The 121,477-nt window shown below is 42.7% G+C and overlaps 5 protein-coding genes and 1 long non-coding RNA gene across 10 annotated transcripts; 1 reads left to right on the top strand and 5 right to left on the bottom strand.

Annotated features, from left to right (window-relative positions):
• Positions 1 to 444: 444 nt before the first annotated feature.
• LOC102456804 (pulmonary surfactant-associated protein A-like) lies at positions 445 to 9,267 on the bottom strand. The gene is made up of 5 exons (XM_075934787.2): positions 9,126 to 9,267; positions 7,277 to 7,492; positions 4,751 to 4,870; positions 2,877 to 2,954; positions 445 to 1,032 (listed from the first exon to the last, which is right to left on the bottom strand). Exons 1-5 carry the CDS (start codon positions 9,169 to 9,171, stop codon positions 656 to 658), a joined length of 837 nt encoding a protein of 278 aa, XP_075790902.2. The 5' UTR covers positions 9,172 to 9,267; the 3' UTR covers positions 445 to 655.
• Positions 9,268 to 37,267: 28,000 nt separating this feature from the next.
• Positions 37,268 to 45,742, bottom strand: LOC102457044 (mannose-binding protein-like). Its single transcript, XM_025188143.3, has 5 exons — positions 45,565 to 45,742; positions 43,060 to 43,280; positions 42,467 to 42,601; positions 41,209 to 41,292; positions 37,268 to 40,010 (listed from the first exon to the last, which is right to left on the bottom strand). The coding sequence occupies exons 2-5, from the start codon at positions 43,256 to 43,258 to the stop codon at positions 39,634 to 39,636; spliced, it is 795 nt and encodes a 264-aa protein (XP_025043928.3). The 5' UTR covers positions 43,259 to 43,280; positions 45,565 to 45,742; the 3' UTR covers positions 37,268 to 39,633.
• A 7,932-nt stretch (positions 45,743 to 53,674) lies between these two features.
• Positions 53,675 to 69,353, bottom strand: LOC102457721 (uncharacterized). 2 transcript variants are annotated; one of them, XM_006129934.5, is made up of 9 exons: positions 69,198 to 69,347; positions 66,784 to 66,867; positions 65,942 to 66,159; positions 63,864 to 63,980; positions 63,603 to 63,710; positions 63,029 to 63,145; positions 61,449 to 61,565; positions 60,102 to 60,185; positions 53,675 to 58,685 (listed from the first exon to the last, which is right to left on the bottom strand). In XM_006129934.5, exons 3-9 carry the CDS (start codon positions 66,141 to 66,143, stop codon positions 58,309 to 58,311), a joined length of 1,122 nt encoding a protein of 373 aa, XP_006129996.3. In that variant the 5' UTR covers positions 66,144 to 66,159; positions 66,784 to 66,867; positions 69,198 to 69,347; the 3' UTR covers positions 53,675 to 58,308. The 2 variants fall into 2 exon arrangements, with proteins under 2 accessions (XP_006129996.3, XP_075790901.2); XM_075934786.2 differs by lacking the exon at positions 63,864 to 63,980 and having other exon boundaries at positions 69,198 to 69,353.
• On the top strand, positions 67,862 to 84,614 carry LOC149523975 (uncharacterized). 2 transcript variants are annotated; one of them, XR_016350159.1, is made up of 3 exons: positions 67,862 to 67,964; positions 75,413 to 75,568; positions 84,079 to 84,614. It is a non-coding gene; the product is annotated as an uncharacterized LOC149523975 (long non-coding RNA). The 2 variants fall into 2 exon arrangements; XR_016350160.1 differs by lacking the exon at positions 84,079 to 84,614 and adding an exon at positions 83,697 to 83,836.
• LOC102459497 (pulmonary surfactant-associated protein D-like) lies at positions 72,990 to 94,692 on the bottom strand. 2 transcript variants are annotated; one of them, XM_089780057.1, is made up of 6 exons: positions 94,638 to 94,692; positions 94,053 to 94,136; positions 77,759 to 77,966; positions 77,115 to 77,213; positions 76,546 to 76,623; positions 72,990 to 75,541 (listed from the first exon to the last, which is right to left on the bottom strand). In XM_089780057.1, exons 3-6 carry the CDS (start codon positions 77,949 to 77,951, stop codon positions 75,165 to 75,167), a joined length of 747 nt encoding a protein of 248 aa, XP_089636183.1. In that variant the 5' UTR covers positions 77,952 to 77,966; positions 94,053 to 94,136; positions 94,638 to 94,692; the 3' UTR covers positions 72,990 to 75,164. The 2 variants fall into 2 exon arrangements, with proteins under 2 accessions (XP_089636183.1, XP_089636182.1); XM_089780056.1 differs by lacking the exons at positions 76,546 to 76,623; positions 94,053 to 94,136; positions 94,638 to 94,692 and adding an exon at positions 83,003 to 83,108.
• Positions 94,693 to 97,295: 2,603 nt separating this feature from the next.
• Positions 97,296 to 107,201, bottom strand: LOC149523974 (pulmonary surfactant-associated protein D-like). Of its 2 annotated transcripts, XM_089780055.1 has the most exons (6): positions 107,122 to 107,201; positions 106,391 to 106,576; positions 105,237 to 105,314; positions 104,516 to 104,599; positions 102,817 to 103,182; positions 97,296 to 97,430 (listed from the first exon to the last, which is right to left on the bottom strand). In XM_089780055.1, exons 2-6 carry the CDS (start codon positions 106,560 to 106,562, stop codon positions 97,426 to 97,428), a joined length of 705 nt encoding a protein of 234 aa, XP_089636181.1. In that variant the 5' UTR covers positions 106,563 to 106,576; positions 107,122 to 107,201; the 3' UTR covers positions 97,296 to 97,425. The 2 variants fall into 2 exon arrangements, with proteins under 2 accessions (XP_089636181.1, XP_089636180.1); XM_089780054.1 differs by lacking the exon at positions 97,296 to 97,430 and having other exon boundaries at positions 102,600 to 103,182.
• Between the last annotated feature and the right edge of the window lie 14,276 nt (positions 107,202 to 121,477).

Here is a 121,477-nt window from a genome sequence, read left to right as displayed (position 1 = left end):
GATGTTGCCTATTTGATTACTATTTATCTTAGAGTATGAAAGCTTCAGAAACTAAGCTCATGCTATAGAGGCACCTTTTGACATTCAAAGATCAATGTGGAGTTAAGCCTTTTCCAACCATGAGAGGCAACCTGAGCTGGACAGACTTCCTGTTAGGAGTAAACTACACTTCACTTCCTGGTTCTCAAATGTCTTTCTGAAAAAAAAAATCATTTTCTGAATAAATACTGTTTGCTGGTGCTACCTGGAACATTTAATTAACTTCACACAGCTGAATACAGACACCGAGCTTTCTTTGTGTGCTTTTGTCTCCAAAATTACAGGGCAAATATCAGTTTTCATAAACTTTGCTACCTCAGTACACGTAACAGCCATTCCCACCGTGGTTAGGAGAAGGTAATCACGAATGACTGATGATTCTGAAAAAGGTTTGGAACAGGCCTCTCAGTGGTTTAGCCAGATTTGGTTTATTGTTTATCCAGGTTCATTCTAGGGCTCACGAAACCTCACATGGGGAGGTGCAAAAAGGAATTGGACAAGATACAATAATCACAGAAGACATTAGCTATGTTACTGAAAGAACATGCTCCTGTTTACATTTGACAGAGAATATTGCCTGGACTCTGCACTAGGAAATCACCTGCAAGGATATGATTTAAAATTCACAGATCGTGAGGCGGTACTGGTTGCATTTTTTGTCATTCCAGCCCCCATCGGTGTACATTTCCACACAGTTTTCCCCTCCTTTTCCATTTGGCTCATAACTGCGCCAGTTGGTATAATTGAGTGGGTTTCCCTCTAGATCATGGAATTCACCTGGCACATCACCCTCTCTTATGCCCAGATATGCATATCTGTTAAACCGTTTCACGATGGACCAGATTGCATCATTCTCCTCCTTGTTCCTGGGGATGGCAATGGAGCCACCAGCATTTTTGCATGACTCTAATGCGCTCTCAAAATTGACTTCTTTCCCATTGGTAGCGAGTATTTTTCTCCCGATTTCTGTTATTGTTCCTTCCAAAGTAAGGACTAAAAAGGAAATTGAAATGGTCTGGTTAGTACTTTTGACTTATTTCAGACTACTATATTCCTGGGAAGGCAGAAAAGCCACGAGGAAAAGAGAAAGTGGAAAAGAAGAAAAGACAAAAATAGAAAGGGGAAAGCAAGAGAAAACACAGGGGTTGTGTCTAGACTGGCAAGTTTTTCCGCAAAAGCAGCTGCTTTTGTGGAAAAACTTGCCAGCTGTCTACATTGGCCGCTTGAATTTCCGCAAGAACACTGACGATCTCATGTAAGAAATCAGTGCTTCTTGAGGAAATACTATGCTGCTCCCGTTCGGGCAAAAGTCCTTTTGCGCAAAAGGGCCAGTGTAGACAGATCAGATTTGTTTTGCGCAAAAAAGCCCCGATCGCGAAAATGGCGATCGGGGCTTTTTTTGTGCAAAAGTGTGTCTAGATTGGCACAGACGCTTTTCCGCAAAAAGTGCTTTTGCGGAAAAGCGTCCGTGACAATCTAGATGCTCTTTTCTGCAAATGCTTATAACTGAAAACTTTTCCGTTAAAAGCATTTGTGGAAAATCATGCCATTCTAGATGCAGCCAGGGAGAAAGGAAAAAGGAGTAAAAAGAGACAGAGGAAAAAAAGGGAAGAGGAGGAGAAAAGGAAGAACAACCCCAGTCACAATCCCACTAGCTAGTTTGTATAATTTTTCACCTATGGATCCTGAACATTTTAACAACAGAAAAGGAAAGTAATTTTAACAAAATCTCCTCAATTTTCCCCATCATCTGTAATGTCCTAGAATGGCTGTGGCCTACTGAAGATATAGAATCAGAGAGTCATGCAACTGGAAGGGACCTTGAGAGGTCATCAAGTCCAGTCCCCCGCACTCATGACGAGATCAAGCACCATCTAGACCATCTCTGACAGGTGTTTGCCTAACCTGTTCTTAAACATCTCCAATGATGGAGATTCCTCCCTAGGCAATTTATTCTAGTGCTTAACCACCTTGACAAATTAAGAAGTTTTTCCTAATGTCCAACCCTGGCTAGAATTTGAGCCCATTGCTTCTTGTCCTATCATCGAATGTTAAGTAGAATAATTTTCACTCTCCTCATTGTAGAGACTTGGAAGCTGTTAACATGTTCCCTTTCCATCTTCTCGTTTCCAAACTACACAAACCCAGTTCTTTTAATCTTCCTTCTTAGTTCATGTTTTCTAGAGCTTTAATCATTTTTGTTGCTCTACTCTGAACCTTCTCCAGTTTGTTCACATCTTTCCTGAATGCGCTGCCCTCCATGCTGAACATGCACAGCACAGCCCTTTGCACTATGTGGAGCCTAGTCCCTTTTGAATCTTTTCTGTGTGAGTTCTTATACTTCTCTCACCTTGTAGTATGTTGCATGGATGTAAACACCTGCCTATGCCCCATATGCTCAGCCCTTTGCATTACCCAAGTGTCATTGACACATACACTGACTAATATTTCTTGGGTACATACATGGCCCGTAGTACTGTAGTAGTGTCTAAATGCCTCACAGATTCTCTTCACAACACTCTTGTGAGAGGGAAGTGCTAATATTTTCTTATGGTACAAAAAGACTGAGTGACTTTCCCAGGGTCACACAAGATGTTTGTGGCAGGGCAGGAATTGAACCCTGCTTTACTACAGCTCGGGATGGGCTGCTGAATCATCTTTTCTCTTCTTCCAATGTGCAACAAAGACCGCAGCTACCTTAACTGGTGTTTGAAAAGAAGTGCTTCAAGGAAAGTTTTAGAATACAAGTTTTGAAATGTGCCTTACTTTAAGTTGGTTAACTTTGTACGTTGAATTTTACACAAGTTGTGGGAAAAGAGGAAAAGCAGAAAGATTACCTCCTTCCAGACTTGTAATTCGATGTTTTAAAAACTGGAAGATTTCTTGTAATTCAGGATCAGCAGAAGCAGGATGACCTAGAGATAAAAATAATAATTGTACAGTTGATTTAAACTGGACTTCACAGATATGAAAAATTCATTTTATGCAATCGGGGTGGCCAAGAGACTTGCCAAGCACCTGGGCAAGATGGAGGTGGGAGGTGGTCCCCTTGGGCGGAAGAGGCAGAGCTGGGGGCTAGCTTCCCAGAACCAGCAGTGGCTGCAGTCTTGGGCCCTTTTAAAATGCCAGGCCCTGCTGCAGCTGCCTCCTTTGACGGCCTGTTGGCAGGCCTATATACAATTAATAACAATTTTCTAAAATTGGCTTGTACTTAATTTAAGCCAGTTTCATTTTCTGTGGTAGAAAATTGTGTTTCCTTGTTCATACTAATTATTCCTGTATATAATATATAAAATTAATGCCTATTGAAACTCCAGCTCTGGAGAGTAGTTACTTAAAGCATGTTACATGTGACATAAGATGCATTGTTCTAATCAGAAGTCTTTTGTGTCTGTGATACCTGTGAAAGGGTTAATATTTTTGAAACAGTAACAGTAGACAGTAGACTCTTTTCTGCTCAGACAGTTTCCTTTATGGTCAGTTAAACTCTTATAAGTTTACAGCGTGCTTCTGCACAAAAGTTATTGTAAGGTCTAATGACGTCAGCCCTGCACTGGCCTCAGAAGGGTTAAATCCAGTCCTGGGAGAGGGCTGGGGCTGTGGAGCAAGCAGCTGTGGCAGATACAGCCAATTAGAGCCCAGCTGAGGGCCGTATAAATAAGGGATCTTGAGAGGAGAAACCCCCCCCCCCCACTCACTCACATGCCAGCTATGCAGCAGGAAGGACCCTGCTGCCAGGGAAGCTGGAGGCTTCCTGACACAGAGCTGTGCTGGGGAGTTTGGGCCTGACCTCACTCCCAGGCTGCAGGGCCTGAGGCAAGGACTGTGGGTCCTAGGGCTGTAGGGAGGCAGCCAGGATAGAAGATGGCAGCAGGTCCACACCCCCTTGCCAGTGATGAGAAGCCATTTCAGATGGCAGTTTGCCCCTGAGGCAGGGGCTAGATGATGACTGGCAGTGGGTCACTGAGGCAAAGGGGAAAAGGGGGGTTCCCTGAAGGGGAAGTCCCCAGAGTGCTGGCACTGGAGCAGTGCAGTGCCCAGAGGGAAGGCCTCTGTAGTCTGTGAGGGACATGGGTCCTGACACAAGGTGCAGAACAAACAGGAAAAGCAGGTGAGACACCAGCTAGAGGGGGGCGCTCCAGGGCTGAATCGAGCTAATTCCCCATGGAGGCACCATGGCGGCGAGTCACACTGTGTTACAGATTCTGTGTAGGTTTTCTCCAAGAAATATCCATCGCTTATAGGCAAAGAGATTTAAAACAAGAACAAAACCTCCCAGCATGCAAGTTTAGCATGGGATCTGAGAATCTAGCTGGCTATTTTCTTTCATACAAATCATCACCAGTAATAAAGCTTCTATAGGCCAAATTATGCTATTAGTGAATAGAATCACTGTAACTGATGGGAAGTCAATACAGAATTCTGTTGCTCAAGGAGTCGATGATTCCTTCTCGCTGTCTCAGAGCTAAGCTGCTGCTGCATGTGTAAAATGAGTTACAGGGAGTAAAACCTATTGTAGTCAATACAGTCAGCAGATCTGATTGACACAGCCAGGGAACAGATCATCTGAATGATAAAGGCACCATTTTCACATAGTCGGTTTTTAATAGCCACACTTCACTTTAATGGACACAATTACTTTTCCCTGGACTGCTTTACACATAGCACAATTATGTAGTTTTTGGACTAAACAAAGATAAGTCTTATTCACCTTGTGGTCCAGGCTCTCCTCTTTCTCCTGGGTTCCCTTTTTCACCCTGGAGTCCTGGTGCCCCAGGAAGCCCATCTCTTCCAGGAAGACCTGGAATGCCAGCGGGTGGTCCCTGCGGACCTGGAGAAGAGAAACATACAAAGGAAAAATGTACATAAGAACGGCTGTACTGGGTCAGACCAAAGATCCATCTAGCCCAGTATTCTGTTTGCCGACAGTGGCCAGCACCAGGTGCCCCAGAGAGGTTGGACCGAAGACAATGATCAAGCGATTTGTCTCCTGCCCTCCCTCTCCAGCCTCTGACAAACAGAGGCCAAGGACACCATTTTATCCCTTGGCTAATAGCCTTTTATGGACCTAACCTCCATGAAATTATCTAGCTTCTCTTTAAACTCTATTATAGTCCTAGCCTTCACAGCCTCCTCCGGCAAGGAGTTCCACAGGTTGACTACACGCTGTGTGAAGAAGAACTTTTTTTTATTAGTTTTAAACCTGCTACCCATTAATTTCATTTGGTGTCCTCTTGTTCTTCTATTTAGGGAACTAATAAATAACTTTTCTTTATCGGCCCTCTCCACACCACTCATGATTTTATAGACCTCTATCGTATCCCCCCTCAGTCTCCTCTTTTCTAAACTGAAAAGTTCCAGTCTCTTTAACCTCTCCTCATATGGGACCCATTCCAAACCCCTAATCATTTTAGTTGCCTTTTTCTGAACCCTTTCCAAGGCCAAAATATCTTTTTTGTGGTGTGGAGACCACATCTGTACACAGTATTCAAGATATGGGCATACCATAGTTTTGTACAACACTTCTTTTCACCTGATACATTTTTTGGAAAATTCAGAATAAGCCCAGGTTTAACAGCTGCTGGCCTGCAAACAACAAACTGGATTGTGCTGCTGAATCACTTCCTACATGCACAAGCCTCAGGTGACTGTCTGTTTCATAACAGAGGCAAAGCACTGACCCCACTGGAATGAGTAACCAAATGCATGTTAGCACCGCAGCTACTTCGAGCAGCTTTAGTAATGGAGCTGCAGCAAGTTTCTGGCCAGCCCTCATGCATGGAAGGACATTGCATATTGCAACAGTCAGCCTCTGCAGGTGGTACCTGAATAGACCAATGGTGCATACAGACTCTTGGCTTCAATAGCCTGAGAAGTGCACCAGAATCCTGCCTATTACACTGACATGTTATAGCTTACTGGCATTGCATGATCACTCATTTATTTTAAAATCCAGTGTTGCTGAGCATGATAGACTATATCCTTCCACATGAAAAGTAGTTCCCACTGAAAAAGTGATAGAAAAGAGATGAGGAAAGCTGTGTTTGTGAGTGAATTTCTGCCCAAATCCTCTCTTATTCAAAAATACCCTGCCCTGTTGCCTTCTCCTCCTATGCCCAAGAGATCAGCTGTTGCATTGTGTCCAACAGCTGCTTTCATCTCCTTTTCTTGCAAAAATGAATGTGGACTATAGACCAGCTCTCCACTTAACTTTTACTATGGAGAGTGGGTTTAAAAATAGCTTAAGGAGTCACAAAATTGTTCTGGAAGCTTGTTACTGGAAGGGAGACAAATTAACAGCTGGAAGCCGAGTGGGAAATTTTCAGAAGAGTCTTTGAGAGATCAGTTTTCTTTGCAGTCCCAAATCAGGATAAAAAGCAGAAATCATGAACTGATAAGCCAGAAAAAAGTGAGGCACATCAACTGAAGTGTTTATTTCTATAATTTCAAAACTTTTTGCTTTTGTCCTTTTTATGCACCCTTCTTTTTCTTAACACTACAACTCAACTAGAAAAAAATGAAATAAAAACTGAATTTGATCCACAACCCCAACTTTTCTTTTAGAAAATATCAGAATTGGGTATTTGACAGTTTTGAGCCCTCTCCCTCTCTTCTTCCCTTCCACCCTCCCTTATTTTCATCAGACTAGGGGAAGAGGTTGGGATACTGGGGAGAGTGAGAGCTATGGATAGGGGTGTGAGCTCTGTAGTGGGGCTGCCGATGAGGAACTTGGGGTACAGGAGGGCTGGGATTGAAGTGTTTGGATAGTGGGAAGGGGATCAGGATGGGGGCAGAAGTCTGGGGCATGGTAGGAGGTCAGGTGCCGGGTGGCACTTACCTCAAGCAAATCGCAGAAGCATCAGCATGCAACCCCTCCAGCTCCTAGGCAGCAGTGTGACCAGGCAGCTCTCTGCGCTGTCCTGTTCACAGGGGCTGCCCTGACAGCTCCCATTGGCTGTGGTTCCTGGCAGAACTGGTGTTTGTGATGGGGCATGTGTGGAGCCTCCTGGTTGCTCCTACGCATAGGTGCCAGAGGGTGGACATGCTGCTGTTTATTGGAGGTGCGTGGAACCACGCCGGGCCGCCCCGCTGCGCTGCCAACCAGACTTTTAATAGCCCAGTCAGTGGTGCTGACCAGAGCTGCCAGAGTACTTTTTTGAGCAAGCCTTCTGGTAAAAAAACAGATACCTGGCAACCTTAATACATCTATGTAACGGGAGACAATAACTCATGGTACCTGGTGGGCCTGGGTCGCCTTTCATACCATCCCTTCCATCTCTCCCAGGCAATCCATTGGCTCCGGGGGTACCAGGGATTCCAGGAGCTCCTGCACACTTCTCCTCACCATGGCATGTCACCAAAAAAACAGCTGCTGCTGCTAGTATGTGAAGTGACTGGGGCGACAGCATGGTACAGGCCAGCCACAAAAGCCAGGTGCATTTACCAGGCAATGCTGCATTGAGGAAAAAAAAGGAGCTGATTTATTCTAACTGAACATGCTTATGAAGGCGTCATTATTAATTACACATTTGACCTTGAATGAAATGTTCAATTTGGGATTAAACTTTTCGGGTTGTCTCTTTGCCCCCCTTATTTACACTGAGGTTATGAATGTATATGTAAAATGACCCAAGCTTGTGAGATAATATTAAAAATGACCAACCAGCCATTCATTGGTGGCAATGGTAATAAATTATCTTCTTTTTAAAACTGGCATGTGTAAATCAAATGTAATATATTACATGGCAGTTCTTGAAAAACGCACAGTTCCAAATATTAACTTGCAAGCAAGGAAGGATTCCCGTGTTATGGATGAGTGGTTGCATTTACAAAATAATATTATAATCCAGAGTTTAAAATGATTCAAGAGGAGAAAACTAAACAGGACATTTTAGACAGCACTTTCTTCCCAGTTTTTGACCAACTATGCAACTGGTTGAAAACTTTCAAATTTTAAAATTGTGGACAATTAAAACAAATCTAAATGTTTTCTGGCTCACTGTCATTACAATCGAGTTAGAAATTAATGAGACATAAGTGGATGCCATTAGAGCCTGAATTCTTATTTGGTTTATTAGCATCATTCAGCTAAAATAGTAAGAGTGATGGAGATGGATTCAGGCTGTTGGTGTGGCTCTCCCATCCTACCTTGTGTGACCATGTCTTTGATAGGTTCAATTTCATATAATATGTTAGACTTCTGCATCCATTTAGGGTGTGTCTAGACTACAGGGTTTTTTCGACAAAAGTGGACTTTTGTCGACAAAACTATACCTGTATCTACACTACCACCGAGTTCTGGTGACATAACGTCGACAGAACTCAGCAGTTTTGTCAACAGCAGTAAACCTCATTCTACGAGGAATAACGCCTTTTGTTGACAGAGTTCTGCATTATTGCATCTACACTAACCTTTGCTTCTACACTCTCATGTTGACAAAGCGGCTTGCTTTGTCGACAGAACTGGATGTAGTCTAGTCCAAGCCTCCGTTGATAAAAGCCTGTAGTCTAGACGTACCCTTAGAGTCCTACTGACTCCAAACTAGTGGATCTTGATGTAGTGTCGGGTTTCTGATTCTTTCGATGTTAGGATGGAAAAGCAGCTGTATTCAACTCTAAGGGCTTGTTGACGCAGCAATTTTGAGGCATACCTGACCTAGCTTCAATCAAGCTACTCACTAAAGAGAGCTGTGCACCTGCAATGGCTCAGGATACCCACCCAAGTACAATCCCACCCATATCCTTGGTACATATTAAGGTGGCTAGTCCAAGCTGCTGTGGCTACCATGTTATTTTTAGTGCACAAGCTTTCTCAAAGGTAGCTGTGGCAAGCCTACATGGGGTGTCCCAACTACAGTATAAATATACCCCAATTGTTGCCCTTACTCTCACTTCACTCCTAAAATCTCAGCATTTTTCAAGCAATTCCACATCTGATGAAATCACTACTATAAGTAGTCTAGACTAGTAACAAGGCAAGTAAATATATAACCCAACATTTGAAAAACAAATTGAAAAGGGAAAGGGAAAGGATTACACATGGTCTAAGTGAGCTTCTTTGTAGTTTTATAAAGAGTTCTACTCACCCTTCTGCTCTGAAGTAGACTGAAAAAGAGTCCTCAAAAGTGTCATTTATATAGCTTGATAAGCATGATTCACATGATTCTTTTTTTATTTTGTTCACATACTTACTTTGTTGTACAAATACTTAGAAAAGTTTCAGGAACTGTATGATGCTGAATTTCTCAATTATAATAAGTTATGTTTTAACAGAGAAAAAAGCTCATACGTAGAACAGAGAGTCTTCAAGAAATTTTGGGAGGTAATTTAAAGCATGCAAAATTTTATGGAGCTTTCAGTTAATCTAATTTTGAAAACAAATCTTTGTTATAATTGAAAGATTAAATCTTTGTTACAAAGCAGAATCATCTTGGAGATAGGTGAGGCAGCCTGTGACTTATTGGATAGGGTACTGAACTGTAACTCCCAGGCCCAAGGTTCTAGTCCCAACTTTGCAAATGGTCTGTTAGGTGAGGTTGGGCAAATCACCTCTCATCTCTGTGCCTCAGTTTCCCCAAACTATAAAAAAGGGATAATGACAATGATTTCCTTTGAAACCTACTGGAGGCAACCATTAAGCACTTGGTGTTACTTCTAAGGCTCTGGACCAGGTTCAGGTTAGTTTCAGGCTCTGCTATAGACTTCCACTGTCAACTTGGGCAAGTCACTTAATCTTTCGGTGCTTCAGTTTCCCATCTGTAAAATGATGTTAATACCACTTTCTGTCCTCTGTCTAGTGTCTACTTGTTTAGCTGTATCACCAGGACTGGGATAGTCTCTCACTGTGTGTAAATAGATCAGCTAGCAGAATGGGCCCCCAATCTAGGCCAGGTATTCTAGGTGCTTCTGTAACAGTAGTAATAAGCAGTACCGTGACTGTGAGTAGCTCACGAATCACACACAAGTCAGAATACACATGAAACAGAAATCAGATATGTGTACATCTTTGTAACACTTATTAGAGATTTACATAATTTCCCCCCTTAAAAGAGTTTATATCCCAAACCACCACCACCACCAAATGGTCATTTAAAAAAGCCAGCCCCACATAGCTGATGTCAAATAGCAACTAGGACAAACACTAAATCCTAAGGAAACAATCAAGGTTAAGAAAGACTTGCAATCTACCATGCAACCCAATTTCTGTATTGGTGAAATGTAGCCTGCGGAAAGAGTAACAAACAGTGAACCACAATGACCTCCTATGTGTGAAAGATGCCTGAATTAATTTGTGTCTTTTCCCCAAATTACAGAATGTATTGTCTATTTTACGGCTTCTAGTTTTGGAATGTGAGAAACTTTGTAGCACACAGGTCGAGGAGGGGCCAAAGAGTATTGCTACACTTTAACTGCTAGTGAGGCACAGCTGCGCTGCTGGAGTGAATCACTGGAGACAGTATCTACATCGACAGGTTCTTTGTTACAAGCACAGTCCATATTTTATGTTAATACAGAGAAGGCGTCAGATTTGTCCAGTATTGCACAAGACACAGTCTCACTGCTAACAATAAAAACAAAATCATTCTTACCTAGTGGGAATTCAGGAAAATCACCAAGAACTCATTCAGGTCAGATGCAGAGGTGCTGAGCCACCATGGCCCCAGGTGGCTTCATACCAGCACAACACCTAGCATGCCTCCAGAAATGTACATCCTGTACTGTCCAGTCCTCTCCTCAACAGTATGAAAACATGAAGCCCATTATTCCTTTAAGGGAGTAATATGCATATAACGTGTTGCCCCATATAGAGTCACCCAGATATGTCATCTAGGTCTGTTTATCAACATTATTTGGGCAGGGCTGCAGGGTTTAGAACATGTGTTACACCATCAAACAGGGGAATCTTATAACATCACACACACTGTTGCCCCACATAATTTACCAGGATAGTACTGATGAGCATAGTTTTCAAATGATACTTTACAAGGCATACTTTGTACAACGATCACAGAACCGTGTGAAGAGTGTGAACACAGGAGCTTTCTGTCGCAGGATCACATTTGTAAAAATAAACTGCATAACATCTAAGTTAACTGTAAAAATTAAAATCTTCAAGCAGGTAGACACCCTTATAAAATTCAGCCCCTTTCATCTATTTGCTCTTCTAGGAAAAGCAAATGCCAATGATAGAATGCAAAAAAACGAGCATGTGGTTTTTTTCAACTTCTGTGGGAAGAGGCAGGTGTGGTTTCTTAACTGTAGGAAATATATAACCTTATTAACCAAATTAACAGAAGAGCTACTTGTCCTTTGCTTTCAGCTTAAATATTTTTCCTGCTTTCTTATTTCCATGAAGTTCCATACTAAAACCACAAATTCAAGTGGCCTGCATGCGGCATAACAAAAGAGTTCATTGTCTCAGGGAATTATATGACGTTAGAACCATTGAATGAAGAATGGTCTAGAAGAGGTGGGGACCATTGGCTTACCATAACTCATTTCTTAGATCATGAGGTGGGAAATAATTAATTAAACCAGGGTTCTACGCAGAACACGTTTAAAGGCCACGTTTATGTAAAGAATACATGAATTTGTAGATCTGTTACTTCAGAGGCAATGAGGGAGTTTATGTGATGGACTTTACTTGCATATATGTCACATGTACTACTTGTCACTGCACAAGATAAATGATGGATTAATTCATAAATCTAGCTACCTTGCCAAAAATTCAACTGGTGGGATTTCCACTTCCTCTAATACGGCATGTGCATGTATAGCATACACCTAGATCATATGGAAAAGTTGCCTTTATCACACTTCTTTTTGAGACTCTTCTGGCCTGCCTTTTTCAGAGGAGGAGGTGGTGGTGCAATCCATATTTCAGAAAGGCTCTTAGGGAGAGTATCCTCAAACATGCTGTATCTATGTCACCTTGGCTCTTGCTAGTAGTAAGTGGGATGACATGTCAGATGTGATCCGAAGGTCACTGAAGTCCATAGGAAGACTCCTATTGACCCATGGTTTTGAATTTAGACCTCAAATTTGTTTCCCACCTCAGTGATAGCTTACACACAACTCCATTCTCTACGTAGCCATCCATGTCCAAATGCGGCACTCATCACCATGGTAACCGAGTGCTTCATTATGCACATTCTCTTCAGTCGCTCTTATTCTTTATACTGAGATGTGCTTCCTTGATAATGTCTGTGTGGGGATTTTTTTCTTCGTTTATTGGTTCATTAAACTTACCACAGGACCATTGCAGACGTTAGCTTTTGGAGACCTGAGATGATCCCATCGGGTATGTCTACACAATGTGAGCCCTCAATAAGCTCCTTTGCATCTACACACCAATTGTGTTCTCCTAGGGCTTTAACCTGGGGTTCCAGCACCTTGCAGGGCTGGAGGGTCCAAGCCAGTGGTTCAAGCCTTGTATTTTTCCTGCATCCACACAGTCTGGCTTGACTTGGGCCCAGGAAAGCCTCTGGATTGTTCCTTCAGACAACTTGCTTAGACCTCGCTATGCAAACAGTCTATGGCACAGTCTATTGCACTCTCGTGGCAAGAGAACCCCCATGCCTCCCTTTGCAAACTTGCAGCAGCGCACACTAGCACACCCGTTGTCTGCTGAATACCAGTTTGTAAACCTCCCTGTCAGACAGCCTGCAAGGTTTGCAATGGGGACCTGTAAGAAGAAGCTTTTTTGTGACAGGAGAACTACTTCCTGGTCACAAGCCCACAGCCAGATTTTGGTGCATTCAGGAGTGATCTCAGGCGGGCTGCGGCAGCTGGCACCCCCGCCTGCATGGCCGTCAATGGACTGATGTCATCATCGGGTATCCTGGGTGCCCCGTGATGTCATCATTGGGCGCCATTGAAGGCGGCGCCCTAGGATATGGCTGAGTCAGCCTATAGTCACGGGCTGCCCCTGGGTGCATTACACCCAGCACGTGCAGCCCCAGGGAGCGCTGGGAGGGCCAGGAGGAAAGGCTAGTGTGTGTTTGTGTGTGATTGGGTGGTGGTGGTGGTGGAAGGTGAATAAGGAATAAGCAGCTGCCCTTCAGGAAGGGGAAGAGGCAGAGCTCCTGACTCACCATGGTTGGGTGAAGATGACCCCTAATCTCTCTGACTGTTCTGTCTCCCTGCAGGGTAGCCACTTTTCCCCCTCTCTGGTCCCTCTGCCTTCCTGGGGGCTATGTGTGAGGGATAAGGATGTTGCACAAAAAGGGTTTTTTGCACAAAAAGGAAACATCCACACTGCTTGGTTTTACGCAAAAACAGCTCAAATACGTTATGCAAATGAAGTGGGACAAAATGCTAATCAGCCCTTAATTTGCATACTCTCTGCTGGCAAAAGCTGGCAGTGTAGACAAAGCCTGAATGTTCCTTGCTTTTGTGGGTTCAAAGCAGGCAGGACTCATTTCTGCATAAGATAATTCCATGTTCCAAATCATACCAATGGATGTTTCCCACTTTTGAAGAAATATAAAGTGTTAATATAGAATAAAATTTCAAGTAAAGATTAAGCTAAAAAAAATTTTGTGGAGGAAAAAAGAACATATCATTCAGTCATCCAGATGATGGCATACTGCTCTCCCTGCTTATGATTCAAGCATAATAATCCCCAGAGCCATTACTTGACCGATAGCTGTGGAGACTTATGTTTACCTGGCACTGCAGGGTAGCTAAGAATGTATTTGAATTCCTGAAAGATTTCTCATGAAAGTGGTGTTTAAATAAACCTTTCAACAGCTACAGAAGAAAGGGTCTAGTAATAACACTTAGACACATAAGTGTCTAAGTGTTATTAGGAAACTAGGCAGAATATATGGCAATGTATTTTAAAAGAGGAATAGGATAGAACTTTGCAACGTCATGTACTTTCACTCGAGTTACACAATTAGAGTACAATGAAATAACCCCTCCCTGCAGATAAAAATCCCCCACCACAGCCATTGTTAATCTTCCCACCCACAACCTCACCTTAATTATGTACAGAACTATGTAGCACTTTAAAGACTAACAAGATGGTTTATTAGGTGATGAGCTTTCATAAGAACATAAGAATGGCCGTACTGGGTCAGACCAAAGGTCCATCTAGCCCAGTATCCTGTCTGCCGACAGTGGCCAGCACCAGGTGCCCCAGAGAGGGTGGACCGAAGACAATGATCAAGCGATTTGTCTCCTGCCATCCCTCTCCAGCCTCTGACAAACACAGGCCAAGGACACCATTTTATCCCTTTTTTATGGACCTATCCTCCATGAAATTATCTAGCTTCTCTTTAAAATCTATTATAGTCCTAGCCTTCACAGCCTCCTCTGGCAAGGAGTTCCACAGGTTGACTACACGCTGTGTGAAGAAGAACTTTCTTTTATTAGTTTTAAACCTGCTACCTATTCATTTCATTTGGTGTCCTCTAGTTCTTCTATTTAGGGAACTAATAAATAACTTTTCTTTATCTGCCCTCTCCACACCACTCATAATTTTATATACCTCTATCATATCCCCCCTCAGTCTCCTCTTTCTAAACTAAAAAGTCCCAGTCGCTTTAACCTCTCCTCATATGGGACCCGTTCCAAACCCCTAATCATTTTAGTTGCCCTTTTCTGAACCCTTTCTAAGCCCAAAAAATCTTTTGGGCCAGACCCACTTGATTTGATCTGAGGAAGTGGGTCTGGCCCACGAAAGCTCATCATCTAATAAACCATGTCTTTAAAGTGCTACATAGTTCTGTCTTTTGTTTCAGCTAGACCAGAGTAACACGGCCGCATCTCTATCACCTTAATTATGTGAGATCATTGATTACGGCAGTGGCCTGGCAATGAACTGGATAGACTGAGAAAATAGAGAATTTAGAGATGAGATAATTTTTATTCCAAACTCTGTCCTCCATACTTGGTTTGAATAAAACTGAACCTGAAACTTAGCCATCCCTGAGCCTCCTGGCCCATCCTGACTCACTTCTCCCTGCTCAGCATTGCTACAGGGCAGTATCGAAGATACTCATTTTCCAAAGAGAGGAAATTACTTACAATGGCTCAGTGATCACAGTGACATACTTGAGTAATGCTGCCTTGCTAATGGAAAATACCGTGCATGAGTAATCACTGGGGCGTCCCAGCAGATCATACTCCTAAAGCGGTGACCTTTACAGAGTCTCTCACTATCTTATCAAAGGAGGCAAGAATGAAGAATGAAGTGTTTGTTCAGGCAAAACTGCCTGGGACCATGTGTTTGTGTTTCATATTTTGCCCCATTAACAGCCACCTACTACTTGTTGTCAGTGTACAATAAAGATAATCAAGTCCACTAATGGCAATTTAACCCATGACACCAGTTCCTTGTGTAGCCTGTTGCATGGGTAATGCTGAGCCCTCTAATGTTTCAGTAGCGATTGGTACAAAGTATGTCTGAAGACACTGTCAACAGTTGTTTTGTTTGTGTAGGAAATCGAGGAACTGGGGAAATGTTCCTCACTGAAAGCACATGGCCATAAATATCAATTCCGTGGTAAAGTAAGTTCACCATGTTGCTCTTCAAGCCTGATTATCATAACAAGAAGCTGTTCTACAATCTCCACTAAGGGGCCTCATCTGGCAATTACCAAGCAATGTCCTGCGTAGGGATGATTATTGATCTTATAAGCTGAAAATGAAGATGAAATAGGGGGTATGGATTTTCAGTCAGCCCAGGGAGTTTCTAGGGAATGAATGCTGAATGCTGTGCATTATAGCTAATTGGGCTGTTGCAGCTGTTCATATATGCTGCTTCTGTTGCAATGCCTGCGCACTGTTCGTGAATGGATTGTGACCAGTGTACCACAGAAAGCCTTGCATCTAACTTGTCTTTGAGGCTGACAGGCTTTGCTGTTAAAATTTGCGTTGGCCTGAGCGGTTAACCAAAAATTCAGGGTCTCGCAGGTTGTTTCAGTTACAAGGGGACACTGGTTATGGAGTCTGGCACTTTTGACATGATCTTGCATGGACTCATTTCCCTGAATCGGGAGGAGCTGAACAGGGGCTCACAGCTCCATGTCTCCTTTTGCCAGCCCCCAACAGCCCTTTCTCTAGGTTTTTGCAGGACCACACACTCAGTCCTGGGTCAGGCTGTGTGTGGCTTTTGCTTCTTCTGTGGCTGTCTCTGTACTGGCTCTCTTGCTCTCCCACCTCTGCCCAAACAATGATTAGCCAAGTCCTCCACCCACATCGTTCTATTTCTTGGGCAGACTTGCATATGCCTTAGTTGAGGGCTATGACATGCACTTGTGTTTTGGGTACAGGCCGCCTAGAGTTTCTCTCATTTAATCTGAATGAAGCGGAGCTTTTCACCTCACCAGTTTCAACGAGGTTGAACCCGACATCACATGCTCTTCTCCGTGGCAGACAGAACTCCAGTCACACTGTGATTAAAACATTAAGTAAAAATACTGACCCGGTTCCTGGAGGGTTGTGCGGCCCTGCGCCTCTGATGGATTCTAGCCCTACCCTGGATTTCAATAGCTGTGGAAAGGTGACCCTACTAGAGGGGTATAACAGACGTTCTGTCTGAGAGCCTCCCTTCACAGCAAGACTTGGGCTGCAGACCTTCTGCTTCAATTTCCCCACAACTATCTCTGCCCAGCAGCCCCACAGCGGTGATTTGGCCCTTTGGCACAGCTACTTCAGAGCATTAGATTTCATTGAGCTGACAGCCCCTTAGTCCAAAACCAATATCAAACAAGCCCACTGGCTCAAGCATCCTTATACGCAGGCACCCAGGAGCTCCTTGGTCTATTCTCTTGGGTTCCAATCAAACCAACCCTCCAGGTCAGGCCTACCATCCTACTAGCGCCGCTGGCTAGTTCCTAGCTTGAGGCCTGTCTCTTGCCTCACATTGGAGCAGCCTGTTTGTTCTCCCCACAACCAGCCCTTGACTGTTGGGCTTTTCTCCCAGGTTCTAGTCCAGCTCACCACTTTCAGCCTCTTCTTGGGTTCAAGTCTTTATACATCTCTGTGACGTAGTGGGGGGTACCTTGCTAGGGCTGCGGCGACCTCTGCTGTCTGGTCATTATGCAAAGGGGGCTCCAAATCTGTCTGACCAGCTACCCCCCATGGGGAGAAACAAAGGAAGGTGGAATGCTGCCCTGGCTGGGGGGCAGGGCTGGAGGAGAGTTAGTTTCGTTTCGGTCTGGGAGCATGGAGGAAGCAGCCTCAGCAACAGACTGGGGGGTTTAGAAGCCAAGACCCCCCCATATCAAGGTGGGCTGAGGCATCCTAGGCCTGCCCTGTAACCTGATGACATCTGTGCTGTGCTGTATCCTGGAGAAGCAATAAACCACCTCTATTCTACTGGCTGGTGGAGTCTGTTCGTGCCATTCCGGGGGTGCAGGAGACGGGGGACCCCCAACGTGCCATCACAATCTCCCCAATGTATCTCCCTATCTCCTCACCAGCTTCCTCCTGACTTCAGGCTTTGGCTTCCCAGGCATGTGGACTCGGTGGTTCCAAGCCCATTGTAAATCTCGTTTGAGAATTGCTGGACCTGGGTCTTACAGCCATGCTAACTCATCAGTATTGCACTATGCACATTGAGGTCTGCTGCTTGAGCTGCAGCCACACAGCACAATGACAGGGCTTGGGCCTGGTACATAGCAGGACACTGAAGGTATGTCTAGACTACATGCCTCGAGTGACAGAGGCATGTAGATTTGTTTACTCGGCATAGGGAAATAAAGCGGCGATTTAAATAATCGCCGCTTCATTTAAATTAAAATGGCTGCCGCGCTGGGCTGATCAGCTGTTTGTTGGCTCAGCGCGGTAGTCTGGACGCTCCGCGGTCGACATCAAAAGTATTTGTCGATCTCCCCGGTAAACCTCATCCCACGAGGCATACCGGGGAGGTCGACAAATTCCTTTGATGTCAACCGTGGAGCGTCCGGACTACCACGCTGAACTGACAAACAGCTGATCGGCACATTTTAATTTAAATGAAGCTGCGATTATTTTAATCGCTGCTTCATTTCCCTATGCCGGATAGCCTAATCTACATGCCTCTGATGCCAGAGGCATGTAGTCTAGACACACCCATAGTCTCTGACCAACCCCTCTAGAAGGGGCCCAGGACCCAAGTCAGACTGATTTGTGTGTGAACAGAAGGCGGATTTATTTCTGCGTCACACCTTGGACAAAGTGTGGCGTGTAGACATACCCTCAGATTTACCTGTTTGTCAGTCTAGCACAAGCCCAATGTCTTATCCCATACTGGGTAGCCTGCCCACTCTTCTCCACAGTTGGCACCCAGCCTCTTTTTAAGTCTCACACCCTGCACAGTTGTAGCGAGGCAGGGCTGACTGAACAGGAGCTGACTGGTCTAAGGCCTCTGAGCTCTTAAAGTAGCAAGCTGCCCTGTTCAGAAGGGTTCTAGCAATAGCATAAAGCTTGCATGCAGTAGTGGCCAGGATTTCCTTCTCTTACTGATCCCTAGCTGCCTTTGGGGGTTGTGGGCAGCTGGAGTAATTTACAAGGTTCCTCTAAGTTCTTACTTAGCAGTGGCCTGTCATGCAACTAGCCCAGGGAATTGGGGCAGTGAAAAAGTCAGCATTTTTACACATCCTTTGCATGAGTTTCACTGAGTCCTTGCCGGTCACAGCTGAGAATCCTGGCGGCCACACGCGAATAAGTGCAACATACGGATGTTGCCAGAGTAAATGATTTTCTAGTTTTTGCCTGGTCAGCCAACTGTGACACATTGAGTTTTCGGTATCTGCTGAAAAAACAGGCCGTGTCATTGTGTGAAATGCAATTTTTAGTGGTCACAGCTTTATCACTTAATTGCCGTGCCTCCAGCTGCTCCCCATACCACACTTTTTGCAAGGATTACCGTGCTACAGTTTGCATGCAAATTCTCATCAGATGCAAAACTATTTGTATTTCCATGTATAGTTGATTGAGTGTTTTAGTCAAAGTTACTGATCTTCTAACTGAGACAATAGGTAAGGGGCAGTTAAAACAAAAATAAGCTTAGTTTAATTTCATTATTGGAAATCTGGTCTATTAATAGGTTAAAATAATTAAGGGACTTTTCTGAAAAGAAATGTGGCTCATCTTATATGGATGTGTACTTGTTTGTAAAGTTTACTATATCAGGTCTCCTTAATCTTTCATCAAACTTCATCATTTTTCTTATTGTTATTGCAAGATTTCCCATCCAGATAATAAAATATGATGACTGAAAATCAGAATCCCAGAGTTGAGAAAATTAGTGCTAGGTAACTATGTATTTAGGCTTGCTTCTTGGAGCTGCAATTTTGCCACTACTTACTTGAAGCATTTCTTTTCATCCTCTCAGACTACTTTACTTCAAAGGATACTTACAGTAGCAACTTTTTTTTTATCATCCCCTTGCCTTTTTTTTTTCTTCTTTCAGAAAGAAATACCCACAGGAAATACAGAGAACAAAGTCCTGACTTATTCTCTAGGATGTTCTCTTTTTGGTTTTTGATAGAATGTTATTGGGCTGAATACAAAATATTCAGAGGCTCTGTCTACACTACATGTTTTTGTGGCAGAAAATATGCTAATGATGTTGCAACTCATGCTAATGAGTCCCTCATTAGCATATTTTCTGCCACAAAAACGTGTAGTGTAGACAAAGCCAGAGAATACCATGCTAATAGGCCAGGAAAGAGTAACTAACATTTCAGTTGTCTTTATTAGCTATCCTACATTTGCACAGGGTCATATTTGGCTTTTTACCCTGTGACGAATCTGAGAAGAAGAAAGTACACATTGCAAGTGATGTCAGCAAATGTATCATCAAATATCACAATATACTCTTCAGATATTGAGTGTAAATTCTCATCTGTGAATCTGGACAGTAGAAAAGGATCAAAGGTAAGATGTTCAAAGTCACAAGGCACAAATAGGAGTTTGGTTACAAACTTGCAGTGGACATGGGGCACTTAAACTGCCCTTTGCATCTTTGAAAATCTCCTCTTGTATCCAAAAGGAGGAAGGTGAAAAACAAATGGAGTAACTGAAAAGAGGAAGACATGAGGCATAGATTGAGGGAGAGATTTTTTTTAAAAAAACCCATGTTTAAGTGGGGAAAGAAAAAATGATCCAGAAGCATCCCTAAAGGAAGAGTCCATACCTATTCCTTTAAAATAAATGGTAAAACCTCCTGTACATTCTCCTGACTCCATTAAAGCGAATGGGAATTTTGTCATTGACTTCATTAGGGCTGAAATTTTGCTCGAAATTGGCATGATCTGGAGCAGAAGATGGAATAATGATGCCAATGGTGGAGTATTGCACCTATGGTCACACAGGGACCCCTTAATAGAATGGCAGATGATGTGTAGCTGGTGAGTATATTTTCCTTTATATTGCTGCACTGGGGATGTTGTAGCATAGGCTGACAGCTATAGCTGTAGAAATTAGCTCTGGGCTATTTTCTTTTAACTGGTCTGAATATTTTTATTTTAAGTTCGCTGATTAAAATGCCCTGGAGCTCATCAACTACAGAAAGACAAGAGATAGATGAAGCCCCTGAGAAACAGAAAGAAAACAAGGGAAGTTCTATGGGTCTATCCACTCCCTTTTAAGACATCTTGGTAAATGCAGGAGGCTAGCATGGTTCAAAAAGAAACTTGGAGATAGCTTGCTAACACACACTAAAGCTCTTGGTTACATAGTGTATCAGAGAGTATTTAGTAACCTTGGAATGTCTGATTACCACAGATGGCAACTCTGTGCTTCTCATTATTCCAGGGGTTCTGTTTCTACATTCTTTTTACTGATTCCATGTGTAGTTTTGAAGCGTATGAAGTTCTCATTATCCGGAAAGAGAAGCTCTAAAAGATTATTAATAACATTAGCTGCCAGTAGGCTATGATCTCTTGTGTGGGCCTGAGATATGGCCAGTGATCAAAACATGGGGACATTTCTCCAAGGATTCCCAAATTACTGCCATCCGGAAAAAGCTTTTCTTAAATGGGCACATTTTGGCAATACTATTTTGCTCCTAGATAAAGATCAAATCAGGCCTCAGAGCCTCACACCGGGATCTCAGCCATTGGAGGGTCACCCCCATCAGAGTGCATGGCATGGCATGAAGAGAGATTAAAAAGGCTTGGTCTTTTCATTTCAGAAAAGAGGAGACTAAGCTGGGATATGATAGAGGTCTCTAAAATCATGACTGGTATGGAAAAAGTGAATAAGGAAAAGTTATTTACGTATTCCCACAATAAAAGAACTAGGGGTCACCAAAAGAAATGAATAGGCAGCAGGTTTAAAACAAACAAAAGGAAGTTTTTCTTCACTCGGTGCACAGTCAACCTGTGGAACTCCTTGCCAGAGGATGCTGTGAAGCTAGAACTTTAACAGGGTTCAGAAAAGAGCTAGATAGATTCATGGAGGCTAGGTCCATCAATGGCTGTTAGCCAGGATAGGTAGAAATGGTATCCCTAGCCTCTGTTTCTCTGGACATGGGTGACAGGGGAGGAATTATATGAGGTTTACCTGTTGTTATCCCTTCCTCTGGGGCATCTGGTTTAGGCCACTGTCGGCAGACGGGATACTGGGCTAGATGGACCTTTCGTCTGACTCAGTACGGCTGTTCTTTTGTTCTTAACATGAGTAATGTTCACTCACCAGCCTTTCAGGAAGAGCAAATTAAAACATTCCTTTTACAAGATTTTGCTTTTCTGCGCAAGTGCATTTAGGCCGTGTCTGCGCTACAGACCTGACGGTGGCACAGCCGCGTCATTCAGTTGCCCCACTCTAAGGTCTCCTGTAGACCTGCTCTGTGCTGGAAAGAGAGAGCTCTCCCAATGGCATAATTAAACCACCCCCAGGGAGCGGTGGTAGCTGTCAGTGGGAAAATGTCTCCCACCAACATAGTGCTGACAACACCAACACTTCTGTCAGTGTCACTCATGTTGGTCAGGGGTGTGTTTTTTCACACCCCTGAGTGACATAAGCTTTACGGACAAAAGCAGATACAGCCTTAGGCTTATAAGCCTAGTCTAGTGTCTAATCGACTGCCAGGAGCATGGACGGACAGAGGAGTTAACCAGAATTGTTAGTCTTCAAAGCTTCACACTGGCTGGATAACTCAAGAAGATAACCAGTAGTCTTTTGAGCCTGACTCTCTCCAGGCTATGAGGGTAACTCCCTTCTGGGGGTTGCCGGAGGTGGGGAGCAGGCCTGGATGTGGGGCACAGAGGTCGGGTGAATGACTCTTCAGGTATATAAACTTACCAATCTTTGGTGTCACCCTCTCCAGCTCTGCTTCTGACCTATGACATTACAGCTTCGGTATGCTAATCAGGTACCAAAACTCAGCCTGTATCAAAGCTCAATATCTGTCTGCAATAAATGATGCAGACTAGCGCCTCCTGCCTTACCGCTGTGTTATTAAGAAAGCTGCCCATCCTGGTGACTCTTGCTCTTTTTTTTGAATTGTTGGGGGAACCTGTATTTGATGCAGCTCTGGCCTAGACCAGGCGTGGGGAATCATTCTTCAGTTGGAGGCTGCTGACACACAGAGAAATCAGTCAGGGATCACACACTAGTGTGAAGCAAAAAATAAAAAAACCCACCCTTACTGATGTGGCCCCGATTGAGAAGGAAACACCCCCCCCCCACACACACACACACATTCCCCTCACACACCAGAGCCTAGTGGGGCTCAGGCTAGTGAACTGTGTGCTCCAGCCGTGTGGGGAGATTGGGGGGGGGAGGGAAGGGCTGTGTTCTGAAGCACCAGGGGGTTCCCTAATGCGGGGGCATGGGAAGCCCTGAGCCTTGGGGCGGGATCCAGGCAAGCTGGGGGCCACATCTGGCCACTGGGCCTTAGGTTCCGCACCCCTGGCCTAGACCAAACGTTTTAGCAGCGAGTGAGTATGTTTCCTGCACCACGGAGGGTATGTCTACACTACCCCGCTAGTTCGAACTAGTGGGGTAATGTAGGCATACCGCACTTGCAAATGAAGCCCGGGATTTGAATTTCCCGGGCTTCATTTGCATAAGCGGGGAGCCGCCATTTTTAAAACCCCGCTGGTTCGAACCCCGTGCAACGTGGCTACACGGGGCACGAACTAGGTAGTTCGAACTAGGCTTCCTAGTTCAAACTACCGTTACTCCTCGTGGAATGAGGAGTAACAGTAGTTCGAACTAGGAAGCCTAGTTCGAACTACCTAGTTCGTGCCCCGTGTAGCTGCGCTGCACGGGGTTTGAACCAGCGGGGTTTTAAAAATGGCAGCTCCCCGCTTATGCAAATGAAGCCCGGGAAATTCAAATCCCGGGCTTCATTTGCAAGTGCGGTATGCCTACATTACCCTCCTAGTTCGAACTAGGAGGGTAGTGTAGACATACTCTGAGAGTGCTGCAGTGTTGCTATTCCTATATCAAATATAATTTCTACCTAAATATTCAGTCTCAGTATTAGCCACCAAAGTGAACTGAGCTTTAGGTTTTCAGTCTGTTTTAGAGAACATTGATTTCTTTGTAAGCTTATTATTGTTTGTTTTCTATGGCTATCAGGCTCCTTGAATATTGCGCTATTTTTTGGTAGCAGATTTGATCGGACTTATATATTCTGTAATTGCATATGAAATGAGAATTTAATGCTCTTAGCTTTCTTTTAGATGAGTTTTATAGGATGCATGTAGTGCCTTTGCCAGGTTTTTTAGTAACTTTTCCTCAGCTAATAGTTTATAATTAACGTTTATCTTCTCTCCCTATTTTTTAAAATGTACAGTGAGGACATTTAACCTGGCTCATTGTCATTCTGCTAAATTCTATGGTGCACCTGCTTCTCTGTAATTAACGAGTCACGTCAGTGGTGTGAGATCAGCAGATCAGCCCATCCTTCATATCAGTTTCAATTTGGTTGCCCTTAAGTATCTCTAAATTGTTGGAAACTGCAAATGGTCTTTACTAAAAGTCACTGTTGTGACTGTAATTTGCTGTGTTAAGTGTTGGTAAAAACATTGAAAAAGAGATTAGCAAGAACTGTATTGACAAACTGTATTGACATATACATCTGGGAGAATGTATTTGACTCCTTTTTGAGTAACTGCTTTCTTAAGCTTGTTTTAGTTGTACCATTTCTACTTGTTACTGTCATTATGTACACTATGTCTTATATACTTATGTTTCAGTAAAGCAACCACTGAGAGGAAGAGATAAAAAAAAAAGCTAAAATGCCATTTGGCTATAAAAATAAACAGCCTTGAAATTACTAAGCTGTATTATTTATAGCCAAGTTATGATGCTTGATGTGCTTTGTACACGTTTTTCTTACTTTTGTCTGTAAATTAAACTGCTTAATTGTTCAGGGGCACTAAGAAGTCAGTGTATCTGTATTCATTAAATTCACTGTGCTACAGTAAAGCACCTTGTTTCTTTTATAGACCATTCCATTTTAAAACAGTTTTTTCTTAGGCTACATCTACACTGAGCATCAGTTTTGAAATAAGCTATTCTGGAATAGTTATTCTGAAATACATTATTTCAAAATAGCACGTCTACTCTGCAGGGAAGCCTCAAAATTAGCCTGAGGCAGGCTTCCCTAATGTAGATGTGCTATCTCGATTTAGAGCCCCAGGAGGCACTGGGCAGGAATAACTTAGAATGGCTCTGGTGAATAACTTAAAATGGCTATTTTGAAATAGCAAAAGTGGAGTGTCTACACATGCTTTATTTCGAAATATCTATTCCAGAATAGGCATTATTCCTCATAGAATGAGGTTTACAGATTTTGGAATAAGCCGTCCATTATTTTGAAATAAGGGAATGGCTGTGTAGATGCTTGCATAGTTATTTTGGAATAACGGCCGTTATTCTGAAATAACTTTGCAGTGTAGACATACCCTTAGTCATACAGTGCCACATTTGTATGTAGATCTGTGACAAGATGTTATACCCAATTCCCTCTCTCAAATAATGCTGAAACCCCTCTCAGAACCATATATATCCCCGGCACTTAGCTCTTCTCACATAAGATTCTAGTATCGTGTTCCTAAAAGGCATTAATAACACATCTTTAGTGAATGCAGTTTAAATACATCCTTTGGTACAGAAAGGTGTAGCATTAGAAGCTTGCGCTGTGTAATTCTTTTCAATGCAACATAAATGGAAAAAAGGGTCCATGTCTGACTTTCACATTTCCCATTTGGATGCTATTCAGGCTGAAGGCAGGGCAAGTTAAGATGCAGTATTCAAAGAGGCGAGTAGAAAATCGTTACCATGATACGTTGTTGTACGCTGTTTTGTAGACGCTATCATTCGGGGGCTGGGAAGTACTGAATCGACGCCTGGCAGATTTGATGTGTATAAATGTTATCCCCATTTGAATCTGAGGGACGGGGTCCATGATAAAAACATGAACTGGGACTCACCTTTCTGCTCCCCCACCTGTGCGGGAGGAGTTGATTCTCCATACGCACGGCAGCTGCATTGCGTGCGTGAGCAGCATTGAATGGTGGAAGCAGGAGGTGGCGCGCCTTGGCAGAGGTGTGTAGGTGAGCTGAGGTGAGGAGGGTTGGTTTCAGGACGTTCACAGAACGATTGTGCTCTGAGGAGATCAGGGCCTGGGCTCTATCCCCATGTGGGCGAATAAAGGAAAGGGGAGCACGTGTATCGGAGGGGCTAGTATGCATCATTTATTGCAATGCTGTGCTGCTGGAGCAAGGCACTGAGGGGAGGAGTGAGAGAGAGGGTGCTAGTTATAATGGAAATTGTCACTAATACCAGAGCAGCCTGTGGGCTTACGTGGTGGGTAAGGGGGAAGTGTAGCTTTAGGAGTGCATGGACAAGACCTCCCCACCCCTACATTTCCCCACCAAGCCAAACGACAGCAGCCTGGCTTGCTTCCCGAGCCCAACATAAACCCTGAACCCTCCCTGACAGCTCCACACTTCCTGTCAGGCTCTGGCACTGAGCGGAGCTGCTGGGGGCAGTATCTGTAGGTTCCTGAATGAATGTAGAAAGCCACCCGCCCTCCTCACTGATCCTGTTAGCCCCCTTGGGGTATGTCTAGAGTACATACCTCTGCTGACAGAGGCATGTAAATTAGGCTACCTGACGTAGTCAAAGAAGCTGGGATTTAAATATCCCCGTCTTTATTAAAATAAACATGGCCGCCGCGCTGTGCTGGCTCAGCTGATCGTTGGCACAGTGCTCAAGTCAAGACACGGATCAGTCGACAAGGGAAGCCTTTGTCGACCGCTCCTGTAAACCTGGTTTCATGAGGCATAAGGGAGCAGTCGACAAAGGCTTCCCTTGTTGACCGATCCGCGCATTGACTCACATGCCGATGATCAGCTGAGCAGGCACAGCGTGACAGCCATGTTTATTTTAATGAAGCCGGGGATATATAAATCCCGGCTTCTTTGACTATGTTGGGTAGCCTAGTTTATTTACATGCCTCTGTCGGCAGAGGCATGTAGTCTAGACATACCCATTAAGGCACCCAAAGTCTGTGCTAGAGCAGTAGCCACATATCAGTTTCAGGTACCTATTTTCCCAGGTAATAATCTGTTCCTCTGCTCTACTGCCTTCTCCTCTGTTCTATATCTTGGGTCTGCATGAGTCCCCAGAGTCTTTCTGCACCTGCAGCCTGGCATGCCAGCCTTTTTCTGAGGCTGATCCTCCACAAAGCGAAACCGATTGCTGCGTGGGGTCTACACAATAGTCTTATACAGCCTGGGTTTGTTCGGGGAGAGAAATGTAAAAAAAAAAAAAAAGATATGTCTCCTCAGGGGACAGCCACAAGAGAAACTGGGAACGTGGCATTGTTCGATATTGCTATGGAATGATGTTTCTTGTAGAGGAGCATTACACTTATGGAGCACTTTGCTTGATTCCAGCTGCTTTAATCGGCATGATCTACTCATCTAAATCAGAGAATAAGCCCAATGTAGATTTTTGCCAAGTATGCCCTCTTAGGAGCTCCCACCCCAGCCCGCAAAGCCAGGCAGTACAGGCGCTTTGCACCATAGGAGAAACCCCTCAAAAGAGAAGGGCAGGTGCCATTTGTGAACATTATGTTTTAATAGCCACTTTTCCTGAGTGCTACTGCCTCCAAACAACACGGCCCAGTGTCGAGCCAGCCTGCTGAACAGACTGAGGCTCCCCTGTTGGCTGATCTCTCTTTCGCAACATGGCACTAATCTAGAGCTTAAGTGGATTACGAGTATGGGCTTTCTTATTCATTTGCAAAACCTTCAGAAGAGGGTTGCACTTATGAATGTTACAGCGTCGGGGTTGGTGAGCAAATATTGTGTTGCTGGGCTAATTGCACCAAAGGCTTTAATGCAGAGTGTTCTTGTTCTCTCCCTTTGCCTCGCTCATGTCTTCATCACCCCTGTCAGTCTGTTGCTTTGGCTTTCATTTTCAGATGCAGCCACACGAAGAAGAGGCCCAATTCTCTGCTAGCCTCTGCCTTGTTTAGTCACTTGCCCCTCCTCAAGGGAGTGTAAAATGCTACTGTGATGGAGGCACGTTATTATTCCCCCACTTTCCTGCATCTCTGCATCACAGATGAGTCCCAGGCCTGATTCTGAACTTTTCAGAGAGCAATGCTCACAGCCAAACATCAAGGCAATGTTATCCAGAGCCCTGAATGCAGGCGTTAGTAACAGCACCCAGTCAACTTTAAAGAAAGGAGATTGCACAACTCTTCATAAGCGCGCCCATAGCCTGCACAAAAACACTTTACACAGTGTTTGAAATAGTTCTTAAATAGCTTTTAAAACCTAAAGCCATTGGGAATGTAAGCCTGCCTGTGTTTCTTCCTCGACGGAGTCTTATGACTCTGCTGCTTTTCCTGATATAGCCAACCCCAAGCGTTCAAAAGCTCCATCCCCCAGATCATGAGAGTAGTTTGCAATTCACAAAAGTCTATTTTAAAATATATTGGGGGGTCGTTGCATTTAGGTTCTTCCTTTTGAGCCTTTTTTTGGGCTATGTTTGTAAACTCATTCCCCGCAAGCACAAGGCCTGGAAATGTACTTTACTCCAAATTGAAAACTGAGATTCTCACCATTGCCCTTGTGGATGTGACTCAAATGCCAAATATTAACCACACATTACAGTCAAAAGTTGCAGCATAACATGAACACTTCTAGACTTTAGCACATAGGTATCAAAACTAGTGAGCATGCCCACTAAGAACCGTACCCTTCTTCAGTTTGCTTAGAGTAGTCACAGTGGCTGAGAGAATCAAGCACCGGAGTAGGACTCAGACCTGCATTCTAGGCTTGACTGCTCCTGGGTGATATTGGGCAACTCACCTCACTGCCCCATGCCTCAGTGTCCCCACGGTAGTGTACTGACCTGCTGTGTAAAGTGCTTGGAGAACCACTGCAAAACAGTGCCATAGAAGAGCTAGCCCATGTTCTGCAACACCTTGCCCTGCTAACTGTGTGTGCAATTCAAGCAAATCTGTTCCTGTTCCCCTCTACTTTCCCCCTTTTTCTGTAGAAAAAGAAAATCTGCAATGGAAAGCCTGTGGGTTTTCTCACCAGCCTGTGGGTTACACCACTGTGCCTAGTTATGACTGACCTCACAAGGTAGGAGAGAATCAAGCCCAAAGTGTTCCTTAAAACTTCTCAGGATTAAGGAGCTACGAATTTTGAGATTGAAGATAAAAATATGGACAAGAACTTGGGCTGTTTACCTTAAAGGATCTTGCAGTGGGGTAACTACCTTGAACTGGTAACCTCTGCAGGCAAAGCCCAGGGCTAGAGTGCAGCTGGCTGTATAGCAAGTTCTCAGGGTGTGTGTGTGAAGGGAAGTGCAGGGCAAAGGGAGCTTTCCCCCTTGCATGCTTCATGCTAAAGCCAGAGGTCAATAATATTTTCCAGCCCTTTAGGGTGAGAAGGGATTGTGTTTAGCAGTGCATCTCCAGCGGTGTACATTACATCCAGTCAGGGAGGGCAGAGCTTGGATAGGGATTGTGCACAGTATTTGGATTTTTGATGGCAGACAATATAGAGCTGGACAGCAGGACTGAATAGCTCAGTCTTCCTCCCTTCTGGATTGTCTCTTCAAGGAGCTTTTCTGGGATTTTTTCAAGCACAAACCAGAAGGTAGAGGAAGGAGTTTCAGAGATGTAAACAAACAGGACTAGTCAAGGACTGTAGCTCCTTCATTTGCTAAAGCACCTATACAACAGGAGTTCAAACACAAGCAAAGCGGCAGAGAGCAGCTTGGGGGATGTGAAAGGAACCATTGGCCAATCCTTCCTTGTGCACTGCTGCTGCTCTGACCCAGTGCAAACGACCATGCAGTAAAGCCAGGGAGTTTTGAGAGTATGTTTTCTCCTTCCATGTGTTTTCAGATGGAGCAGCAGTAGAGGGTCCCCGTGGATGATGCTTCATTCTCCTTCATAAAGGAAACGTGCCATAACAGAACGATTAACTTTCTTGATGCCCCAATCAACTTTTTCTGTCAATTGTTTATGTTTTGAAATGGGAGCAATAGGAGCAATATTTGGTGGCTTTCATTAGCTGGTGTGGATGGTGTTTGCTATTTGCAAACAAAACAATTTTCTAGTTGTCTTGAAGTTTTAACTTAGAACAAACATTTGGAAAATACAGTGAAAGGAAAGAGCTTTTGCAGGTGCTTTTCCACATGCGGCAAGATAAGCTTTCCTCCAAAGCTGCATTCCGCTTCATACGATGCACCCTCCTTAGAAAGCCAGCCACAAATTCTGCTCTCTGGCTGTATTACACAGGAATTCCTGAGCAGAAACATCCTCAGCCATTCATATTGTCACTAATTAGAGCCACCTCATTAAGTGCTATTATAGCAAATACACATTCTTTTATAATTAATGAACAATTAAGTGGTCACCAGGGATTCTACATTTAGCTTCCTCCCGCTTAGTAGAAAACACACTTTCCCCTTCTTTCCTCCTCTCCTACCTCCCCGCCCCCCCGCCATTTAGGATCTGCTGAAAAATAAAAAGCAACTCTACAGGGTGCAGTGAAAAGGTCAGGATAGTGAGTGAACTCTTGCAGTTAGTGGCTAAGGAGTTTCAAGTAATTACTCTTAATGAACACACTGGTTACTATTTTCCATACCCTCCATAACCCTGAAGGGATTGTGTCTGAGGACAGCCAGCTATCAATCTACAACATGACAGAGGTTCACTGAATTCATCACTGCAGCTATCGGATTCCTTTTGTGTATAGTTGATTAGACAGCATAATTTAGTGGCAAGTCCACAGATCGTTTGGGCCAAATTATGCTCACTAATATCTGTGTATAGCCAGAGAAATTCCATTAAAGCCATTTGAGATGCTCTAGACCCATGGTGTCTAACATGCTAGCCACTAGCCAAATATGGCTATCTGGCCAATTGAGTGTGGCTAGTTGGCTTGAACAATGTGGCTATTTGGCTGGTTGAGTGTGGCTAGTTTGCTATAGTGGCTACTGCTTCAGAACTGGTTGGACACCACGGCTTTAGATTTATACCAGAGCTGGGCCTCTTATTAGCAAGGGCAACACTGCAGACCAGAGAAGGATGGCTTTGGCACAGCTGAGATAAGGAGCTGCTGTTTCTAGAGGAGATAATTTCAAGCAGAACACATGGGAACACTATGGTCAGGTCTATACTGTACAGGAAGGTTGAATCAAGATACACAACCCCAGCTCTGTTAATTAGTAGCAGGAGGCCGATGGGAGCAAACACTGCTGTTGGATTCCTTTACTTCTTATAGGGTTAGAAGTACTGGCTGCTGACAGGGTGTACCTCTGAATTTGATTTATAGGGTCTTAACTAGAACCACTAAATCAAACTCCAGAAGATCAATCACAGCAATGTCAATCTTCTGCGTAGTGAAGACATGGCCTAAGGGACTGTCCAGGGTCATCTGAAGAAGTGGGCTGTGCACATGAAAGCTCATGATACCAACTACATGTTTTGTTAGTCTTTAAAGTGCTACTAGATTATTTGTTTTTTTTTAAGTTTTTCCTTTTACAGAGTAACTCGGCAACCCCTCTGAAGCTTCAGAACAAGAGAATGGGATCAAATCCAGGCCTAAGAAATCAGATTTTAGCACTCTCTGAGAGGGAAACTGATGGAAGGATTGAATCGATATTTTTTAAATGTTGGATTCTAGCAGAATAATTATTTTTTATTTTTATTGGTTTTCCAATTCATCAAGAAAAAAACAGGAAGGGGGGAGGGGGAGAATCAGGTGATTAGAAAATAACCTTTGTATGTATTTCTTTTGTTCAGTTCCAAAAACTGTAGGTATGTCTCATATGTTGGCTCTGTCACCTGAGACAAAGAATCATTTCATTTTCAAGTGAACTGTCAAAGCTGTTCATTTGGTCATTTTTGACATTATTTCAACATTTCTGAAATGGCTGTTTTCAAATTGTTTTTCCAATGGATGTTATTAGTCAAATTTGCTAATTGTTTTGGTGCTCTGAGAAATGATTTTTTGGGGGCAAGTTTACTATCTGCTAAAATATTTCTGCCTAGCTCTACTTAAAGAGTAGTGCAGCTGATGGGTTTAACAAAGTTTTCCTCTGACACGGTTTGCAACTGCAGTGTTTTTGTAGCTGGCTGCAGTCCATATCCATCCGTTTGTGTTGACAACATCTTATTCTTTTGCTAATGCACAATGTGTGAAGTGTTTGGTACAGCTGCAATTTCACCTTATGGTTACAAGAAGCTCAACATGTTTCTAACAATACTGAATATTTCATTGTTTGTGCAAATCATCCCAAAACCTCACTAAATTTAATCTGCATTCCATATTCATATAGAATTCTCCAGGCACATTTTCATTTACATTGCAATCAGGGGGTATTTAATTTCAAAATGTATTTCACAGACCATGCACTTTAAAGAGGCAAAATAGTTGTCTGGGTCAGCCTTCAGTTACACAACTTTTATACCACTCTTTTTATACCACTCCTTAGTGTTTTTTCTTGGTATCAGTCAGTGAAATAAATACCCTCATTATTAAACCAGCAACGTCTAAATGTAATTAGGGGTGAGATGGGATTAAAAAATGGAGCATTCTATTTTAAATACAAAATTGCATTTTAAAATTTTTACATTTCCCAGAAGGATATTTAATTTCCATATTTATTGTCTCCTAATTATTCAAAATCACAAAACCTTATATATGATTCTATCACATTGTTTTCAGTAAAAATAATTGCAAATATAAATGAATTACAAAGAATGGATGGGAGGCAGAGAATTCTGAAATTATTCCTCTATTTAAGGTTTTTGCTGCTTACTTTTAGACTCTCAAATCAAACTCTTTTAAAACAAAGTATGAATTAAAAAAAGAGAGACATGTAAACAAATATAGCTGGTCTCTATAATTTGCAGGCATGAATCTTGCTCACACTTGAAGGGCATGTCTAAACTACATCCCTCTTTCGAAAGAGATATAAATTAGGCAGATCAAAAATGCAAATGAAGTGGGGATTTAAATATCCTGCACTTCATTTGCATAATTGTATCACAGCATTCTTTCGAAAAAGGGTATTTTGAAAGTGAAACCGCTGTCTAGACGCGGTTCAGTCAAAAAAACAACAACCCCTTTTTCAAAAGATCCTGTAAAAATGAGGAGTACAGGATCTTTTGAAAAAGGGTTTTTTTTTCGAAAGGACCGTGTCTAGACAGTTGTTTCACTTTCGAAATACCCTTTTTCGAAAGAACACTGTGATGCAATTATGCAACTGAAGCATGGGATATTTAAATCCCTGCTTCATTTGCACTTTTGATCTAATTTACATCCCTCTTTTGAAAGAGGGATGTAGTTTAGACATAGCCAAAAAAGAGATTTCTCAGTCTGTCACGTGTGTGTGGCATATCTTAGATTATCTTTGGTGCTCATTGTGGGAAACTGTATGGTTCAGATGACTGGCCACTAGAGATGGAACCATTCATGTTTTCTGCAAGATACTTGTCCAAATTGAGCAGTAACTAAGAGTTGGTGCTAATTGGTGACAAAAGCCTACTGGATATATAATATGTGCATCATCTTTGTTAAACGCCAAATATATAGGTCACAAAACCCACCATAATGCTCTGGAGTCAGTCTCAGACAAGAGGCCAAAGCCTGAATAAGTATGGAGACTGAATTACTCTCTGCGCCCTATAGCTGGAAGAACAACAGGATTTTCTTGTCCAGTGGAATGTCTTGTTATAAATATCTGAGGCCTGCCTTTTAGGAACAGAAGTATTTCCTTCATTTCCATATCATAAATATAAACTAAAAACGCACACACAAGTTTTAAAAGCCCTCATTTTCATAATTGCAGGACACCAATTAACAAAGAAAAGGAACACATTTCACTTGAAAATTACAGAGATGTGTTGGCAGTGAAGACAAGGAAAATATACTGCAGATCTGCTGTATGTTCTAGAAAATGCAAATCCTTCTCCAGTTCCAATAATTGCCTTTCTACTGCTGTAATGTGACTCCTTGTGGCCTAGTCTGTGAGAAAAAAAATCACTAGTCATAGTACGGAGGATATAACATGACTACCACATGTTATTGTATCCTGGAAGAAGATAGGATTGCCCCAGAACAGTGAATTTAGACGTCAGGGAAAGTAGGTTACTGCTAAAAAAAATGTTGCTCAACATTTTCAACAACTTTATTTTGCCCGCATTAGTCAATTTTGTTTCCCTGACACAACACAAATTTTTAGCAATAATTTGCATTTTCATTCTCTGTCTCTTTCTCTTTCATGCCTGGCCTCTCTACCTCTGTTTTTTGGACCCAGCATTTGCAGCGAGGAAATCTAGTATTCTCTCATTCTCTTTCTAGTCTATCGAATATACCAAAAGGCCCGGAGTGGAGTGGTCTAGACACAATGCATATTCTAAAACAGCATTAGGGGAAAAACATACAAATGTGCCTATTTATTAAATTGGACAGATATACATTTGTATCTTAATGTAACTCTAATAGGACACCTTTTACATGGAAATCAACTGACAAGGGCCAGCTTGTATCAGGTTAATTGTTGGGTTTTGATTCTGTTCCTTAAGTGTGATATAAGGATTGTTTCAGCTGGGAACACACGTGTCCTTCATTTTTCCTACTGTGTCATCCTGGAAAAAAAGAGTGTTACACTACGCAGTATTGCTCGGTCTCATGCTATTTTAAGTTTTTCCTAAGGTCCCAGCTAAGGTTGCCGACCCTTCCCGACTCCTGAATCAGCATTGATAGCTAATAACTATCTGGTCGGCAGGGCAGCGGGGTTAATCTGGGCTCCCTACCTGCCTTGGCTACATGTGACTCCTGGAAGCAGCTGTCATGGCCGTTTTTTAGACATAGAGGAAGCCATTGGGTCTGTGTGTTGCCCCGAGTTGAGCAATGAGTCTGCAACTCCCATTGGCCACAGGTCCCAGCCAATGGGAGAGCTGCAGGGACAGTGCCTGCAGACAGGGTCAACACAGAGAGACACCTGGCCATCCCTCAGCGTAAGAGCTGGAGGGACATACTGCTCCTTTCAGGAATCTGCTCACTGTCAGCACCACCCAACCGAAGCCCACATCCCTCACTCTGTCTTGTATTTCAACTCCCTGCCCCAGCCCGTAGCCTTCTCTTGCACTCCAAACTCCTCATCCCCAGGCCCACCCCATAATCTGCAGCCTCAGATGCAGCCCTGACCCCTTCCTGAACCCCCTGTCCTCTCCCACCTCCCGAAACTCTCATTTCTGGACCTAACCTGGAGCCTGCACCCTCAGCAAGAGTCCTCACCATTGTCCACACCCCAGCTTCATGCTCCAATCCAGTGAAAGTGAATGAGTGTGGGGAAGAATGAGTGATGGAGGGAGGGGAGAGATATTGAGGGGGTGGGACCTCGAAGAAGGGGCAAAGCAGTGTGTGGCCTTCCAGAGGGGACGGGTCAGAGGGCAGTGGAAGGGCATTCAGGTTTGTGAGATTAGAAAGTTGACAACTCTTGCCCCAGACAATGATGTGAGGCTCATCTCTTAAAGTAGAAAAAGGTTCTCTCGCCCTCATGGTCTACAGAGAAAAGGTTGAAAATATTAATCTGAAAGGCTCATAACCCAGGAGGCAAATAAAGACAACCCTCAAAGAAATGTGTAAAAAACTAATTTTAAAGCTAATTTGATACATTTTTGGTACCCGACTCATGATTTTTGAAAGCTTGGGGTGAGTAATACTGCTTTTGAGGGGAACAGGCTTTGTACATTTCAATGAGTTTTGTAACTCAAACACTTATACATTTTGAGTGGTTAATAAACTCTTAGGCTTCCAAAGGGCTGATTATCTGCCAATTGGCAGAACAAATGAAAAGATAATTCAAATTCAAATTTCTTCCTGACAGAAAAGTCTAGTTGGCCTTTCCTTTCTGGTAGACTGGTTTGGGACAAGGAGTTCTTACATGGTTTTGCATGTACATGGTATGTGTTTTAGTGCCACCTAGTGGTAAGGGGACAACAGGAGTGGAGTGAAGTTGGTTGGCATGAATTGGTACAAGTGTATGTATCCAGATTCCCAGAAGGATTTTACTAGAGGATTTTGCCTGAAGAAGAGGGAAAAATTAAGGGTCGAGTCTTATAAACACTATCAAGTGATTGGGAGTAGGCCTGTTGAAAGGATAAGAGAAGTCAGGGGGGCTATTTCTGTTTGTTAGGATGTGACCCTGATTCAGCAAAACACTTAAGCAGTTGCTTAAGTGCTTTGCTGAATAGGCGACCTAGAGCTTGATTTTCTGAGTGCCTGAGCACCCATATCTCCTACTGATTTCTGTTGGAAATACAGGTTTTCAGCACCTTGGAGAATCAGGATCAGGGAAAGGAATATACAGGCAGTCCCCGGGTTACATGGATCCGACTTACATCGGATCCCTACTTACAAACGGGGTGAGGCAACCCTGCACTAGCTGCTTCCCCCCAGCAGACCAGGGAGACGCGAAGCTAGCGCCCCCCACAGCAGACCAGGGAGACGCGGAGCGGATTTTCTCAGCAGACACCTCAGCTTGAGAATAAAGGACCGAGGGAAGTGAGGTGTGGGAGAATAAAACTGAGCTCTGGAGAAATGTTTGGTTAGAGTTTCCCCTACAATATGTACCAGTTCCGACTTACATACAAATTCAACTTAAGAACAAACCTACAGTCCCTATCTTGTACGTAACCCGGGGACTGCCTGTAGTAGGTGCCATCTGAATTTCTTCATGGTGTGGGGGATTTCAGTGTTGGCTGCCAGGCTAATGATGTAGCTTGGACAGCTGTACGTTCAGAACTATTGTACGATAAGTCAAGAGATAAGAATGGCATTTTGAGCGGTACAGGTTTGTCTTATCTCTTCAACAGCCGGATCTCCTCAGTGTCCTGTTGCTGATGGTACAGTCTTCTGCTGGAAGGACCATTCTCTCAAGCCAAAGTAAAGTGTACACCCTTCTAGGGCACACAAGTCCAAACAGAAAACCACACCAGTCAAACACAGTGCGAGGCTTCAGCAAGTCCTTCCATTATGGCTGCAAGGGTGCCCATTCTTCACTTTCAAGAAGAACCACTAATACATAGGAGATCATGTGCTCTTCATCTAACTACATGCTGTGTCCCCATTAATGAAGCAGTCACATGCTCCAGATCCAAACATGCTCTTCACCCTTCCTACACAAGTTGGCTTGTCTGTTTCTAAGATAAATAATGAAAAACCTAACACCATAGCTGTGAGACTCAGTCCAATGGTACAGTCCCTTGACAGGACTGCAGTAGTCTGCATTCCAGCCCCCGTGAGCTCTCAGTTCTGAGGTTTGCTTAGCTCTGATGTGTCCTCAGACTAGAGGGAGGAAGAGCTGGACAATTCCTGCTTTTCTCTGGTCAAGACCAAAAGCTGGTCCATTTTCCTGCCCAGATGGAAACATTTTCCTTAATTACCAAACCTAGGAAGTTTGCTAGGGAGCAACAAAGTCTTCAGTGTGGCGCCCTTTTCAGGAAAATAACTTCTGCTCTGTGTAATCCAGTGTGAGATGTGGTCACCTCGTTACAGTGCATACGGGGTGAAAGTTTCCTCTTTACAGAGAACCAGCAATAATCCATGAGTCACTTAAGTCATGTTTAGGCCCATTTTGAGAGATTATGAGGGAGACATGCATTTGGATATAATTTATCAAACATTGAGAGCCTGTTGCATTCGAATGCTTGTTAAGCTATAGATGATTAAAAAAAAGCATTTTCTTTTTGGATTGTAATTCTGATTATACATAGGACACGGTTAAATATAGTTTAATAGTTTATTCTTTTAATCAGCCACACCGCTTAATATCTATCTTATAGCATGTTGCAGTTTTCTCTAGCTGCATGGTAAATTATGAAAATGGCTAATTCTCCAGGAATGCTGTGCATGTTAATTTTTTTTTTCATGGAGCACAAGTATCCATAGGCCATAACAGCATTCAAGCTTCTATCTGACAATTAATGCAGTTCATTTTAATAATAGAGTAAACACACATTAGGAGCCATGTTATCACTGCAGGCTGAAATCACATAGGCCCATGGACATTATGCACTGCCAGTTGTTTGCACACCAAAGGGACAAGAATGTACTAATAGCAAGATGTAGTGAGACTGTACCAAGCTTGCATCTTAACTCTATGCTAGGGACTGTGACTGTTCCTAGAGAGAACAACCAAGGGATGTTGGCTCATTATTATGCTGATTTACACAGATGCCCTGATAAAGGTACATCAACCAGCAGCAAACCAGCTCATTAGCATTAGTGTTTTTATACGTAATGCAACTTAATTCCTAATGTAAGAACAATTAGCTTTAAGTTTTCATTAGGGAATTCTAGGCTGACTCTCCAGATGGCATGGAGAAAATAACTATCAAGCTGCTGGTTTTGGTTACTTGGTGCTCTCTTTAGCAGGATGTGCACAGAACAGTTCAGAATAAACCAGGGGTGGGCAATAATTTTTGGTGGTGGGGGGGCATTCCAAAGTTTTAGAAAGTGGTCAAGGGCTGCATTTTTCTGTGGAGGGAGAGAGGGGTCTAGATTGGAGGTTGGGTGCAGAAGGATGCACAGGGAAAGGGACTGGGGTTCAGGAGATGGTGTAGGGTCTGAGAGAGTGTTTGGGTGGAGGAGGGAGTTGTGACCTGGGTCAGGAGATCGGTGTGTAGGGTCAGGGAGGGAGTGTGGGTGCAGGAGAGGTCTGGGGGTATAGAAGGGAGTACAGAGTTTGGGAGGGAGTTGTCACCTGGGGCAGGGGGTGCAGAGTGTTTAGATGGTGATTTGGGGGAGGGAGTTGGGGTGCAGGAGGGGTTGGGGTCCCAGAAGCAGGTGCTGGCTGGGAGGAGTTTATCTAAGTGTCTCCTGGCCAGAAGGCTGCTGCACCCCTAAGGCAGGCTGGGCTCCCTGCCTGCTGCAGCCCTAGCCCACTTGAAAATACAGGCTGCTCCCTCCATGTGGCTCTCAACTTGGCATGGGAAAGAGACTTGCACTGCCTCAATCACTCAGCTCCAATTGGCTGGCTGTTTTCAGCCAATAGGAGCTTAGAGATTGGTGGAAGTCCGTTCTTATTGGCTGATTGTTTCTGGCCAATAAGAACTGAGGATTGGTCTAGGGGTGGGGAGAGTGCACAAAGCCTCCCTCTCCCTCTCCCTCTCCTCTCCTGTATTTTGCCCAGCCCTGGAATAAACAGTGACCATTTCCAGTTTATGTGAGCATACGAGAAGCCTTTCTGCTTGAGCACAAAGCAAGCAATGTTGCACAGTCACTCCCTATGTGGTTGAGTGGCTGCTTTGGTACATGGTCATCCAAACCAGAAAGCATGACAAAGAAAAAAGCATTTCTTCCAGTGCAGGGCAGCCAGGCAGTGACAATACTTCAGGTGAGTACAGGAGCATGAGAAAGAATAACTAACTATACAGGGCATCATCCTTGATGGCACAGTATTTGCACAAGAAAAACTAGAGATATTCAACACCCTCCCCATCTTCTGAATACATTTTCCTCATGCCTGACACTGGCAATGTTATCACCTTTGCAGCCCTTTGCCATCCAGTTGTGATCTGCAGTTCTGGATCTTTTACAGCCTGTATAACTTTGTGAACCAAAAACCCATTAATAGATCTGGGTGAATCCCAGCAAACAATTTCCGTCGAAAAGGCCAGTGGTCCAAAACTATTTGAGAATGTGAGTGAAATCTGACAAATGGTTAAAAACCACTTTTTAAAAAAAGTTGAAACCTTTTTGGTTTGATTATTTTGAAATGTTTTGGTTTGACATTTTGTTTCAAAATGGCATTTTAAATTCAAATTTGAGCAATTATAAAAAAGGGTGAAAAGTACCAGACATTGATCATATTACAATAAAAAATTTGAAAACAAAATTGTTGTAAGTTCCTCAAAACATGATGATCAATGCTACATTTTTTTTCAAGTTTTACAATGAGATGGAAAATTTTGAAAACAACAATAACATTGTATCAGCTTGAATGTAACTCTTTACCTATCGCAGATTTTTCAGTATAGTCGCTGAACTGAAAAATCCATTATTTATTCAGCTGTACCTAGTAAGTCAATGGGAGCATTTTGATTGTTTTAAACAGACTTGGGAATGCCACAGAACTAAGTGTAGAAAAAGATTAAAATTCACAAATAATTAATATTTCTGCAGTTGAACAATCCAGGTCATTCCATTTTCCATCGTCGTATATTAAGACACAGTCTTCATTATCTTGATCATTTGGTTCTCCACTGTTCCAGTTTGTGTAAGCTACAGGTTCTCCATTCAGATACACAAATTTACCTTCGGTTTGCATATCAGTCAACCCTAAATACGCTCCGTTTGATTCCTTCTTCATGACTTCTTGCAAGGCTGCATTCTCAGCTTCATTGCGCGGACAGGGAAGCGAGCCTCCAGCTTTTGCGCACAGGGATTTTCCATGTTGAAAAGAAGCTTTTGTGCCCGTTGACACAAATGTTTTCTTGCCTACAATCTTAGCCCACCGCAAATTAAAAACTAGGCACAAAAGAGACGATTAAAATGAGAACCGGACCTGTGTTATGGGGGAAGTTAACCTCCCTGTAAGACTTTACTCACAAAATGCTAGCTCATGGCCTTGCACTTTGTAAGTAATAAACCACTTTTACAATGTGGCTTCTGCCAGTGTTACAGGTGAAACTGTGCTAGCAGCAACTATTCAGAATTAAAACTGCAGCTAGCTGGCTTCATGAATGACTTTGAGGACCAAAATAAATGGAGACTCAAAGACCAAGTGAGAAAATTGTACTACAGAGAAAGAGAGATGAACACGCAGTAACACTTCCCTCTCATGTACTAAAATGGGGGAAGATTCATCCCCAGCATAAATGGTGGCAGTGCTAGTGAAGACAGGAACTTACACATTATTCACTCTATCTGCTCTAAGCAGGCTTAGATGACTAAAAACAACTCCCTCTAAGCAACCAACTGTGCCCTTTCACCCTGGATGCCCCTACAATAATGATGTCTAGGATTCTATGCACTAGTGTTTCCCTCACTGCTAGTACCAGTGGAGACGAGCTAGTAGTTGTGCATTGGTGGGAAATTTTTAGAAAGAAGTTATCATAGAAGAGGGTCTTGGGAGATGGCTTGTGTGGCTGTTGGCCTATATAACAAAGCCCACGGACAATGTCTGGGAATGATTTAGTGATAACTGGATGTTGGTATGGCTGGGACTGGGAAGAATTTATACTGTTGAGGGAGGTTGCAACTGAAGACCATTTGCTGGGAGCAGCTTGTGGGAGAAGGCTGCATGGTATTTAAGCTTACTTTGCAAAAGATTCTCCCTCCCCCGCATGCCAAAAATTCAATACAGGCAGTCCCCGGGTTACATTGATCCGACTTACATCGGATCCCTACTTACAAACGGGGTGAGGCAACCCCGCACTAGCTGCTTCCCCCCAGCAGACCAGGGAGACACGAAGCTAGCGTCCCCCCCAGCAGACCAGAGAGACGCAGAGTGGCTTTTCTCAGCAGACACCTCAGCTTGAAAATAAAGGACTGAGGGAAGTGAGGTGTGGGAGAATAAAACTGAGCTCTGGAGAAATGTTTGGCTAGAGTTTCCCCTACAATATGTACCAGTTCCGACTTACATACAAATTCAACTTAAGAACAAACCTACAGTCCCTATCTTGTACGTAACCCGGGGACTGCCTGTAATGTAAACATGACTCACTATTTTGGAATTTGCTAATGTCAGCTTGTAGAGTCTGGATATTCTTTTCCAAAGCAGATACTTGTCTTTGAAGAGCATCAAAAGCTAAGAAAAACAGGTGCAAAATTATGTAATAAATCATTAAAAAATACCATATGATCATTGCCTTTGGATTGGCCAGGGGCCTCGCTGCTAACATATGCGTGGTTTGTACGATCTTCTAACCAGTTCCCAAAATATTCACCACACAGCTATAGCTACATGCTCACTGATTATTTTGTTTGCTGGCAGATTTGAAATCAAACAAGAACAACAAAAAAGCAATCAAACAAATAAATATTCCCCCTCTCCCACATTACGAAAATGTGTTATTTTGGATTTGAGCTTTTAACATTTTTAATGAACTTGAAGGAAACTTTGAAACAAAATGTAATTTTGAATAAAAAAAATAAAACTTTCACTGAAAAAGTGTCGACATAAAACATTTCCGGCTTTTCAGAATTTGTTTGTTTGTTTGTTTCACACAGATTTGCAAAACATTTTGCTGGACTCATATCTGCATTTTGCATTGAAAAAAGTTTTGGATCAAAAATTTCACCCAGGTTTAAAAATGACAATTTTGATTGTTTCACGAGGAACTCAAAGGTAATTTCAAACTGGGTACTGCTACACGCACAGAAATCAAACGGGGGATTTTCTCTCTGTCAGTGGTCACCACTTCCATGTAATCAGAGGCAGTCATCAGTGTGTGGGTGGGAGATCCATAGGGATTGCCTTTTTTTTCTAGTTAGAATGGGGTTTATAGTGCATTTCTGCAGAGTAACAACTATGTTCACAGCTAAATCCTTGCTTATGCTGATTGTGTGGGTGACGAGTCATCAGGACCGTCTGAATTTAGTCCACGAATGAGAAAAAAAGGCATGTCCCCTAGAGGCACCCAAAGATGGAAAGCAAGGAGAAAACAGGCATTCAAAGAGGCATAAAAGGGAAAAGATATCAATTATCTTAAAAGAGGAGGAGATAAAATACCTTTCCCCCTCCCTCGGATTTCCTCATACTCCAAGGTCAGTCAAGTGAACATGTTTCAGGAAATATTTCCATATTGCTTAGGTTTTTTTCCTTGTTCTCTTATATAGTGTTCGTGTCATGTTGATTACCATTCATTTTCCCCAAACTTTCCCTCCTCCACCCCCAAATAATGATATAAAAACATAAGACATTGCCATGAGCCTACCGAATGTCTCTGTGAAAACATGACAACAGATATTGAGCAGAATACCTGAGAGAGGGGGAGTTGACTTCTCACTTGCATTTTCTCCCTTTTGTCCTTTCTCGCCTCGTGGTCCTTGATTTCCTCTTGTCCCTTGAGGCCCTGCTTTTCCAGGGAAACCCTGCAAACCCCTCTCAGCTGCTCCTAGTGTTTGATTAAAATGAAAGGAGTTAGGAAAAAAAGATGAAAAATTCCCAACCAGCTCTACCGGGATATTCAAAATTGGACTGGACAAAATATTCAATAATTCACATTAGGAAACATGGGCCCTGATCCGTGCAAGCAGATTCCCAAATCTGAGGAAGTCCCAGTAGAAAGTAATGAGGCTTTTCAGTATGGGCAGGAGGGCCTGCTTTAGCCTGTATGGAACAAAGTTTGTGCCAAACCTAGAGGGGAAAGTGAAACGGAGGCTAGTTTTTCTCACAAAGATAGGGGGATACAAGAGCATATTGAAAACCAGCCCGAGAGGGAGAGAGACAACATTTAAATTTCAAAGAGAGAGAGAGAGAGAGAGAGAAGGAGCCAGAGAAGGCACATGACAAAGGATGACAGAACCCCGCAGGAAACAGATATAGTCTTGGTCAATGATTATAGCACTGTACCTTGGTCTCCCTTTTCTCCTTTGGGACCTTCTCTCCCATCTCTTCCATCTCTGCCTGGTAAACCATTGGTTCCAGGCGCACAACACTGAATGACGGGGCATGTGCTCATTTTCTCTTCATGTTTGTTTACATCCACACCTGAGGCCATCACCAACGCCATGGCCAGCGCCAGAGCTTTCAAAGGCTGACGGAGATGCATTGTCAAGCCTGTTGATCTATGGCTAATAAAAAGAGAATTATTGCATAAGCCGCTGTAGGAAGGCTGTCCTTTGTCAATGTGTAGGAGATACACCTCCACAGTCAAGATTCTTACAACGTTGCACTAAGATCTTTTTACTTCAAAGGGTGCATCTACACTGCAGGGCTTAACTCCAAATAAGCAACACAAATTGAGCTACGTCAATGGTGTAGTTTATTTCGAAATAGGGAGCATCTATACAGCACTTATTTTGAAACAGAGCACCCTTCCTCCCTTTGTGTGGATAATTCCCTGCAAAAGGTACTAACTCATTGAACCCTTCCTCCGATTTCCCTTACTCCTCGTACAATGAGGGTTACAGGAGTCAGAGTAAGACGTCCTCCAGCTTGACAGTATTTTGACTCTATTTCAAAATAACTGCCTGATCTGGAGACGTGGATTAAGTTATTTCCAGATAAAGCTAGTTATTTCGAAATAATGTTGCAGTGTAGACGTACCTAAGACAAAAGAGCTGTAAAAAGACTGATGGAAGCGTAGTAGTGAGGATAGTTTTCTGACATCTATTTGAGCCTTTTTGATTCATATTGTGAGCAGTGACTGGGGAAGATTTGGACATGTAGTTCAAAGAAGCCCAGATCTGAGCTACAAGATAGGAAATCTGGGGGCCTCCAAGTTCAGTCAGAAATCTGTTGTCGACTACATGATGAAGTCTATAGCAGACCACAGATGTGAAAAAGGGAGCCATTTATTAGAATAGCCTTCCAGTCCATTCTCCTGCCAATTCATGAGCTTACTAGTGTTTTATTCTGTCTCAATTTAAATGGCTTTGTTCTCCTGAAGGACTCATCTGAAATTTGAACCTGGGACTGCTCAAACCCAAATCCAGAATCTAAAGCAACCAGCTATTGTGTCTAAACATGTAATTACAGCTCCACACATATCAGGGGTGAAGTATATCCGATCAAGTTTTTTTCCCTCCACATAGCAGCTCATCACTAAGCCCTATGCAAATAAAACATAAAATATGAGTTTGAGTCATTGTTTTCACTTATCTCCTGCCTGGTTGCTTCACGATTATTACTTGACGAGCAATTGAGTTTTGCATGTAAACAAGGTCTATTGCGGTCTCATAATTACGCCTCAAGTATTCTTGGATTGCACGCGCGGTGATTCCACGGGCACATATCAAAGTGATGACAATAAGAGGAGTCATTGTGTGGATAATTCCCTGCAAAAGGTACTAACTAATTGAGCTTGATTTACGAGTCTCTAATTTGAAGCAATCAGGTCTGGGAATTAAAGTATTTAGACTAGAACTGAAATAAACAGTGAACTGCCCTGAATACCACTTTATTTCAACTTTTAGATCCTTTGGGCTAAATACTGAAAGCCAGTGAGTCTCCTCTGACACCTGCAAGTCAGTGTAAACTCAAGGTCTGATTAATATAAAACTTGTGTGAGAGAAAGGAGAATCAAGGCCATTAGAACTTTTGCCATTAACTTCAGAGAGTCCAGGATTTAAGTGCTCTTTCTTTTTAATGTCACAGAAAGTTATCCAACCCTTAGCTTGATTCCCATATTTTATTTGTCCAAATGCACAGTCCTTCCACAGAGCTAGAAACAAAGCTTTTTCTGGAGACATAAGCTCCTTGGCACTCACCCCCAGAGCTCACAATGCAATCGAGGAGTTGCTCTGGAGTTGGGAAGAGAGGTAAGGAGTCCTGACTCCCAGTCTCCTGTTATAACTGGTAGACAACAATGTATTACACAGCCTTTGAAATGGAATGGGTAAGTACTGTGCCCAGTCCAGACTGGATGCTTCTCTCACAGAGCTTGGAGTAGAGTCCGGAAGCATCGCTCAGTCTGGTGGCCATTTTCTCTGCACTCCCACAACAGAAGGGAACTGCGTCCCCAGAATCACCTATGACAGTATGATCATCTTCCAACAAAAATATGATCCCCTCAAACCTTCATTGGCTTCCTATGCACTCCTGCCTTCATCTCCCAAGAAGGAAACAGTGAGAAATTAAGAGCAATAAGAAAAGTGAGCGCTGAAGGAAAAACACATTGGAGCCCATTCTTTCAGGAGCAGCGAGGGAGTCCATAATGAGGACAGTTTCAAAATAAAAAAAATATTTCTCTCTCTCTCTCTCTCTCTCTCTCTCACTGCTAGTCCTAATCCTCCCTCACTGCTAGACCCTTTGGTGTTTGCCTGCTCAAAACTGTCAGTGCTTGAGACCCAACATGTTTTGCAGCTAGCCTGCCCTGGCACCCCATCCATTCATACCCACTTATTCAAAACCTACCTTTATTTGCCCAGTACCCAATGAAGTGATATGACGCTCTGCCAGCTTATCTGACTAATGTAACCGAATGCAGCATACAAGAAACCTTAACAAAGCAGGTGGATTTCTCCCTGGATAAGAAAACAAAAGTAGGTTAGACTTGCTAACTGAGGCAGTGCAAACAGATTTATTTTGACATGCGCTAGATAGCACTGTCCTTGCACAACACTAAGGGTTGCACCACTGAGAGTGCTATCTCACTCTTTCCTGGAACCAGAGGTAGTTTTTAGGAAAATATTTGCCGTTGTCTGCTTTGCCTCATATAGCCCCGACTGTGTTACAGTGTAATTTAAAAACACCCTCCCTCTGCCTGCTGCACATTTCTATCCTGAACACTCCCTCCCCCCCATTCTTGTAAATTCATCTGCTTTTGAGTAAGGAAATCAAGGCGTACACAACGTCCTTCTCTGACGCTCTACTCAACATCCAGCTATGGCAGGCATTCCCCGCAGTGGGGTCTTAACTCGCTGTGGGAAATACTTGCCTTGCTAAAAACCTTTTGTTATAGGTCCTTTTACATGAATGTCTTCACTGCTGTGTGCTTTCTAAGGGTCTGTCACTCACTGGTAGTGTGGAAGGGGGCTGGAGCTCTCATTGGTAGTGAGAGAAGAGGGCATCTTATAGGGTGGGGTGGATTGGAGCACTGGTGGTGGGGAACAGATGTTGGCAGGTGAAATGGGGAGGGGCTGACATAGCCAGGGGCATCTTTGTTAATGAATCAAAGCCACTGGGATAAGACACTATGCTGGGACACAGGAGTGACTGGCCGTGGCATTGCTTATGACTCTTCTGCCAACTTCACAGAGCCTGGCCCATGGTCTCCATGTACCTCCTTAGTCTACATTTCTCTCCCCAGCAAGCCATGAATTTCAATAACAGAGTCATGTCCTTTTCCCACAGTCTAGATTCTGCATCCTAATGTTCTCTCAGGCCAGGGGAGAAGGGAGGAGTCCCTCAGCTGGCAGCTCAGGTTGTCTGTTGCTGGCCAGCCACTTGGCTCATTGGGAGAGAAGACAGACTGGGGAGAGGTATTAGGGAGACACGTGAAGGGCTGAGCGAATCGCTGATTTTTTTCAAATGGAGGGTCAAACCACAACTAAACTTGTTTTGTTTTTCTTACCAAAATGAAAAGAGAAAGGGAAAAACATTAGGTTTGAGTCAAACAAAATTAGTTAGAGCCCAATTTCCCCCCCTTATTTAAAAATTTAGCTAAAGCACAGTCTGGAACAAAAATTCTAAATGCTTAATTTCTGCCACAACCAATAAAACATTTCCTTCCTATCAGTTCAAAATGTGTGGACACATGTAAGACATGTGACCTGAGTTTATGAACAGTTTCGTTGTCCCCTGAACCAGAGGAGCTCGTGAAAAGAAACAGCCCTAACAGGAAACTTTTGGCACAGGCGTTGTGAGGGGCAAGATAAACTCTCTAAACTTAAAGGCCAAAATATCCCCTGATAACAACAGAAGAAGAAGAAGAAGATTCAGTTAACCTGTGGAACTCATTGCCAGGGGATGTTGTGAAAGCCAAGATTATTACAGGTTCAAAAACAAATAGGTAAGTACATGGAGGATAGGTCTCTCAATGGCTATTCACTGGGATGAACATTGATGGTATCGATCCCTAGCCTCTGTTTGCTGGAAGCTGGGAATAGGTGATGGGGATGAATCACTTAATGGTTATCTATTCTGTTTATTACCTCTCAGGCACATGGGGTCACTGTTAGAAGTCAGGATGCTGGGCTAGATGGACCTTTGGTCTGACCCTGTCGGGGTGTTCTTATGTTCCTGGTATGGAAAGATGACAATGTGAAAATGACTGGGCATGAACCATTTCACAGGATTTGTAGTTTTAGCCAGATCAGTACACTAAGCAGTGCTGCATAATTATTTGATTGGACCATAGCTTTATCACACAGTATGGACATTTTACCAAGATTCTGTACAGCTGCATGTTTTACATTACTGATGTGGTATAATGCCCATTGTGTAGGGCTATTGTGACTTGATTAATTACAAAATGTGAAGCTGTATGCACATTTGTACCAAGTGACAAATAATCAAAAGGGGAGGTAGATTAATAGTCACAAATTATTAACCAGTTTTCTGCACAGGATTTGTCGTTCCACTTGCCACTTGAATGCATTTCTACACAGTTCTCTATTCCTCCATCATTATTTGGCTCATTGGATGCCCAGTTTAAATATCATAATGTTTCACCATTTAAATGTTCAAATGGGTCTTCTCCCTATATGTAATTTATTCCAGGAAATGGCATTTTGTTATGTCTACCTGCTATTTGTTGGTTGGCACTGTTTTCTGCAGAATTCCTTAGAGATGCAAGCAGGCCACCAGTTTGGGAATATGCCTTCAGAGTCCTCAGGTTTGAATACTTTTCCTCGACAGTCATGCCATTTGGGAAAAGAAGAACTAGGAAGGCACATTAGCACAGGACATCCGCCTTGCTTTCATCATGCTATAACGGAGAAGCTGTTTCTGGGGAGCCTACATAGGAAAGCTGCTCTCTTTTGTGGCTAACCCTAATGTGGGAACACTGCAAACAGATGCACAGGCATTTTTGCTGATGGGTTCTGATGCCACAATTCCTGTTTGCTGCAAACCAGGAGTGTAAAAGAGGTTTAATCTTTTATTGAGATATCAAGATTAAGGGACAAAGGGTCCCTCAGGGGAAAACACTTGGAACAGATGCACACAGAAGAAATCTAACAGTTTATGTGGCACCTAGAAGATTTACCCAGGCTTGGGGCTGGGGCAGTCCTGGATGGGGACATGATTCCAGTCAACTGCTGTCACCTGCCTGGTGATTCTGTCTCTTTTCTGTATGGTTTTGTGTGCCCTCATATAAATGGGGGGGCAGGCGGGGGAGGCAGGAGCTACACCTCTTCCACCCTCCCTAAATGGTACCTTGTGGTGGGAGGCTCGGGGCTGCGGAAGTCTCAGATGGGAGAGGGGGCAAACCCTCAGCCAGCCCCTTTCACTTGCCTGCTGAATCTCTCTCTTTTCTGTATGGTTTTATGAGAAGCAATCCCATTCCAGGCACATCCCATTTTCCTAGCACAACCAAACCCTTATCTTAATTTAAGGCATGATCAGAGGAAGCTGCACACCAAATTTGGTGGTTCTAGCTCATACCAGTTAGGAGGAATTCTTAAACAAACTGACAGACACATAGACACACCGGCAAGCAGACAGACAGACTCATGCAGACACTGACACATGGACTTTCCTAGGCGCTACACTAGCGCTCCGCGAGTTCGAACTTAATTCGAACTAGCGGAGCGCTTAGTTCGAACTAGGTAAACCTCATTGTACGAGGACTAAGCCTAGTTCGAACTTACTAGTTCGAATTAAGGGCTGTGTCACTCTGGGCACCACCAGGGAAACTCGTATGCCCCCCTCCCAGCCCCGGAGCCCTTAAAGGGGCATGGGCTGGCTACGGTGCCCGTGCCAGGTGCAAGCCTGCCAGCACCCAGCCAGCAGACCCTGCACCTGGCACGCCATGAGCCAGCCACCCGATGCCCCCCAGCCCTCCCCCTCTTCCCGGGACCAGGCTGGCGGCTCTTGGGAGCCTGGCCAGGACCGCAAGAGGTGGGCACCCGCCTGGTCTAGTGCAGACATTGTGGACCTCATTCACGAACTCCGCACTAGGCACAGGAAAGTGGCCGTCTAGGGCAGGAGAGCTGCCAGCCTGGCCACCCAGGAGCAGGTTTGCATGAAAATCAGGGTGGTCCACTGAGACCCCCCAACCCTGAGCCCTGAGCTTAGAATGGCCGTACTGGGTCAGACCAAAGGTCCATCTAGTCCAGTAGCCTGTCTGCTGACAGCAGCCAACCCTAGGGACCCTGGAAGGGATGGACCAAAGACAGTGACCAAGCCATTTGTCTCGTGCCATCCATCTCCAGCCTCCCACAAACTTTGGGCAGGGACACCACTTCTACCCCCTGGCTAATACCACTCCATGACTTGATCTAACTTCTCTTTAAACTCTGTTCTAGTTCTAGCCTTCACAGCCTCCTGCAGCAAGGAGTTCTACAGGTTGACTCTTTGATTTGTGAAGAGAACTTTCTGTTACTAGTTTGAAGCCTGCTACCCATCCCTTTCCTTTGGTGTCCTCTAGTCCTTCTATTATGGGAACTAATGGAGAACTTTTCTTCATGCACCCTCTCCACACCACTCTTGCTTTTATAGACCTCGATCATATCCCCCCTCCGTCTCCTCTTCTCTAAGCTGAAAAGTCCCAGTCTCTTTAGCCTCTCTTCATATGGGACCTGTTCCAAACCCCTGATCATTTTAGTTGCCCTCCCCTCTCCCAGCCTCTCTCTTCCCCTCTCCCACCTCTTTTTCCCAGTCTCCCCCAGTAATGTTCAATAAAGAAAGATTCTATTTTTGATCACACGTTTTCTTTATTTTGTACATCAGGAAGGGGGGTTAGGGAAGGGTAAGTGGAAGGAGGTGAGGGAGGAATGGGGTTCGCGCCCCTGATGGGGAGGACTGGGCTGGCTCTGTGGGCTTCTCGGGGTGGAAGCTCTCCTGCAGCCCCCCGATTGCCCCCCCCCCCAGATGGCAGCCTGTGGCAAGTACAGCCGGGGTGATGGCCGAGGGCTGTGATGTTCCGCATGTGGGCACTCAGGGCACTCCAAGCCAGGACTGTCTGTCCGGGGTGGGGGTCGGGTCCCTTTAAGCACAGCCCTCGGCTAGCCTGAGACAGCATCTCCACGCTCTAAGTCCTCATCTGATGCCCTGCCGGCACTGCTTCCGGCCATCCTTAACCTCTGTTCAGGGTCCACTCTGTGTGGACATGCTAGTTCGAATTAGCAAAACGCTAATTCGAACTAGTTTTTAAGTCTAGCTGCGCTAATTCGAATTAGCTTAGTTCGAATTAACTAATTATTGTTGTTTAAGGACTGGCTAGTGACTTTAGGCCAGGCTGTGAAGGAAGGTATGTATGTAAGGTGCACTATGCAGGAGCAATCCTGAGATGCATTGGGGCTCAGATTAACCCTTCCTCCCCCATTTCCTCCTTATTCCTGGAGCATAATATTTTATTGCTGGACGAGGCCACCAGTAAATCACTCTTCACCTTGTGCTGGCTCTGTTCCTCTGGCCGGGGAGAAAGATGGAATGGAGCCACGGCCCTGTTCCTTTCCCTTTCCTCTCTGCCCCCCTGCACCAGACGAGTAAGCAGGTGGGGGGCCTCCCTTAAATAGGTGTCTGAGATACAATCCTGCTCCAAATTAATAATAAGTGTGGACCCCAGAAATGAGGTAAGCTTGGGGGATTCTTCTTGTGTGCCCACAGCCTGTGTTAGGGACGGGGTGGCAACCTCCTCTCATGCATGCACGGGTAGGGTTGCCAGATGGTTTATCCAAAAATACCAACCCCCCCCCCCCCAAAAAAAAACAAACAAAAAAACCCATCAGGGAAAAAATTCTGTTGAGAGAAAAAAAGGGGGGTGACCAAAGTTATTGAGGGGAAAAAAGACCCTGAGAGTTGTGTGGCGGCATGTCGGAGTTCCCTCACCTCCTACACCCCCGTAGTGGCATGAACAGACTCCACCAGCCAGTAGACTAGAAAGAGTTTATTGCTTCTCCAGGATACAGCACAGCAGAGATGTAATCTGGGTATAGGGCAGGCCTAGGATGCCTCAGGCCCCCTTGAGATGGGGGAGACTGGGCCCCTAAATCCCAGACTCTTTCCTAGGCTGCTTCCTCCATGATACCAGACAGAAACTAAAAACGTCCCTTCCAGCCCTGCCCCCCAGCCAGAGGCTGGCCTCTTCTCCTTCCTTTGTTTCTTTCCCTGGGAGGTAAACAGTTAAACAGGTTACCTCCCTGTCCCATCAGCTACTCTGCTGAGCCGTGGTACAGACAGCAGCCAGTGGGGTCACCCACAGCCCCAGCCTAGCAACCAGCAAGGTACCAACACTATCACAAGTTGTTAAGCAAAAAAAATTTTTTTAAAAAAAGCGTGGCCCCTTTAAGAAATGCTTTTGAGGCTTTTCGGCCCTAACAGGTTGGTGGCAGCCGTCTGCAATCTTGTCTCCCTGCCGGACAGTTCCCCTGCGGAACCTGGTACGCACCCAGGACTTTCACCTCCTGGCTGGGAAAAAATCAGAAAATACGACACATTTTAGAATAGGAAATACTGGACACCTGGCAACCTTACACATGGGTGGATGTGGAAGTTTTGTATGGCTAGATAATAGGAACCACAAACACTCCAGCAGTACTAGTTTGGAATAGAAGTGTAGAACTTAGGCTACGTCTACACTGCAATGATCTGGCGGAAAAAGGTACGCAAATTGTGCTTTGCAATTTGCTTACCTTTTTTGATAGTTTTTTCGGAAGAGGCTTTTCTGAAATTTGGCCCATCTACACTGGGCCAAATTTTGGAAAAGCCTCCTCTTCCGAAAAAGCCTGTCCGCTGATTGACGGCTTTGCCTGGATCTCTCCACTGCTCCTTTCCTGGGATGGAGGTGGCAGAGTCTTGATGTCTCCAGCAAGGGGGCTTTGGGCCTTGTCCACCCAATCACAGGCCATCTCTAAGGAATCCTTTACCTGTGTTAAATATCATTTTTTTAATTTGTAGAAGTATTGTTATTTGCCTTGTAACAGCCCCTAACAGCCCTACTGCTGGGATCAAGTGTTTGTAGCTAGGAATATTAAACTTCCCATCCAAAATAATCAGGGTACTTCCTGGGGTGTCCAATATAGCCTTTTTTCTCCTGATCATCCTCTCTCTTATTGGTCCAGCAGGGGCCCTCTCTCTTGAGTGACCTTGTGGTCCCTTTAATCCTGGTCATTCTAATGTCAGATTATACGAACATTTTTAAAAAAAAAAGACAAAAAGATGAGTGAGAAATAAAAGCTTTGAAGATGAATAGGATGAGGTTTGATCATATAGGCCAAATTCTACTTGCAGTTCTACTCTGACAATTCTCCTGGGAATTCAGGGTGTAAATCAGCTAAGAACTTAGCCCTTGAAATCTAATAAAATCTAAACTCTGATATGGGTGTTCCCATAGTAATAAACAGCTCATTAACTAAGTGATGGAGTGATTTAATTTAGATTTAAAAAATTCTCTCAACAAACAGGAAAACATTTTGAAAAGGGTGAAAGGTTCTACATGTGCTACCCATCCCAGAGGTATACAGTTCTGTATGGTAACAGTCTTCATTTTCACATTAAACAAGCATCAGAGCCTTTTCGTAATTACCAACAAGCATTTAAGAACCTCCAGAGTTTACATGATTTATTATTATCTGCACTTATAAACCCCTTTTGTAGAACTTTTTGCAGAGCTACATGGTTTGTGATAAGCACCCCTTTCAAGAGGTGCTGTTAAATAATTACCACTCTGACATCTGTATGAAGAGCAACTACACCTAGGGTACGTCTAAACTACATGACTCCGTCGACGGAGGCATGTAGATTAGACAGATCGGCAGAGGGAAATGAAGCCGCGATTAAAATAATCGCAGCTTCATTTAAATTTAAATGGCTGCCCCGCTCTGCCGATCAGCTGTTTGTTGGCAGATCGGGGCAGTCTGGATGCGCTGTGTCGACAAAGAAGCCTTTCTTGACTGGCACAGGTAAACCTGGTTTCACGAGGCATACCTGTGCCGATCAAGAAAGGCTTCTTTGTCGACACAGCGCGTCCAGACTGCCCCGATCTGCCGACAAACAGCTGATCGGCAGAGCGGGGCAGCCATTTAAATTTAAATGAAGCCGCGATTATTTTAATCGCGGCTTCATTTCCCTCTGCCGATCTGTCTAATCTACATGCCTCCGTCGACGGAGGCATGTAGTCTAGACACACCCCTAGTGAAATAAATAGTTTTATATCTTGGTCTCCCTTTAGGGCCTTCCTTCCCATCTCTTCCAGGTAATCCACTCTGAGTAGGGCCACCTACACACAACCTACATGCAATGAGATCCCACTGTTGGAATTGGTGGCTTGGATTTGTCATGAATGTTGTCATCAAGGATGCTCATTTAACAAAATGCTCAAAAGAGGAAGCAGTGTCATTTTTCCCAGTTTCAGTCTGAATTCATGGCATCGATTTATTCTGTATATTGTGAACTGATTAAAGAAATGACAAACACCGACATCCTGCATTGATTGTACTGATTTGTAGTTATTTTACAGAAAGCACCTGGGCTCATGGAAGACACATCATTGCAATCTGAAAAGATCTTAATGTATTTTTTAAAAAACCTTTGTTAAATTATTCACCATGCCAAACCTAAAGCTGCTGAATTTAAGTCCCATCTTATATCAACGAAAATCAAACATCAGTTTGCTTTGTACAAAATCCATTGCTCTAACAGCCAGTTGGCTGTTACAAACTCTGTATTTTAGCAATTGGCAGCCAAGACACTAACAAACGTAGCCCGGTTAGTACATTCAGCCAAGAATGAAAGGGGTTTAGCATTAGTTAAACCCTGACATGTCACTATGAAGGCTGCCAAAACACCACCTATTTAATAAGCAGAAGATGCATCATATTGCATTTTCAATCAAATAGGATAAAATTATGGCAAACATTACTCGGTGTCATTACACACAATGCCATCACCTATACCAACCAAATTATACAACCAATCAACATGCTACATTCAATTATCTATATTTAAGTAATGCCAGGTATAAATCTTCATACACACTGACCACAGCTTCATCATTAAAAATAACTGCCTCCATACCCTCCAGCCATTTACTCTGTGATTTTTGGGGCTGTACAGAAGTCTTAACAAAAATAATTGAGGAGTTCAGTCCACAGTGTATGGCTGTGTCTACATTGGTATGATCTTGCGCAAAAGTGGCCGCTTTTGCGCCAAAACTTGCTGCCTGTCTACACTGGCCGCGAGTTGCGCAAGAACACTGACGTTCTAATGTATGAAATCAGTGCTTCTTGTGCAAGAACTATGATGCTCCTGCTCAGGAATAAGCCCTCTTGCGCAACTGTTCTTGCGCAAGAGGCCAGTGTAGACAATCAACATGAATTTCTTACACAAGAAAGCCCAATGGCTAAAATGGCCATCAAAGCTTTCTTGCGCAAGAGAGCGTCTACACTGGCATGGATGCTCTTGCGCAAAAAGCACATCTCTTCCACAAAAGAGTTCTTGCGCAAAATCATGCCAGTGTAGACATAGCCATATATATGCTTTGGAAGAGGTAACATGGAGCTCTGGGTTCACAACCATGTCACCTGGGAGTTTTTAGTTTACTTAAAAATCAGGAGCAGATGGTTCCAGTTTGTCTTTAAATGGTGGAGGTGAAGGAGTGAGGAGATGTTGATGGATGGCAAAATAAACTGGAGGAGGAATTGATTTGGTCAAAGAAGTTGCAGCATAGAACCTAAGCATCTGCATTAGCCTGACCTCTGGATAAGACCACAACCATAAGTGTCATGCTATGCTAATGTACCCCCTTGATACTCATGCTCTTGGAGCAGAAGTGCCATTCTGCAAACTAGGGATGGAAATGGTTAACTGGTTAACCATTGAACCTCTCCCTTAACAGGTGAGGCTTACTGGTTCCACTTAACTGGTAGGAACTGGAACAACTCCCCTCACGCCCCGGACCGGGGGCTGTTTCAGTCCCATGGGACTCACTGCAGGCAGGGGATGCTCCCACACTGCAGTTTACATGTTGTGGGCCCCGCCCCCAGGAAGATTTGCTGCGGGCTCTGCAGTTTATATATTTAAGCTTAGCACGTGTGCCCGTGTAACCGCTCAGATTTTTACGTGATTACATTTTGAAATGACTTTTTACATCCCTGCTGCAAACTCCTCAAAACATTTGTATGCTTGTCTGAAACACACCCACACTGAAGTCCCTTAGACATGTGCCCACTGCTATCTATTACATTATGGCTGGGCAGAATCAGATATTTCACCTTTGGGTCTCTTTTAGAAGAAGCCCCTTTGAGGCTCTTGTATTATGTAGCAGAAAGATCATGAGAAAAGCTTGGCTTTTGGCTAGTTTCACAAAGAATTTCTGCATATGTCTCACAAACCAAAATTGGCTTTATTTTCATCATCTGGCAAATTTACAGAACCTGTTTGTCAAAAATCTGTCTGCTGAACAATTTAGTTATCCTGAGTACTTCATACTCCTCACTCAATAGTGATAGATGTTAATGTACTTCTAGAGAGCCTCTAGCCAACCATCTCTGGATGCTTTACAAACAATAATGAATGTAATCCTCACAATCATTCCTGAAAAACATTGTTGTTTTATGAACGCCTTATATCAATATTTTCAACCACAATAGCTTAAAGTTAGGTTACTACATCAGTGGTCTCATTTTCAGAAGTGCTAGGTTCCCAAGCCAAGATCTTTATAAGTAATTAGTGATTTTTGGGTGCCCAACTTACATTAGCTTGATTCTCAGGCATTGGGAATGGCAGCTCTTTCTGAAAAATCAGTGTCCTTTAAGAGTCTCAAGTCGGGCACTGATGTACCTTTACTGTAAGTAAGGTACCAAAAGTTCAGCTAAGTCTGATACATAGTGTTAACAAAAGTTGAAGGCAAACATGTAAAAGAACTGTGAACAAATGCACTTCACTAAAATTCCAGAGTTGTTTCCTGGGTCAACTAATGAGCAATGTGCTCGGTTGATGATTTACTACTCAATTGATGATTTCAATGACACTATTCTGATTTATCGCACCTGGGGATCTGGGAGCCAGGGTGCTGGAATTGTACAACATTTTTTTGACAGTCCATTCATTTGCAACACGTGCATGGATGTGGGACTATTTTGGCAATACCACTTGTGCAAGTAATCCCATTGATTTCAGGCCTTGGCCCTATTAAGGAAGCCAAAGAAGAGAACAGGGAGGTAATGAAGAAGAAGCCTGTATTGTAGGCCAAAACAGAGGCTCCTAAAAGTCAAGGAGGGGCAGTTAGCCCGAGAGAAAATGGAGGCAGCCATTCCATATAGAGTACTCCAACACTTGCTATTAATGTGAATATGTTCATCCTTCCCCACCTTCCTTGCAAAAGCCACCTTCTACTGGGGGAAACAATCCTCTGAGCTGTTTGACATGTGGCAAAACTGGGCATAAAGTTAGAAGATGTCCCCAACTCAGAGACATGGGAGACTTCATCTGAAAGCTCCTACAAGGTTGAGTGAATCAAAGAGTGTACTGCATCCCAACTGAAGAACTACTCCTGCATGGTTAATCAGTCTGAAGCAATGACTACCCCAGAAAAGCAGCTGCCTAAAGGTCTTCCAGGATCTGCCTCAGAAGTTACAGGAAAGGTGGAAGGACGCATCTTCGGCAGGGAACTCTAAGTAATCTTCATATTCATCTCTCTTTGTGACAAGATACTAATGTGGCACAGATACATGCTTATCCAAAAAGCTCTGATAGAGTACATGCTCTGTAGAACTTTTCATGTTTTTCTTTTAATTAGCTATGTTTAGATTAAAAATGCTTTCTACTAAGCATAATTGTGACAAATTCAGCTAATCTATTAAGAATTTATATTTTATATAGCAGCAACTATTGGGAAACATAGATAAGTTTAGGACTCAGCAAGGTACTGGCTTTGACTTCAGACTAATCAATTTAGCCATTCACAGAGCTCTAATTTGTCCTGAGCCATCACAAGCTATTTATTCATATTAAGTCAGCTGAATTCTAAGTGCACCTTTGTGCCCTGCAACATCAAATGAGAAACATGCTCCTCTTCAAATGTGCCACAGCAGAATTTGATGTACAGTTGGGTGTTGGGCCAACAGAAAACAATATAGTCTGTCTGTCCTGGGAAAAGAAATAAAGTCTTACAAAGACATCAAAGAGAGTCTCTTAGACAGGACAGAGCCTACTGGAACTCAGATATTGGGGGTAATGGGGCCATTTAAGCACCTTTCATACCATTCATTTTGTTTTGAGAAGATTTTCTTTGTTTCTAATTAAACTGATTTTACTGGAGGCCCTTGAGATCTGAGACTGTTTGGGGAAATTCATGCAATCTGTCATCTAATTGCATGTAAACCCTTCACACCTGAATGTACAGTGCATATGACAGTTCGCCAACAAAAAATGAAATGTTACAAATAACAGTATAAAAACACAGTGGCTTAAATTCCTCTAGATTTAAGGCAATTCCCACAATCCTACCCAAAGTTTAATAACAAATATATGTCTTCAAATAATTCCCAGAAGAAAGCACAGAAAGGTTTCTTAAAGTCAAATAAAAGTTTTTTGGAACTACGTCTTCCTTGTGTTTGTACATCTCCTGGCACAACTGACTTTTGACCTAGCCTGTGGTCTCTGGAGTACAGCAATAGAAAAAATAAATAATAAATGTTAACAAGGCAAGCAAATGCCCTGACACGCATGTTCGTTAGGCATACAGGTAATCTCTTGTGAGCATTGAGAACAATGTCAAGTCTGTCTTGAATCTCCTAGGAGACTAATCCATCTATATCTCTTTCTGCACGGGGCTGCATCTGCTTATGTGGATTTTATCAGATTCGCTACATAAAGGAAAACTTGAGCTAACATTGTTTAGCACTAAAAAAACAGAATCTGATGATTTGGTTTTAAAACTTTGCCATCCTATAAGTCTGCAAAGCCCCTTTAAACATGATAGATATTTGATCCTAACATACTTCTGCAGATGCCACTTCCGTCAGATGATGCGAAGGCAATATGGTCAGTGGTTTAAAATTCACACACAATTAAACGTCTCTCTCCACAGGATTTGTCGTTCCACTTTCCACTTGTATAGACTTCTACACAGTCCTCGGCTCCTTTGTCGTTATTTGGTTCCCTGGGCTCCCAGTTGGAATACACAATGTTTTCTCCATTCAGATACTTGAAACGACCCTCTGTCTGGATATCGTTTATCCCAAGAAACACGGGTTTGTTGTACAAAGCGACTATCTGATGGATGGCGGTGTTTTCGGCGGCATTCCGAGGAGAAGCAAGCTGGCCTCCAGCTTGGGAGCACCTTTGCTTCAGACTCTCAAAGTTGCCTTCATAGCCACTGGTCATGAATATCTTTTCACCAACAATTCTGCCATTTGGGAACGTTATAACTAGAAAACAAAGCGATATCACCACATTAGGCCTCTAGCTAAGGACAATTTTGTGAATTCAACTGATTTATGGGGGCAGGTGGCAGAAATCAGTTAAACACCATTGATTTCAATGGAGTTATATCACTCTATACCAGCTGATAATCTTAACCATGGAGAATATCACTGAAGTATAGTGATCCTTAGGGCTATATGCTACATTATAGATTAAATCCCCACTCATCCCATCCTCCAGCTCTATCTCTGAGGACCTGATCTTAGAACCATTGAATTCATTCCTCACCTCTTGGCCTGAATTAGCTTCAATCTGCTGTGATCGTTAGGATATACTGAAAAGCCCATCTCTTCTTCCAGCACAGCTCACTGTGTATTGTCACTGGAAGACTTCCACCCACCCATCTCTCACTGACCTCCCGTAATACCCCATTAACATCAGGTTAATTAACCACCACCCTTAATATCTCATTAACATTACGGTGTGATTCTGAAATAGCCAGAAGTCTTCGTGTTTCCCGTTATGTCTTCAAGTTTCTGCCAGAACTGGACCTTTGCCTCAAGATGGTGACAAAGGCTACTCCTTCAGGATGTCTGGCAGAACTAAGGGTATGTCTACACTGCCACCCTAGTTCGAACTAGGGTGGCTAATGCAGGCATTCGAAGTTGCAAATGAAGCTCGGGATTTAAATATCCCATGCTTCATTTGCATCTTGCCGGGCGCCGCCATTTTTAAATCCCCGTTAGTGTGGACTCCGTGCCCATGGCTACACACGGCACAGAGTAGGTAGTTTGAATTAGGCTCTCTAATTTGAACTACCGTTACTTCTCGTAGAACAAGGTGTACCAGTAGTCCGAATTTGCATACGGGCAAAGATGCACCAGTTTAACTAAAGGTGTACTTTTAAACCAGTTTAGTTAAACCAGAGCAAAGTCCTCCATAGACAACTTTCATTTGATTTAAAGCTGGTTTAGTCAGCTCTGTTTGATTCCTTGATGACTTAAGCTAAATTCATATAATCCAGTGTATAATCAATTTGAGATTGTTCACCCAGTTTTCACCAGTTTAATTAAAATGGATTAGAATTAGTTAATGTGGTGCAACATTTATGTGAAGAATAGCTTTTTCTCCACATAGGGTCTGATCATGTGACGAGACCGGTGCATACTTTTAGTGACTGTAACTGGATTCAGTGAGATCTGAGGGCACTTGGGATAACTCCAGAAAATTTATCCCTCCTCGGATTGCCCTTTGTATTGTCTATGGGGCATCACATAAGTCTGAGTTTGTGTACAATTAATTAACAATGAAAATGAACTGAACCATGGCTTAAAGGCATCAGACTACAACTCAGGAAGCTTAAACAAGATTAGAGATATAATTGTGTTGAAAGGCACCATCCTACTAGTGCACCATCTTACCTTGTTTGTACTTGGAGAAGCTGCTTTGCAGAGCTCTCAGCTGACCTTCCAAAGTGCTTACTTGCCTCTTAACGAGGTTGATCTCTGAATGAAGAAAGTTGCATGATTTTTAATGTTACAAATTAATAAGCAATACAGGCAAATCACAGCAGACCTATCGTTTCTATTTTAGATGTCTTAGATCTACACCTCTACATGACCAGGGTATAGACCTAAATCTGGATCACTGAAATTTTCTGTGTGATAAAAAATACACATGATGTACCTATAACCTGAAGGAAAGATTTGCATCACATTGACTTACTCTTTAAGGACAGGGCTGGATTAAACATCATTACAGTATCCATCTATAATAAAGTTTGGAGACCTAAGTCTATAGATGTGTCACTTTTAGTGCTTTGATTGGTCTGCATTGGCTACATAATACTAAAATGCTTTCCCCACTGCTGCTGTATCACTGAGAGGTATCGTTTTACATTTTGTAAAGTATTAGAAGGAGTTGGAAGAGGATGCTTTCAGGTTGTGGACTAGGGAACAACTTCTAAACGGTATCATAGGGACTCACTCACAAATTGTTACAAGCTTGGACATGCAGATTTCTCTGTCTCTCTCTCTCTCTCTCTCTCTTTCTTTCACACACAGTTACAGACTGCAATATTTTGATTCTCCCATTACAATTTCATTTTACCACACCACCACAGGTGATATCCAAAAAACCAATTGGGTTGATCTCTGTGTTACAGGAGTAGTGTTTGATCATTTGTTCTAAAGTAAGAAGCTCTTCCTCCCTTCCCTTCCATGTAGGAATTAAAAAATTCCTCAGCCCATTGCATCTGGAATCCTCATGAAAATTTCAAGGTATTTTTTCTCTGGCCAAAAAGAGCCAGAAAGGAAGCAGTTGTTTTTTAAATGATTTTTGAACATATAAATTAGTCTCACATAGGAAAAAATTGTAATCCTTAGAATGAGTTTACTACTCCATGATGTGGAAAAAATATCGTTCTGATTTGGCGCTAGACAAAATATGAGTTTTGTCACTGATTTCAATGGGACCAAGATTTTACTCAAGAAATAGAGGGCTGCAATATAATTTATAAACTACTACTTATTAATCTGATATTCCATAGTGATGTTTTGATCTTTATATTTGGATAATATTGCACATATTGCAGATGACCCAGTTTACATAAAGTAATCAAACACATATAAACTGAATATATATTGAGAAAAAGATAATCTCTCATTATACATGTTTTCCCCAGATGGGGCTTACTTGAGCCCCCTTGTGGATGTGGACAGCAAGAGATCTAAAACAAACAAACAAAGCAAACCCCATGCTGGACTTACCTGATAGTCCACTGTCTCCTTTTGTTCCTTTTTCACCTATTGAACCTTTATCACCTTTTGGCCCAGGAGAACCAATTTGCCCTTTGAGGCCTTGCAAACCTGAGCTTCCTTGTAACCCTATTGTTAAATCAAGTGAAAAAGATGCAAAAACACAGGTTATTTTGCAAGTAGTTTCTTATATATGAAGTTAGAAGACACTTATAGATTTGCATGCTGCTATTCCTCTAAAAATCTCATAGTTTTTTACCAACAATGAATCCAGCCTTGATGCCCTCTTTTAACTAAATAGTATTACACCCATTTGCAAATGAAGTAACTGACATCCAGACAGGAAGCCACATTTGCTAAGGTCACTTAAGGAAAAAATAGCAGGCTAGGTATAGAATCCAAGTGTTTTGTTAAGTAATACACCACTCTAACAAATGGATAACCATGCTCTCACATGTTTTTGTTTATCTGAACATTGGACTGAGATCCAGGAATACCTGTGTTCTCATGAAAGCTCAAATAGAAATTTGCTGCCCATCTTGGACAAAATCCAACTTCTACAGGTTGTGCCCCAGTTTCTGTATGTGCAAAATATGGATAGTCACCCATGCCTTCAGAACTGATTCATATTTGTCAAGTGCTTTGAAAATGCAAAGCACTATATCTCTATTAGGCTTTATAACAACAGTAGTGACATATATAGACTTTTGCTTGCTGTTTGCTTGCTATTATTTTGCCTGAGCAACAATTGAATAGAAAAACGCAAAGAGTGCATTATTAGATGTAATTCCACCATCTAATACCAATTACATCTAAATGCTGAATATCATTATTTAGGAAAATTAGGATCTCATCAAATGTGAGGCAATTTTATTTAGACTAATAATTCTGACATCATGTAGAGAATACAGTTCAACACAAATAGAGTTTCTGTTAAGATTTAGCATTCATGTTCAGTGACAACAAATGGGGTGATGAAAGTAGGTAAGTTATGTCCTTATTTTGACTCAAAGGATTAGTTTACTGTCAGGAATGGTAGCTTAACTTTCTGGGATGTGTAATTTTGTAATCCTAAATACAGTAAAGGCTTGTCTACAGGGGAAGTGACCAATGTAGGTACCCTGCTATATATTTATTCCATTATAATTATGCTGGTCAATTTCCCTGTGCTGACAAGCCCTAACTGGCATTGGTTAGACATGGGAACACTGAAATACTGAACCCCCACTCCCTCTCAATAAAATCCCCAAGTTATTCATTCAGTAATTTTTAACCTGGTCACAACTAAGAATTCCCATGAATTTCAACAGAGAGGCTATATTTCAAAGAGCTGATTCCAAATTTCTATGGTAAAGGAGATTTGTTTATGCTTCAGATAAATACAGAATTCAAAGACTGTGCACTTAACTAAATGGAATCTTTAACTCATTCAGTCTGTGTCCATTTACTATCTCCTAAGGCTACAGGACAAGTTATCTGCCATTGTAAATGGATGCAACAGAGCTGTGGCTATTTGCAGCAGCAGAGAAATAATTAAATTGGTAGCAATCTTTGCAACCAATGCAGAATATAAGTCTGGCTACATTACTTACCTCTGTCCCCATTGCTTCCTTTTGCTCCCTTTTCACCTACTGAACCTTTGTCCCCCTTTGGCCCCGGGGCACCTGCAATTCCTGGCTTGCCCTCCTGACCTGTGGTTCCTTGCAGGCCTAGAGAGTGATGAAGGAAATGAGATTCACAGCAATTTTATTATAGTGTGATTATTATTACAGTGAGCCTCCCGATGGGGATAATTCTGGGCTTTGACATTTACTTGATGATGGTCTCTGGGCTATGTCTATGTAGACAAAGCCTGAGTGAAGAATGCACAGGGAGACTTGAGCCACGTGTGGAATTTGAAATCTAGCACCATCGTGTAACCGATTATAAATATTGGAGAGAAAATCCTCAGCTTTTTGGCGCATGGCCATCAAACACTCCCATCAAAGCCAGATGATTCAAATGCAACTTGTATCATCCCCACATCATATGGAAATTAGAGAAAGTTATAGAAAATTGCACCTGTCCTACTGCAGAATACCCCACGATCATCGATTCCTGCATATAGCACCACTGGATTGGAAACAATCACAGGAGCATGCAGGGTAGTCGAATGACACCACTTACCTCTCTCTCCTTTGACTCCTTTTTCTCCTAGTGGACCCTTATCCCCCTTTGGCCCAGAAGGGCCTGCATTGCCTGGATCACCCTTCAAACCTGGGACTCCTTGCAATCCTGATGAAACAGATTGAAAGGGTGAAAGAGAAATGTATGTACTTGAAGACGCACCTTTAAGATCCAGATACTTGGCGGACACATGCTGACTTTAATAGCTGCTTAATTCTGGTTATTTTAATCTTTTATTCAGATTATAATCATAGCTCTTACCTCTGCCTCCAATATCTCCTTTAGATCCTTTTTCTCCTGGCGAGCCCTTCCCTCCTACCACTCCAGCAGGGCCCATCTTTCCTGGGGGACCTTGTGACCCCTTTAGTCCTTGCAATCCTAGTGTTGGGTGAAAAGAAAATCAATAGATTTAAGAAAGAAAATAATGAGTGAGTCATCAGAGATTTGCAAATGAATAGGATAAGGGTTGTTTAATTAGGGCCAAATTCTGCTTGAAATTCTACCCTGACAATTCATCCTGAAAACAAACCAGAAAAAAACCCAGAAAAAACCTGCTCCTTGAAATCTAATAATAATATATAAAGTCTGCTGAGTTTCAGTGATCATGATTAGATTGCAATTTTAGTATCAGTTCATTAACTGTCCACCTCTTCCAAGATGTCAAGATGGTTTAATGATTTATTTAAGATTAAAATATCTGTGATAGGAAATGGAAGAAACATATTGACAGGGGCAAGAGTGAAATGATATTTAATTGCAATCAATATTGTGTGAATCAAAAAGAATAGTCTCCTGTGTGTTTATTTGTTTAGGACTACAGCACAGTTTAAATTAAAGGAAGAAAATGTTGGCTGAATATTCTTGCACATTAACACACCAATCCACACTCCCTTTTTATGTATTCATGAAATCTATGGTTTTATTCAAAAATAGTAAAGGTGAGCAAAACCGTTCCAAATATCATCATGAATATATATTTGTCTGGGCATTCACAATGGAAATGCTCCTGTGACTATTTTGAACAGCCCTTTTCATTATTCACACAATAGATTCAGCAAACAATTCAGAATGTTCAAAGATAATTTGTGGACAGAAAAAGGAGAGGAAAGGAGATTTCTGTTTTCAAAACTGAAGTTATTCATGCATGGAAGGAAAAGAAAGCTGGGTGATTTACAGGAACAAACATACTGGTAAGCCAGGAAAAATAATAGAAAATACTCAGAGACAAATCTGCAAATAAAACTTTACATGAACTGTTCAGTGAGCAATTACAAAGAGTAAACTAATGTACAAATATTTTGAACTGTTTGTAGACAATGTAAAAAAAGGAATAAGGCCTGAATTATTCACATTATTCACAATGAATCTGATGACCATTTTTGGGCACCTGTTGTAAAATAATTAATTTGCTTTCCTATAATTTGTAACAAAGTGTATTAGTATTATTATTTATTGTTAAATGAGAAACAAATTCTTAAATGTAAACCTCTATCAGAGAAAAACGTTGTTAGTCATTAAAACTATTTTCCCCCAGAATGCATTCTGGGATTTATATTTGGAATTATGTAGTTGTGCATACCACAGAGTGATACCCTGTAACATGTCTTGATGGAGGATTTTAAATGTTCAGAGTAAATAAGACTATGCTGAAAATGAACGCTACAGTCAAATTATCTGCTTTATTTTACAGTGGGAACTCATACACCCAGAAGAGCATTTACTGATGTGGGTGGTTGCACTGAAGCTGAACAGTTCACTAAAGGGAATCTGGACCCAACTGTGTGTTTGCATGCAGCATGCACGCTTTCCCATGTGACCTTCTGTCCTCCTTCAACTTCTGGATATTTGGGGGAAAGAAAATTTTGACATTTTCACAGTTCTTTCTCTTGTGAGTCAACATAGAGCTACTTCACATTTGTTTTTTAAATTCTGATTTTTTAAAAAACTGGAGGAAATGGCATTTAAAAATCTGTTTCTAAGCCACGTCTAGCAGTAACACCTTTCAATCCCTGCCAACCTGGGCAGAGATCAAATTGGCAATCTAGCGATGAAAGGTTCTACAGCACTTCTTCTAATTCAGGGGCAGCCAGTCTTATAGCATAAGAAGTTTCATTTTGAATATGAACAATTCTGTCCGCGCTATCCCAACCTTTAATAATTACCAATATGAACATAAGGACTTTCAGGTTTTACATACCATATGACTAGTTGCACCTCTTAGTACATCTGTTACAGAGCTACACAGTTTGCAGGAAGTATCTTTTAAATAAGAAACAAATGAAAAAAGTACCAGCCATATGAATAGTAAGCATAACATTAGGAAGGAAATCCATCTATACCTTGGCTTCCCTTTTCTCCTTTAGGTCCTTCCTTCCCATCTCTTCCATCTCTGCCTGGTAATCCATTCTGAGCAGGTCCACATACAATTAGAGTGCATGCATTTGGATCCCATTTCTGAACACTCTGGTTTGGAATTGCATTGGATGTTTTCAACACACATATTTCTAGAGCAAAAATGGTCAGTATTGGAAGCAGCAGCATTGCTCAGGAATGCAACCTGTTGAAAAAATAAATAAATCACAGGGTTACCCTAAGAGCATTTTGACTCCATGTCATCAGTTTATAGTTCATAGGGCAAACAAAAAAATGTTTCAATACAGATATTCTAGTTCATTTATCCTGGGCTGTCATTATTTTACAGAAAGCATCAGTGCTCATGGAAAACACTTTAAAATATTTAATTAAGATCTGTTCAGAATTTAATAAAGTTTTTCCTTTGTTCAATTATTCACAATGCAAAACCGGAACAAGCTTAATTTCAGGCCCATTATTCCGCCTACTATTTAAGTGTTTAAAGACACTTCGGGGCCTGGGCCTGGATCTTATCCAATATACATAAGATCATGAGAAGAAACCAGTGCTTACTGAGGGATGCTTAGTGACTAACTGGATTCGAGATCTGAGCATACTTGGGATAACTCCAGAAAATTCATCCCTCCTTGGATTGCCCTTTGTATTGTCTTTGGGGCATCACATAAGTCTGAGTTCGTGTACAATTAATTAACAATGAAAACCAACTGAACCACAGCTTAAAGGCATCAGACTACAACTCAGGAGGCTTAAAGAAGATTAGAGATATAATTGTGTTGAAAGGCACCATCCTACTAATGCACCATCTTACCTTGTTTGTACTTGGAGAAGCTGCTTTGCAGAGCTCTCAGCTGCCCTTCCAAAGCACTTACTTGTCTCTTAAGGAGGTTGATATCTGAATGAAGAAAGTTGCATGATTCTTAATATTACAATTAATAAGCAATACAGGCAAATCACAGCAGACCTGTCATTCCTACTTTAGATGTCTTAGATCTACACCTCTACACGACCAGGTTATTGAGCTAAATCTGGATCATCAAAATTTTCTATGAGATAAGAATTACACATGATGTGGCTAATCATATCCTGAAGGAAAGATTTGCATCACATTGACTTACTCCTCTTTAAAGACGGGGCTGGATTAAACATCATTACGTTATCCACACAGAATAAAGTTTGGGGACCTAAGTCTGTCACTTTGAGTGCCTAGGCTGGTCTGCCTTGGCTACATAATACTAAAATGCTTTCCCCACTGCTGCTATATTACTGAGAGGTGCCATTTTACACTTTGTAAACTATTGGAGTCAGAGGAAGATGCTTTCAGGTTATGGACTGGGGAGCAACTTCTAGATGGACACCTATTTGGGTCCCCACTGCTCCAGTTAGGGGTAGTACATAATTGCTGGAATAGGCCACAATGCTTAAGAACTAAGTGATCAACTATTTTCAAGAGAGTTAATTGGGTTGAGCCTCGCTCAGGAGTGTGGTGCATGCTGGGAAGGGGGCAATCAGGCTGAGCAGCATTGCTGTCCTAGTTCAGGGCACAACTGCAGTCCAAGCCTAGTTTTCACTAAATGTTGGTGTGAGCAAGAACTACTTGAGAGGGTTTAGCAAAGGGCCAGTGTCATGGCTCTTTCTTCCTCATCATCCAGCAGAAAGGTTACGACTGAGTCACGGTACATCCTGTCCGAAGGTAGCTCAGTGACCATAGTTTCCCTGTGCTCTTGCATCAGTGGTGCTTGCTGAAATGCAATGGCACTGTTGTGAATAGGAACTGCAAAGGAGAGTCTGACTTAAATGGAGAGCGAGGAAAGGGTTAAGCTAATTTGGAGATGCACCTAGGGAGGGGGCTTTTGGGCATTGAGCCAATGAAATGCAGCTAAGGTATTTCAAACAAGAGAGGTTTTTTTTCCTTTTGTTTGGAGCAAAAAGCAGCTTTCTCCCAGGTAGCCGGAGAGACGGACTTTCCCAGGAACAAACTCCTTGAAATGTGTAAGTAGAGAAAAGTTGAGATAATCATCAGGTTTTTCTTGTTTTTCTTGTTTGGGGGTTTGGAAATTATGTCTGAGCTGGTTAATTGTTTTTCTCTTTTGTAACTAAGGATTACAGCCCAGAGATTCTATCATTTCAATCCATGCCTTTAAAAACCAGTCATTTACTATTCTTGCAACAGGAGTCTTGTTTTAGTAACACGTGTTTTCTTTTTCTTTTGGTTATCTGCTATTGGTTGATTTTTGTATCCTTAAACCTATGTGCCTTAGTTACCCAGGAGAAGCAGAGCTCCATTGTGCTCTGCAGGTTATCTCTGTTTGGTTTCCCAACTCCAAGCAAACTGGAGGTTGGGGCAGGGGAGAGAGCTTTGCCTCAGGGAGGCGATTCCAAGTGATCTCTTCCCTGGAAAAGGGTTTTTTAAAATATATTTTTAGTTACACTTGGTGGTGGCAGAGACCAGTCTTCTTTCTTTTTGGGTCTCAGGGAAACTGAGACCGGATAAGTTTGTCTCTGGGAGTTACAGAGACAGGTTCTTGCAGAGTTTATTCTGGTAGCCAGGCCCCATATCTACACTTGAAGTGCTAGGTGGAGGAATTGAGTCATGACAGTCCCAAGTCTTCCTGAGCCATCTTTACAGTCTGGGCCATAAAGCGTGTGCGGCTCAATCTGGGGACTGCTTGCTCACAAGCTGTATTTCTCCCTTTTTGCTAACTAGCCACTTTGCAACTTAGCATCTCTCTGGAGCCAAGTGTCTGCTACAGAAAAAGGTCAGAAGAGATGAAAGATTTGTTTTGTTCAGAAAGGTGCTGCACTAGCAGCAGACTCACAAACTCTGGGCATTTTATACCTGGCAGCCAAGAAACGAACAAACGTACCAGAAAGTTGTATCTATCATACAAACCTTTTTCCCAAGCATGAAAAGAGCTAGCTCAGCACTGACATGCTTCTATGAAAGGATGAAAATCAAACCTAGAAGTACATTTGTTGAATAAGCCAAAGATGCATTTTGAGTAAAATATAAGGCTAAAAGGTATGGCTAGCATTTCAGATTCAATTCCTACAATGCCACCTTCTCTATTAAATGTTAATCTCATATACTGTACAGGTATTCAGAGAGTCACACAATCATCTATTTAAAATCCCAATGTTTTAAAATAAATTCCAAATTACAAATGCTGCTCCCTGCTGAATGCAACGTAATCGTTAAAAGGACAAAATTAAAAAAGCACTTACCCTGTAATTTCAGGTGCTCTACAGCGGCATTACAGGATGAGATAGTAAGAATTCAGCTCTCAATTTATATACTATGCACTGAGTAATGTGGGTTTCTCCCCCTATCACCTTCCGGTAAACAGAAGTTATCATTTTGCTGAAGAACATTTCAACATTCCAGCTTATCTTGCAACAGTGGTGGTAGGAAAAACCAGGCACGAGAGAGGGGATTTCCCAGAAATGCGAAACAATAGGAAGAACTGAGCAGGCCAAAAAAGACTGTGGGACTGAATCCAAACAGATGCAATAGTCTGATCTCAGATATTTGCCAATTTTGGGAAAAAAGTGTGTTGTGTGTGTGTGTGTGTGTGTGTGTGTGTGTGTGTGTGTGTGTGTGTGTGTGGTTTAAGGCTGACAGGTTAAGACTCTATCTCATTGAATTTAGCAGTGTGACAGGGGCCTCTCGACTCACTGCCAGATGGTGCCTCTTCCTGGCTGTTCTGGGGATTAGCTCTGCACAGAAAATGCTCCTTCCTTCTCTTTCTGTCTCTGAGGCCCTCTTACTCCAGGAACTGCACCACCTCCTTCATGACTGGCCACTCTTGCCAGGTCACTCCATGGCTTATCCCTCGGGGGAGATGGGCATTAAAGTCCCTGCTCACCAGCACTCACAGGCATTTATCCCATGTGACCCTCTTCCTGTGGCGGGAAAGGGAATCTGGGCCTGTCATCTACTATGGGTTTGGGCTCATGGACCCTCCACAGAGCAGTCAAGGCCTATTCCTTCCTGCGCCTTGCCGCCTTTCCCTGAGCCCCTTTCTGCTCTGAGCTGCACAGTTTTATACACACCCCTCCTTTCAAGTGCCCTCATTGGCTGTTTAACTGGGTCATTGGGCCTAATTAGGACACCCCTCACAAGAAGTAAAGCCAACATCTAAGCTCTCCACAGAAAGGAAATAATCTCAGCAATATACCGAGCCCGAAAAGCTTTCTGTATTCCAATCAATGGTGTATACCACAGGTTTGTCTCTCACCACACACTTTTGTCTCAAACAAATGGATGCCAGCCAAGCAATTTCCCACTGGATATTTTTGAGAATCAACATCCTCCCGAGTCCTTATTTCTCTGGATTTGGCCGAGAAGATCTTAAAAAAAATCGCTGGACCCTTTGGCCATTTCTGGAAGCAAACAGGAAAAGAAAAGTCCGATTGAAATTCTGTAAGATGTGGACAGGGCTTTGTTATTCTGGGGCTGGGTCACAGCTGGAAGGAATGCTGTGCCCTTGGCGTTGATGCTTTGGGAGCAGAGGTGCCGCTCTGCAGAGACAAGAGGTGTGGTTTGCTTGGATAAGAGCCCCAACATTTATCTGCTTCTCTGAACCATGCCATTGCTAGACTTCTTAGAGTTGTGTCCATCACAATCAACTGCCTTAGGAGTTTGCAGTGGCACAAATCAAGGCTTCTTCCCCTGAGAGCTCTTATAGAAGTACAGCCCAGGAGAATACAGGTGTGGCTTGGCTTTTTGTAAATTTCACACACAATTCCCTCATGTCTTCCCTACACAAACCCAAATTAACATTTTTTAAATTATTTGGCTGATCTCCAGCCCTTCATATAAAAAATGGTCTGAGCTCGATCATATAGTTGTTGTAAATACATCATGCTATCTCCCAGTACGGTAAGTATTGTCCTTCCACAGTGCCTTCCAACCAAGTGTCTTCTAGGTGCCTTACAACAAGGAACCTTCAGGATATCTCAGGGAGTATTCTCTGTTTTGTCAAACAAAAGGGTTCCTATCACCGTAATCTAACGTGAGGTTGCTAGTTCAGTGACCGCATTTGCAGAATCATAGAATACTAGGACTGAAAGGGACCATGAGAGGTCATTGAGTCCAGTCCCCTGACCTCAGGGTAGGACCCAATAGTGTCTAGACCTCCCTGATAGACATTTATCTACCTACTCTTAAATATCTACACAGATGGAGATTCCACAACCTCCCTGGGCAATTTATTCCAGCGTTTAACCACCCTGACCGTTAGGAACTTTTTCCTAATGTCCAACCTAAACCTCCCTTGCTGCAGTTTAAGCCCATTGCTTCTTGTCCTCAACTCAGAAGCCAGGAAGAACAATTTTAGAAGTGCTGGGCATCCCAGAGTTTCAAAACTGATTAGTGATGCTGGGTCCCCAACCTCAGGCACTTTAAAATGGCCTGATTGTCTGGCAGTGGGATGCTTAGCATTTCCTGAAAAACGAGGCCCTTTCCGGTGTCTCGGGTTGTGTACTGAAAACTAAAAGCACCCCAAAAATCACTCATGACTTTTAGACATTTTCCTCAGCTGTTCTCATTGTGGTGAATACTCAGCACCTTTGAAAAAATCAGGACACCAATGTAGGTACCTAAAAGTGGATTTAGAAGCATCACATTAGGTTCTCTCATTTAAAAATCCTTATTTAAACTTCAGACCCAAATTTGCACGTGACATCTCTGGTGGCTCTAGGAATAAGTGCCCAGATCTCAATCCTCACAGTTATTTAAATCACCTTCCCTCTCATGAGAAATCTTTTCAACAAAATTGCTTTCAACTTTCTAATCTGACATCTAATAACCACAGCTTCAAAGCTTTGTGATAATCCTGAATAAAAAAATGTACCCATTGAAACTAAGGCACATACATGAGCTTGTTGACAATACTACTCAGATCACAAATAAGAGAATTTGCACTAATACCAAAAGAAATGGAAAGAGAAACTGAACTAGTCTAAAAAAAATTATAGTACAGAACTCAAGCAAGTGTGCTAGTCTGATCCCTTGAATATTTGCTAAGCTTTGAAAAAATGGATTGCATAAATTGCAGTTGATAATACAAAGTGTAAATATAGCCCTGGTCTATAATAGGACTTTAGTTCGAAATAACCCTCTTCAGGTCAAATTTATAAGCAGAGCATCCATGCTTCCATTATTTCTCAATAACAGGCCACTTAATTTGAAATCTGTACTCCTGCTTTTCATCAGGAATAACGCTAATTCCAAAATACAGGTTGTACCTCTCTTAACCGGGATTCTCCAGTCTGGCAACCATGGATATTCCTGGACCACAGAACCCAAGAACAGGGAGGTCTGGTAGCGGGAGCATAAGGAGAACCAGCGACTAAGCCAGAAGCCCAGTGTCAAGCATGGGGAAGGGGGCACGGTATGGCAGGGAGTTTTGGCCCCAGTGGCCGGGAAGCTCTGGCCGTGGCCAGGGAGTTCCAACCCCAGCTGCAGCTGTGCAGCTCTGGCTTCAGCCCTGGCTGGGGACATGGTGTCCTGGTCATGGTCATGAAGCCAGCAGCTGCAGAGCTCTATCCCTGGCAGCAGCAGAACCGATGGCAGCTAGAATGTCCCAGGGGCTGGGGCAGCAGCAGGGCCAGGCGGAAGCCCCAGTCCAGTGGCATCAGGGCAGCATGGGCCATGAGGAGAGGGACCTTCCTTGGTATGTCTGGCAAATCCCCTCATCTGGGACTGGTCTGGTCCTGAGGGTGTCGGGTAAGAGAAGACCAACCTGTACTTATTTCAAAATAGTGATAGAGTGGATGCTTTGGTGCTGCTATTTCAAAATAATTACTCCCCAGAACAATTTGAACTAAGGTCTCCCCAGAACTCTCAGTACGAGGTAGCATATCCACGTTAACAGAGCCTGCCTTGGACCAATTTTGAGGTTTCCCCATAGTGTAGACACGTTAGTTCAAATTTGTTAAATCAGGAATGATTAAGTTGAATTTAGGAACTTTTAAATACTTTCCTAGTATAGACATGGCCATATTGAGTCTGGATTTTGTTTTATTCTTTATTTGTTTTCTCTATAAACAGTACAAGTTGAGTTATCCAATACTTTAATATCCAGAAAATGTGGTTAACTTGCATCTGTCATAAATGGCATACAATTCCTTCTTCAGTTAACCAGAAAAATTCCAATAGCCATCCTGCATCATTTTTTGACATTTTCCACTGCTGGTGGAAGTCAAGTTTGTAAACTTGCAGCAGTAAAGTTTGTTTGTGTCATGCTTCTGCGTATAATACCATTATTGGATATTATCTAATCCATCCTGCAGCTATGGCTAGTGTATGGTGAAAAGCTCAAATCACCAGCACCTTTGATTAACCAGGAACCCTCATTCCCCATGAATGTTGGTTAATAAAGCTGGTATAGGTTGAAACTCTAAATTCTGTGACTCTGTGGTCTGGCAACCTCTGTGGTCCGGCAGGACCATGAATATTGCTGGACCAGAGAACCCCAGCTGGCCAGGTTCAGAAGGATACTCTGGGCTGGGCTGGCAGTAGGGGAACCCAGCCCCAGAGAGGCCAGCGCGGTGGAGAGCACAGACCTGGCCAGGGCTGGCACAGTGAGGAGTGCAGTGGGGACTGGAGCTGGTTTGGCGGGAAGCATAGCCTCAGTCGGGGCTGGCGCGATGCAGGAGCATAGCCTGGGCCAGTGCTGTGGTGGGGGTAGGGCCGGACAGAGGCATGGGTGAACTGAGCAGCTGCCCAGGGCACCAACTGATGAAGGGTGCCTGCTGGCAGCTGTAAGGGGCGCGCGGCGTCCCTTACAGCTGCCATCAGGAGCCGCGAGCCTGGCTCCTGCAGCGCCGGCCCCGCAGCGCCAGCAAGCAGTGCCCTTCCCCCTATGGCTGCAGGGCCCTGCATGGCCCTGCACGTGCGCCAGCAGCACTGGCCAGGCTGGCCTGGGCAGTGCATGCGCCGTGCACCCCGGGGGCGGGCCCCGGGCTGTGCGCCAGTGGTCGTGACCTGCCCACGCATACGCTGAGTGCCCCGGGGGCGGGCCCTGGACTACGCACCAGCAGCCGTGGCCAGCGCATGCATGCACTGTGTGCCCTCGGGGGCGGGCCCACGTGCCCAGGCCCAGGGCGCCAAAAGGGCTCAGGCTGGCCCTGGGTGGGGGGAGGGGAGGAAGGTGGATGAAGTCTTTTCTGGGGCTGGAAGCAGCAGGGCTGGCCCCTGTCTGTGGCTGGCATGGTGGGGGATGCCACCATGGCCACCGTGGAATGAGGTGTAACAGTTAATTCGAACTAAGGACTTAGTTCAAATGAACTTTTAACCGCCGCGTGTAGCCACGGGCAGTTAGTTCGGACTAAGGGGATTTTAAAATGGCGACTGGACGGGAAGATGCAAATCAAGCCCGGAATATTTAAATCCCGGGCTTCATTTGCAACTTTGAATGCCCACATTAGCCTCCCTAGTTCGAACTAGGTGACCCCTCCCCTTCCTGAAATGGGGCGTGGAGGAATCGGGGTCTCCGGGCTTGGGCCGTCCCAGACAGGAAGAGGCACCGGCTTACTTCCACCTCTCTTTTAGACCTTGAAAATAGACTGGCAATTTTTACTTCCATACCTGCTCTCGCCTGTGTTTTACCTTCCACCCCCACTAGTCTCCTTTCCTGACCCCCCACATGCTCAAACACTGCTCCCCCGTACTTCTAGTCCTCTGACCTGAGCCATCCACATCCCCGAGCCCTTGCTTTGACTCTTGCTCCCCTTACACCTCCCATCCCAGCAACACTTGGTAAATCTTCTGGTTTACTCATAAAGCTAAGTCTCTTTCTGGTGGAACTTTGTGCAACAAAATGGTGATCATATGGCCTTTTGCGTAAGAGACAACCATGCTCCGTATTCTCTGTCACTTCCCCACCATAGTTGCTTTTATTTGTCTGAAACTATGTAGGTATCAATTTCTTACATAACAAATAGTGTTCTACAGTTTTAACAGCTCAGTACACAAATCAAAGCAATTTGATTGTTTCATTTCAACAAAATGGTATCACCCACCATAGAAATAGCAGCAAGATTCAGTGTAGCTTTACCTTCATATCAGTGTTGCAACACAGTACTCAATATGTGAAATTATAGTAAATCAACAAGCGTATAGAATTATTTAAATAGCAAGCCCACTCACACCCACTCATTTTACTGAAAACAACGAGGAGAGGGAGACTAAAATTCACAAATTATTAACCGGCTTTCATTACAGGCTCTGTCATTCCAACTGCCATCAGGATATATTTCCACACAGTGTTCAGTTCCAAAAGCATTATTTGGTTCATTTGGAGCCCAATTTGAGTATCTGATACCTTCACCACTTAGATACTTAAATGTGCCTTCTGTTTCTCTATCGGTTATTCCAATAAATGCTGCTGTGTTATGATGAGCTACTATTTGTTGTATGGCACTGTTCTCTGCAGAATTCCTTGGAGATGCAAGCAGGCCACCAGCTTGAGAGCACTTGGCTTTGGCGGTCTCCAAGTCACCAACAGAACCAATGGCTCTGAACGTTTTTTCAACAGCACTAACACCGTTTCCAAAAGAATGAACTAGAAATGCACAAAAGGACAGTACGTGTAAGTTACATATTTTCACGCAATTGTTTACACCATAAAAACGGATGCTAGGGGCCTGGTATATGGTGCAGTTATTTTTGTTGATTTATTCTGTTGGCTATCACAATCTCAGAAAAAAATATTAGCTTGAGGTTCACACAGTATTCTTGGGTTTTTGCGTACCAGTAAAGACATAAAAACATGCTAGATCAGGTTCAAACTGACCACTTCCAGAATTTATTTTCCTAGAGATTATAGTGGGTATTCCACACAGTGCCCAAGTATGAATACAATGAACCAGTCCAAGTCTAAAATACTTCAATGTTGTCAGGTACAGCGTTCGGGAAGATCACTGCAGTACTTTTTATGAGGCCAGGCCCTAGCACTTGATACAGCACATGGCGCAGTTCTGTCATCATTCGCTTATCTCATTTGGAATTTATGCCTCTTCTTGTAGGTCAGAGTCAAGGGCCTGCTCTTGTTCCAGATGAAGTAAATGGGAATTGAAGAGCAGAATGAGGCCTCATGTGCTGTTGATTTCAGAGAGTGGTTGTCTCCTGCTGTTCTTTTTAGTTACAAAATAAAGAACATTTCAGGCACAAAGTAGATCCTACCGAAGCTGCACCATCTCCGCTCCAGGGTACATTGGATGGGATTCTTTTAGTACAAGATCCCAGGGCTGTATCCACATGATGGACTCCTCTAATCACCCCAGCGTGGACACCTGCTTAGGCTTCTTATACACGCTAGAGGTTGGACTTGTACTTCTTATATAGCAGAATTGAACTACTTTACTAAATTATCCAGCAAGTACTGTACATAGAAGTTTGGAGTATGAACAAATAGCAAGGAGCCAAGATAAGACACCAAATAGAAACCCTTTTAACTCTGAGGAAGTAGAGATCTAGATCTGCATCCCTTTGGATGCAATTGGCCCAATTATTTCGTTTAGGCCAGTCTCTCAGTGATAGGAATGAACAGTACTTTGTTTGTCTTACCTGTTTGGATGCTTCTCACAGTAGCTACCAGGGCTGTCAAGTTTTGCAAATCCCTTATTTCACTTTTTAAAAGCTCAACTCTGAAGGGTGAAACAACGGCATTGTTCTTACTGTGTCACACTAAAATATGGAAGGTTTCCTAAAAGCTTTAATATTGTCAGAGAAATTATCTCCAGGACTAGCAATGAGCACAGGGGTAACATGAGAGATACTGGTTTGCATTTCTTGTTTCCTTAGGAAGATGAGATGAATTTAAAACTGATCTGTTGATGTCACACACTCAAAGGAAGGCAAAGGGAAACCCATTACTGTGGTGTTTTCTCCAACAGGATGCTGCTTTTTCTGACTAACTTGCACCGATCTGGCCGGCTTATTCTTACTGCTCCTGCCCACCAGACTGCCTGGCTTCCCCAGGTTCCATCTCTGAACACTTCTCCCTCTGTCAGAGAAGCAGTGAAGCCCAACTAAAACAGTCATGGAATGAAAACTATTGAAACAACCATACAACCCCTCTGTCTGACCTATAGGGTTTCTTCTTTACCCTCTTTGAACGGGAGCGCTCTGCTGACCTGTGCCATTACAGTCTCCCTTTGGTCCTTGTTCACCTCGGTCTCCTTTGGTTCCAGGGGATCCATCCCTTCCGGGAAGACCTGGCATCCCTCTTAATCCTTGCAATCCAGTGTGTTTATTCAGAGAAAAGGAAGAGAGAAAAATAAAGTGAGTCAGCAATTGAATTGGTACGTATTGTCAGAGTATGCAATTCCTGTCAACACTCGAGTTGAACAAAGATTAGGTGAACAAAAAGAACATAATGAATTTTGGTCACATCCTGATCCAGATCCAAGCTTCAGGGCTCTGCCTATTGTTCAAATATCTGAAAAATGCTCAGAGGTTTGGTTCGGATTCACTTCTTTATGAAAACATTAGAGTGTTTGAGGAATTCTTAGTGTTAGGCGCTAGAGGATATTATATATTTAGAAGTATCCAGTTTCAATTTGTAACTCTTACTTGATTTTGGACGATACTATTAGTTTCATATTATTATTTTTAAAATTAGCTAATAATTAAGGAACTCCAGATATTTTTTGCTTGACAAATCTTTTTGCTCCAGTTCCAAAGCTACATGATTTGAATTGTGCCTCTGTTTTATCCATTTTTTTTTAAAAACTATCTATCAGATCAACAGGTGAATTGCAAATAAATATTTCTGTACCTTGATCTCCCTTTTGCCCTTTAGGGCCTTCTTTTCCATCTTTTCCTGGTAACTCATTTTGAGCAGGTCCGCACACAACTAGTGTACATGCATTCGGTTCCCACTTTTGGACAACCGGAGCTGGAGTTGAGTTGCAAGCTGTGACCAGAGTTAACACCAACAGAATAGTGTTGAATATTGGAAGCAGCAGCATTGTTTGATTCCTAGCCTGTGTAAAATCATTAAAAGAATTACTGCAAAGGCATTCTGAGTGCAAGTAAGATCTTTATAGTGCTTTGTTATATTTTTTATTAGCGCTTCTGTGACCATGAAAATATTCTTAGTTATTTTTTACTCAGATCTCAATCAAGTAATCATCATTTCTGGAATTTGTCCTCCTCTAGTCTTCAGTTATGTCCGACTAAGTTGCTTGCAAACATAGTCCTTTTTAAGTTTACTAGATGCTTGCTTCTAAGAAAGTGATTTGTTTTCAGTCCTTCACAAGTGCACTGGTGATAGAATGCAAGTGAGTACCAGAGCTGGATCATCATTTCTGTATTTACACTTACAATTACAGCTATCATCTTTCATTTCAAAGCTAAGTTGGGAGTGGACTCCCCGACTTACCTGCTAACGATTTATAAAATTACTTCAATTTCCTAAATGAACAGCATAAAGAGTTAGACGAGATGTATTTTGTTGTACACTGAACAAAATAGCTGCATAAAACCATGACTGATATTTTTCAGATTAACATGAACTGTAACATAATGTGGAAATAAACTCTGAATAATGTGGAAATAAACAGACTTTTACTTTTTCATATATATAAATAAAATATGTGAAGTAAATTTCTATCCTAAGCTTTTTACAAAAAAGTACAACTTTACCATTAAAAAACAAAATTAAAAGAGAAAGCAAATATATCATCCAATTACTTATTGTGCAGTTCCTGGTTTTCTTGAAAAAGCATTTGCAAGAATAATGTACTATGAGTCTGAGGCACTATTTATATACAACACCTTCAACAACATGACCTTCGATTTTTTTTTCTTACATAAATAAGAGCTCCTATTTACTGTAAGTGGGGATAGCTGAGAAACCAGTTTCTAGTTCCTGGCTTCATAGGCCTTTATCCTTTTTATTAAGGTTTAAAGTACAAAGAATTAATTTTTCTGCTTGGCAAAACACAAAGGAGGAACTGAATGAACAGCAACTTTGACTTAAGAAGAACCTCTGTGAAAACAATGAACATGTGATGTGCAGCTGACAAATTATCATTATATAAACTACATATTAATATCTGATAATCTAGGATATCACTGACCCGGTCAATAATCAACTAAAAAGTTCACCTAGAACATTGATAATTCTGAAGAAATTCTTTTATACAATGGCTCAAAAAGATTTGTTTGTATTACCTAAGCAAGAGCTATGTGTACTTCAAAAGCTCATCTTCTTTATCAACAGAAGCTGTTGCAATAGAAGCTGTTTCCCATTTTATTTTTCTGATAACGCATGATACCATCTACATGTTTTATTAGTCTTTAAAGTGCTACCAGACTATTTGTTGTTTTTTAAGTGCTAAAATTGTTATTAAACTATGAATTTTGGGCTTTGTCTTCTCCCATTGATGTCAATTGTTCAAAATTCTGGTCCCTTGATTTTAACTTGACATTTACAAAACCTCTTCTCCCATGAGACCTTATTTGCAGCTTCACAAAGGGCTTCCTTTTTGTTCATATTACAGCAGCTCCTGGGATGGGACAATCATTGTATTTTTGTTCTTTGAACTAGATGCAAACAAAGCTTGAATAGCGACGATACTCTTTTTCAAATATGTCTTGGAGTGACTATAACAGCAGCTTTGCACACTTTATCACAGTGCGGAGCACGTTCCAATGGAGAAAATATTCATGCAGAATATTAATATGAAGAAAGGTCTTTTAATTTCTTTTCATCTGATTGAGCTGAAGGAAGAGAGTCAACACTCTAGAACAAGCCATCTTTCCTCAGACCCTCCATCAGGAACCCACAGCCCTTCTACAAGAGATGAACTTGCAAAGCATTGAGTTGCTCTACATCAAGATCCCTAACTCCCATCTCAAAATAGTATAGGACATGACCTTTTTTTCTTATGTTCAATGCAATTAACCTTTTGTGTTCATTAAAAATATCACACGAACTCTTGGTTGACTTGCAGTGCAATCACAAATTTTACATATTATGAGCTTTACTCAGCATTGCTCATATTGCTAACTCATAGAAGTTTTGTTTTTCTTCGTTGAAATAATTGTTCTGAGTTTAGATGCATGAGTCCAAACATCAAATCCTCAGAGATCTCAGTAGAGGTGTGAGCCTTTGTCCAGCTATTTCATTTTTAAATTTGATTAAACTGGCCTACGGCACAGTGTTTTATGACCAAGATAGACAATACAATAGTCGCAGATGTTTAAATAGCTTATGGTGGAAATAAGAGGACTTCTGGAAATGGTTATTGAAAAATGTCCATCTATTTTATCAGGAATCTAACAATAAGGCATGAAATAGTTAATAAGTGGTTGTTAAAATGTGTGATTTTTTGTTACTTCCCCTGTTGATGGGAAAAAGGAGACAAAACAACCACGTTATCATGCAAACGTGGTTGTCTGCATTTGCATTTCACTCCATATACCTGAGCCCTTGCTCTGATTCCTGCTCCCTCTACACCCCCATCCCAAGCAACACTGGGTAAATCTTCTAGTTTACTCATAAAACTAAGTCTCTTTCTGCTGGAACTTTGTGCAACAAAATGGTGGTCTTGGGGCTCTTTACATAAGAGTCAACCCTGGTCCGTATTCTCTATCAGGCCCCCATCATAGCTGCTTTTATTTAAGTCTGAAACTATGTAAGGATCAATTTCTCACATAACTTGTAGTGTTCTTCAGTTTTAACCAGCACAGTACAAAAAAATTTAAGTGGTCTGATTGGTTTATTGAAACAAAATGGTATTGCCCACCATAGAAAGAGCAGCAAGAGTCAGCATATCTATACCTTTATATCGCTCATGCAGCACAGTATTCAATATGCAACACTGTAGTAAATCAACAAGCTTATAGAATTATTTAAGTAGCAAGCCCACTTTCACCAACTAATTTTAATGAAAACCACAAGGACGGGGAGATTTAAATTCACAGATTATTAACCGTTTTTCATTACAGAGTAAGTCATTCCATTTGCTATCAGGAAACATTTCAACACAGTTTTCATTTCCATCAGCATTATTTGGTTCATATGCAGCCCAATTTGAGTACCCTACAGATTTACCATTTAGATACTTAAATGTGCCTTCTGTTTGTATCCTGGTTACTCCAATAAATGCTGCTTTGCTTTGTTGAGCTACTATTTGTTGGATGGCCCTGTTCTCTGCAGAATTCTGTGGAGAAGCAAGTAGGCCACTAACCTGAGAACATGTGGCTTTGGCAGTCTCAAAGTCACTGACAGAACGACTGGGTTTGAACATTTTTTGGCCAGCACTAACACCAGTTCCAAAGGACTGATCTAGAAACGCGCAGAAGTACAATACATGTCAGTTAACATGTATTCATATATTTTGTTACACTAGAATAGTATTGTTATTTTGGGTAGCAATAAAGAAATATGTTCAGGAGGCGTCAGTTTGTACCTTGTCTAGCTTGGTGTTATTGTCCTCCTAATGAGCATGATGTATATGCTACACAATACCGGAGCATGAACACAGTGAACCAGTGCTAGCCTAAAATACCAAGTATAATATTGGAAACATCACTGAAGTACTTTTTATGAGGCTAGACCCCTTTTGCTTGATACAGCACATAGCATAGTCCTTTCATCCTTCTCTTATCTCATTTGGAATTTAAGCCTCTCATAGGTGAGAGTCAAGGTCCTGTTCTTGCTCCAGATGAAGTAAATGGGTATTGAGGAGCAGAATGAGGCCTCGTGTGCAGTTCATTTCAGAGAGTGGTTGTCTTCCACTGTTCTTTTTAGTCACAGAACCAATCAAAGAAAATTTCAGGCACAAAGTAGATCCAACCAAAGCCGCGCCATATCAGCTCCAGTGTACTTTGGATGGGATTAATTTAGCACAGTAGCCCAGGGCTATTTCCACATGATGGACTCATCTAATCACCCCAAAGTGGAGACCTGCCTAGGCTGCCTATACACATGAGAGGGCTGGAGTTGTATTTCCCATATAGTAGAACTGAACTACTTTACTAATATATCCAGCAAGTACATAGAAGTTTGGTTTATGAACAAATACCAAGAAGCCAAAATAAGACGACACCAGATAAGAACCCGTATTCACTCAGAGGAAGTAAGGATCTAGCTCTTCCTCTCTTTGGATGCAATTGACCCAATTATTCCCTTTGGGTCAATCTCTCAGGGTACCTCTAAGTAGTTGGGCTATTTTGGGATACCAGAAACCCCATGTCTTTTAAACACGCCCATTATTTTGAAATATTTTTCGAAATAACAGAAGCACTATTTCAGCATCCCTGTAACCCTCGTTCCACAAGTTTTAAGGTACGTGTCGAAATAGCATGATATTTTGAAATTTAATGCTGTGCAGATGTGCCAAATTTCAAAATAAGTGATTTCAAAATGCAATTGAAATCATATAAATAATTGCGTATTTTATTTCGTGTTTCGGTTGCTATATGGATGCACCCTCATTAACAGGAACAAACAGCACTTTGCTTGTCTTACCTGTTTGGATTCTGCTCACTGTAGCTATTAGGGCCGTCAGGTTTTCTTGCAAATCCTTTATTTCACTTTTTAAAAGCTCAAGCTCTGAAGGAAGAAACAATGGCATTGTTCTTACCGTGTCACACTAAAATATGGAAGGTTTCATAAAAGCTTTAATATAGTCAGAGAAGTTATCTCCAGGACTAGTAATGAGCACAGGTAGAACATGAGAGAGATTGGTTTGCATTTGCATTGGTTTGCATCTCCAGAAGAGAGCATACAAATTTTAAACTGAAATGTTGAGGCCTCAGCCCAAAGAAAGGCAAAGGGAAACCCATTATTGTGGTGTGTTCTCCGATAGGATGCTGCTCTTTCAGACTAACTTGTATTGACCTGGCAGGCTCACTCCCTTGCCACTCCTGCAAATCAGACTGTCTGGCCTCTTTAGGGTCCATCTCTGAATACGTCTTCTGTCAGACAGCAGTATTTCATTTCATGCAATGAAAACCATTCAAACAGCCATACAACCTCTCTATCTGCCCTGTTGGGCTTCTTCTTTACCTGCCCTCAAAGGAAGTGCTCTGCTGACCTGTGCCATCACAGTCTCCCTTTGGTCCTTGTTCACCTCTGTCTCCTTTGGGTCCAGGGGATCCATCCCTTCCGGGAAGACCTGGCATCCCTCTCAATCCTTGCAATTCAGTATGTTTATTCAGGGAAAAGGAAGAGGGAAAAATAAAGCAAGTCAGCAATTGAATTGGTACGAGTTGTCAGAGTTTGCGATTGCTGTCCTTAGAGCTGCATGAAGATTAGGTGAACAAAAAGAACATAGTGAATTTTGGCAAAAGGTTACATCCTGATCCAGATCCAAGCTTTAGAGCTCTACTTATCATTTGGATATCTGAAAAGTGCTCTGAAATTTGGTTTGGGTTCACTTCTTTATACAAATATTAGAGTGTTTGAGGAATTCTTAGAGTTAGGTGCTTGAGGATATTATGTATTTAGAAGTATCTAATTTCAATTTGTAACTCTTACTTGATTTTGGACAATACTATTAGTTTCATATTATTTTTAAAATTAGCAAATAATTAAGGAACTTCAGATATTTTTTGCTTGACAAATCTTTTTGCGCCAGTTCCAAAGGTACATGATTTGAACTGTGCATGTGTTTTTATCCATTTTTTTAAAATATAAATCAGATCTTCATGTGTACTATACATAAATATTTCTATACCTTGGTCTCCCTTTTTCCTCTTAGGGCCTTCTTTTCCATCCTTTCCTGGAAATCCGTTCTGAGGAGGTCCACACACAACTGCTGTACATATATTTGGTTCCAACTTTTGGAGAACCTGAGCAGGAATTGAGCTGGAAGTTGTCACCAGAACTAACACCAAGACAAAAGTGTTGAATATTGGAAGGAGTGGCATTGTTCTATTTCTAGCCTGTGTAAAATCATTTAAAGAATTACCATAAAGGCATTGTCTAAAGGCATAGCATATGTTGCTATAATAGACATTTATAATAGACATTGGCTACATAACTGAAAACAAACAAATCTTAGGTTATAAAACATTTATAAAATATTTTTTATTCAGCGCTTCAGTGCTCATAAAAATATTTTGTAACTATTTTTTACGCAGATTTCAACTAAGGGCCTCTAATTGCTGGAATTTGCCCTGCTGAAACCTCCACCCCCATGAACTGATACAAAAAATCACCAGTCTTTATTCCAGGAAAGTTACTTTTTTCAACCCTTCACAAGTGCACTGGCGATAGAATGCAAGTGAATATCAGAGCTGGATTATCCTTTCTGTGTTTGCACTTGCAATTACAGCTGTCATCTTTCATTTCAAAGCTAAGTTGAGAGTGAACTCCTCGACTCACCTGGTAATGATTTATAAAATTACTTCTATTTCCTAAATGAACGGCATAAAGCATTGGAGAAGATGTATGTTGTTGTACACTGAACAAAATAGCTGCATGAAACCATGACTGTTATTTTTCAGATTAACATAAACTGTAACCTTAAACTTTGAATAATGTGGAAATAAACAGAAATCTACCTTGTAATACATGTAAATACAATATTTGAAGATAATTTCTATTATAAGCTCTTTACAAGAATTGTACAACCCTTACAAATAAAGAACACAATTAAAAGAGAGAGCAAATATACAATTACTTATTGTGCAGGTCCTGGTTTTCTAGAAAAAAAACATTTACAGGAATAAAATACTACAAGTTGGAGGCTCTATTTATATACTACAAATTAAACAACATGAGCTTTGGTTTCTCAGCTATCCTCATTTAGAGTAAATAAGAGCTTTTATTTATTTAAGAAAACAAATACGTTTTGAGTTAATGACTTCATAGACCCATGATAAAAAAGCTAAATTACAAAGAATCAAATTTTTCTTCTTGGCAAAACACAAAGGAGGAACTGAACCAACAGCAACTTTGACTTATGAAGAACCTCTGTCAGAACATTGATTATGTGATTTGCAGCTGATAATGTAAAGATATATAAATTGCACATTAATAGCTGATAACCTTGGATTTCTCTGACCCAGTCAATTTAAAAGTTTACCTAGAACAAAGGTAATTCTGAAGAATTTCTTTTATAGAATGGCTCAGATAGATTTTGTTTGTGTTACCTAAACAACAGCTCTGTGTATCTCGAAAGCTCATCTCTTTTATTAACAGAAGTTAGTCCAATCAAAGCTGCTACCCATCTTGTTTTTCTGATATCATGGGACCAAAACAGCTACAATATTGCTAACAATGTTCATTATTTATATTAGGCATTTTCTTGTCTCTCTTTGTGGGTATGCCTACACAGCAAAATTATTTCAAAATAACAGCCATTCCATTATTTTGAAATTAAATCGAAATAGCGGAGGGCTTATTTTGAAATTGATAAACCTCGTTCCACAAGGAATAATACCAATTTCCCAATGTGTTTTTACCAGTCCTTATTTGTATGGAAGTGAAAAGACCAAAAAAAAGTTCATCATCAGAAAGCCTCCCTGACAGCACTGAAAACAGATGCGGAAGTTCTCTTCTGCAGATGCAGTGGTTTACGTTGCTTTGATAAACATCTTCATGCCTCCTCAAACCTAAGCTCTGACTCCGTAGGCCACGTGTATGTAATATCGACAAATGCAGGTCATTTATGACAAAATCCACCCTTGGACCTCTTGAGCTTAGTGCATGAGCCTCTACCACATAAGCTAAATGTCAGCTGGTTCCCAGCTAAGGCTGTATGCAGAACAAACGCGTTACGCTCTCTGGAAGTGGTCTCAGTGCCACAAGATGGACAGCACATCACACCGTGAAGGTGTGTGGGTTACATCTACACGAAGAGAAAAAGGGGCCTTAACATTTCTAGGCTACTGAGTTACAATCCTAATGAAGATTAGACAGTCATAGCTATAGTACAGGGGTGTCCAAACTTTTTTCAAAGAGGGCCAGATTTTATGAAGTGAACATGCGTGAGGGCCGACCATTTTGCCTGACATTCTTTGAACCATTAAAATTAAACGCAAATTAACTATTTTATGCAAAGTTTATTGCAAACGGCATACTTTTCATTTCGTCACATGGATGACAAATCTAAACAGGTGTTAAATCACTCTGCCTTTCATATCTGAAGGCCAGATGAAAAAAAAATCCAGGAAGCTGAAATATATGTCAGGAACATTGTAAAGTACATTACATATTATTGGTAATAAAGGTTGTCTGTCAACTTTTAAGTTAAAAAAAATATGAACAGGGACATAACACCAAGTATACAAGTTGTGTCCAAATATATTTATAACTGATTTAGACCAACTGACATTAACTGAGATTTTACAATGTATTCATCTCAATACATATGGATTCATTGGGGGCCATAGAAGATAGATATTGCCAAATTACCTGTGGGGCCGTATTAAACCGGAACACGGGCCGCAATTGGCCCGTGGGCCGGACTTTGGACATGCCTGCTATAGTACATTAACTGATTGATATGGAGTCAGGACTCCCTACTAGTGATCATGTGGACCAGCAAAAACAAGTTTTGCTGCTATCTTTACAATAAATGTAAACTTGTTTAATTATGCTTTTTTCTTCCTGTTGAAGACAAGGCCAGGTTTGACCACATTATCTAATTCATGTTGAACAGCCAGTAAGACAGAGGGCAACAAAGAATAATTTAAATTACATCATCAGTTTTTCCATAAGTCCTAGTCCCACTGCAAAAGACCAAAAGGGTCTAACACACTAAAAAGGACCTTCTATCATGAAGAATAAATGAAGGGCTAGTGGACTGCTTTCTGCAATGATGCTGAAGAAAATGTTTATTCTTCCAGCATGGTTCACATGAATGAATTGTTGAATATAATACCTGTGGCTCGTGTTTGCAGATATGGATATGGATACGGATACTAATTTTGTATCCGTGTAGGCTCTACTGACAGCATCTGTCAGCAGGCAATCAATTTCCTAGTGTAGATAATGTTACAGATCAGTCCAGAACTCTAAAAAATAGAGTTCCAAAGCATTCTTTCTGGCATCTTTGTCTAGCTCATGTTGCAGCTGAAGAATATGGTGGAAGACAGGGCTCCAAAAAAGACTATTTTTAAAGCATAAATAAGTAAATGTAAAACATTCCCCTGATACTGTCGACAAAGCCTCTTTCGAAAAAGAATGTCTAGACAACAGCCAGTTCTGTCGACAAAGCAAACCGCTTTTTTGACAGAGAGTCTAGATGCTCTCTTTTGAAAAAGCAGTGTGGATGCAATAGCACCTTTTTTCAACATAACTGTCAAAAAAAGGCATCATTCCTCGTAGAATGAGGTTTACTGCCATAGACAAAACTGCCACGTTCTGTCAACTTACTGTCGACAGAACTCCGCGGTAGTGTAGATCCAGGTATAGTTTTGTCGACAGAAGTCCACTTTTGTCGACAAAACCCTGTAGTCTAGACACACCCTCAGTAAGTGAAGCTCCTGCAAAAATAATGAAATGAAAGCGCAATCGATATACCCATAATCGTGGTCTAAATGGAGAGATGTAAAATTTGTGTGTTTATTTATGTGATACCATTTAAAAAATAAATTCAGTGGTTAAATGGGTTTACTTGCCACCAAACAAGTGTTACACCACTAAAATTTCCTGTTATTTAACTGTGTATTTTGGTCTCTTCCCTGCTCCAATTGATGTCAAATGTTAAAAATTCTGATCCCTTGATTTTTTAACTTGAAATTTACAAATTTTCTCCTCCCATGAGATCTTATTTGCAGCTTCACAGGGCAGGGGTGGATTTACAATGAAACATACCAGGCCCAGGTTTGGGGCCTCCAGGTCTGGGCAGTCCAGCCCTGAGTCCAGCACCTTCCCATGCAGGAGATGGATGCTCTTGCAGGGGGCAGTCCCTCTGCGTAGAGGGCTAAGGGGGGAGCAGGAAAGCAGGGAGGCTGGAGTCTTCGGAGAGCCAACAGGAGGCAGCGAGTAGCACAAATACGGGCTGGAAGCCTTCGGAAGAGCATAGAGCAGGCACACAGCTGGCCAGAGAAAAGCAGCTCTTTGAAGTGGGAAAATGCCTCTTCTCTCTTGCAGCTGGCTGTGTGGCTGCACTGCCCCCTCCTCCTGAGTCCTCCAGACCCTGTACTGCTGGGCTGCTGTTGGCTGCCATCTGGTGAATGGCTGCTGCCCATGGGCGAGGGGGAGAGCAGCCAGGTGATGAAGAACCCAGGATTTGGGGGGCATTCAGGTGGCTGATGGCGCTGTGGCCCCCTCACCTTCAAGTGGAGCACATATGTGCCTCTGCCCACTTCTCCGGGCCAGCCAGCACAGGACCACTGGGGCGCCCAAAGCTGTCTTCTGTGGCCATGGAGATCTCGGTATCTCCTCTGTTTGTTTTCTTCTCCAGCCTCACCATGGCAGCTCTGCTCCTGTGCTGGGCACAAAGCTCCACGCCTTCCATCTGAGGCCCCACTATTCTGGGGGCCCAGACCTCCCCATTTTTCTCAAGTGGGAACATGGGATTGTCAAGAAGAGTGAATGTTCTTTTTCTTGACTGGGTCTTCAGGACCTCCCCCTCCCCCCAAAATGCAGCTGAGCACAGGGCACCACTAACTGTAAATCCACCACTGTCACAGGGGGCTCCTTTTGTATTCATATTACAGCGGCTCCTGGGGCTGGACAATCATCATGTTTTTATTCTCTGGACTAGACACAGACTAAGCTTGAATAGCCATGATTCTCTTTCTTCTGCAAAACGATTTGGAATGACTATTGCAGCAGCTTTACATACGTTATTGTAGCTCTGGTCTACGCTAGGACCTTAGTCTGAAATAACGTCCTCAAAGTTGAATTAATAAGCCGTGCATCCACACTACCAAGCCCATTATTTTGGAATGACAGGCCACAAAATTTGGACTCCGTCCCCCTGCTTTTCATTAGGAATAATGCTAATTCCTAACGTGTACATTTGAAATACTGTTAATTCGGATGCTCTGGTGCTACTAATTTGAACTAATTGGCTTCCAGAGCCTCCCACAGACTCAAAGTCAAAGAGCTGAGCCAGGCCGGGGAGCAGAGACATCGCTTTGGGGTGGCACTGCACACCTGCTGTGCTACTATGAGTAGCTTGATGCCATCCTGGGAGGGGGAGCTGATCACCTTCCCCACCATCATCATCGAGTCCAGCTAAGACATGTCTGGCATCAGACTGCAGGAGGGCGGAGTGGCAGAGGAGGAGGATGACGATACTATGGAGGAGTAGGCCAGTCAGACAAGGATGCCTGAGTGCCAGGAGCTGGTCCAATCCCCCAGGACATCTCCCAGGTTTCTGATGACCCCAGGAGGACACTTTTAATGAGTTCTCTGCCTGACCCCATTTGAAGAAAGGGAAAGTTAATGGGCTGGGAGGGAGCTGCATGCCCCTAGAATCATAGAATCCTAGGGCAGGAAGAGACCTCAGGAGGTCATGAGTCCAACTCCCTGGCTCCTGGCCCAGTCCGCACCTTCGCATGCCTGTTTGCCCCTGGATCATGAGTATTGTGATGTTCCTCTAGGACATCTATGCAGCTGCTGTAAAGTCCCTGCTTTCTAGGCACAAACATCACCATTGTCTGAACTGAGACCTTCAGTGTCAGCTCAAAGATTAGGGCTAGGCTTCATACACAGTCTTCTGCTCTTATAACCATCTCAGTACACAAACCAAAGTGGATTGATTGCTTTATTGCTACACAATTACATCACCCACAATAGAAACAGCAGCAAGATTCAGCATATCTATATCTTTTTATTGCTGATGCAGCACAGTATTGAATATGGGACTCTATAGTAAATCAACAAGATTACATAATTATTTAAGTAGTAAGTCCAGTTACATCTACTGATCTTAGGGTATGTCTACGCTGCACCCCTCTGCCGGAAGAGGGATGCAGAGTAGTCAAGTCGAAATTGCTAATGAAGTGGGGATTTAAATATCCCACGCTTCATTAGCATAAAAATGGCCGATGCTTTTTTTTGGCACGGAGCTTTGTCGGAGAAAAGTGGTAGTCTAGAGGCCTATCTTTCACTTATGAAAGCCTTTTCCGATAGATCCCGTATGCCTCATCAATGTGGAAATAAACAGAATTCTACCTTTTAATATATATGAATACAATATTTGAAGTGAATTTCTATCACAAGCTTTTTACAAAAATGTACAACTTTACAATTATAGAACAAAATTAAAAGAGAGAACAAATATACCTTCCAGTTACTTATTGTGCCATTCCTGGTTTTCTAGAGAAAGCATTCACAGAACTAATGTACTACAGTTTGCACCTCTGAAAACCAGTACTCTCTGGTTCGGCAACATCCGTGGTCCAACGGGACCACGGATGCTCCTGGACCAGAGAACCCCAGAGCCTAGTGTCAGGAGGCCAGCATCCCAGCTGGGATGGGGGACAGTGGAGGAGCCTCACAGCAGTGCTGGGACCAGGACCAAGAGAACCGTGGCAGCACAGTGCCAGGAAATTTAGAAGCCAGGCTGCCTCTGGCATCTCGGAGCTGAAGAACCTCAACAGCCAGCGGCAGTGTGAAGTCAGGGGCTGAAAAAGTGTGGAGGCCCTTGGCAGTGCAAGGATGGTGAAAAGTGGCCACTTGTGGCAGTGCAGGCCAGGGCTGGAGAACCCCAGATGCCAAAGGCAGCCCGGGGCTGGGACCAGAGGCAGCAGAACAGGAAAGAAGAAAGAGGACGCCAGAGACAGGAGGCTGGGTGGCTCGGGGGCCATGTCAGGGAGAGGTCTAGCCTGTATCAGGTTGAGGTTCTATTTATATAAAATACCTTTAGCAACCTGAACTTTCGTTTCTCTCAGCTGTTCTCATTTACAGTAAATAGCTCTTATTTATTTAAGAAAAAAAATGACTTTCCAGGAAATGGCTTCACAGATCTATAAACCATGATAAAAAGGATAAAGTACAAAGAATTGCATTTTTCTTCTTGGCAAATCACAAAGGAGGAACTGAACCAGCTGAAACTTTGACTTATGAAGAACCTCTGTCTAAACAATGAACATGTGATATACAGCTGACAATGTAAAGATATATAAATTTCACATTAAGATCTGATAGCCTTGGATATCACTGACCCTGCCAATGAGTCAACTTAAAAGTTCGCCTCAAAGACTGCGCCACGGTGTAAAAGAAATTCTTCAGAATGATCCAACAGATTTGTATTACCTAAGCAAGAGCTCTGGGTACCTCAAAAGCTCATGTCTTTTATCAACAGAAGTTAGCCCCATCGAATCTGTTACCATCTTGTTTTTCTGATACATAGGACCATGATAGTGACAACATTGCTAAGAGTCAGGGTCTAAATGGAGGGTGGTAGAGCTTTGTGTGTACATCTTACATGACCCCTTTTCAAAAATAAATTCAGTGCCTAAATGGGTTTAGTTGCCAACAAACAACTGTTACACCCTAAAATTTCCTGTTATTTTCCTGTGAATTTTGGACTCCTTCCTACTCGCATTGATGTCAATTGTTAAACATTCTGGCCCTTTGATTTTAACTTGACTTTTACAAAACCTCTCCTCCCATGAGACCTTATTTGCAGCTTCACAGGGGGCTCCTTTTTAAATTCATATTACAGCAGCTCCTAGGATGGGATAATAGTTGTATTTTTGTTTTTTGGACAATACTTTTTGACAGGGGGGCCACTCCATGATTTTGGAATGTGGTTGAGGGCCACACTCTTCCAGGATGTTAATGGAGGAATTCTGGGGTCTAGGATGGAGGCTGGGTGCAGAGGGAGCTTGGGGGATGGGATTGGCGTGCAGGAGGGAGAATGGGTCTGGGACGGCGTTTGGGTGAAGGAGGAAGGCAGGGGACAGGATGCAGGATTTTGGGATGTGACCTAGGATAGGAGGGGATTGTGATCTGGGGTGGGGGATTGGGGTACCAGAGGGGGTATGGGTGCAAGCGAGGGCAGAGGGTTTGGTTATTTGGAGGGCAGAGCAGAGGGCTGGGGAAGGGAGGGGCTGGCGTGCCAGAGGCAGTCTTTGGCTGGGAGGCACTTACAAGAAGAAACCGGAGGCAGACTTTCTGCTGCAGGCTGCTTGCTGCTCCACGTGGCTGTGTTCCAGGCATGAGAGGGAGGGGGAGGGGAAACGGACATGAGAAGGGAGGGAGAAGGCTTCCTACACTGTCCCTGATCCCTGCAAAAATTCTCAGCTTCTATTGGCTGGAAACTCCAGAGATCTGCCTCCGGGTCAGCATGGCCTCCACCACAGGGAGCCCCTGCTTGTTCCTTCACCCTCCCATTCTCCCAGCCTCTGCCCTGAGCTCCTACTCACTGCCCAACTCTAACTCCAGCATCCCTCCATATTCTCAGATCCATGTCCTGAGTCCTTCCACATATTCAAACCCTGACTCCTGCACCACACCACACACCCACCAGCCCCCTTCCCTGAGCTTGCCACAAGTTCAAACACTTTTTCCTGCACCCCCATGCCCCAAGCACTCCACATGCCTGAGCCCTTGTCCTGACATCTGCTCCCCATCCCGAGCAACACTGGGTGACACTTCTCGTTTACTCATAAAGCTAAGTCTCATTCTCCTGGAACTTTGTGCAACAAAATGGGGCTCTTGTGACCTTTTACATTAGAGACAACCCTGGTCCTTGTTCTCTGTCAGTTTCAGACTTACAAGAAATCAACTATGATGGGGAACTATTTGTTATGTGAAAAATGGATGCTTACATAGTGTTCGGCAGTTTTAACCGGCTCAGTACACAAATCAAAGAGCTTTGATTGCTTTATTGCAACAAAATGGTATCGGCCACCATAGAAATAGCAGCAAGATTCAGCATATCTATACCTTCATATCTCTGATGCAGCACAGCATTCAATATGCAACACTATAGTAAATCAACAAGCTTATAGAATTATTTAAGTAGCAACCCCACTTGTACCAATGGATTTTAATGAAAACCACAAGGACAGGGAGACTAAAATTCACAGATTATTAACAGTTTTTCCTTACAGGCTTTGTCATTCCATTTGCCATCAGTATACAGTTCCACACAGTGTTCAGCTCCACCAGAATTATTTGGTTCATTTGGAGCCCAATTTGAGTATCCGATGGCTTCACCAGTTAGATACTTAAATATCCCTTCTGTTTGTATATCGGTTATTCCAAGAACTGCTGTTTTCTTAAGACGAACTACAAATTGTTGGATGGCACTGTTCTCTGCAGAATTCCTTGGAGAAGCAAGCAGGCCACCAGCTTTAGTACATGTGGTTTTGGCGGTCTCCATGTCACCTACAGACCCATTGGCTACAAATGTTTTTTTCCCAATGCTAACACCATTTCCAAAAGAATGAGCTAGAAATGGACAAAAGTACAGTACATGTAAGTTACATATTTTCACACAATTCTTTACATGAGAGAAACAGGTGCTAGGACCTTAGAGTGTGATACTGATATTTTTGTTGATTTATTCTGTAAGCTATCACAATCTCGGAAAAAATATATTAGCTTGAGGTTCACACAGTATGACTGGTTTTTTGGATGCCAGTAAAGACATATATTCAGTTTGTACCTTATCTAGCAAGTTTTTATTTTCCCAGTGCCATAATAGGTGTTCAACATAGTACCCAAGTATGAATACAATGAACCAGGGCTAGCCTAAAATTCTGCACTACTGTCAGGTAAGAGTGTTAGGGAACATCACCACAGTACATTTTATGAGGCCAGGCCCCTAGTGCTAGATACAGCATATGGCATAATCCTGTCATCATTCTCTTTTAGTCACAGAACCAATCAAAGAACATTTCAGAAACAAAATAGATCCTATCAAAGCCACGTCATCTTTGCTCCAGTGTACTCTGGATGGGTTTTTTTTAGCGCAGAATTCCACGGCCATTTCCACATGATGGACTCGTCTACTCACCCCATATAGTCACCTCATATAGTCAAACTGAGCTACTTTACTAAAATATCCAGCAAGTACATAGAAGTTTGGAGTATGAACAAATAGCAGGAAGCCAAGAAAAGACACCAGATGTGAACCCTTGTTCTCTCTGAGGAGGTAGGGATCTAGATCTTCCTCTCTTTGTACAGCACTTTGCCTTACCTTTTTGGATTTTGCCGACAGTAGCTTTCAGAAAGTTCACATTTTCTTCCAAATTGCTTATTTCAGTTTTAAAAAGCTCGAGTTCTGAAGGATAAAAAAATGGCTTTGTTCTTACTGCATCTCATTAAAATATGGAAGGTTTTCTTAAAGCTTTAATATAGCTGGAGAAGTCCTCTCCAGAACTAGTAATGGTCACAGGTGCAATATGAGCGATACTGGTTTGGATTTCTCGGTTCTCCAGGAAGAGAAAATACAAATTTAAAATGGAGGTGTTGAGGCCCTTCCCAAAGATAAGGAAAGGATAAGATTCTTCTCTTTCCGACTGACTTGTACTGACCCGGCAGGCTCACTCTCTTCCCTCGCCTGCAAACCAGACAGTCTGACTTCCCCAGTGTCCATCTTTGAATATTTCTCCCTCCGTCAGACAGAAGCACTGAAGCCCAACTGGAACATTCATGCAATGAAAACCATTCAAACAACCATAGAACCTCTCTGCCTGCCCTGTTGGGTTCCTTCTTTACCCTCCCTCAACGGAAGCACTCTGCTGACCTCTGCCTGCACAGTGTCCCTTTGGTCTTTCTTTACCTCTGTCTCCTTCAGGTCCAGGGGATCCATCCATTCCTGAAAGCTCGGGAAAACATCGAAATGCTTGCAATCCACTGTCTTTATTCAGGGAAAAGGAAGAGAGGAAAATAAAGCAAGTAAGCAACTGAATTGGTAGGCATTGTCAGAGTTTGTGATTGCTGTCATCATTAGAGCTGCCAAAGATTAGATGAGCAAAAAGAAGATTATGAATTTTGGGAGAAGGTCACATCCTGATTGAGAGCCAAGCTTTATAGCTCTGCTTATCATTGAAATAGCTGAAAAGTGCTCAGAAGTTTGGTTTGGGTTCACTTCTTTATGAAAACAGTAGAGTGCAATAGGAATTCTGACATTTCTCAGCACATACAGATGAAGCCATAATTTCAAAAAACTTTTGAACCAGATTTGTAAGTGCCCAGCATCCAGATTTGGGTTGAGATTTTCAGGATATTAAACACAATCCTTTTGACACGTGCAACTGAATTTTCTACAAAAAATCAGCATGCAGTGCACTGTTTTGAAGATATGGGCTAAAGTGGGAGATCGCTTTTTTGAAAATCTAGTGACTCTAGTCCTTAATTCTTTGAGCCTCCATTACCCACTTCTAAAAGGAAATACTGCTCGCCTACGTCTACACTGGCATGATTTTCCGGAAATGCTTTTAATGGAAAAGTTTTCAGTTAAAAGCATTTTCGGAAAAGCGAGTCTAGATTGGCAGGACGCTTTTCCGCAAAAGCACTTTTTGCGGAAAAGCGTCCGTGGCCAATCTAGACGCGCTTTTCCGCAAAAAAGCCCCAATCACCATTTTCACGATCGGGGCTTTTTTGTGGAAAACAAATCTCTGCTTTCTACACTGGCCCTTCTGCGCAAAAGTTTTTCGGAAAAAGACTTTTGCCCAAACGGGAGCAGCATAGTATTTCCGCAAAAGCACTGACAAGCTTACATAGATAGTCAGTGCTTTTGCGGAAATTCAAGCGGCCAGTGTTAGACAGCTGGCAAATTTTTCCACAAAAACAGATGATTTTGTGGAAAAACTTGCCAGTCTAGACACAGCCCTCCTGTCTTTCTTTCTCTTTCATCTAATGAGTTTGTATGTTCTTCAGGGTGGAGATTTTCTCTCACCACATTTTGTGTAGAGTGCCTAATCCGAATTGTGTATTCGGATCTCAGCTGGGGACTATAAGTGATTTTGTAATACAAATAAATACTATGTACAGTACAATTACTGCATACCTATTTATAGTAACTTCTAGAGTGTGGGCTGAATGCCTCTTCACCCGCTGCCTCTGTCTGCACCTCTGAGAGGGTCTGCATTTCTTCAGTGCCAATTCAGCTTTTTCTGGGTTTGACAATACTAGACTATGCATCATCACAAATACCAGTTGTGGTACCACCCAGAAAAGTGTTATTTATCTACTAAGAAATGCACTGAAACAAGCAGGTCATTTCACCTAGACCACAGGACATTAGCGGGTAACATTTTTGAGATACCACCAATCTGGATCAGATTAAAAACAGGTGGTCTGGGGGTAAAAGGCTCTAGAGGAAATCACCAATTTAAAAGCACTCTGTTTCAAATTGTAACTGATCTTTATTTGATTTTGAACAACACCACTAGTTCCATCTCAGTGTTTTTGTAATTACCAATGAATTAAGAAGCAACAAATAGTCTTGCAGTGCCTTAAAGACTAACAAAACATGTAGATGGTGTAAATTGAGGATCTTCAGATTTTTCATGCTTGACAAATCTTTTTGTTCAAGTTCCAAAGCTACACATTTTGACTTGTACATCCATTTTTTTAACCACAATCAGATCAACTGGTGAGCCATAAATAAATATCTCTATACCTGGTGTGAGAGGGTCATGGCGGAGGGCTAGATTAGAGAGTAAAGCAGCTGTAAATGGCAGCAATGGCACTGGCTAATTAAGAGAAGATTACTTCAGGGTAACCAGGAGCAGCGGAGACAGGGCTGCTATAAATCAGATAGGGCCTGTTGATGTCACTAGAGGCTGCTACAGGGCCTTTTACAAAAGCCTTCCCTGCTGGGAGAAAGGGGAGAGAGGGAGAAGAAGTTGGAATGAAATGAGACCAGAACAGACAAGGAAAACATCAGAAAAACTGAGAAAAGGAATGACAGCATTGACAGAGACAGCTGGGGGGGGAGGGTGGGGAAGGGAAGGAGCCCCAAGGAGGGGACTTCTTTGGCCTCCCTTCCCCCGGTAGCCTGAGAGTCCAGCTGATAGCTGGAGTGGACTGATTACCCAGTAGGGTTGCCAGGTGTCTGGTTTTGAACTGGACAATCCAGTATTTGAGCTTTCTGTTCGGGAAACAAATTGAGAAAATAGAAATGAGAAAATAGAAATGTCCGGTATTTTCTCAATAAGATGTAATGTCGATTGTGATGTCATGTCAAGTGTGTCCAGTATTTTTGTTGAAATCATCTGGCAACTCCACCCAGTCTTGGCTGACCAGAGGGCGCCTGTCTAGCTGAGGGACAGAAGCCCAAGCCCCAGCAAACAGCCTGTGGGAACCATGCTGCAGTACCTAGACTGCAAGATTGTGGGCTGAACAAGGGTCTGACCCAGGAATGGGACTGACCTAGCAACTCTGGATCTACTGGTACCACCTTAGTGCCTTCCACTCCAACACTTTCTTGTAACCCATTCGGAGGAGGTTCATCCTGTTCCAATTTTTGCACAGCCTGATCAGGATTTGAATTAGAAGTTGTCACTAGAGGTAACACCAACACAAAGGTGTTGACTATTCGGAGCAGCAGCATAGTCCAGTTCCTAGGCTGTGTAAAATTATTAAAAGAATTACCATAATAGCATTCTGAATGCAGGTAAGATCTTTATGATGCAGTACTACGCATTGGCTATATAAAGGAATGCTTAAATGTCTTAATTTGTAAAATATTTGTAGTGGTTTATAGTGGCTTCAGTGCTCATAAATACACTTCTTAATTATTCTTTACTCACGTCTAAATCAAGTTAATTTCTGGAATTTCTCCTGCTCTCCACCCCCCTCAACATGGCACCCAAAAAAAGCAGCACATTTCAGGCAAAGCTCATCAGGTTGCATGCAAACATAATCCTTAAAGTTTTCTAGATACTTGCTTCTAAGAAAGTGAATTTTTTTCACCCCCACATATCAGCTGAGAAGAGAATGTAAATAACGAATGTGGCAATAAACAGAATTCTAATTTTTAATACCTATAAATAAAATATTTCTATTACATTTCTATCATAAGCTTTTTACAAGTGATGCACAATTTTATAATTAAAGAACAAAATTAAAAGAGAGAGCAAATATAACAGCCAATCACTTACTGTGCAGTTCCTGATTTTCTAGAAAAAGCATTCACAGGAATAATGTACTATGAGTTTGAGGGTCTATTTATACAGTACAAGTTAAGCAACATGAACTTTGGTTTTTCAGCTATTCTCATTTAAAGTAAATAGGAGCTCTTAGAAGAAAAAAATCACTTTAGAGTAAATGGCTTCATAGGTCTTTAATCCACAATAAAAAGATAAAGTGCAAAGAATTAAATTTTTCTCTCGGCAAAAGACAGAGGAGGAACTGAACCAAGTGCAGCTTTGATGTCTGAAGAACCTCTGTTAAAACAATGAACATATGATATGCAGCTGATGATTTAACCATCTATAAATTGCACATTGACATCCAATAACCTGGGATTTCACTGACACTGTCAATAAATCAACGTAAAAATTCACTTAGAATAGAGATAATACTGAAGAATTTCTTTCACAGACTAGCTCAAAAAGATTTGTGTGTTTTACGTAAATAAGAGTTCTGTGTACATTGAAAGCTCATCTCTTTTATCAACAGAAGTTAGTGCAATCAAACCTGTTACTCGTGTTGTTTTTTCTGATATAATGGGACCAAAACTGCTACAATATTGCTAGCAATTTTTACTACTTGTTATTTATATTAGACATTTTCTTGCCATCTCTTTATGTGTCAAATGCACATGAACCTGGCAAAGAATTTCCCACTCTGTTTTTACCACTCCTTATTCCTATAGAAGTGAAAAGACTAAAAAAAGTTCATCATCAGAAAGCCTCTCTAACAGTACGGACAGCACAGGCAGGAGTTCCCTTCTGGAGACCTAGTGGTTTATGTTGCTTGGATAAACATTTTAACTTCTTCATGCCTTTTCAAAGCAAACTTAGACATGACCCCTTACGTCATGAGGTTATGTAATGCTGAGAGAGCCCGGTCATCTGTGGTTAAAATAGAGTCTGGGACCTGTGGAGCTTGGTGCATGAACCTCTACTGCATGACCTAAAAGTCAGCTGGCTATTAGCTAAGGCTCTATGTGGAAAGAACTCATCACTCTCTTTGTAAGACGTGGTGTTAGTGCAACTAGATGGCACAGCATACCACACTGGGAAGGTGTGTGGATTACATCCACAGAAGTTAAAAAGGGCCCTTAACATTTCTTAACGAACAAGTTCAATCCTAATGAAGATTAAGCAATTACAGCAATAATACATTAACAGGTTGAAATGAAGCCAGGATGCCCCCATAGTACTTACCTGGACCAACTAAAACAAGTTAGCTACCTTCTTTATAGTAGGATGTGAACTTGTTAAATTATACTATTTTTTTTTCCTGGTGAAGACAAGTCCAGGTTTAACCAGGTTATCTAATACCTTATGGATAGGTAGAAACACAGAGGATAAAAAAGAATAATGCAAACAACATCACTGGTTTTTTCAATGAGTCCTTGTTCTACTGCTTTAAGTATGATAAGCGGAAGTTTTGACTGTTTAGGTCAGTGGTTCCCAAACTTTTCGGCATCACGCCCCCTTTTTGATTTTTGAGAAACCCTCATGCTCCTCCCCCCCCCCCATAGCAACAAAACTTGTTGAGCAAAAAAAAAAAAAAAAAAGAACTGACCGGGGCCAAAAAGCAAAAATAGCAGCACAACTGGGGTGGGGTGGGGTAATTGATGGGAGGACTGGGTTGCTTCGTGCCCCCCCCGGAATTTCTTCACACACCCCCAGCGGAGCACATCCCCCAGTTTGGGAACCCATGGTTTAGGTGGAGATCTTGAACAAATGGACTCAAACACACATTTCTAAAAATATATCAAAAGATTTTTTTTATGAATTGTTCATATTTTTTGTAATAACAAAACTCTTGCTTTCTTTCTGCTGGATTTGAAACTTTTAAAGACAGTTAAGCTGTCAAGTAAGTGGTCTTCTAGCAAACTCAGCCAATTTAAAGGAAGTACTTATCTGAAGTACAGTTTAGGAAAACCAATAAGCACAATCAAGGCCATCTATGAATGCAAAAAGCAAAGCAATTCCCTCTTCTCAAACACCACATCAGGTACCGTAAATTAGAGAATATAGCCTGTGGGTTGTCCAAGTTTTTCCCTACCACACCCTCCCCTCATCCACAGGGTATATGTGTCCACTTGTTATGCTATTTGATTTTTACTCATTTACTAGTATCATGTTGTAGTAATATTTTTAAAGACTTGTTTCCTCACGTTGGCTATCTCTCTGTGCAAGAACCCACTTTGCCAGGTTTTCTTCTAGATTTGGCCAATTGGCTTTTAAAACTTATATACCAGTAATAGGGTAGTGCTTATTGCTTTTTATAGCTCAGCAGCCTCAGCTTTGGTTCATTACCAGTATACCAAGACCCAATATTATCGGGCTGCATGATGTCGTAATCTTCAATGTTTATAGCTGGCAAGTGGTAACCACATCAAAGACCACCAGATTCTTTTATGAAGGCGGCAGAAGTCTCTTCGATATGATAGTTGATGACTTTGTTCTATGATAATATGTTAATTGACTGGCAAAATTATACTGGTTTTGCCTTTTATGCAAGCAATAGCTGTACTGGTGAATGCCGACAACTTCAAAGTTGGGACGATTACAGTACTGTAGACAGTTTACGGTTTCAGTGGTACCATAAACAGAAAGGATGATTCACCATACCCTATTATTCTATGCTATGTTTATACCTAATGAAAAGCCAACACAGATTTTGGTCGTTTGTTGTTCTTTACGAAAACCTGAGGGTTATATACGTCCGCTGGTATTCTAATATATTTTTTACATACAATAGAAAAACTTCCAGTAATACATGAGTGTGTGTTATACTTGGATGCATGCTATCTTCACTAATTTACGGTAATTGATATCAGTGGAAACTTTATACAGAGTGATTTAAAAATATCCTTAATGACTTTCAGACATTAGATACATGGGTCCATATATCAAGCCCTCAGATCTCAGAAGAGATGTATGCACTTGTCCAGCTATTTTGTTTCTAAATTTGATGAAATTGGCCTACCTCACAGTGTTTTATGACAAAGACAGACGATAAAATAGTTGGAGACATTAAAATAACCATTTCCAGACATCCTCTTACTTCCATAATAGGCCATTGGAAAACTGTCATTATTTTATCAGGAATCTAACAGTAGGGCATAAAATAGTTAATGTGGTTGTTTCATCTCCTTTTCCCCGTCAACAGAGGCAGTAACAAGAACATCACAGGCATTGACTATCCCTTATCATACCTCTCCAGTTAGTACTGGAATTTACATTCTTGGGTTTGCAAGTCATCATGGAATGCCTTACTTTCCTCTCCATTGCATATTGGTGCCATATTTCGTAATACTTGTGTCATTGTTAATGTTAAAAGCTGAATGTTACAAAAACTATATAGGCCTAAATGGAATGAACACATTAAACAAAAAGCAACAATCAGCCAAAGATGTGTTAACACACCGTGTGGTGTTTTATCTTTATTTAGTAGCCTCCCCCCTCATTTTCTTTAACTCTTCCTTCAGTTTTGTCTTGTCATGTCTTGTCTCTGTTGCAATTATAAAATCTTTGGGGCAGGGAATTTGTCTGTCCAAAGTGTCATGAAAGTGTGAATACTGAATAATGGGACATAATACACAATTTGCCCAAACTCCGTTACGCTGTCAAGAGAGATATGACCCAAAAGCTTCTAGAATCCCCACTTTCAATAACTTCACAACATGACTAAACGAGCAGACTATACACCCATTAACGAGTCTAAACAAAGATCAATGGAAATCCTGCATATCTGTTCTTACACTTCACTTTAAGAGAAGTATCTACTATATATGTGAGAGAGTTTGTCTGTGAATGAGTCTGTCCATCCATATGTTTGTTCAAGAACTCCTCCTAAACAGTGAAAGATAGAACCACCCAATTTTATATGCAGCTTCCTCTTTAACTTAAAGCAAGGTCAGGATTTGGTTGTGCCAGGACAATGGGATGGCACAGTAAGGAAAGGAGCTGTCAGTAGGGAAAATTATACTGTGTAATGACCACCCACAGGTATCCACCTCCTGGTCAGTATGGCCTCCACTGCAGCCTGCCCCAGGGAGCTGTTATCCTGACAACACAGACCCTGCCAGCTCTTGCATTCTCCCCGATCCCTATTTCCCTGCACTAAGCCCCTCCTCACTGCCCAAGCCTGACACCAGCATCTCCCCATGCTCTCTGATCCATGCCCTGAGCCCCTACACACCTCCTGCACCCCTCCACACACCCAATAGCCCCATTCCCATAGCTCCTCAAATCCTTACTCCTGCACTCCCATATCCCTAATCTTCTGCCCTGAGGCTTTAATATCCCTGAGATCCTGCCCTGACTCCTGCTCCCCTTATATCCTTACCCTTTGCTTTTAAGGACCTGAGTAACACCAGGGAAATCCTGTACTATATGCATAAAGCTAATATATCCATTCTAGTGCTTTCTGCTGGAACTATGTGGAACAAAATGGTGATCATTTGGCCCTTTACATAAGACACATCCCTGGTCCATATTCTCTGTTAGTTTCAGACTTAAATAATTCGCCATCATAGCTGATTTTATTTATGTGAGAAATGGATACTTACATAGTGTTCTGCAGTTTTAACCAGGTCAGTACACAAATCAAAGAGCTTTGATTGCTTTATTGCAACAAAATGGTATTGGCCACCATAGAAATAGCAGCAAGATTCAGCATATCTATACCTTCGTATTGCTGATGCAGCTCAGTATTCAATATGCAACACTACAGTAAATCAACAGGCTTATAGAATTATTTAAGTAGCAACATCATTTGCACCAATGGATTTTAATGAAAACCACAAGGACAGGGGGATTAAAACTCACAGATTATTAACCGTTTTTCATTGCAGGTTCTGTCATTCCATCTGCCATCAGGATGCAGTTCCACGCAGTGTTCAGTTCCACCAGCATTATTTGGTTCATTTTGAGCCCAATTTGAGTATCCGATGGCTTCACCACTTATGTACATAAATGTGCCTTCTGTTTCTCTATCGGTTATTCCAATAAATGCTCCTTTGTTATGACGAACGACTATTTGTTGGATGGCACTGTTCTCTGCAGAATTCCTTGGAGAAGCAAGTAGGCCACCAGCTTGAGAACATGTGGCATTTGAGGTCTCAAAGTTATCTGCAGAGCCACGGGTTATGAACATTTTTTCACCAGCACTAACACCATTTCCAAAAGAAAGAGCTAGAAATGCACAAAAGTACGATACATATAAGTTACGTATTTTCACATAATTCTTTACAGTAGAGTAAGAGGTGCTAGTTCCATGGACCACGATAAAGTTATTTTTGTTGATGGATTTTGCTGGCTATCATGATCTCAGGTTTAGGTTCACACTGTATTATTAATATTTCGGATAGCAATCATGGCATACATTCCAGAGGGGATCAATTTGTACCTGATCTAGCATGTTTTTTTTGTCCTAGAGAGCATAATGTGTATTCCACACAGTGCCCAAATATGAATACAATTAACCAGTGTTGGCTAAAATACTGCAATATTATCAGGTATAGTGTGTGGGACATCATTGCAGTACTATGTATGAGGCCAGGCCCCTAGTGCTTGATTCAGCATTTGGCATACTCCTGTCATGATATATTATCTCATTTGGAATTTATGCCTCTCCTTATAGGTGAGAATCAAGGGCCTGTTCCTGCTCCAGATGAAGTAAATGGGAATTGAGGAGCAGAACGAGACCACAGCTGCTGTTGATTTCAGAGAGTGGTTGTCTCCTGCTGTTCTTTTTAGTCACAGAACCAATCAAAGAACTTTTCAGACACAAAGTAGATCCTACCGAAGCTGCTCCATCTCCACTCCAGGGTACTCTGGAGGGATTATTTTAGGACAGGATCCCAGGGCCATTTCCACATGATGGACTCATGTAATCACCCCAAAGTGGAGACCTGCCTAGGCTGCCTATACACGTGAGCGTGTTGGAGTTGTATTTCCCAGACAGTAGAACTGAACTACTTTACTAAAATATCCAGCAAGTACATAGAAGTTTGGAATATGAACAAATAGCAGGAAGCCAAGATAAGACACCAGATAAGAACCCTTTTTATCTCTGAGGAAGTAAGGATCTAGATCTTTATTTCTTTAGTTACAATTGGCCCAATTATTCCCTTTGGGCCAATCTCTTAGGGTACGTCTAGACTACAGGCTTTTGTCGACAGAGGCTTTGTCGACAGATACTGTCGACAAAGCACGTCTAGACTGCATCCAGTTCTGTCGACAAAGCAAGCTGCTTTGTCGACATGAGAGTGTAGACGCAAAGGACAGTGTAGATGCAATAACACCTTCTGTTGACAGAATTATGTCGACAAAAGGCGTTATTCCTTGTAGAATGAGGTTTACCACCGTCGACAAAACTGCCGAGTTCTGTCGATGTTATGATGACAGAACTCGGTGGTAGTCTAGATGCAGGTATAGTTTTGTCAACAAAAGTCCACTTTTGTTGACAAAACCCTGTAGTCTAGACACACCCCAAGTGACAGGAATGAACAGCACTTTTTCTTACCTTTTTGGATTTTGCTGACAGTAGCTTTCAGGCTGTTCACGTTTTCTTGCAAATTGCTTATTTTAGTTTTAAAAAGCTCAAGTTCTGAAGGGAAAAACAATGGCATTGTTCTTATTGTGTCATAGTAAAATATGGAAAGTTTTCTAAAAGCTTTAATATAGCTGGAGAAGTCCTCTCCAGGACTAGTAATGATCACAGGTGTAACATGAGCGAGACTGGTTTGGATTTCTTGGTTCCTTAGGAAGAGAAGATACAAATTTAAAATGGAGGTGTTGAGGCCATACACCCATAGAAGGAAAAGGGAAACTACCTGCTCTTGAGAAGTACACTTAGCACCTGCAGCAATGCTGGCTTTTCAGATCAATTCAAAACTTAGGAGCACATTCTTAATCCCACACAACTAGGGATCATGCACCCATTGCTGTGATGTTTTCTCTGATAGGATGCTTCTTTTTAAGACTAACTTGTACTGACCCAGCAGGCTCACTCTTTTCCCTCGCCTGTAAACCAGACGGTCTGACTTCCCCAATGTCCATCTGTGAATATTGCTCTCTGTCAGACAGAAGTAGTGAAGCCCAGCTGGAACATTTATGCAATGAAAACGGTTCAAACAGACATACAACTTCTCTGTCTGCCCTGTTCGTTTTTTTTCTTTACCCTCCCTCAAAGGAAGTGCTCTGCTGACCTCTGCCTCCACAGAGTCCCTTTGGTCCTTCTTTACCTCTGTTTCCTTTGGGTTCAGGGGATCTATCCATTCCTGGAAGCTCTGGAAAACATCTAAATGCTTGCAATCCACTGTCTTTATCCGGGGAAATGGAAGAGAGAAAAATAAAGCAAGTAAGCAATTGAGTGGGTAGGCATTGTCAGAATTTGCGATTTCTGTCATCATTAGAGCTTCACAAAGTTTAAGTGACCAAAAAGAAGATCATAAATTTTGGGAAAAGTTCACATCCTGATGCAGAGCCAAGCTTTATAGCTCTGCTTATCATTGAAATATCTGAAACATCCTCTGAAGTTTGGTTTGGGTTCACTTCTTTATCCAAATATTAGAGTGCAAAAGGAATTCTGACAAGGTTTCTCAGCACGTACAGATGAAGCCTTAATTTAAAAAAAATTTTTGGAACCAGATTTGTAAGTGCCCAGCATCCAGAATTGGGTCAAAATTTTCAGGAAATTAAGCACAATCATTGTGACATGTGCAATTGAATTTTCTCCAAAAATTAGCACACAGTGCACGGTTTTGAAAATATGGAACTTAAGGGGGAGTTTGCTTTTTTGTAAATCTAATTGTTCTAGTCCTTAATTCTTTATGCTTCCATTGCCGATTTCTAAAAGGAAATACTCCTCCTGTCTTTCTTTCTCTTTCATCAACTGAGTACTGACCTCCCCAGGTCTGGCAAGTTCCCTGGTCTGGGGCAACTCAGGTTCTGATGGTGCTGGTCTAGGGAGGTCCAATCTGTTCCAGTTTTGGCCACCCAGAAATGTATTATTTATCTACTAAGAAATGCACTGGAAACAAGAAAGTTGTTTCACATAGACCAGAGGACTTTAGCACGTAACACTTTTTAGACACCACTGGTCTGGATCAGATTAAGAACTGGTGGCTTGGCGGTAAAAGGTTCTAAAGGAAATTACCAATTTAAAAGCACCCAGATTCAAATTGTAACTGATCCTTGATTTGAAATAAAACTAGTGGTGTTGTTCAAAATCAATGTTTTCATAATTACCATAAATTAAGGATCTTCAGATTTTCATGCTTGACAAATCTTTTTGTTCAAGTTGCAAAGTTATATGATTTGACTTGTACATCCACTTTATCTATATTTTAAACTACAATCAGATCAACCGGTGAACTGTAAATAAATATTTCTATACCTGGATGTGCTGGTAGCCCTATAGGGCCTTTTTCTCCAACAATTTCATGTAACCCACGCGGAGCACGTTGATAGTGTTCCAATTTTTGGACAACCTGAGCAGATTTTGAGTTGGATATTGTCACCAGAGTTAACACCAACACGAAAGTGTTGAATAATGGAAGCAGCAGCATTGTAGGATTCTAGGCTGTGTAAAATCATTAAAAGAATGACCGTACTGGCATTTTGAATGCAAGTAAGCTCTTTATGTTGGAGTACTACACATTGGCTATATAAAGGAATGCTAAAATGTCTTCCTTTGTAGAATATTTGTTATAGATTGCTATATTTTAATGAGCACTTCAGAGCTCATAAATGAATTTTTTAACTCTTCTTTACTCACATCTTAATCAAGTTCTGGAATTTGTCCTGCTCTCAGCACCCCACAACATGACACAAAAACCCCAGCACATTTCATTTAAGTCCAATCAGGTTGCTTGTAAACATAATCCTTTAAGTTGCCTAGAAACTTGCTTATAAGAAAGTTATATTTATTCAGCCCTACACAAGTGAATTGGGGTACATAGAATGTAAATGAATAATGTGGCAATAAACAGAATTCTAACTTTTAATATACATAAATAAAATATTTCAATTACATTTCCATTATAAGCTTTTTAAAAAATGATGCACAACTTTATAATTAAAGAACAAAATTAAAAAAGAGAGCAAATATAACATCCAATCACTTACTGTGCAGTTCCTGGATTTTTAAAAGAAAACAGGCACAGGAATAATGTAGTATAATAAGTTTGAAGCTCTATTTATACAGTACAAGTTAAGCAACATGAACTTTGGTTTCTCAGCTATCCTCATTTAAAGTAAATAGGAGCTCTTATTTATTCAAGAAAAATTTCACATTATAGTAAATGGGTTCATAGGTTTCTAATCCACAATAAAGTGCAAAGAATTACATTTTTCTCATTGCAAAAGACAGAGGAGGAACTGAACCCACCGCAGCTTTGATGTATGAAGAACCTCTGTTAAAACAATGAACATATGAAATGCAGCTGACAATTTAACCATTTATAAATTGCACATTGGCAGTCGATATCCTGGGATTTCGCTGATAATGTCAATAAGTCAATGTAAATATTCTCCTGGAATAGAGATCGTTCTGAAGAATTTCTTTAAGAACTTTAGAACGGCCATACTGGGTCAGACCAAAGGTCCATCTAGCCCAGCATCTTATCTGCTGACAGCTAAATGTCAGCTGACTATTAGCTAAGTCTGTATGTGGAGCAAACTTATTACTCTGTCTGGGTATGTCTACACTACAAAGTTAGTTCGAACTAACGGACGTTAGTTCGAACTAACTTTCATAGGCGCTACACTAGTGTTCCGTTAGTTCGAACTTAATTCGAACTAACGGAGCGCTTAGTTCGAACTAGGTAAACCCCATTTTACGAGGACTAAGCCTAGTTCGAACTAGCTAGTTCGAATTAAGGGCTGTGTAGACCCTTAATTCGAACTAGTGGGAGGCTAGCCCTTCCCAGCTTGCCCTGGTGGCCACTCTGGCCAACACCAGGCAAACTTGTCTGCCCCCCTCCCGGCCCCGGAGCCCTTAAAGGGCCACGGGCTGGCTACACAGTTTGTGCCAGTTGCAAGGCTGCCAGCACCCGTGCCAGCACACCCTGCACCTGACACCCATGAGCCAGCCACCCGAGGACACCCAGCCCTCCCCCTCTTCCCGGGACCAGCCTGGCGGCTCCCAGGACCCTGCCCGGGGCCGCAAGAGGTGGGCGCCCGCGTGGTCTAGTGCGGAGATTGTGGACCTCATCGAGGTTTGGGGGGAAGCCTCCAATGTCCATGATCTCCGCACTAGCCACTGGAACGCGGCAGTCTATGGCCACATGGCTGCCAGCCTGGCCGCCAGGGGCCACCAGTACAGCCGGGAGCAGGTGCGCTGCAAAATCAAAGACCTGCGGCAGTCCTACTCCCGGGCCTGCCTGCCAGGGGCCGACCCGGAAGCCTGCCCCCACTTCCAGGCTCTAGACCGCCTCCTGGGGGCTCATTCCGTCCCTGCCCCCCGGGACGTGATAGACCCCGGGGCAGAGGGACCGCTCCAGGAGACGGAGGAGGAGGAGGAGGGCTCCGAGAGCCAGGAGCCTGCCGGCAGCCTGCCCAGGACCTGGGACCCCCGAGGCACCCCACAGAGCCGCTCGTCTGTGTCGTCCGAGGCCAGGTAGGCATCCACCTGTGAGTACCATCGTGCTCCCCTTATGTGTACGGGGGGCTGGGGCGAGAGGGAGCCCCGGGACCGTGCGCCTGGGCCTTGCCCACCATGGAGCAGCAGCTGGGGATCCTGCAAGGGCCCTGGCCTTGCAGAGGGGAGCTGGGTTTCACACACCTGGGCCCCTGGGGTAATTGACCGCTGGTCTTGTTGCACCACAGCCGCAGCACCTGGGACTGCAGGGCGCACCACCCCGCATGCAGCAGCCGCCCGCGCCCGGGCCAGCAGGAGAGCCAGGAACCAGGAGGACTACCAGAGGCGGCACCTCCAGTTCCTGGAGCAACAGATCCGTCTCCAGGACCACTGGGTCCAGAAGGACCTGAGGCTGCGCCGGAGGAGTTTGGAGGCCCTGGAGGAGCAGGGCCGTGCCCTGCGAGGCCACCTCCAGAGCCTGCTGGACCGCTTCCCAATTCCTCCTGCTCCTGCTCCCCCTGCTGCTTCCTCCACACCCCCCCTCCTGCCCCACCCTCCACAACCATTCCCCACCGACACCCCCGGACCCGCAGTGTGGCGAGACGGGAGAGGCAGCTGGACTCCCACCCCTGAGCTTTCCTTTCCCTTCCTCCCTTCCCTCCCCTTCCAGCTCCCTCGTCCCAGGTTTCCCCCTCCCCTCTCCCACCCTCATTCCTCCCTCCCCCCACCCCAGTTATGTGAAATAAACAGACGTTTTTGGTTGAAAAACAGGTGTCTTTATTTTACAGTAGGTAGGGAGGGGAAAGGGGAAGGGGGGTAGGGTGGAAGAAGGCCCCAGTGGGGCATGCAAGGGAGAGGTCAGTCCTCCTCCTCCACCTGGAAGCTGTCCCACAGGGATTCCCGTATCCGGACGGCCCCCCGATGGGCTTCCTGGATGGCAGCGGTGCGGGGCTGACCGTAGTGTCCAGCCATGCGGTCAGCCTCAGCCATCCAGGCTGGCAGGAAAGCCTCCCCCTTTCGCTCACACAAATTGTGGAGCACACAACATGCTGCCACCACGGGAGGGATGTTGTACTCGGCCAGGTCCAGACGGGTGAGGAGGCATCGAAAGCGGGTTACTGGGCTAGATGGACCTTTGGTCTGACCCAGTATGGTCATTCTTATGTAGGATTGGGGTGCAGGAGTTTGGATTGTGACCTAGGACAGGGGATTACAGTGCAGGGGTTTGGATTGTGATTTAGGGCAGCAGGGGATTGGGGTATGAAAGGGGCTGCAGGGGTTTGGGATGTGGGGCAGGGGATTTGAGTGCAGGGTCTGGGCGGAAGGTTTGGGTTATATGGGATAGGGGGTAAAGGACTGCTGGGGGGGACGACAGAGGAGCTGAGGTGCTAGAGGCAGGCTCTGCCCGGGAGACTTACCAGTGAGACTCCAGCCCAGCACGTTTCCCAGGAGCCGAGCCAAGCCAATCTTGCCCTGTCCTGTTCTCCCCTCTCCCCTACAGGCTGCAGGGCCATGTGCTCTGTGAATAAGAGCCAGAGGGGAAAGGGGGATTTGTGCTTCACACGCTGCCTGTTCTTGAACCAGCCAATGGGATCGTGCTGGGGGCAGGAGCACCCATGAAGCATCGTATCTCCTCCCGACCGGCTCAGTTTATGAGAACAAAGGTCCCGACAGCCGCGTTTCTGAGCAGCATGCAGGGGAGGGGCAAGCAGGAGAGTCTGCCTGGGGGCTCCCTGCTACATCCACGGCTGGATAGTTTTGCCTAGGCCTGGTGTGGCACCAGTGCAGGCTCCTTGCTGCAGGGGGAATAGATTGGGACAGGGCTGGGCTTGGTTCAAGCTTCAAAAGAGCCATATCCGGCTCCTTAGTGAACCATATTTGGCTCACAAGCCATAGGTTGCTGACCTCTGATATAGTACATTAATTGGTTGAAATAAAGCCTGCACTCTCCATTAGTTCTTATCTGCACCAGCTAAAGCAAGTGAGCTGCCTTCTTTACAGTAGGATGTTAACTTGTAAAATTACACTTTTTTTCCTGGGGGAGACAAGGCCAGATTTGACCACATTATCGAATACCTTATGGATAGGCGGTAACACAGAGGGAAAAAAAGAATAATGCAAACTACATCACCAGTTTTTCAATGACTCCCTGGTCCACTGCAAAAGACCAACAGGGTCTTACACACTGAAAAGGCCCTTCTATATCAAGAAATAAATGAAGGGCTATTGTGCTCAAGTGGGATTTGTCCAGTTTACTTTATAAGAAATGTTTCTTGGTGGACTCTTGCTGGTGGCTCCCAGAGCTGGCACAAGCTGGGACTCCTCAGTCCTCAGTCCCAGCTCAAGCCAGCTCCTGGAATAGTGATTTACTTAGAAATTAGCGCTGTGTAGACAGCGCCAATTTCCTAAATAAGCTTTTTTGAAATACGTTACACAATTTGCGTAGCTCAAATTGTGTACCTTATTTCAAGGGACGCTTTGCTGGGTAGATGTACCCTAAGTCTAGGTAGTCTAACACATTGACAAATCCTTCCAGAAATATTTTACAGAAAGCAATATGGAGGCCTAATATTCCCCGATTTGAGAGCTATCAAATATGGTTTTAATACATAGGCAACAGGTCCCAAAGGAATTCAGATGTCTTGTTAAGCAATGTTTCGGATGGGCAGTACTCACAGACCTTGTTTTGTGCAAAATATCCTAAAGCACTTCACAAGATGCTGGACGGTCAGTGACCGGGCAGACAAATGAGATGGCTGTTGTGCGCTGAGACAGAATGTTCATGTGTAGCATTAAGTCATTTTGAGCATGGCTGACTGAAAGAGAGACTATCGACTAGGACACTAGGACTGTCATTGAGGCCTGAACTGTGCCTTTCAGTCACTGCTTTGAATTGGGGACAGTGTACAAGTCTCCCTTCCTCAGAGAGAGTTCTATGGCACACAGGAAGGGCAGCCCTATTGCCTCTGCTCTTCGGAAAGCGCCAACACTAACCATTGCCTGTCAGTCTCTCATCTCACTTTTGTCGAGGCAATGTGTACTCTCGGTGCTGCTTAGACACAGGGCCAATCCTGTCTCCGTAAGTCACTGGAGATTTGTCTATGGCCCAGACCTGCCAACAGGGAAGGGAAAGTTGTCCCAGGCCCCAGAGATTCAAAGGGGCACAGGCATCCCAGCCTCTGTTCTTGCGACCATGGCAGTGGGTAGAGCCCTGGAAGTTTTAAATTGCCGCCGGAGTCCTATGCCCCATGTTCCATGCAGCTCTGAGGGCTGGTGTATGTGTGTGTGGAGGGGAGGGGAACGAGCATGCCACACTCTGGCCAGCACAGAGGATTGGTTGCTTCCAGCCCCACCCCTTCCTCCTGAGGTCCTGCTTCTTTTAGGAACTGCCCCCTCCGACCCTGGCCCAGGGATCTGCATAGGTTGTCAGCTGTCCTGACTGGCTCCAATTACCATATCATTAGGCATATGTTATGAATCTGAATTTCTATTCTAGTGAAATTCCAAAATGCTAAAAAAAAAGTGTTCCATTTCAGAATGAAATGCAGAATATTCTAAATTTCCCACACCCGGGAAAATCATCATTTAAAACGATGTGGAAATCATTGAAACCTTTAATGGAAAAACATCTGAAATGAAACTGAGTCTGGGAGTCAAAGCCCTGGAGCAGAGCCACCCTGTGAACCACAGCTGAGGTGGGAGGCTTGGTACACAGAAGTTTGATAGTCTCCATATTTGCAGCTTGTCAGCAGGGAGCCTGGAAGCTCTGAGAGCCCCCTCTCAAGCATTTTCTAATGAAAACCTGTTTTGTCAGAAGAGTCCCACCAGCGCTCCTCAACTCTTGTATTCTTTTGCCTTCTAATAATGTAAAGCTGGAGGTGGCAGTTGCTCGGCTCCTCATTACATAAGCATTGTTCCATAAGCAAAACATTATACTTTTCAATAGCTTGTAAAGGTACAGCCAGCAGTCCAATGTATAAGGCACTGTATATGCAGGATATGATTTCTGCTTCCTTGTGAGAAAACACCTAGTCTGTGTCTAGAGTGGCAAGTTTTTCCGCAAAAGTTTTTCCGGAGAAACTTGCCAGCTGTCTACACTGGCCACTTGAATTTGCACAAGAACATTGATGATCTAATGTAAGATTGTCAGTGTTCTTGCACAAATACTATGCTGCTCTCGTTCGGGAAAAAGCCCTCTTGCGCAAATGAATTTGCGCAAGAGGGCCAGTGTCGACAGCACAAAAAAGCTCCAATGGCGAAAATGGCGATCGGGGCTTTCTTGCGCACAACCGTGTCTAGATCGGCATGGCCGCTTTTCCGCAAAAAGTGCTTTTGCGCAAAAGCATCCGTGCCAATCTAGACGCTCTTTTTCGCAAATGCTTTTAACGGAAAAACTTTTCCATTAAAAGCATTTGCAGAAAATCATGACAGTCTAGACGCAGCCCTCAAGTCTGTTTTGAGGTGGTTACCATGAGCTACAGCCAACAATCACACAGCTATTTCATGTAAGCAGAAGGAGCATTCCAAGAGTATTGAAATATTTAATCAAGTAAGCTTGCCAAGAACATGAAAACTTTCACTGAACTGTCAGTAACCAAGGGCTAAATCTATGCAAAGAACAAAGCTAACTATATAAAGGGAAGATTTCTGCTCTTGAGAGAGTTGAAAATCTCATTTTAAATGCTTAAAGATAACATTCTTTTTTGCATGAAAACTGCATTGGAAAATACCCTCTTTGATGGGATGACACTATTCCTGCACGTCAAAGGGAAAGTACAATATAAAGCAATTAACCTTCCCTGGCAAGAAAAGTGTCTGTCAGGAGTTGTTTTTTTGCAGATGCTGCGGCATCCAAAACAATCTTTTCACACTAGGAAACTCTCAGTCAGAAGTCAAAGTGAGTTGAAGGTTTCAAAAACATAAAAATCAAGGCATATCAATGAATCTTTCATTGAGTCACCATAGAGCTAAGTTGTGACAAGGACTCATGATCCTGGCATATCAGAAGGCATTCTTCTTTTAAATAAATGTTCAAACTCAAAATCTACAGTCCAATTCTCCTGTTGGGATTGATTAAGTTTTGTTACCGATTTAAATGAAAAGTGGCAACATAGTCACATAATAAAGTGTTAACACGTGTAATAAATTTGTCGTATACCTGTGACTTCCTCCTGTGTAGTCTACACAACAATCCATCCTTAGCAGGATATTTAAACCTGTGACTGCCTCACTGATAATCAACACAACTGTCCATCATTAATAGGACAATTAGTAAGGCAAGAAAAAGGTATTGTAATCATTGTGGATTGTTCTCTAAAAACATCTGCTCAATGCACAGGAAAAAATCAAGAAGGATATGAACAAAGTGAATTATTATTTATCTCTTCCTATAACATAAGAACCAGAAGCCAACCAATGAAATTAATAGTCTGCATGTTTAAAACAAACATAAGGAAGTATTTCTTCACACAAAACATAGCCAACTTGTGGAACTCCTCACAAAGGTCAGATGCATAGCTGGGTTCAAATAAGAATTAGGTAAATTGATGAAGGACAGACTATTAGCTTAGATGGACTGGGATGCAACACCATGCTCTGCCTTTCCCTGTCACCAGGGCCTGATGAAATGCATTCTAGAATACTCAAGGAGCTGAGGGTATGTCTACACTGCCACCCTAGTTTGAACTTGTAGGAGGAATAACGGTCGTTTGATTTAGGAGCTTTAATTAGAACAACTAGTCTGTGCCGCCTGTAGCTGCGGGCAGGTAGTTCGAACTACGGGGCATTTGAAAATGGCAGCACCCAGAAACATGCAAATGAAGCCCGGGATATTTAAATCCCGGGCTTCATTTGCAAGTTCGAATGCCTACATTAGCCACCCTCATTTGAACTAGGGTGGCAGTGTAGACATACCCTGACTGAGGAGATATCTGAGCCATTAGCTATTATCAAGAAGACTTAAAAAGGGCAAATGTAGTGCCTGTCTATTAAAAAAATGGAAATAAGGACAACCCAGGCAATTACAGACCAGTCAGTTTAACTTCTGTACCAGGAAAGATAATGGAGCAAATCATTAGGGAATCAATTTGCAAAGATCTAGACCATAATAAGCTGGGGACCAACCAGTTAAGTAGTACTTCTGGAGAAAAGTACTTGGGGGTTACAGTAGATGAGAAGCTAGATATGAGTCAACAGTGTGCCCTTGTAGCCAAGAAGGCTAATGGCATATTAGGTTGCATTAAGAGGAGCATTGCCAGCAGATCCAGAGATGTCATTATTCCCATTTATTCAGCGTTGGTGAGGCCACATCTGGAGTATTGTGTCCAGTTCTGGGCCCCCCACTACAAAAAGGATGTGGACACATTGGAGAGGGTCCAGCAGAGGGCAACCAAAATGATTAGGGGGCTGGAGCATATGACTTATGAGGAGAGGCTGAGGGACTTGGGTCTGTTTAGTCTGCAGAAGCGAAGAATGAGGGGGGATTTGATAGCAGCCTTCAACTTCCTGAAGGGAGGTTCCAAAGAGGATGGAGAAAGGCTGTTCTCAGTAGTGACAGATGGTAGAACAAGGAGCAATGGTCTCAAGTTGTTTTGGGAGAGGTCCAGGTTGGATATCAGGAAAAACTATTTCACTAGGAGGGTGCTGAAGCACTGGAATGGGTTACCTAGGGAAGTAGTGGAGTCTCCATCCCTAGAGGTGTTTAAGTCTCAGCTTGGCAAAGCCCTGGCCGGGTTGATTTAGTTGGGATTGGTCCTGCCTAGAGCAGGGGGCTGGACTTGATGCCTCCTGAGGTCTCTTCCAGCTCTATGGTTCTATGATTCTAAGAAGAAATTCTTCTGCTCTACTCTGAGCGGATGAGGCTTCACTCTGGGCACCACATTCCAGGCAAGATGTGAACAAGTTGGAGACGATCCAGAGAAGAGCAGAAGAGATGAAAGGTCTAGAAAACGTGAGCTATGAGGGAAGATTGAAAGACCTGGGTTTGTTTACTCTGGAAAGGAGAAGAATAAGAGGGGACATGATAACAGTTTTCAAGTATCTGCTGGCTGTTGCTATCCAGGATGTGAGCAGAAGGGCATTTCAGGCACCTGGAATTAGCGGGCAGGTAGTGACAAACCCCTCACTGGTTTGAATTGCTCCTCAGAACATGTTGTGTTGCCAATTTGGGGTTTCTGCACACGTCATTATTTTTAAAGATTTATCTCTAATTCCTGGGGACTCCAGGCCGATCCGGGAAGATTGGCTATCCTAGGAAGTACTGTTTTATTTGGATCACTGCCTGTTCCATCTGCTGCATTCCCTGCAGCTTATCCTATCAATTTCTTTTCTAAGCACCTACTACCCAGTCAGAGTCCAAAACACACACTCCTTCAATCACCCCCAAAATGCTTTGTTTGAAATGAGGAAGGAGCATCTCTTATACAGCTGCTGCTGGTACAATTTGGGTCATCCTCAGGCATGACCCAAATATACTATCTATATTGCCTGACATTAAAGCCCTGGCTTTATTGGATACCAAATGAGTAGGGTTAATCACACAGGTGGTGATGCTTACCAATGTTTTAGTGGTTACTGGATGATGTGGTCTATTTCAGCTCAGATCTAGCCTCTGGTTCCACACCTGGGACAGAATATACCTTGCTAACTACTTCCCTGGCTTTTTTATCTGATGTGGCCTTTAATCATACAGAGGAGAGTTAAAGCAGAATAAAACCTCATTCTTTGATCTAAATAGGTCACGCTTCTCCACTACTGCAAGTTAAGGGAAGTCCTAATGATACTTAGCAGGCCATTAGCTATAAAGAGTAGCCATCAGGACTCCATTTCCAGCCAAAACAGAAGAGATTAAGTGAGATGATTATTCCCAAGGTGAAATATTTTAGTACAAAGTTTTAGAAGCAGTGTAAGCTGCTGTTCACACCTCTGATGAAAATAACTTCCATCTGTGCCTCATTCAATTCTGGCAACATGCAGAATTACTTTTAGTCTATTCTTGCTCACTCTGCAGGAAAACTGTTACAGCAGAAGATGTGGGCAGCTCCCTCAGCTGAAGGCATCAACAAGAACAAATCTGCCACTGTGATTGAGGGCAGGTCTACACTACAAGGGGAAGGTCAATTTAAGGCAGGGGTTCGTTACCAGTGAGGTGCGCCTCCCCAGGGGAGGTGTGAAGGGGATACAGGGAAGGTGTGAGGTGCCTCCCAGAAAATGTATTGCAATTGCCTTCTCACTGGATACAATTCTGAAGTTTAGATTTCTTCATCATTAATATTATGAATTAAAATTATAAACATTAATTTCTTATTAACTTCTAGAGATCAGCACACTACAATAGCAGCGTGAATCAATCAGGCCTATGTGAGGACACACTACAATAACAGTACACGAGCACTGTCGACTTCATCTTCAAATATTACGTAAATTTGTTAGGAAAAGGTTCAAAGTAAAAAGCTCATATTATTCATTTAGGCATTGTAACAGGGTTCACTCACCCCACAGCGCCACCAGCCGTCGGACTTGGGAATTAGCTCGGACGGCTGCATCCAGCTGGTTCGCCAGGTCTCAGGGTTCAGGCAGGCCTCAGGGTTCGAGCCGGGCCTTCAGCTCAGGCCGGTCCTCCAAATCGCCAGGCACCAGTAGAGCCTTGGGTTCCTCTAGGTCAGAGGGTAGCCCTGCTGGCCAGTTTGGCCAGGCTTTGGCGGCCCAGGCAGGGAAGCCTTTGCTGGCCTGAGGGAAGGCAGCTGTGGGAGGCCCGGGCCAGGTCTCAGCCTCATCAGCCAGGAGCTCTGGGCAGGCCTCTGTCTCCCTCAGAGGCTGGGCCCCGACTGAGCTCCCTGGCAGAGTTCTTATAGTCCTAGCCACACCCCTTAGCTTCCTGTTAGGTGAGGAGGTGGGGCTAGGCTGTGCACAAAATGGCTCCCAGGGGGGTGAGAACATGGAGTTCACTTTCAGGGGTGGTGTGAAGGTAAAAAGGTTAAGAACCTCTGACTTAAGGTATGCAATTCCAGATATGTAAATAACATAGCTGGAGTCGACATACCTTAAGTTGAGCTTGGCGCCATCTCTGCAGCAGGAGGTCGATGGAAGAAATGCTGCCATAAACTTCCCTTATGCCTCACAAAAGTGAGGAGTTCTGGCACTCACAGGGGCATCTTCAGTGTTCGATTTAGAGGATCTTTACTAGACTTGCTAAGTCAAACCCCAGAAAATTGATTATCAGCACATCGATCCTCCAGTAAGTGAAGACATGGCCAAAGTAAGAGAACTCTGCATTCCAGGTGTTTGCTGATGCACTGCGCTGGTAATAAGCAGTATTTTGTGACACCTCTTGTTTGGGATATTTAAAACCAGATTCAAAATAGTGGTATTCCAGTTTCAGGCCTGTGCACTGCCCTGATTGCAGAAATGCATGGTGTAAAATTGATGGAACAGAGTGGCAAATCAGCTGAAACCCTCTTCTTATGCTGACATTATAAGAGGTCAATTTAGTCTGGAACCCTAAGTGTAATATGTTCCAAGAGATGTGTAGTATGAAACAGATTATACGTAAGGATACATTATGATAAGGAGATAATGAATAATCAATCAGGAGCTGTAAGTTTTCTTTTTGAAAATATTGCCTTTACGCTGTTTGCTGTCTGAGTTCAAAGGGAATATGCTATTAAATTTGACTTCATGATTGTGTGCACCACTTTAACTTTTCAGAAGAAAGCCATGATTTCATTATTTAGTCATGTCCTTTTATTAGATTAGATTATATAATCTTCACAGCAGCATGGGGTGCATTCACAGAGTTACACAAGGGGTCACAGGCATATAGTACATTTAGTTCAACCATCTACTACTGGCACAACTAAACCTCCTAAGAGATGAGTGTGTGCTGGGTCTTAAACCTCCACCAGGGTTAAAAAGCAAAGGAAAGTATGGAGATCTACTCTGGCAAATCTCCATACCTGCAAGCCATACTAAAGCACGGCTCTTACTGTTGCAACACATCTATGATGATCACCAGTCTGGTTTAACTTGTGTTGCATGAACCAATTCAGACCAGCATCTATGACTCTCCAACCCAAAAGAAAAGAAAAAGCTTTCTAGATATGAAGAATATCAAATAGCCTGCTGTATCATAATTCTTTTTTCCAGGCATACAGGAGGTTGAAATATCTCACACTTACAAAAAAAAAGAAAAAGAAAAAAAAAGTTATTGTACGGGCCTACGATGTTAAGAATATCTTCCTTGCCCATTCATTCTTTTTAATGAAGTCTCCCAGCTGCTTGAATACATAGGTATACGTGCCTCAGCTTTAAAATAGCTAAACATGATTAAGATTCAATTCTCATTCCATCTCATCATGGCCTTTGAGATATGTCAGCTGTACTCAAGAAACATTTATTTAAATTTATGGGACACATAAGGAGTCATTAAAGTTGTGAATTTATTTGATGAATGCATTTTATTAACAAATGAAAGATGTAAAACAAATCGAGCTTTTCTAAATTCTCATTTCCTCCATCATTTTTTGTGATTTCATAGCTAAGCAGAGTTAGACACGTTTTAAAGTTGCTAGAGTGTTGAACTAATTACTGAATAATTGATTTGGGTGCAAATCTGAAACACTCACCCCCTGAAAATAAATGTTTCAGATCAAGCAAACATGTAAATGTTCCTAATGTTCAGCAAATTGAAATGGAAGAAACCCCCCCAAAGACACAGCTCTTCCATTTCAATCTCAAGGTTTGGAAAAAAAAATTAAACCACATTGAATGAAATTCAGAAACAAAACATCTTTCTGAAATGAAAGATCGAAGTGTTTCATGTAGAAAATACCAACATGAACTGATTTGACATTTGAGGTTTAGTCTTCCAAGTGAAACAATCAGCAAAAATTGAACAAAATCTATATTTTTCCCCAAAAAGGGAGCAGTGGAGGGGATGAAGAAAATTTTTACATGCCTCTCCTAGAAAGTGTTTCTCTTCCCAAATATTTAAAGAAAACAAAATACATTAGCTTTGTTATGCATCTCCATATTGGCTGTTGTGTCCTGCAAGAAAAATAATACATAAGGAACTCCAAAATATCAAAAGTATCAGTTGGATAAAGAAACAATTGTGTATTCATTCAACTGGGATGTAGGATGTTTTCTTCTTTGATCATGTTGAGGTTGATTTCCTTTACATCCACAGGTTATGAAGGGACCATTTTAAAGGAATTAGGACACAATTCAGACTAACTATAAAGAAAGACAATACCCATTATTGATGATTTCGGTGTGTTTTGATGGTTTCCAGACTGTATTTAGGCTCCTGAAGATGTTCCTGGATAGACCAATTTTGCTCCTGGATATCCTAATTTGTTCCAACTTTGGAAGCCCTAGGGGCCGCAATGATATTCAGAGCACATGCCGAGGGCCGCAACTTAAGTGCGGTTGCATATACATGCAAATATATATGCAAATATATGCAAATAGCTGCTTCACGCTGATGGGCACGAATACAAAGATTAAAGCAAGACTACACAACACACATTTAAGTAAGTTCTGCTGCTATTAATAAAATGCAATATTTACCCGATTTCTACCCATATGACAGCACTTTTAATAAGCAATGACAGTCCAGGAATTTAACTCCTAAAATGCATATCAACAGAAGATCATTATATTGACTACTTTTTTGTTTTGGCTTCCATCCGCAGGCTGCATGTTGAGCCTTGTGTAAACCAAAACTGCACCACAGGCCACAAAAGGGCTGCAGGCCATATATGGCCCACGGGTTGCATGTTGAGTAGCCCTGTTGTATATGATGTTTGCCATGTGATAGAGGAGGCCTACACCTTCTCCCATTCCCCAGAACTGCTATCTGCCAGCAAAGGGTAGTAAGAGGACACTTCAAGTCTTTACATCCCTACAAGGGCATATAGGACAAGTTAGCATCTTGCCTTTAGAAACTAGTGCAAAAGGAAGTTCTTGGCAATCATACAGTGAAGCAATCCTTTTTAATATTTTTTTGCATTATGTGCCATCTGAAGTCAAATCTGGGAGGCAAGGAGGGGAACTTGATCTCTGCCTGGCTCAATAAACTAGGTATCCTCAATATAAATAAATATCCTTCTGTCTCTGGCTAGAGGAGAAAGGTAACATCAACGGCTTTATTATCAGCACTTTTCTCATATTTTGCCACATTGGTTTGAGGTGTTTTGACTCCACTGCCAGTGCTCTGGTTCATGTCAAGTCCTACTATACTGTATCTTTCAACCTGAAAAATCACAGTAACTGACATAGCAGTTACTCTTTGGATACGAGAAATCAAGCAGCAACGTGAGAACAACTGAACATATGTTTGAGATGACTTAAAGTGATGGGATGATCCCTGTAGCGTGGGTGTGGGGAAACTTTTTTGAGTTGGGGGCCAATGACAAGCAGAAAAATCACTCAGGGGCCAGACACAAGTAAGAAGTGGGGCAACTGGAGCACTGTGCTCCCCAGTGTTGGAGGGGGAACTCTGAGCCTGGGGGCTGGAATCAGGCAAGCCGGGGGGGGTGCATCTGGCCCCCAAGCCTTAGGTCTCTACATAGAGGTGAATTTCAGCCTACAGCAGAGGTGAGGAACCTAACACCTAGAGACCACTTGCATCAAATACTCCTCTGTACAGGAATGCCACTCACAAAATGCTTTGCAAATCAAACCACTCCACAGTTTTGTCAACTGCAAACATTCAAAAATCATGAGTCAGGCTCAACAATCAGGAGGGTTTTTTTTTAAATAAATAAAGTTTGGATCTTTGTATTTGCCTCCTGGTTTTTGCGACTCTGTGCTACACTGGAGTCATTCTTTCGAGCTTTATCCTGCAAGGACCAGGAATAGAAACTTTCTATTTAGAAATGAAATCCCTGGACTGCCATGTAA

The sequence above is a fragment of the Pelodiscus sinensis genome, chromosome 8 (genome assembly GCF_052426305.1).
Source record: "Pelodiscus sinensis isolate ZL-2025 chromosome 8, ASM5242630v1, whole genome shotgun sequence".
In the NCBI taxonomy this organism is placed as follows: domain Eukaryota; kingdom Metazoa; phylum Chordata; order Testudines; family Trionychidae; genus Pelodiscus; species Pelodiscus sinensis.
Note: the sequence above shows the minus strand (reverse complement) of the source record. Positions and strands in the feature narration are given on the sequence as shown.

What these genes read in the sequence shown, in the direction of transcription:
- LOC102459497 (XM_089780057.1), bottom strand. Translation starts at nt 77,951, where the DNA reads ATGCTGCTGCTTCCAATATTCAACACTATTCTGTTGGTGTTAACTCTG. An exon ending in GGGAGACTGTAATGGCACAG is followed by an intron (nt 76,624 to 77,114) that starts GTCAGCAGAGCG and finishes CACCCTTCAGAG; the next exon opens with TTGAGCTTTTAAAAAGTGAA. An exon ending in TGTGAGAAGCATCCAAACAG is followed by an intron (nt 75,542 to 76,545) that starts GTAAGACAAACA and finishes GTGCATTTCTAG; the next exon opens with TTCATTCTTTTGGAAACGGT.
- LOC102457044 (XM_025188143.3), bottom strand. Translation starts at nt 43,258, where the DNA reads ATGCATCTCCGTCAGCCTTTGAAAGCTCTGGCGCTGGCCATGGCGTTG. An exon ending in AGGAGAAAAGGGAGACCAAG is followed by an intron (nt 42,602 to 43,059) that starts GTACAGTGCTAT and finishes ATCAAACACTAG; the next exon opens with GAGCAGCTGAGAGGGGTTTG. An exon ending in CATTAGCAAATTCCAAAATA is followed by an intron (nt 40,011 to 41,208) that starts GTGAGTCATGTT and finishes TTTTGTGCCTAG; the next exon opens with TTTTTAATTTGCGGTGGGCT.
- LOC149523974 (XM_089780054.1), bottom strand. Translation starts at nt 106,562, where the DNA reads ATGCTGCTGCTTCCATTATTCAACACTTTCGTGTTGGTGTTAACTCTG. An exon ending in AGGGCTACCAGCACATCCAG is followed by an intron (nt 105,315 to 106,390) that starts GTATAGAAATAT and finishes CCCCGGATAAAG; the next exon opens with ACAGTGGATTGCAAGCATTT. An exon ending in TGAACCCAAAGGAAACAGAG is followed by an intron (nt 104,600 to 105,236) that starts GTAAAGAAGGAC and finishes TTTTCCCTTCAG; the next exon opens with AACTTGAGCTTTTTAAAACT.
- LOC102456804 (XM_075934787.2), bottom strand. Translation starts at nt 9,171, where the DNA reads ATGACACTTTTGAGGACTCTTTTTCAGTCTACTTCAGAGCAGAAGG. An exon ending in GTCTACTTCAGAGCAGAAGG is followed by an intron (nt 7,493 to 9,125) that starts GTGAGTAGAACT and finishes TCCTCAATGCAG; the next exon opens with CATTGCCTGGTAAATGCACC. An exon ending in AATTACAAGTCTGGAAGGAG is followed by an intron (nt 1,033 to 2,876) that starts GTAATCTTTCTG and finishes TTTCCTTTTTAG; the next exon opens with TCCTTACTTTGGAAGGAACA.
- LOC102457721 (XM_006129934.5), bottom strand. Translation starts at nt 66,143, where the DNA reads ATGCTGCTGCTTCCAATACTGACCATTTTTGCTCTAGAAATATGTGTG. An exon ending in AGGAAGCAATGGGGACAGAG is followed by an intron (nt 61,566 to 63,028) that starts GTAAGTAATGTA and finishes ATTTAACAATAG; the next exon opens with GGTTACAAGGAAGCTCAGGT. An exon ending in CTTCTCCAAGTACAAACAAG is followed by an intron (nt 58,686 to 60,101) that starts GTAAGATGGTGC and finishes TTTGTTTTCTAG; the next exon opens with TTATAACGTTCCCAAATGGC.